This window comes from Capricornis sumatraensis, chromosome 3 (assembly GCF_032405125.1).
Source record: "Capricornis sumatraensis isolate serow.1 chromosome 3, serow.2, whole genome shotgun sequence".
Lineage (NCBI taxonomy): Eukaryota > Metazoa > Chordata > Mammalia > Artiodactyla > Bovidae > Capricornis > Capricornis sumatraensis.
The window spans coordinates 166,638,705-166,744,484 of NC_091071.1; the positions used below are offsets into that span (position 1 = coordinate 166,638,705).

The following is a 105,780-nucleotide window of genomic DNA, read 5'->3' on the forward strand; positions in this document are numbered from 1 at the left end:
CCTCCATTTGGGAGGAAAGGAGACTCAAAAGGGGGAAGGCACTAGTTCTGGGTCTCTAGCTAGTAAGTGGCAGGCTTGGGATTTAGAAGCCAGGCCTCTTCCCAAAGATACTGCTTCTGAACAGACCATGCACCAAGGCAGGGGTATGAGGGTGCGGAGGGAAAGGTTGTTCAAGACTTGATTTCATGGCAGGCAGAGGCAGAGAACCTCACCACCATAACTAGCCAAAGAGGAAAATTCCCAGTTATTGGGGGTGGGCTGAGGGTGGTCAGCATCCACAGACTTAGGCCCTGAAGGGGTAAAGGGAGGGTCTCCATATCCCTGGGTCACTGGAGCCTCCGAGCTCAGCTTCTTTGGCCTCTACCTCTCGCGTCTCTCCTGTGCCAGCAGCACATCCCCTAGCGGAGGCGTCCAGATGGCAGGGAGGGCCAGGGAACAGCTGAAGATGCTGAGTAGGCCTCCGCCGCCCGCCTTCCCATGGCCCCACGGATCATCCGGTGCTGCCGGCCCATCTCATTGGCTCTCTCCTGGTTACTCATCTCTCCTCTTCTCCATCTTTCCAGCCTGTGGTTGCTGTGGAAACACAGAACAGTGACATCACTATAGGGCGAGGGCTGGGGTGATGCTGCTCTTGGCAGGGACTGGTCTCTGCTGCCTGCTAGATGTTAAATCCACATCTGGATTTTCCAAGGGCGACAAAACGAGGGGACAGGAAAAGGGACAGGGCTCACACATTCCCTCCCCTTATCTTGCTTTCCCCCAGTGTAGTGAGCACAAGAGGGCGGGGAGGATGCAGGTAATCAGAGGGATGAGGACAAGGCTGCACATACCTAAAAGGGAAGACAAAAGTAAGCAGACAGGGTGTGGCTTGGGAGTCAATTCCAGTGAGCCAGGTCTGAGCAGGGCAGGTGAAGGTGGGGGTAGAGCTGTGAGAATAACGGGTCTGGGGTTTGTCTAGTTTCTCAAACCACCGTGTTGCTCAGCTTAGACAGGGCTCACGAGAGGACGCAAAAGACTTCTGAAGATCTCTAGAGCTGCCCCCTCCTCACAGCTATAGCAGTTTCTAATCCTGTCTCATAAATAAGAACACTGAGGATCAGAGAAGCAAAGCAATCTGCCTTGTGTGGCCCAATAGGTCAGGAGCAGAGCTGAGAGCAGGTCTCAGGAGTCCAGCACTAATCATGGAGATAACAATAATTATCCTATAATGGTAACAGCAGCAGCACTGAACACTGATTCAGTCCATCCTGCTTAGCATTTAAGAGCCTCCAACACCTCTATGTAGTAAATACTGTCATTTCCCCCATTTTTGAGAGGAAGCTGAGATTCAGTGTGGCTTAAGTGAATTGCCCACATCCACACAGGTAGCACCCACTGGAATCAGAACTGGAACCCAGATCTATCTGCCAGGAGCTGCTCACCCACCCCAGCTCTCCAGCACTGCTTCATAAGGACCATGTAGGGAGAGCGCTCTGGTCCCTAGCTCTCCAGCCACTCTGTGTCTGAGAGAGGAGGCAGCCCTGTGTCTAAAGGTTGTGACCTTGAGTTGGAAACCAGCTCAATCCCCTCCTCCTCCTGCACCTGCTCCGGCAGTGAGGTCACTGGGGCTCTGTGCCCAGCCCTGAGGCCTGTCCCTGCAGCTTTGGCAGAAATAGGCCCGCTCAGTTCTGGCAAGTGGACCTGTCCAACAGAACCAAGAACTTGGGGGAGAAAGGGCTCTTCCTCCCTGGCCTGACTCCCAGAACGTTAGGGGAAGGGAGGCAGATGTTCTCCACTTCCACATAGAGAAGCAGAGGTCCAGGGAGGTGGCCCGCCACACCGTAGGTGTGTGGCAGAGCTGGAGGGATCCCAGGGCTCCTAGGCCCCACCCTGTGGATCTCCACTGGCTCAAGTGCAGTTGGGCACCATTCCCTTCGGTTTTGCGTTTTCCTTCGTAAGTGTGTGTCATGTTCCCAGTTGTCTCTCCTGAGCCTAGCCCAGGGCCTGGCACAAAGTAAGTGCTTTAATAACTGTTAGATTAAAAAAAGGAAGGGTTCCTCTAAACCTCAAGTCTGCTCCTCTGTAAAAGGGATAATAATAACACCTACTTCAGGAACTTGGTTTTAAAAGTTCAATCAGACAATGCACTTAAAGCCCCCAGCATGCAAAAAAACAACACGAGGTGGATCTTATTATTAAAAGTGCTTTGGAAAGTGTAGTGTCCAACAAGGTAGATTAACGACAGTCTCTGAAAGTGCAGGCTGCCTGTGGAAGGCTGCCTGCCGGTGGAAGGCTGCCTGCCGGTGGAAGGTCAGAGAAAGGACGACAGCTGGGGGCCAGCGGCAGTCAGGCAGAACGGAGCTGTCCTTGAGCCTTGAAGAGCCGGCTGAAAGGACGAAATTTCGGAAGGAGAGTGAGGAGGCAACGGCCGACAGGAGCAAAGGCTCGGAGCTGTGCGCAGAGGTCAGAAAAGCCTGGCGCACCGGCAGGGTGGAGGGGGAGCTGGACAGCTGGGCGGAAAGGCGCGCGGTAGACATTCCGCAGGGAGGGGCGAGCACGTGTGGGGCAGACGCGGCGCGACGGACAGGGTCACGCTTTTGCCGGGGGCGAGCAGAGGGCACACGCTGCCCCCGGTGCCTCTCCCCGCCATCGGGCAGAGTGGGGAGCGGTGGGAGAGCACGGGGTCTGGGACCAGCTAGACCAGGCTCGCCATCTGGACTCCCCATTCACCGTCTCCTTATTTCCTGCGAACTTGTCAGCCCCACGCTGAATCTTGGCTCCCCTCACCTGTAAAATGAAGATCGAGATGATGCCTGCGCAGCCGAGAGTCGGCCAGCGCTTTCCCGGCGTGGGCATCATGCCCAAGGGCGAGTTTCCTTTCTCCTCTGGTTTCTCATCTTTGTTCTGACCTCAAGCTCGAAGAGGGACCAGGGGACGGATGTCGGTGGCCTGCGCCCCAGCTCGCGGGCACCGTGACCCCAACTGCTTCCTTCTCAGATTCCAAAGAGCGCCTTGAGGCCAGGGAAGGGAGCAGGGCTTACCAGCCCGGGCAGGGACTCGGAGCCCGGGACCCGCGCTGACGTAGGCAAACTGGGTGCCACCGGCTGCCACTTCACCCCTGGGAGCATTGGGGGATGGGCGACCAGCCCCAGGCGAGAGAGGGCCTGCTTGGGGCTTCCTATTTCGGGCCCGGGGGTGTGGGCCACGCCCCGTCACGTGACACAGGGGCCTTTTAAAGCGGCAGCGCGGGCTGGGAGCTGCTGGTCCCAGAGTCCTTGTACGCGTTCTGTCGTCTCTTTCCCAACCTAGCCCAGCTTCACCATGGTGGACGCCTTCGTGGGTACCTGGAAGTTAGTGGACAGCAAGAATTTCGATGACTACATGAAGTCACTCGGTGAGGACGGCTCGGGATGCTGGGCTTGGGATGGATGCTGTGCTGGGGAGGGGCTGGCCGCGTGCCCGATCGGAGCAGTTCTCTAGCCCTGGCTAGATCCTGTATGCCTGCTGCATCCCTCCTGGTCAAGGATGGGGAGCCAGGAGACGCGGAGAAGGTGGCAGGCTGGGCTAGGGCATGCGAGGCCTGTTGGGAGGGGGCTTTTTTTTTTTTTTTTGCCTCCCCGCGACCCATGTGGGATCTTAGTTCCCCAATCCAGGATGAACGGTTGCCCCGCTGCAGTGGAAGCGCGGAGCCCCAGCCACTGGACCGCCAGGGAATGCTGGGAGGGGGCTTTAACGATCTGAACTTGGTCAGAGAAATTCTCAGGCAAGGAGGCGCCAGGGGGCAGCTGTGTCTGTCGATGTCTGGGGGAGTGGGGGGTCAGGGAGGCACTTTCGAGGAAGTAGGGCTTATGATCTGGAGGTAGGGGTGTGGGTAAAAGAGGAGCACTGATTGAAGGTGAGGAGGGAGGAAAAGAAAAGAAACATGGGCAGTTTAGGAACTGGAAACTGAACCATGAAAGGGAATAGAATGGATGGGAAGTGTCCTAAGGTATAAAGTAGGTAATCCCCAGGAGAAAGATAGAAGGGGGAACAGCTGTGAACAGGCTTTGAGGAGGAGGTAAGATGAGCCTGCAGAGTTAGCAAGAACCTATGTTCCTCTTTGTTGGGTTAGTTAGGGTAAAAAATGGTTGCTAGAGGTTGCCCTTTCTCACCAACCAGCCTAGTGGTAGGGTAGGGCAAGAGGCCCCATCATCAGCTGCAGCCCAAGGATAACTTGCTCATTGGGGAATTATCTGGTTAGGGGGTAAAGCAAAGAGGCCTAAAGCAAAGCCAAGAGATAGTAACAGCAGGGAGGGTCTTTGGCCTAGGAGGGTGTGGTGCCAGGATGGAGAATGAAGATTCAAAGAATCTTGCAGAGAAGGACTCCAGAGATCCCCATGCCTTGCTTCAACAGATGGAGAAGCCAAGATCCAGAAGAGTAGAAACTTGTCAAATCAATTCCACAGCAGAGCTGATGTGAATACCTAGATTTCTAAATCCCAACAACTCAGAGCAGTTCCCACTATAGGCCCTGGGGGTGGGAGTAATAAGAACTGCTTAATTCATCACTGACCTCAGCCCTTCCCCTTCTGTTACGGGCTAGAGGAAGGTCATATCCCTTCTCTGGAATCTCCAACTATGAGATTATCCCAGTTCCCCAAGCTGGGATGGGGAAAACCTACCTCATGGTTGAGGTAGGTTCCATGCCTTCCTCCCAGGGGACAGCTGGATTACAGCAGTTAACCAAGGAGGGAGGGGGTAGGGGCTCAACCCCAGGCACTTCCCACCTGTTCCTGACCCCTGAAATAAGCACAAGTGTTGACTTTTGAGGCCAAAGTGCTCAACTGCCCCTCTATGCTAAGCACTATGCCCAATGACTCCAGGAAGGCAATAATTCTTAGAGAAGTAGGAGGCCCAGGGCAGTTGTTAGGGAAGATAGGATGCCCAGAGCTAGCTCCACACCCTCAATCCCCAGTCTCTCCTAGCAGACATTAGAACTGAAGACCTAGGTCCCTGAAGTGAGTTGCACCATCCTTACTACCCTTGCTCCCTTATTTTGCCCCAACTTGGGTTAGGTCTAAGAATCCACCCAGCCTGTTTGTTGTACAGATGGAAAAAAATGAGAGGCCAAAGGGGAGAAAAGACCCTCCTCAGCTCTTAATAAATAGCTTCAGCTTCATTTCTAAGTGGAATCTGTCTCTTCCCAGGTCTCCTAATTCTGTAACTTGCTCTTAGCTCAGTCCCTCACTGACTCCACAGTGCCTTCCTTCCTCAAACACTCCACACCTCTGGGTAGGTCCTAAGTAAACAGAGCTCCTTGCACAGTGACAAGGTCCTGCTCTGTGCTGGGGAGTGGGATTAGCCTGACTCACTCTGATAACAGGTGCGTGATCAGTTGTGTCTGACTCTGCGGCCCCATGGACTGTAGCCCACCAGACTCCTCTGTCCTTGGGATTTTCCAGGCAAGAATACTGGAGTGGATTGCCCTTTCCTTTTTCACGGGATCTTCCTGACCCGGGGATTGAACCTGCATCTCTTGCATCTTCTTCATTAGTAGGCAAATTGTTTACCATGCGCCACCTGGGAAGCCCCTGATAACTGGGGGCAAGGCCAAATCCTTCAGTGGCCAGGCAGGGTGGGCCAGCAGCAGCACAGCTGCAAAGGGTGCCTGAGCCTCCCTCATGTTAAACGAAAAGTTCTCGGAGGACGAAGAGGCCCAGCCTAATTAGTGTCAGTGTCAGTTAGTGCCGCCAAGTGGCACACTTAGCGGGCTCAGGACCTCGATGAAGTGCATGCTGGGAGACAGGGTGGCCCAAGAGGAACAGTGCAGTTGTGGAGCCTAAATTCAAATTTAGATAAACCACTCATCCTTTCACTTAGGACAAATCACTTCACTCTCAAAGCCTCGTTTGTAAATTGGGGATAATAAAGCCAACTGTTCAGGGCTCTTATAAACATCAAGTAAAACCACCCGTGAAGCCAGGCCTATCAGGGACTTTCCACCCACCACCTCACCAAAGCCTCTGCCCTTGGAGAATAGCTCAGCAGAGGCTGTTGGAAGGGGAAGTTGGAGGCAAAAGGCCAGCTATGAGGGAAACCATGACCTGCAGGGCTCTTTGTTGCACGCTCTCTTGCAGCATTGGGGAAGCCTTGCTGAGGCCGAGGGGAGTCCCCACAGGAGACCTGGACTGGAGGTCTGACTGCCTACCACTTCAGGCCTCGCCTAAAACTGAACAGAGACCAACACTCCCTCTTGCCTACCTCCTAGATTATGGATAAGGTTTTGAAAATGTCTTTATCACTTATGGGGGATGAGCACCAGTGCATCTCAGAGCAAAAACTTTCAGAAGTGCAAAATCCTTGTCCATAGGTTCCAGAAGGCAAAGTCCCCACTTCTTTTCTTTCTCCCTCAGCCTGTGCTCGGAAAGCTGCTCAGGTGGCCTGGACGAGAGCCTTGGGCTCCAGCCTTTTTAGCCGAGCAGTGAAGTGAGCTCTGCAGTCAAACATTCTGGATTTGAATTCCAGATTTGTGACCCTGGGCTTCAGCTCACTCTCAGTTTTTGCATCTGTAGAGATACTAGCATCAATCCTGCAGAGAGACTGGAAGAACTGAAAGACTTACATGTGTAGTTTTTACCACACAGGAGGCACTTAATAGTAGCTTATTCTACCCTCAGCTCTGCCACTAACTTGCTGTGAGGCACGCTTGTCCATTAAGTTTCTCACATCTCATGGAATCCGTAATCTCTTTACTGCACAGAGCTAATGGGAAAAACTGAATTACAAAAAGCCACATAACATCTTTGAAAGTTCTCACCTACCTCTTCTCCGTTCCCCACATTCTGGTCTGAGTTGGTCACTGAGCCCCTTGTACTTCGCCTCTCGCTCCAGCTCATGCTCATACCCTTCCCTCTGCCCTCAGGTGTCGGTTTTGCTACCAGGCAGGTGGCCAATATGACCAAGCCTACCACAATCATTGAAGTGAATGGGGACACAGTCATCATAAAAACACAAAGCACCTTCAAGAACACAGAGATCAGCTTCAAGCTGGGAGTCGAGTTCGATGAGACCACAGCAGATGACAGGAAGGTCAAGGTGAGTTGAGGAAGGGGCCATAGGGGATGGAAGGCCCTGAAGGGGAATAGGGCAGCACCCTATTGTTGCACCTTGAGGGGTGGGCTGTTGTGGGGGATTGAAGCCTGCCTGTGGAGTGCTGGGATGTCCCAAGTGCTAAAAGCATGAGTCCTGTCCTCTTGTTCTCTTCCCTGTCTTCTTGGGAAGCATCTACCTGTTGCCTGTGGGATTGGACTGCACAGAGCCAGGATATTCTGACCTCAGCATCCACACCAGCTCCAGCTGGGTGACCTTGCACATGGCATGCAACTGATCTGGCATTCCTTCCCCTTCCATAGATGGCGGGGAAGTTATGTGGACATGGCTGTGACCTCAAGTACTTTAGGAACAATGCCCAGAAGTCAGGGTCCTCAACTGAACAGGTGATCCTGGCCTCCAGGAGCCAAGGATACAGCTGAGGACAAGAGGTGGAGACCTACTCAGATACTTCTTCAGCCTCCACCTCCCGGGTTTGGTCAGTGACCCTGAGAAACCATTTCTAGTGCTGCCAGCCTACAGGGAAGAAGTTATCTTCTGGATGAAGCATTGTCTTTGGTGTGTTTGTAGTATCTTCTTGCCAAGCCTCCGCCCCTCTCCTTCCAGGGAGGAAGAGGACATCTACGTCCAGTCTCAGGACTTCCTGGCAGCTTGTCTGCAGGTGGCTGTCTTGGCCGCTTGCCTCAGGCCTCCCAGCCCCTGAGCCAGGCATAGGAGAGAGAACAAAGGGGTTTTGCCCTCAACAAGGTGTTCCTCTAGCAGCACCTTTCCACTAGACCCTATCTCTTCCTCACAGCTGCCCCCAAGGACAGGAGAGGGTCTAGTATCCTCCCTGTGGAGGAAACTGGAGCCCAGCCCAGGATCACACAGGAAGCTGGCAGCATAGAGGAGATGGTACCCCAAAATCACAACCCACCTTGGAAAGAAGTGCTTACCCCACCATACACCTTCACCTCCTTGAGCTGGCCTATCTTCTTGAAGGGCAAGAACCCCAATTAAACACAGTAGTAGCTCTCTGGGATGCCTTGGCTAAAAATAACTTGCTCTGAATGGACCAAAAACTAGAGGAATGGGAATGAGGAGGAAGGGGGTGGTAAGAGTGCACCCCTACCACCCCTCTAGCCCCAAACACATACACACAGCCTCTTTAGATCTGCTGGTCCGTCAGGGTCCCCCAGCCTGGCTTAAAGCCCCCAAATTTCTAGAGACCTGGGAAGAGTTGCCAGAGGAGAGCCAGCTGATGTAGGCTGGCAGCACCCAGAAGACGAAGTGGACATTTGACCAGGGCTGTGAAACACCCCAAGGGCACCCAGTCCCAGGACCTGGCAGTTGATGCTCACTTATCAGCTGGAGGGGAGAGGCCACATGATATGGACCAAGGGGCACAGGAATACAGACGGCACAGTCGAATTTTCCAATACCTCGCATCCCCAAGGTTCTTTTAGACACTATGTGTGATCACCACCAGGGAGTCTCAGGGTTATTCCTCCTCACTGGTCTTTCCCAGGGATTAGGCTGGTACCCATTTCCTGTATCTTAGAGGGACTGGGGCTGTGGGCATCACCCAGGATATGGGATAAGTGCCCATCTTGAAGGCTGGTGGCACTTCTCAGAGCCAGGCTGTCTGACTTCACTGTACTGCCTGCTTCTCCCTTCTTGCCCAACAGCTGAAGGCCCCTCTTCCAGCCAAGCAGGAGTGGTGAACTAGACGTCTCATGGGACTAGGTTGGAGGTGGGCTGGCTGAGCTCTGGTTCTCACACCATCAATAGTTTGCATTAGAGGCTAAGTCCTTTGTGGCCCCAGTGACCAGACCTCTTCTTGCCCCTCAATCCTAGCTCAGATCTCAGCTCAGGCCTCTACCCTCTTTCCACAGTCCATCGTGACACTGGATGGTGGCAAACTTGTCCACGTGCAAAAGTGGAATGGACAAGAGACATCACTTGTGCGGGAAATAGTCGACGGGAAACTCATTCTGGTAAGATGGATTAACTTTGAAGCCTTACCCAATTGGTTTCTATTGTCCCTTCAACCAAGCCTATTGTGCAAAGCCAAGGTCATGCCCTGTGACCAACAGAGGGTGGAGGCAGGCCTGGGTGGTATTAGGACTCGTAATACTGTGGCTTTGGGCTTTGTACACGCCTCTGCATAAATCTCAGCTTATATAGGGTGCATGATTTTGGACAAGTCACCTTCTCCAAGTCCAACTGTAAAGTGGGTACTAATAACGACAACCTTGTAGGACTGCTGGGAAGTCTGAAGGAGAGAGTGGTTGCAGAGCACAAAGCCTCGCTGGTGTGGGAGGACTACAGCAGGCACACTCTACAGCCTTCGTTTCATCCTCTGCATGGGCCCACTGCCTTGCCCAGGGAGAGGAAGAAAGCACAGCCAAATGTGATTCCAGCCGTGTAGGAAAGGCTCCCATCTCCTAACCCTTGGGCAGGGACAGGCTGGTGATGGGTTGGGCCCTGACAGCACAGCCCTTTCTACTTCATTCCAGGCTCACTCACCTCCTCTGACTGCCTTCCATGCCTGGCCTATTTCAAGTACCTGACTAAGGCCTGGGTTGAAAGCAACAACCAGGCTGTCAGATGTGTCTGTTTAAGGACCTCACTCAAAGAATGTAGCCTTGACTGAACACCCCCCGGGGTAGAGACAGCAGTCACTTGTGGTCTCTGCCTCCTTATTCTGTAGGGTCTCAGGTTTTCACCTCAGCATCTTCATGCAGACCTTCTTGGGTCAGTGTAACCGGCTCACTGCATTCTTGCACTCCCACAGGGCAGGGGCCCTGCAGTTTATAATGAGGTACCTGGCTCTGGTGGGAATGTGATATACAGGACCAAATACTCGCTGAGCAATCAGGCTATGGTGAAACCATGGGCCTGGCTGTATGATGCCTGGAAGGATGATGGGGGCTTTGGCCTCTGGCCCTGGGTTAGGGAAAGAATGGAGAATTGGTGGCCTAAGATAGTCCTTTCCCAAGAGTCTCTGGGCACTTTCATTCACCTTTACATCTACTATGTGCCAGGTACCTTCTTAGGCACTAAGGATGGAAAGGAATGGTACAAGGGAAAGAGAAACACTCTGGGATCTTGACCAAGTTGCTTCCTCCCTGAAAGCTCATTTTCCCAAATCTCTGCAAGAGGAATTACAATACCTAACTTAAAGACTTGGGTGGATTCCCTGGCAGTCCAGTGCTTAGGACTCAGCACTTTCACTGCCGTGTTCCAGGTTCAATCCCTGGTATTGAACTAAGATCCTGCAAGCCATGTGGCACAGCCAAAAAAAAAAAAAAAAAAAGACTTGGTATATGCATTAGGAAAAAAAAGTCTGTCAAGAACCTGGCACATAGTAGGTAGGCAGTAAATGAAAATTATTATCATGAAGTAGTAGAGGGCTCTCCCCATCAGAATGGAGTGTTCCCAATACCTTCCATGCCCACGCCCTTGCCCTAATCTGACTGTCTTTTTTCCAGACACTCACCCATGGCAGTGCAGTCTGCACTCGTACTTACGAGAAAGAGGCATGACCTGCCCTCTCCTTCCACTGACTGCTCTTCTGCCAGTTGGCTACTCCTGGACTCGGCACCAGATTGCCTCATTTTTCTCCTCTGGCATTTTGTATAAATCTACCTTGACTGGGGAAATTCTCCTGGGGTCAGGTGGCACCAGCCTGGATCCAGTTCCGTTCTCATTGTGTCTGTTTGTTTTTTTAACTGCATCCAAAGGGTGCTCTGAGGTCAATAAAGCAGAGCCAAGGCCACCCAGTTGCCTTTCTGCCTTTGGTGACATGATTCTGGGATTCTCAGTTTCTGTGTGTGTCAGACAGGAGGCTGAAAAGACTGCTACTCAGGAAGCAGCACTGGATGAGAGACTGAAATGGACAGTCTCAGGGACAGTGACACCTGACCACCTTACACGTACAAAAAATAAAACAGCTGCACCTACACCCTGCCTTCACAGTGCCCCCTCCCTAAGTCCAAATGAGCTAGTCCAACCTGGAATAATCACTCAGTGACAGGACTTCTGAACCATCTCCCCTGGCCCATCCTGCACTGAGTGCCAGGGGGTCTGGACAGTTGCTCTTCTCTATGGAATGCTGTGGACTCTCTTCAGAACACAAGATCCAGGCTTGTGCCAGTGGTGGTGGGAGAAAATACCCACTGGCCAAGATGACTGCTGAGCTTCTGCACATGTGCCAGGCCATTACTCATGGTTACAAATTCTTACTGGTTCTCTAGTCAGCCCTAGGGGAGAGGTCATCTGATCATTACAGAAGTGAGGGCTTATAAGTGATCTGCTAAGAAGGCTGTGACCTGCTAGTGCCTCTGGCTCTGTACCTTAGCTGGGCCGCTCTTCAAGGTCTAAAGTGACATATTAAATGTTTTCCTGTCACCTAATGCAGCCTCAGTGACTTTTAAGTCTGTAAGTTTACAGGAAGAGGGATTATACTAATAAGGACTCTCAGTAAGTTTAAAACTAGACACACTTCCATTTAGTACCAGGATTATAAGCAGAAACCTGAAATGGAACCAATTGACTCACACTGTAATAAATACAAAGTAAAGCAATGATTTCGGCTTGAACTGTCTGGTTCAGTGGTCTGATGGAATGTCACAAACAAGCTAAGTCACTGCAAACAATGTTTTTCTGGCTGTGACCACTGGCTGTCACTTCTAACATAGCAGAATCATGTTGGGGGGATGGAAAAAGTGAGCACCACTCCTTACCGTGTTCTCCCTCATACTGCCAGTCTCCCTCTGCCCGTGTGCTGGATGTCACAGAGACCATCCACCAATCAGGCCAGGGGAGGTACGCCAATAGGTAGGGGCCAATCCCTCCGTTCAACTATAGCCAGACTCACCCCCACAGCAGTTCCTGTGGCGCTAGCCTGGACTCCTGTACAGGAATCTGGCTCTGGCAGTGGCAGCTGGAGAGGGTAATACGACCTCCTACTGAATGAAGCTGGGTGAATGAACTGGGTGAGCTGCAGGGGTCACTTGCAAAGGGACCAAGAGTGATAAGGGAACAACTCATTCAGGCAGCTGCTTTTGATACCTAACTCCCAGACTTGCCTGTGGCACAAGGGGATGCCACCTCCCGTGGGAGAGAAGAGGGTGGGAGGCCATATTCTCACTACTGAGTCTTTCTGAGAGCCAAGGCTTCAAAGCACAGGCTCCGGATTCCTTCTCTCAGCCACCCTCTCTACGCTCCGTTCTCACTCCTTGTGCTTCTTCTTGTGCTTCTTCTTCTTTTTCTTCTTCTTTGCTGCCTTGCTGTCCTTTGATGTGTGCCTTGCCCTCTTGCCTGTATCGCTCTCAGAGTCTGAGCTGTCAGAGTCAGATGACTTCCTGTCTCTATGTTTCTTTTTCTTCTTTTCCTGAAAAAAAAAAATTAAGAACTCAACATTATATATGTGTATCTGCTTTAAAAAAACATGGTATGTAATCATTAGGGGATAACAATAAATTAGAAAACATTCATAATAAAATAAACTACATCTTTAAGTACTAACAAGAGAAAGTGCTCAAAACAAATGGAAAAGGATCAAGTCATAATGCAGTATGTACTCTAAGTTCCAAGGTATATAACATATATACATACCATATGTAATATACATTTACACATATAAACTATAATATTTTGCACAGTAAAGTATAATACACATATTTAACATACTTGAATATACTTAAAATCACAGAAAACAGTGAAAAGGACACAAACAGGCAACAAGTGTTAGCTCGGGAATGAACTGAATACAGGGAAGTTGGGGCCCTTCACTGTCCTTTTTCATTTTTTTTAAATAAGCATTTACTACTTTCATTTTTAAAAAGCACAAGATATTAATGCTGAAAGTCAGGTCCTTAGAGATCACCTGGTCTCTCAAGAGACAGTACCGCAAACGTCTGAGAATAAGAGAATAATAGATTGAGGACTCCTGACTCCCAGGCTGGTTTCTATCAGACCCAGCTGCCGGGGGAAATAACAGCCATCAATTAATAAGGCCCTACCTGCTGCCCTTGAATATTTATCATCTCAAACTTTCACAACCAACCTTACAAGAGTAAATTGATATAGAACTTTCTCAACACTCCACCCACCCCACCGTGCTGCCAAATTAACAGCACAAATGCACACAAAGAATGAGACACAGACCCATGGGCTTCGGTAGGGTACTCAGAGCAATTTTTAAGCACTGCATAAACTTTTTCCTTGGATTGCAAATGTTTATGTTGCCTTGGTAAAGTTTCTAAGAGATTATGGGAGGAAAAAAGAGAGTAGACGAGGACAAGGCTGCTGCCCCTCCCATAGGCTTCCAGTCAGCATTCTGAGAGCTGTTAAGTCTGCCTGATAGACCGGGTCTTGGGAGCTGGCTGTGAGAAAACAGTGGACCAAACACGGAACCAGGTGTTACACCCAGACTTGAATTCTGGCTTTAACACTTACACTACTCTCATGTAACCTTGGGCAAGTCATTTTACCTCAGGGTGGCCTAGTCTCCTCAAATGTAAAACAGAGATAAGACCAGCACCTATGTCACACGGCCATGATGAAGATTTAAAGAGACGCATCTGTGGCTGGAAAAGCTGAAAACCACTTGCCCCTGATCACACAGGCAGGGTTGGGATCTGCATATAGATCATTTGACCGGAAATCTCAATTTTTCTCTGTAGCACATGGCCCCTCTTCCTGTACAGTGATGGGAGGCCTCATGGTAAATGGTAGTCAGAACAACAATATTAGAACAAGACGGAATTAGGCTCAGATTTCAACTCTGCCACTTACTATGTGACTTAGAACAGAAGACTTAACTTTTTTGAACTTTTCTTTTCAGTAAACTACAAATAATAAAACCCACTTCAAAAGATGCTATGAGGATTAAACATGGTAAAAACTGTCATTAACTATAGCACCTGATACACAGTATACTCAGTGATAGCCAGAAGTATCATATTGTTAGAGAATTCCCAGGATGTTCTGACAGTCTGGCCAAGTATCTACAGCAGATAAGTCAAAGTTCTGAGAGAAAATTAAACCAAAATTCTTTCTTGGAGTCTCCAGTGGAGCAGAAAGAGGGGAAGCTTGCCAGACCCATGTTACCAAGCTGTAGGAACCATCACTGGGAGAAGCTGAGAGTTGGCAGATCCCTGATTTGGCTTATGGTGTTGCAGTCTCCTGGATGGCAAGATCATGGATGCCAATCACAGGCTACATGGGCTTGGCAGCCTTGTCAGTTTTTGCCCCTCAGATAGGACAGAGTCCTGGAAAAGTAAATAAGCAAGTGCAGAGTCTGGCACCAATTCCCCCAAGCCTGGCCCACCCTGGATAAATAAATGAGAAAGGAGAGTAATAATACTACTTTACAACCAAACAGCACTTTAGTTTATCTAGCTTTCCACATCTCATATCTAGTAATATTAATCTGGTAAGGTCAAAATTCAGGAATTATTGCCGTTTTACAGAGGTGAAAACAACTGAAAGAAGTGAATTGAGCTACACCAAAGACAAGAACAGGGCTTCCTGGTAGCTCAGCTGGTAAAGAATCTGCCTGCAGTGCAGGAGACTCTGGTTCAATTCCTGGGTCAGGAAGATCCCCTAGAGAAGGGATAGGCTACTCACTCCAGTATTCTTGGGCTTCCCTGGTGGCTCAGACAGTAAAGAATCTGCCTGCAATGCTGCAGACCTGGGTTTGATCCCTGGGTTGGAAAGATCCCCTGGAGGAGGGCATTGCAACTCACTCCAGTATTCTTGCCTGGAGAATCCCCACGGAAAGAAGAGTCCAGCAAGCTGCAGTCTATGGGGTGGCAAAGAGTCGGACATGACTGAGCGACTAAGCACAGCACACACAGGAAAGACAAGAACATTAAACTTTCTAATCCAGAGTTTGGCATTATTTGTACTTTGCTCTCTGTCAATGATGAATGCTCAAAAGGAGGAAAGAGAAGAACAAATCACTAGAGAACCCTGGCATAACAGAATGTGGCCTCGAGCTAGAAAGCAAGACTCAGGAAAATGGTCTTCTAGACCTCAGTCTTGACATAGAGGCTCTTTTGCACCCTGAACAAAGAAAATCTAGTCCTCCAGCAGGTTGGCACCATTTTCATTGTGTGTCTATAATCTTGAGCTGGAGAACAAAAATTACTTTGTATGTTGTAGTTCAAGAGGAAAGTTGGGAGTTGGGGTAGAGGCGAAGATGGAAAGTCAAAGGTAAAACTAGCTTCTGGTTCCTCAACTGCATCCAATGAGAAAGAGGAGCATAAGGTAAAGGGTAGTGAACTAGGGGTCTGAGCTCATGGCAGACAGGCCAGAAGGACAGGAGAAAGAACCCACTCCTCAAAACCACTCTCTCGGAAAAGCGCATATCCTGTGCTACAGCAGTTAGTCCATCCACATTCTCTATAGTTCTGAAAGAGGATAGCAGTATACTAGCATGAGATAAAAACAAAAACTGAGAAAGGGGAAATAACAGCAGTTAACACTTACTGAGTACCTAGTTTTCTAGATACTGGGCTGGGCACTTAGCGTACATACCTCATGACCATCACAACAAACCTATTAAGTGGGTATAATCATCTCTATATGTTCAGGAAAGAAAATTATAACTTCAGAAAGGTTTATTGAGATACAGTGCCTTGCCCAAGTGGTAGAACCTGGATTCAACTCAGGCTGGGCCCCAAATCAGATGTTCTCACATGGGCTTCCCAGCTGACTCAGTGGTAAAGAATCTGCCTACCAACGCAGGAGCTGTTGGACATGCGGGTTTGATCCCTGGATCAGGAGGATCCCCTGGAGGAGGAAATGGCAACCCACTCCAGTATTCTTACCTGGAGAATCCCATGGACAGAGGAGCCTAGGATGCTACAGACCAGGGGGTTGCAAAGAGTCAGACACGACTGAGCAAATCAGATGTTCTTTATAGCTCCGTGTATATTAAAGGCGGCACCTCAATTAGCATTTTTTTAACTGAAAGGCACTGATGAGCCAGCAAGCAAGCATACATTCTTTTTTATTCTTTTCTTTTTTTGGTTGCACTGGGTCTTTGTTTCTGCACACAGGCTTTCTTGAGTTGCAATGAACAGGATCTGCTCTTTGTTGCGGTGCGCAGGCTTCTCATTGTGGTGGCTTCTCCTGTTGCCAGGCACAGGCTGTAGGCGCACAGGCTTTAGTAGTTGCAGCACAGAGCCTCACTGGTTGTGGCCTGTGGGCCGCAAGTGTGTGGGCTCCAGCAGTTGCAGCTTGCAGGCTCTAGAGCACAGGCTCGGTAGTTGTGGCACCCTGGCTTAGTTGCCCACAGCATGTGGAAACTTCTCGGACCAGGGATCAAGCCCAGGTCCCCTGCACTGGCAGGCAGATTCCTATCCACTGTGCCACCAGGGAAGTCTTTTTCTATTTGTTCTTAAGAACTACTCTTGAGAAAGCACTGGTTATTTATTCTCTGATTCTTGAGAAATGATTGATTCTCAAGAGAAAATTTGATTCTCAAACTGATTCTCCAGGGTGAATTTCTGTAAAGTAGGATGGAAGGTGAATCCTGCTTAGAATTTGCCTATAAGCCCCACTTTATCAAAGCTTGGAAAGGGTAAGACTGGAAGGAAAAGGTTTATTAATCAACTCACAAATATTTACTGAACTTTACTACCTACAAAGCATTCTAGAAAGCCATAGTTACATGCAATGTTGCTTAGGAGATAAGAAAACACAGATATTTAATATAATTCAGACAAACAGAGTACCTACTAAAGCCTTAGTAGCAGATGCCAAGTAAACACATTTAGTAGTTCAGTAGTAGTGACTGGCACCATTCCTCCAAACCTGAGCTAACCTCGTCAAACAAGGGGAAGAATAACTCCCTATAACCATACAGTACACTCATTCAACAAATATTTGTTGAATACCTTCTATAAGCCAGGAATATCTACTAATTTGTCCCTTGTAATACTTGAATGACGTTAGAAATCAGGGATCAGAAGCCTTCAAGGTACACACTAATCAAGAGAAACACTAATTAAGATACTAGGCAGTCCATGGAAGTGATGTGAGAAAAATACAAGCAACATACCACAGACACATCAGGGAAAGAAATCAATTATATCTGAGGAATTTGGAATGGTCTCATGAAGGATAGGTAATGTGCTGTACTTCTAAAGGATTAACATGGCTTTGGCAGGTGGAGTAGTGGTGGTAATGCTGATGGAAGAAGGGAAGTGAGGGTCTGCCAGACAGAGGGAAGACAGATGAGGTAAATGCTTGAAAGATCCCGTGTGGCTTATTTATCATGTACTGGGTCCCATCACTTCTTTCTTACTCAAAGACATCAGTCCAAGAATTGTCCCTTTTCTGCATCAAATTTTCTTTCTTTAGTGGCTCACTCCCAGCAGTAAACAAATGTGCTCTTATAGTTCCCATTAAAGAAGAAAAACAAAACCCTCCTAAGCAATTTTAACCAGGTTAAAATTGTTAACCTGGTCAACACCACTCTACTGAAACAGGTTTTGTCAAAGTTACCAATGAGCTCCACTCCACACGGCCAAATTCATGGTGAATCCTTAGGCCTCATTTACTTGATCAATCAACTGCATTTGACGCAGTCTATCTTCCATAAAACACACTCCTGACTTAACTTCCACCACATTCTCTCACTCTCCACCAACTTCCCTAGCTGTTCTTTTTCAGGCTCCCTTGCTCCATAACCTCTAAAAATTGAAACACTCTGGGGCTCAAGTTCTCAAACCTGTTTGTTCTCTTCCCTGTATTTACTCTCCAGGCAATCTCATATATGAACTCAAATACCATCTATCTATAGATGGCTCCCAAATTTGTATCTCACCTGAGCCTTTCCTCTGAGCTCCAAAACTACACATCTAACTGCTCTCTCTACACATCCATGTGTGTACCGGATAGGCTTCTATGCCTCACCCCCTCCAAACCTTCTCTCCCGCCCCTCCAGTTTTCTCTCCCATTTTCATTGATGACAACCCAAACTAAACCCAATCGCTCTCCATTCCCAAACTTACTTCTGCATTCCTTCTCTTAGCTCAGTTAACCCAAAACCTGGCTGGCTGCTGCTGCTGCTGCTAAATCACTTCAGTCGTGTCCGACTCTGTGCGACCCTGTAGATGGCAGCCCACCAGGCTCCCCCGTCCCTGGGATTCTCCAGGCAAGAACACTGGAGTGGGTTGCCATTTCCTTCTCCAATGCATGAAAGTGAAAAGTGAAAGTGAAGTCGCTCAGTCGTATCCGACTCTTAGCGACCCCATGGACTGCAGCCCACCAGGCTCCTCCATCCATGGGATTTTCCAGGCAAGAGTACTGGACTGCGGTGCCATTGCCTTCTCCGCAAAACCTTGCAGTCATCTTCAATTGTTCTCTTCCTTATCTCACCTCTGATTACTCAACAAATTCTGTCAGCTCTGCCTTCAAAATATATCCACACTTTAACTCCCTTCTCACCACCTCCACTACTATCATTCTAGTACAAAAAAGTGAAAGCGAAGTCGCTCAGTCGTGTCCGACTCTTTGCGACCCCGTGGACCTATGTAGCCTACCAGGCTTCTCTGTCCATGGGATTCTCTAGGCAAGAATACTGGAGTGGGTTACCATTTCCTTCTCCAGGGGATCTTCCCAACCCAGGGATCGAACCCAGGTCTCCCGCATCAGAGGCGGACGCTTTAACCTCTGAGCCACCAGGGAAGCCCAAGCCTCCATCATCTCACATGTGGATTATTAATACTGTCTATTAACTAGCTTGCTACTTCCACCTTTGCCTTTTGACCATCTGATTTCCATACAGTAGCCAGAATAATTCACTTAAAAGAGAAGTCAGATCATGTCATGCTGCTGCTGCTGCTGCTGCTAAGTCACTTCATTCGTGTCCGACTCTGTGCGACCCTGTAGACGGCAGCCTACCAGGCTCCCCTGTCCCTGGGATTCTCCAGGCAAGAACACTGGAGTGGGTTACCATTTCCTTGTCTAATGCATGAAAATGAAAAGTGAAAGTGAAGTCGCTCAGTCGTGTCCAACTCTTAGCAACCCCATGGACTACAGTGCACCAGGCTCCTTCGTCCATGGGATTTTCCAGGCAAGAGTACTGGAGTAGGGTGCCATTGCCTTCTCCAAGATCATGTCATCCCTCTACTCAAAACCCCTAATGATATCCATCTCATTTTAAGTGAAAGTTGAAGTCCTCATATTCTCATATAAGGCCCTGGTTTCCTCTAACTCATTCACTTCCTATACTGGCCTCCTTGCTGTTCCTTAAAAAGGCCAAGTTCATTCCCAATACCTAGCTATCGTACTTGTTGAAGGGCTCTCTCACCACTTCTCTGAGTAGCTTGCTTTCCCATTTCCTTCAAAGATCAACTCAAATGATGCTTTCTGAGAAAAGCCTGCCCTTACCATCCTGTCTAGAATGGGAAGTCACCTATTCCCTTACTCCATTCTGCTATTCCCTATCTCTCATAACCAAATTAATTTTTATCCATAGCACCTATCGGGCTTCCCTGGTGGCTCAGATAGCAAAGAACCTGTCTGCAGTGCAAGAGACTCGTTTCATCCCTGGGTTGGGAAGATCTCCTGGATAAGGGACTAGCTACCCACTCCAGTATTCTGCCTGGAGAATCCCATGGACAGAGGAGCCTGGTGGGATACAGTCCATGAGGTCGCAAAGGGTCAAACACGACTGAGCAGATTAACACACAACACACAGGACTTATCAGTACTTGAAATGTTGGTATTTACTTACTACGTTCATTGTCTGTAACCCTCAGAAAGAAAGTGCTGTGAATTTTACATGTTTGGTCACTACTGTACCTGCAATGACTAGAACAGAGTTTGGCATATAATAGAAATTCTTTTAATGAATGAGGTTGGAGTAGAGTGCGTGACAGAAGGGACTAGTAAAGAGATGATATTGTGATGTTGGACAAATCATGCAAAGTCTTAAAGGAACTCAGACTTTTCCATAGAAAAAAGAGAATCATAGAAGGCTTTTGAGCAGACTACACTGGATGACCCTCTGTGCTCCAGCAGATTGGGCCCAGGACTGGCAACCTCTCTCGAAGGTAGGCACCAGAAATTCTCTGGATAATAGAACAGAGCCAGCACTGCAGCCAAGGGATGGCTTTCTATTTCTGTTTTCTATATATAGTACAGCAGAGAGTAATTATAGTACCTGAATCAAAAGAAGAAAATTATATTCTGGATCAAATATAGCTAAACTTCACTTATTAGCGGGCAGCCTAACCCCAACACAGATGCTTCCTCATAATAGAGCCTGATTTAGAAAGACCCATGATGGCATATGATAAGTGAAAGAGGCTAGCAAAGCACAGACCACAGGTTCATGGAAAGAGTATCCAGGGCTTCACTATTAAAGCCTCTATACCTATTTTACTAGCCTGTTCATGGCCCATTTCCATTTGCAACACAGAGGTTCCTCTTGTTCTAATTACAGCCAACAAAAACGACTTGCAATTTTCAGACACTGGGATGAAAACTGTCATGTAATGAATAGGTATAGCACTGAATTAAACCAATGCATACTAGAGTTTTGTACAAGGCTTCCCTGGCGGTCCAGTGGTTGAGACTCAGCACTTTCACTACAGAGGGCACAGGTCTGATTCCTGGTTGGTTAACTAAGATCCCACATGGCATGCAGAGTGCCCCAAAAAGGAAAAGGAAAAAAAATTAAGATATTTTATAAATTGTAAATACTAAACAAACATAAGGCATAAAAGATAATGAAGGGATTAACGACAAGGTGAGAAGACAATGGTGCTAGCTGCCTTCTTGGTAGAAACAGTGGCACCAACCAAGGGGGGAGATTTTACCATTTCAATTCCCTTAGAGCACTTTTTAATCAAAGAGGACTCATAACTCAGTTCATATACACAAAGGTACTTTAAAAAGTAGTCAGGTATGATGACTATTACTGCCACTGTTCATCAGACTATTTATCTACTAAGTGAAGAGCAACGGAAGATTGGATAATGGGTTGACCAAGCAGGTCATAAACAGCCTCATACTTAGCAGATCCTTAATAATTATTTTGGAGAACTAAAATACACATCTCAAAGCAGCTTTAGAAACAAAGCAATAACTAATTGTACCAGCTGTATTAAGCAACTGCAAAAAACACCCAAAGACCCACAGCAGTGAGAAAACCACAGAACCATTTTAGGAATCTGACAAACACCATTTAAACTCTAAAAGGTTAAAAGAGAATGAAACATAGAAATAGAATTCAGTTTAAAATCAAGCTCTACTAAAGAAGTAAAATTATCTGTCTATAGATATAATTTTTATGTAGAAAATCTTTAAAGAGTCCACAAAAAAACTATTAGAACTAATCGATGAATTCAGAAAAGTTGCAGGATACAAAATCAACATATAAGAATCAGTTTCATTTCTATACACTAACAACTAGCAATCTGAAAAGGAATTAAGAAAACAATTCCATTTATAATAGCATCAAAAAGAATAAAATACTTAGGAATAAACTTAACCAGGAAGGCAAAAATATTAATAATTCTACACTGAAAACTACAAAGCAATGCAGAAAGAAATCATTCCCTGGCAAATAGAAGGCAAAAAAGTAGCAGTGATAGATTTGATTTTCTTGGGCTCCAAAATCACTATGGACAGTGACTGCAGCCATGAAATTAAAAGACGCTTGCTCCTTGAAAAGAAAGCTATGACAAACTTAGACAGCAGAGATTAAAATGCAGACACATCACTTTGCCAACAAAGGTCTGTAGGTCTGTATAGTCAAAGCTATGGTTTTTCCAGTTGTCATGTATGGATGTGAGAGTTGGACCATAAAGAAGGCTGAGTACTGAAGAATTGATGTTTTCGAACTGTGGTGCTGGAGAAAAAACTCCTGAGAGTCCCTTGGACAGCAATGAGATCAAACCATTCAATTCTAAAGGAAATCAACCCTGAATATTCATTTTAAGGACTGATGCTGAAGCTGAAGCTCCAATACTTTGGCCACCTAATGCAAAGAGCTGACTCACTGGAAAAGATCAGGATGCTGGGGAAGACTGAAGGCAAAAGGAGAAGCGGATGACAGAGGATGAGATGAGAAGGGGACAACAGAGGATGAGATGAGATGGGGATGGCAGAGGATGAGATGACAGATGAGATACAGCATCACCAACTCAATGGACATGAATCTGAGCAAAATCCAAGAGATAATGAAAGACAGGAAAGTCTGGCGTGCTGCAGTCCATGAGGTTGCAAAGAGTTGGACAAGATTTTTAGCCACTGAACAACAACAGTTACAGAAGAGAAGGGAGTAATAAAACAGCCACGGCCTCAGAGCCGTCCACATTCAGAGTTAAAGCAGAGGGCAAAAGAGAGTCAAGCAGTGAGATAAAGAAGGGTTGTTTTTTTTTCTTTTCTTTTCTTTTTTTTCAAAAAAATCAGATGTCCAGACCCAGGCCCTGTGGACTTGGTACTCAAGAGGTAGAAGGGAAACATGTATTTTAAAAATCTCCATGGGCTGGGACTTCCCTGGTGGTAGAGTGGACAAGAGTCTGCATGCCAACCCAGGGGACTCAGTTCGATCCCTGGTCTGGGAAGATTTCACATGCCACAGGCAACTAAGGCCCGTGCGCCACAAATATTGAGCCTGTGCTCTAGCGGCCACGAGCCGCAACTAATGAGCCCCTGTGCCACAACCACTGAGGCCCACACACCTAGAGCCTGTGCTCAGCAACAGAAGCCTGCACACTGCAAACCAAGAGCAGCCCCCACTCACTGCAACTAGAGAAAACCTGCACGCAGCAAGGAAGACCCAGGGAAACCAAAAATTTAAAAAAAAAATTTTTTTTAATCTCCTTGGGCTAGTTCAGTAGTCTGAATATAAGTGAGAGAGGTAAGGAGCAAAAATGCACAGTAGGAGTGGGAGGGGGAGGAAGGAAGAGAATTGAGGTATTATAAGGCACCACAGACAGGACTTGGTGACTGACTACGTACAGGATAGAAAGGAGAAAAAAATTAATTGCACGTTGTTTCTTTCTTGGAGACTAGAAGGTTACTGCTGTCATTAAAACTAGAAATAGAAGCTAGAAGGACAGAAGCAAGGGTTTTGGTGGTTGTGTTTTGGGGCTTGGGGTAGGAATGTGTGTATAGGGAGGAGGGCAAAGAAGAGCTAATGATAGTCGTGACAGGTAACATTAATTAAAAACTTACTTGTCAGTGCTTTATATCTAATTTGAGGAGCTGGGCATCACTCTGCAAGGAGCACAATTATCAAAGATCCACAACAATCCTACTTTGTCAGTTACTGATGTTAGCAAATAGCACAGAAAGGGCTTATACTATGTCTGACTGGCTCCAAGCCAGACTCTGAGGTACCACTGGGATATTACTTAGTGACATCAAAGTTGTCAGGGCAGCTGAAGTCTTAGAAGGGATGTGATCACCCAGGGAAAGAATATACAGATTGATAAATTATCACCCATATATTGGGCTAATTCTTAATAATGGTACAATGGGCCTTTTTCCTTGTCCAAAAAATGAAGAAAATACTTAAATTTTTAAATAATGCTCACTGAGGGTAAGGACCTTATCAGAATTTTTATGTTCCTAGGTTTGCAATGCCTGGAACAAAATGACCACTTAATAAAAGTTTGCTAAAGCTTTAAAACAAAACAAAACCAAAGAAAACTCCAAAACTTAATAACTGGCCACAGCTAAAAAAACACTACACTATATGAGAACAACCATTTCTGACCTAATTATAGCATAGTTTTTTTTCCCCCCATTTCCTCTCTGTGCTGTATGCTACAAATGCACTGGGATTTTTTCTGCACTACAATAATGTCTGTTTTATGAACTGAATAGATGGAAGACACAATGCAGTGAGACAGGCACTCTTATCCCCTGCTGGGTGCAAAATAAGTACTTTTTAGAAAGACAATTTGATAAGATGTATAAAGAGTCTTAAAGCCCTAATTCAGCAATCTTACTTAGGAATTTATATAAAGAAAGGAATAAGACACGTGGCCAAAGACTAGGTTGAAGTATTCAAAAATATCCCACAAAAAACACGATTAAATAAACCATCATTTAGCCATAGGGTAAAGTATCGTATGGTGCTCTTAAATCAAGTTTTTAAGAATACTTCGGGCTTCCCTGGTGGCTCAGACGGTAAAGAATCTGCCTGCAATGCAGGAGACCCAGGTTCGATCCCTGGGTTGGGATGATCCCCTGGAGAAGGGAATGACTACCACTCCAGTATTCCTGCCTGGAGAATCCCATGGACAGAGGAGCCAGGCAGGCTACAGCCCATGGGGTTACAAAAAGTCGGACACAACTGAGCAACTAACACGCACAAGAACACTTTAGGATACTGGAAAATGCTTTTGATAAATATAATTTAAAAAGTAGGATATAAACTATACCTAGCAAGATGATGATTGTGTTTATATGTAAACACATATATATATGTGAAAATCATTTTTGCAAAAAGTATATTTTTATTTTAAAACTCAAAAAAATATGATAAAGCAAGATAGCACTCACCTTCTTTCTTTTTCTAGAAGAATTTCTCGTGGTGTCAGGCTTTTCAAACTCTGCTGACTTTGCCTCTTCTCTCTCCTCTTCCTCCTCAGGTATCAGAGAATACTTGGTTCCACCTGGTTGCATGAAACAATCCTTTGCAAAGTGGCCTGCAGAAAAAAAGTAGAAAAAGTAGGGAGGGAAGAAGCAGTCTCTCCCCTTAGCAGGTGGATCTTCCCCAGAAGCTCCTGGAGGGCTGGCTGGTTCAGGAGGTACTACTAAGTTCATTCACAGCAGCTGTTGCATTCAGAGCAGCTTGACGGCATTGCTCACTCAACCAGAGCTAGACAGGCAGCTGGTCCTAGAGCTGTAGGAAACGTTGGCACTGCTTTGGAAATGGCAAAGAATGTGAGGATATAGGCTTGTGCTGCCCTCATTTGCAACTGGGTTCAGTAATTTTTAAAGGTCTTGTTGTTGTTTAGCTGCTAAGTCGTATCTGATTCTTTTGCAACCATAGCTATGGACTGTAGCCCACCAGGCTCCTCTGTCTGTGGGATTTCCCATACAAGAATACTGGAATGGGTTGCCATTTCCTTCTCCAGGGGATCTTCCCAACCCAGGGATTGAACCCACGTCTTCTGCATTGGTTTTAAAGGTCTATTTGGAACTTATTTCTGACAACGAAAGGCTGCTCCAGAGAGCAGAGTATTTACCAGAGGGAGCCAAGTGGCGGGCACAGAAGCCCTACAGGAAGACAGCTCTTAGGCGGCAGGCAGGAACACCGCACTCAAATTCAAGCTAACACATAGAGAGACAGCAAAGTCCCCTGGGGGCAGCCAACATTCACAGCCCGTCAGGTCCAGCCAGCCCTGAGAGATCATAAAATCCAACAGTGCATTTGCAGAAGATATGAAGGCCCAGAGTAAAGAAGTACCTCAAGGTCACACCGACAGCAGCAGAACTAAAACGTACCCTGGGCCTCACGTCTCCCTGCCCTGTGCTCTTTCTGTTGCACCCAAACCAACCACCTTTGGCCTGCCTGGGCCAAACTCCATCTTTCATTTTTCTTTTCTGCCTCATGTAACACCTGGTGGAAACAAGTTGAAGGTAAGAGAACCTCACTGTCCCTGCACCTACATTACTATTAAGGGGCCCTTTAACAGACGCTACACAGCTGGTTTTCTGTGAGCCTTTTGTAGGCCCTGCCTTTCGGGCACAAACAATTTGATGAGATCATCAAAAAGCTATGTGTAAACTATAATACTTTGCAACTCGGAGTCCAGAAGCTGAATGGTGCCTGGAAGGAGAATACAGCATAGAGTTTTCCAAATATCTGGAACAATCCCACAATATCTGCAAGGAAGTATTCGTTCTCTCAATTTCATTTTTCCCTTCCTCCCTCTACTTAATGATAAATCAGGACTTAAACACCACAACCTCAACCTGGACACAAATCTGCTACCACTCGTAGAAAAGTCAAGACAGCAAGGTAGATGAAAGGCTAGGGAGACCTGGTGACAAATTGAGGTCACTCTGAAAATGAGAAGATGGGAATCCCTCTCATTATAGCTCCAACAAGGGAAGTCAGGCTGAAAGAGCTCTTTAATATTTAAGTAGGACTGGAGGAAACTTGAGGAAACAAAGCTAAAAGGAAGTGACTAGCCTGCATTCTTTACTACGAAAAAAATATTGTATTCAGAACTCAGAAGTTAGAGAGAGAAAGGTAAAATAAGCAAGAAAGGATTGATTTAGATCCTTACGGAATATACTTCCAAGTCACTTTATTTTTGCAACCAAACAATAATGGTCCTTAGAGATGAAATTTAGATTGTTAACAATCCAACACCCTTACTCCACCTGTCATAGTACATGGGGGCCCGGCCCAGGCAGGCCATCACCTGTGGGGGGGGGAGTAGTGGTGGTAGTGTAGCACCCGGCAGGGCCAGCATTCAGAAAAGGAAACAGAAAAAGCAGCAAGTCATGAACTCTGATGTGAGTCTAGCAGGAACAGCAGATAAGCAGGTGAGGCCAATACTGGGCTAAAACCCAGGGTGATCTAAAGGCACACTAGGTGGCCTCCCTCATCCTGTGAAGAGTTCATCCACAAGGAGAATAAAATTGAAAGGGCAGAGGCTTCACCTTACCTTTACAGCCACACTTCTTGCAGGTGGTGTTCAGGACAGCCTCGAGGGTGATCTTCTGCCCAGTGTAATCCTGGAAGGACCGCCTCCGCCTCTCTTCTTGCCTGTAATGAAATGATACTGACTGTTGGCCCTCTTAAGAGATGTGGCCAGAGATACTACTAGTTAATACTCTATGTTGGTTTTTTGTTTGTTTTTGGTGTGTAGAAGGGAGAAAGGAAAAGCACTGGGCCTAAGGAGATAGGTAGTGAAAGCAATGACATGAACCAGACAATTTTTTCATTCAGGACAAGGCTCTGAATTAATTACTATGAATAAGACTAGATTTCATCTCACTGATGAACAGGGGATGAAGATACAATTACTCGCCTTGCTAGGTCCCCTACAACCCATACAAGGTCACTCCTGGTGACCATCCAAGATTTCTTAGAAAATCAAGTCCAAATTTCTTATGTTGGTATTCAAGGCCTCTCATCAGTTCAGTTCAGTCGCTCAGTCGTGTCCGACTCTTTGCGACCCCATGAATTGCAGCACACCAGGCCTTCCTGTCCATCACCAACTCCCGGAGTTCACTCAAACTCACATCCATCGAGTCGGTGATACCATCCAGCCATCTCATCCTCTGTCGTCCCCTTCTCCTCTTGCCCTCAATCCCTCCCAGCATCAGAGTCTTTTCCAATGAGTCAACTCTTCACATCAGGTGGCCAAAGTATTGGAGTTTCAGCTTTAGCATCATTCCTTCCAAAGAACACCCAGGACTGATCTCCTTCAGAATGGACTGGTTGGATCTCCTTGCAGTCCAAGGGACTCTCAAGAGTCTTCTCCAACACCACAGTTCAAAAGCATCAATTCTTTGGCGCTCAGCTTTCTTCACAGTCCAACTCTCATATCCATACATGACCACTGGAAAAACCATAGCCTTGACTAGACGGACCTTTGTTGGCAAAGTAGCCTGTCTCTAATCTACTTTTCTGGCCTCATCTTTATTTGTACAATATGCTCGAGCCAAACCACACTGTTTCACCTTCCCCAGATGGTTCACTGTTTTTGCTTAGGCCCCTCCCTCTTCCTGAAATGCTTTGCTTCCCCTCTTTACTCCCACCTCACCGCCTAACTACACCCAAACATTTCAAGGTTCGGCTCAGTTATTGCTCCTCCTTCTATCAAATTCTCCTCCCTAAGTCCCTCACCCAGAATTAATCTCTTTGTTCATGGTCCCATAACACTTTTAAAAAATCCTAAATATATGACCAAATAATAAAATACACACAGGAAAGTACTCACAAGTATACAGCTTGACTGATTTTTCACAATTTGAAATATCCACATAATCAGTCCTCACAGAAACAAAACATCACCAACACCAATGAAGCCCCTCTAGCCACTGTGCCTCCTCTAAGAACAACCACTATTCTAGTTCCTAACAGAATAGATTAGTTTTACATATTTTTCCAAGTTATATCAAGAGAATCAGAGTATGGACCCTTCTGTATCTGGCTCCTTTCACTGCTTTGTGAGATCCATCTAAGTGTTGTGTGTGGCTGTGGATCATTCTCATTGTTGTGAAGCATTTTTCTGTTGATGAATATTTGAGTAATTTCTACTATGAGGGTGCTTCTGTGAACTTTCTATGAGGGTGCTTTTGGTGAACTTGTATATGTACATGCATTTCTTTGGGGAAATGCCTAATTCCAGGTAGGAGTGTAACTACTGAGTTACAGGGCATCTGTCTCAGTAGACACTGCCATACAGTGTGTTTACCAATTACACTGCTACCAGCAGAGCCGAAGTGCCCCAGCTGTCACAGCTTTTATTACCTTCACTATAATACACAGGACCTACACAGAGTATTCTTAGAAAATGTTTAATTGAAGAGTATCACCCCTGATCACTCTTCCTTTCAGATTCAAACTGCATCCCATATACACTTCAATCCTAGCACATATCACACCACATAGTTGTTATTTCTTTCTAGATCTGGGCCCGTTTAAAAAATATCTTACTTGTCTTTGTTTCCCTGGCACCTCAGCCCAAGGCTTGGCAAGCAACAGCATCAATGGATGCTTGCTTAAATTTCTTTGTTCTTCATCCAAAATATTTTTCTTTACCTGAATGTCTTTACTCTGACTTCACCTAGGCTTTTCCAACTGTTCACTAGCGAGTCTCTCCAGAGTCCAGCAAAAGTAGAGAAATATTTTGCCAAAAGAGCCACAATACCTAGAGCAATGCAGGTTAATCAAAGCAGAAGAAAGCTACTCACTTCACAAATTCTAGTCAAGTTTTATGGGCTATGTGGGCTCAAGACAGGAAACAAAGAGGATCAAGATACTCCATATTCTGTCCCAGTCATTCTTCAAAGTTCAGCGCAAATATCGCATCTTCTATAAAATGCTCCCTGTTACCACAGCCAAGGTTAATACTCACTTTATTTTACTAATTTGTTTATATTTTGCCTCACCCTTTATTCCACAACCAAAAAGCAAACTCATGCAAAAAACCAACTCATGGGAAAAGACTCTGATGCTGGGAAACATGAAAGGCAAAAGAAGAAGGGAGCAGCAGAGGATGAAATGGTTAGATAGCATCACCAACTCAATGGACATGAATTTGAGCAAACTCCGGGAGATAGCGAAGGACAGGGAAGCCTAGAATGCTGTAGTCCATGGGGTCACAAAGAGCTGGACACAACTTAGCAACTGAACAACTTTATCACAACCAGGACTTGAAAAGTAAAGTCTATGTTATATTCTTTTCTATATCTGAGCAGACAGCGCACCATCTAGCATACTGTTATCAAAAAAAAAAAAAAAAAGCAAAGATGTAAAGTTCTATAAATTTATGTCTGTACTGCTGACTATTTACATCTGACTTTATATCTATGGCTGATGAGCACTTCAAATGTGGTTTGCGACTGAGAAATCAGATGGTAAACTTTATTTACTTTCAATTAATTCACATTTAAATCGCCTATGTGATTAGTGGCTTCCCAGTTGGGACAGACCACATAAGCATATGGTTTAAGTTCTAAAGTCTGCTCATATCCCTACCTTGTGCCCTAGAAGAATCTTACTCAAATGATAGAAGGTCAGCTGACTGGTATGGGTCACAGGAGAGGGTCCACTCAAAGAGTGAAGCTTGAGGAACAAACACCAAGGTGAGGAGCGTGAAGAAGTAAATAGGGAGTTACTTACCTAGGGTATAAAGTTTCAATTAAGGAAGATGAGTAAGTTCTAGCCGTCTAATGCATGCACTGTACCTACAGTCAACAATACTGTATTATACACTTAAATATTTGTTAAGAGGGTAGATCTCATGCTAAATGTTCTCACTGCAATAAAATTAAATTTAAGAAAACAAGGCAGACATAACTTGAACAGTCACTCCATTGCTTTCAGATGTCATTTGTAGAGCTCAGTTTCAAGTGGCTATGAGTTGCAGCCTAAGCAAACCCTCATTATAATCAATTCCAATCCTCTGCGGATTCAAACATACCATAAGCCGAATCATACCTCCCACCTAACACTCAATTCAACAAATATGGCACTCACTCCCTTTCTGTCCTTATTGCCATCAAGCTAGTTTAGGCTTCAGTACATTTCATTTAAACAGTAATAATTCATTTAGTGGTCTCCAGCACACATAGTTGGATTAATCTTTCATTTTTAAGTTTAACTAATAAGAAGCAAACCCTAGTACTAGTGATGTGAGTAAGTATACTAAAGTGATAGGACATGGTAGAAAGAGATATATAAATGGATAATTACAGTGTGATCATACATAAACGTTCTTTCGAAAGACTATACTATGCTGGTTAAACCCACTGGAAACTGTATTTAGCCCTTTTCCATTTGCAGATTCACTTATTAGATGACCTTGTTAATATTCAATACATTGGGGCCTGAGGGAATGAAGTATAAGACCACTAGATTTTGATGGAGAATGAAAGGTAGTTGTCAAGCTGTGGGTAGCCGGAGACAACATGAAGATATTGAGCCTAACAGGGTGAAGCCAGAGAATGCGGTACCTGGAGAGAATCATCTACTCAGGAGTCTCTCAAAGGCTTTAAAAACATTCATATTCTTTGAGTGATATGCAAAGCTGCCCACAATCTGACTCCAAACTATCTTTCAAGCCCTACATTCTCATACCTAAGCATACCCTCTTCTTCCCTTAAACAAGACTCTTGAATGTGCCACATGCTTTCCTGCCTCATGCCTTTCCTCAAACTGTTCCTTCTGCCTGGAATACTATTCTCTCCCCCACTGCCTAACGAAATCTTACCTATTCTTCAACACTTAGCTCAACTGTCCCCTCTTCTTTGACCATCAAGGCCTGATATCAACTCTTCCTCTTCAGGCTATTTCCTAGAATCCTTCCTTTAAATCACTCTTTTAATATTTATTACATGTTGCCTTGTATCAAAGTTATTTGCATAATTATTTCATTACACTAGGCAGTAAGGTCCTTAGACAGAAACCTTGGTATTGCCATTGTACTTCAAATAGAATAGGAGCCCAATAAATATTTGTCAAATACTAAGTAAATGGATACACTAACTAAACAACTACTATACATTACATGAGATAAGAAAGATAAGATGTGGCCTCTGCCTCATGGCTTTTATTCTTTCAAAAGAAGGAGTGTGGGGGACTTCCCAGGTAGTCCAGTGGTTAAGATTCCATGCTTTCACAGCAGGAGGCAGAGTTCGATTCCTGGTCAGGGAACTAAGATCCCTGCATGTCATGCAGAATGGCCAAAAAATAAAAAACAAATTAAAAAATAAAAAAAACAAAAGAAAAGGTATGATAATCTCAGATACTAGAGGAACAATGAAGAAATATTTTAAAACAATAACTACAAGTAGTTATTATATGTTAAATTTCTACTGTAGACTAGACAATAAGCTACAAGTGAAAGTCGCTCACTCATATCCAATTCTTTGTGACCCCATGGACTATACAGTCCATGGAATTCTCCAGGCCAGAATACTGGAGTGGGTAGCCTTTCCCTTCCCTTCTAAGCTAACGTTCTTTCTAAACAAGATTTAATTTAAACTATACCATCATTTCTATTACACCAAGATGTAGGTGCCATTCACTTGGCACAGTAAAGATATACCTTCACTGAGGTTCAGAGAGGCTAGGTAATCTCTTCAGGCTCATATACTAGCTTGGGGCAGAACTAGGGCTCTTCCTGATTCAAGTCTAACTCTAAAACCTGTCATCATTCCACTATACCATGCTTCTTTCCTAGATGCAGTCTATAAATAGTTTACAACAAAAGTTACTGTTCAGCCACTTGGTCATTACTAGAAATAGCCCATACATAGAAACATGTACAACATAAAACCAAGGGGTCCTTTCCTTTTTATTTTCTTCCCTTGTTGTAAGAAACAGATGTAGCTCTTTTATCTTGTTTTATATTTTTTGCCCTTATAAGAGTGGCTTTAGGAAATTTCATTGCTTTTTAATGTGTCTGTATAGATGGGATTCTTTGGAGCAGAAGTAATTTATTACAGTGCAATCAGTAAATATCACACTTAAACATTTCTGGGCTCAGAATTATAAAAAATTTCATATGTAAAGTATTTGTCAATAATTAGCCCTACCAAAAACCAAAAAATCAGCCCTACAAACCTGTCAACATTTAGAGACTAAACTACAATAATATGAAAAACTCTGTAATTCACATGCAACACCTAGAAGCATCATGTGGGGAAAACAATATTAGTTTTAACATCAGAAAGACCTGGAATCAACCCACCATAACTTGTTATACAATCACAGGCAATTTATCACCAAGTATCAAGCTAGAAACTAAGAAAATAAAGTAAAATGGAAATAACACCCACTTTGCAGCTTGTTATAAGAATTAGACACATTAATGTGCATGAATCACCTTGCCTAATCCTGACATATAGTATGTATTCAATAAATATTACTTCCCTTCCTTCATATTCAAAATTATTTTTTTCAGAACTATAAACATAAGGGCTTCCAAACACTGCATTGCCAAGACCCCACTCAAACAACACTTTTTTTTTTATTATTTTAAAAAAGTAAATAACATGATGGCCACTAAGAGCACCAAATTAGCATGAAATAAACAATGTGATATTTTATGTAAGAAGCAACAAAATAATGTCATGGTTAACATGAGGATAAACATATGATTTTAGTTGGCTTTCTGAAACACTGAAAACAGTTCATAAACCCCTCAGCCTCCTTCAAGGGATATTAAGGATCTAGGAACCCCTGATTAGAAACCACTTGTGAAGTGAAAGTCGCTCAATCATGTCCACAACTCTTTGCGACCCCATAGGCTATATATATAATCCATGGAATTCTTCAGCCCAGAATACTGGTGTGGGTAGCCTTTCCCTTCTCCAGGGGATCTTCCCAATCCAGGGATCGAACCCAGGTCTCCCGCACTACAGGCAGACTCTATCAGCTGAGCCACAAAAGAAGCCCAAGAATACTGGAGTGGGTAGCCTATCCCTTTTCCAGGGGATCTTCCCGACCCAGGAATTGAACTGGGGTCTCTTGCATTGCAGGCGGACTCTTTACCAACTGAGCTATCAGGGAAGCCCTAGAAATCACTGGCACACCCTAATTTTACCGAGCTTCACAGATACTGTGTTTTCTACAATTTGAAGGCAACCCTGAATTAAACAAGTCTATTGGCATTATTTTTCCAACTGTATTTGCTCACTTTATGTCTTAGTATCAAATGAGGTAATTTGGCAGTATTTCAAACTTTTTCATCATCATTATTATTTCATGTTATAGTGATCTCTGATGCTACTATTATCATCATTTCAGCACTTTTTAGTAATAAAGTATTTTTTAATTAAGGTATATATATTGCTTTTTAGACACTGTGATATTGCACACTTAATAGACTACAGTATACTTTTATATGCACTGGGAAATCAAAAAATTTATGTGACTCAGCCATTTGCTTTATTTGGTGGTCTGGAACTGAAACCACAGGATCTCAGAGCTATGCTTATATTCAAGAAAGATTCTGAGACAGCAAATTCTGTGTATCACCAGACAGCATCCTACACAGAAAATCTTCTATTCACAAATGAAAAGTCAGAAGAGCTAGTGAAAGTAAGGTGCTGTGTTCAGGACACAGCATATCCCAAGATGCAGGAGTCTAAACCCCACTGGAATTGTCCTTCGTACATGGTCTCTGCCTTTTTTCAGTCCCAGAGCTGGGGGAAAGGCAATTAACAAGTACCTCATGATGAATGCTTTATGGCTAACTGGTTAAAGGGCAGAAGCAGAAAAAGAATAAGGGGAAGGAAGCTAAATCATTGACAGAGCACTTCTATGCTAGGAGCTGCATGTTTGCCTTTTCATCTTAGTGTTATCTACAACACTTTCTGGGCTTCCTTGGTGGCTCAGATGGTAAAGAAGTCGCCATCAATGCAGGAGACCTGGGTTCGATCCCTGGGTCAGGAAGATACCCTGGAGAATGGAACGGCTACCCAACCCCAGTATTCTTGCCTGGAAAATCCCATGGACAGAGAAGCCTGGTGGGCTATAGTCCATGGGGTCACAAAGAGTTGGACACAACTGAATAACTAAGCACACACACACACATAACACTTTCTACCTCTAAAAACCAAAGATCACATAATTTATCAATATCACAGTCTACAAACAGTGGAGTTTAGGTGGGCCTGATTCACTATATCATTCTGTGGTTTGAAAAGTTATTTTAACCTTTCCAAACCTTTTACCTACTCAATGATAACGTTGTTGGGATCAAGGTCCTTCCCAGTCCCTTGGTTGACAACCTTCATGGAGAGGGATACTTTTATCCTATCATTTTTCATCTGAAAAATACAAAAGCAAAATTGGCAAAAGCTCAAAGTACATCATTTGGACTGCTGGTCTAAAATTATCTAAGAATTGGAAGTTTTTATCATGTATCAAACACTGAGTTCCTCCTCTAGGAACTCAGGTCCTGTGCTAGGAACATTTTGTGTACTAATAAGCATAACAGGCAAATTCTATGGCAAAGGCATTTCAAGAAATGGTTTTCTTTATCATTCTTGACCCTCCTTAGGGGAAAGACAAAAATGACTGCTCAGAAATCCAGGGCCTGCGGAAGTAACCAGGCAAAAATTAAAGTTTGGTTTTTTTTTTATATAGTTCAGTGTAATAATCGGTTCAGAGATCCATGAGCATAGAATGGATTTAAGAACTTTCCAGTGGACTAGATCTCCTTTTGGACTTTGTGTAAAAGCTTCTTAAACATGAAGTCAACTAACAGTGTCTTTAAATGTGAAGACAGTTGTTAGCCACATTGGTCTTCTTTTGCTTCTGTCAGCACTTGAAGGCCTCTACAATTTGGGGTCTGTATCAGCTACTCTCTTTGCCTGGAATATGCTTTTCTCAACTCTTCACATGACTGGCTCCTTTTCCTTTGGGTCTCAGATCATATACAACCACCATCCCCCCAAAAGTCTGTTTCTGACCGTTTTATCTAAATCAACCTCCACATTGTCTGACTCTACTACAGCACTTACTGTAACCTGTAGTTATTGTTAATTATTTTAGTTTGCTCACTTCTTATTTATCTCCTCTTGTATAGAATGTATATTCTACACAAGTTCCATAACCACTGAAGTCATTTATATCTGATTTACTAACTCAGGCATCCCTCAGACCTAGTATATATTAGGCACTCAAACGCTGTTGAATATCTCTTTCAGGACTGTCTCCTCTGCCATCCTCTGGGGAAGAGCAGGTCTCAGTGTACATGCACATCATGCCGGTGGTCTGCACAGACCCACAGACCCTCAAGTGAGCTGCTGTTAACAGGGTCCTCCTGCATTTTCTCACTTTCCCTCACATAGCATGGTGTCAGGTATGAAAAATAACTGTAAACTCTATGTTCTTTTTCGTTTTGGTCCAAATTGAAGTGTATTTAGAACTTTTCTACTAAAGACAGGCTCATAGATTTAAGTTTTCTTCTCTCTTTTTGGTTCTTTTTTTTTTCCCCTCCACATCCATCATTTGGATGAACTTCAGGGAGGCAAGTCTCATAAACAAGTAATTATTGGACCACACTAATTACAGTTCACACTGTCCTTCTGAGTTTGCATGACAGACAGATAGCCAAAAGGTTTAAATTCAGGTCAGATTACCAGCCACAGTTAACAACATATACACACTCGTGAAGTATCACCATGAAAAGCTTAGAAAGTCCCAGCTTTACTTAGCAGTTTCTAACCAGCTGAAGTTGCACAGAACTTTACCTCTCGGCCAATAAGCTTCACCCACACCTTGTCTCCAACATCTACTATCTCAGAGGGCTTATCCACGCGACAGGATGACATATGGGTTCGATGGACCAGACCTGGGCACAAGAAGAAAAAAGGCACTGGGCATACTCATACTCATACTCTAAATAACACAGTAAAGAGACAATGGGAGTTGGGGATTCACTGAAAAAGTTTTCATTAGTTTAAAACTGCAAATTAAAATAATTTGAGATGACTTTTTATACTTAATCAACTAACAAATATTCTTTAAAATAATGCTTAATTATAGAGTAGAGATGCAGAGATGTGATGCAACAGCTGTACTTTTATAATATTGGTAAAAATGTAAGTTGGTAAAATTCTTTGAAAACAAAAGGCATAAAGATGTTTATACCTTTGATGCAAAAAAAAAAACACCACTGGAATTTTTCCAAAAGAAAAATTCAACAGAGGCAAAAATTTATGGCATACAAAAATACCTGCAGTATTATTACCTACAAAGGTTAAAAATAAAAATTATGACAAAATGTAAATGACCAATACTTGGAAAACAGCTTGATAAATTATGATAAATCTTTCATAAAAGAGTAAGCAGCCATTTAAATTAGTTATAAAAATAATTATGATGTTAAGTGAAAAAAGTAAAAATAAACAAGGTTGCCATTTTTAATATATTAAATTAGCAAAATATTTAGAAGAGAATAATATCCAGTGTTGATATAAATATAGTAAAATAAGAAATACTCCTGAAGCTAACATAAATTTTTAGAAATCACTTAGCAGTGGCTATCAAGAGTGATAAAAATATTTAATAAAATTAACAGACATCCTTTTCCTTGTCTATCCAAGGTCATTTTCTGGGAGAACCACCTTCCTTACATTCTAAAATAATCTGGTCAGTCCTTGTAGTTTGGTTGGAGCTGATCTAACCCCCAGCTGTGGGGATATGACACAGGCACAGGCAATCAAGGTACTTCATTCCCCAGGCCACAGCAACTACTGGTTCAGGGACAGACACAAGATACTAGCTAAATCAGATCTTTCTCCAGACTTTTGTCAGGATTATAAACTACAAGAAGTTACCAATGCCCATCTTTACCACCAGGTGGCAAGAGTCAGCCAGAAGCAAAGAAGAGCCTGCATAAGCAAGAGACAAAGCCCTGAAGGCATAAACTAAGCACTGGATCCAGCCCTGATGGAAGCTAGATTTATGAATATCTTACACTGCCCAGGGAAATTATCCAGAAATTTACAAAATGTTTCTCCTGCATTTCTGTCCCTAGCAACCAAGAGTTCTAAATATTAACTTGACCCATAATCACTTCTGAGACTAAGAAAAAAATCTTATACATAGAAAAATCTATCTGTACCTAGAAAAGTGATTTACATCAAAATATTCAATGTATTTTTAAGACAGAGGAAAAAAATAGAAATAAGCAAATATCCAGCAATAGGGTAATGGCTAAGTCTACAGTACAGCTACTCGACAGCCCATTAAAAACAATGTTCAAAAGATTATGTAAAAATATATCAATAATTAATTCTTTTGCAAATATTTGAGTGCCTACTATGTGCCACGCACTGTAGGAAACAGCATTTCTCATTTAAATAATGAAAATGCTTAAAACAGATTCCAAAAATTAGAAAGGAATAATCCAAAATACTATAGCAATGGTTAGACTAGGGTATAGGATTACAGGTTAATTTTTTTTACTTTCAAATGTTCTAATAATAGAGAACTCTATTCTGAGGGAAATTAATATAATAAACACTTATTCTGAATGAAAATAAACCTGGAATCTAAAGAAAAAATAAGTCAAAGATTTCTGTCCCAAAAACTTGCGCTCCCTGAAGTTTCCTGAGAGAATTACTAACCTTTATTCTCAATCTCTCTCACACACATGCATACACAAGGTTGTCAGCACACGCCTGTAACAAAGTATCTGCCATCTGTGTTTGGAGCTCCTGTGGGAAGCCACTCCTTTCTCTGTTCATGGTTCTTGGGTCTCTCAGACCTACTTCAGCTCATTCTGGAGGCTGACAGTCTATCTTCCAATACTGCCAGAGCCAAAATGCTTTATATATATATATTATATAACCCATGTTTTAAATTTTAGACCATCATATAATCTTTAAATTAGATAAAATTCATGAATCTGGGCTCTTTTCTTCTTCGTGATCAGGTAATGAGCGGAGTAACCTAATTAGAAAACCCAGAGAAAATTCAGATGCCCTAAAGGAAAGGGAAACCTTTCATTTTGACATCTTTGTGGCTGCAACTGTCCTCTAATTCTAAACTTCACTTTTTTTCCTGAACGGCAAATGGCAGTTGTGAAGCAAATTAATGTTGAACCTAATATACTTGAGAGAACATTTTCTCTCCTGAAACAGGTCCATTTATTGGATTACCACAAAGAAAGAATGAGTTAACCATTTGTTCTCCTATGTGATTCCAAAGTAGGATATTTTTTGGCCCAAGCATCTCTTCAATATGGCATTTTGCAGAGCATTAATAATGAAAAATTATAAACAACTTAAAATGATTATGTGATACATGTGAATGATAAACTAACGCCATTTAAATGTTTATAAAAAGTATTTTAAAAGACAAAAAAATGTTTAACATTCGTTAAGTGTAAAAGCTACAAAATGTATACACAGGATATAATCTTAATTTCAGTATTTCATTTCTATGTACATATGTGACTATAAAGAAATACACTGAAATGTTAACAGCACCTATCTCTGTGTGGTAGTAATGATCATTTGCTTTGGTAGGTTCTCTCTTATTATTCCATAAGCATGAATATTTTTAACCATAAAAAATGTTAGCTATAAAACCAAATATATATAAACAAAATCTAAACATGATACGTACACTATGATTGAAATTATGTAAAACTATGTCTCATGGACACAGATGAAAAGGGAACACAAAAATTGTTATACTGGTGTGTAGGATTTTTATAGTTGAAACTTAATGGCTTATCTCCTTCGCTTATTGGGTGAATGAAACAGGAGAAATGGTTGAGCCCATAGTCTTAAATGTAAACGTCAGGTAGGCAGTTGGATATGTAAGTTCATAGATCAGAGGAGGGGTATGAATTGAAAAAACAGTGTAGGAATCTTCAGCGTGCAGATGCTTATATACCAAAATACATTAATTAGACTGTCAATTTAGTGATTGGTTCAGAGATACACACAATTCACCAAGTTATTAACTTACAATAGAAGATATACTTTTCTACACCTGGAAGGTTCCAAGTCCTTATCTGGGAAAACTACTCACTGACCCCAGTATCATATACCTAAAAATCAGATTAATGATTGGAAATTGCCTCAACATGGAATAAGAACAAAAGGGAAACAAATGTTTTGAGAGATGTTTCCTGTCTATGAAGGTTTGATGGACTTCCTCATAAAAGAATCCATCTCTCTCGTTCCTATCATCAGATTCATTTCTTCTTTAATAAGGTAAGATAAACACTGCCAACTTCAGGGTCTCAGGCTTTCTTTTACTATGTTCCAGAGATTGATATCTACTCATATAATCTCTTCCTAGTAGAAAGATACAATCAATTAGATTTCAGTCTACTAAACTGCAATTTCATTCCAGTTCTTTTTCCCTGGAATTAAACTCAGATTACCTTGTTGAAATCTTGAATGTTCCCATCTCTTCAGTCACAGATTTACAGGCAATTACCTGGTATACTTCTATCTGTGGCTAATCCTATCCTCTGTATGAGGGATTCATCATTAGTTTCATTCTCACCCTGAATTCTCGGGAAGTATTTCATTGTTAACCACACACACCACCAATAGTTGGATTAAGTATATATGGCAGAAAACCAAAATAAAACATGAGGCTCCCGCAGTTCGTACTGGATACCTCACTAGATACAGTATATCCACCCATCCATTTAATCCTTCCTTACATCAGCCCTGTGACATAGACTCACATGAGGAAATAGTCTAGAAGTAAATTGTCCAAAGTGACAGAGCTGATAAAGAAATGCAATTCAAATGTCTTCAACATCATATTGTTACTTCTCCATTATTTTCTATATTATCAATCTGTTATCTTTTCAATTAAAAAGAGAAAGACAATCTGCAACAGTCGAAACACATCTAATTCTTTTCTAGCAAAGGCTCTAAAACAGAAATCAACACAAATGCTTTGCTCATTGTGTTACATGGAGGAAGCAGTCTGTATCTGGATCTCTGACATTAAGTCATAAATACCCAAAGGGCATATCAAGTCCATCACCATATTCAATATACCCAATATAATACTTAAACAGAATGTGTCCCAACTGAGTTGTCTGCTGGTAAAAAAAAAAGAAAAATTCTGACAACTTGCAAAGAGCTAGAATCTTAACTGCCATATGAAAAAAACACAGCCTATAACAGTTCCCTTAAAAATATTCCCCCAACTGTTTTATGTTCACCATTAATTTTACAAAGTTCACTGACAATAAAGGAAAAAGGTAAAAACTACAAACCATTAGAGGTCAGTTGCAGTCAAAAAACATCAAAATAAGGTCTCCTTTACCTCTGAGACATATGAATTTCCTCTCTAGACTTTTCAAGTTAATTTACTGAGCTGGTCAAAAAGTTCGTTTGGATTTTGTTACAGAAAAACCCAGAATGAACTTTTTTGGCTAACTGAGTATCTTCAATCAGCGATTCACAATGATAATGTAAGCACATAAACTGAAGTGCTTACACATCCTTTATCCTGTGGTATTAGGGGTTCATTCAGACGTTTACTAAACATCCACTATACTATAAGCAAAAATGGATCTAAGGATGAGCTAAGACATGATCTTGCCAGTCAAGAAACTCTAAAAATAACACACATGGTCCCATTTCACAGATAAGGAAACAAAGGCTCAAGGACAAGCAACCTGCTATAGTCAAGAAGCTAGTAAGTGGTAGAGCTAGGATTAGGATTTATTTTTTCATTTAATAAAATTCGCTGAACATCCATTATATCTCAGGCACTGTAGCAGGCCCTGACTTATCCCAGTAGCCTATTCACAGCTCAGTGGATTAACTGAAACTTCACTCATTTTATTACACTACATTGTAATTTGTTTACACCTCTAGACTGTAAACAATCTGAGAGCAGCAGGGACTATGTTTTCTTATCTCTGTTCCCACGTAACACAGTGACCAAAACACAGAACTCAGTAATCATTTGTTAAACCTGAATTCACTGCTAAAAATATTTGTACTTCTACCACAAGCAAGGCACTTTAAAAGTGCAACAATGAATACTCTCTACTCTCAAAATTTTGTAGTTCAATGCTGGTGGGAAGAGGATAGTAGAGAAAGAAAGAACTTCATAAACATATAGGGCTGCATTGTCCACTACAATAGTCACTAGCTACAGATGTTTAAAGTTTGAATTTAATCAAAACAAACAAAATTTAAAAGTCAGTAGGCTACCGTATTAAACAACAGATGTGGTATAATATAAAAATGTATTTGGTCTTTGTCCCTGCTCCCTACACAGAACTCTTAAAACTCTTGGAATTTCCCTAGAGATAGTGGTGTCTTTGTAATTCATAAGTCTCTTTTGATCATACTAGAGCTTATGCTAAACAGTCCCCACTTTGTTGTGGGGACCCTTGATAATTCCTGGACGGAGCTGTTACCAGAAAGACCAAGTGATGGAAGTGATGAACTTTCAGCTCCACTGACCTCCAGGAAAGAGGGAGACGGGCTAGAGACTGAGCTCAATAAAAACCCTTAAACAATGACAGCCAGAGAGTTTACAGGTTGTTGAACACATCAACCTGTTGGAGGGCGGTATGCCAGAGGACATGGAAGCTCTGTGTACTCCCCACTCTGTATCTTGCCCTAAGCATCTCTTCCATTTGGCTGTTCCTGCTTGCATCCTTTATAATAAACTGGCAAACAAAAGGAAAGTGTTTTCCTGAGATCTGTGAGCCATTTTAGCAAATTATCAAACTCATAGAGGGGAGGTCGAGAGAACTCCTGATTCATAGCAAAGTATTGACTGGAGACATGTTTAATGTTTTTTGTTACCCAAACACTATTGACCAGAAACATTTAATTCTCCAACCAGTTGGTGCCTGGAGAACTGGCTGGTGTTAGACAACATATCAGATAAAGAACATTTCCATCATTGTGGAAAGTTCTATCAGACAATACTATAAGAGGGGAAAGAAAATTTAGTTTAGATCTGAATACTAGGAACCAGTCTTTAACTCAGTAGTGATTTAAAAATTCTGAAAACAGAAAATCTGAGAAAAATAACTCAAATTAGAGTCTACCTTCCTGACATGTTAAAATCTAGAGAGCATTTATTTCATAACTCAGTCCTCTCAGGACTGTACTTAATAATCTTCTTCCATTTAAGGGCAGAGAAGCTAAAGTATACTGTGGAAAAGTCAACTGCTCAAGTTACCCAATAAACCTACAGATGTGCCCAGGATTAGAACTCATGGAGTTTCTATCTAATGATTTGGCTCTCTGACCTCTCCCTTCAAGCTTATCTCAGCACAGTTGTTAGACTGACAGATTCACTTGTAAACTGGCAGTCACTATCAGAGGCATCATCTGACAGGGTATGGATATAAGTGAGTTGAAGACTAACTGTTAGCTGGAAGGTGGCAGGCTTTTAATCCTCACACATAAATGCTCAAGTAAGGATGGAACTTTCAGGTACTGGTGTCTATGGCAAGTACACTGACAAGAAAATCTGTCTTCAGGTCTAAAAAGGTGCATACCATACAGGGATGAGGATGAGTTTCATGTCATTAAATCTCAGCCAACATGAAAGGAGAGATTTTATTACAGATTGCCAACTGTTAGCTTGGAAACTATTAGTAAGCTATTTCTAATTAGCTAAGATGCAATTTGCAGCAGAGTAGTCTCCAAAGCTAAAGGTAAGGTCAGCTTTTGTAAAACAAAAAAAATTTTTTTTAATTACAAATAGCAAAAGTTCCTTTAAAAAAATAATTTTATAGTATAGTTGACTTACAAAGTTGTGTTTAATTTCTGCTGTACACAAACTGTGAAAGCTCCCTTTCCATCTCTCCTTGATCAAACCAAGCTCCCCACAGGTGACCACGGCTAATTTGTTGACTATTCTTTCAAACTTTCTTCTAAATATACACAATGACATTTAAAATACATAAGTATATGTTGCTGTTGTGAAGTCACCAAGTTGTGTCTGACTCTTTTGTGATCCCATGGACCTTAGCCCACCAGGCTCCTCTGGCCATGGGATTTCCCAGGCGAGAATACTGGAGTGGGTTGACATTTCCTCCTCCAGGGCATCTTCCTGACCCAGGGATGGAACAAGGCACTTGCATTAGCAGGTGGATTCTTTACCACTGAGTTACCTCAGAAGCCATAGGCATATGTGAACATGCCTTAAAAGGGGGAGAGGGAGATAAGCAGCCTGGAGTGATTGATAATAGGTAACTGTCACATAAGCATGCTCATGCGCAGTCCTGTCCAACTCTTTGCGAGCCCATGAACTGCAGTCCACCAGGCTCCTCTGTCCATGAGATTTCCCAGGCAAGACTACTGGAGCGGGCTGACGTTTTCTCCTCCAGGGGATCTTCCCAACTCAGGGATTGAACCTGGGTCTCCTGCATTGCAGGCAGATTCTTTACCACTGTACCACCTGGAAAGCCCGATAATAGCTACAGAGTTTCTTTTGTATGACAAAACTGGTATCAAACTAGGTAGTGGTGATGGTTACAAAATTCTGTGACTATACTCAAAACTACTGAACTATGCACTCGGAATGAAATGTAGATCTGTGAATTATATCTTAATAAAGCTGTTAAAAATGTTATATAAATGGAACCATAATATAGATTAGTTTTTTTCACTCAGTATAATTCTCTGGAAATGAATCTAGATCATTGCGTATTTTGATACTTCATTCTCATTCCTTTGTACTGCAGAGCAGTATTCCATTGAATGGATATATTACAGTTATATTTTTAATCACTATTGAGAATGAGCATCTTGTAAGATATTTATTGTTCAACTGCTGTTTTTTCTCCTGTGAATTATCCTTCCATATCCTTGGCCCCATTCCTACTTTCCTCTTTCCTATTAGTCCTGTGTCATATGGACTGCAAATTCTTTTTTCTCATTTAACTTTGCTTATGATGATGTTTACAATTATGTTTTTTATTTTTATATAGTCAAATATACTTCTATATTGACTTTTATGTAGTCAAATACTCTTCTATATTTTCTCCTAATAATATATTTATGTATATCTTTTAGATTAAGATCTTTAACACATCTGCATCAGGAGGCCTGGGTTCTAGTCTTGACCATGCTATACTAGCTCAAACATTCTGAGCAGGTCACCAGTCTATGGAATCTACTTAACACAATTATTTAGAGAAACAAATAAGACTATAGATACAAAAGGGATTCTCTAAAAATGTTCAATAGATACCTATCAATTATGCAGAAAATTTAAAGCATTTTATGTATATAAATTTGTACTGGTTACAATACTATTTCCTTTCCCTATGCAACATGCTAGAAAACTTACAATGTTAGTCTCAGAGAATAAGAAGCTTGCTCTCCCCCAAATCCTAAGTCCAAAGAGGTCAAGTGACTCAACCAGGATCACAGGAGAAATTTAGGGAAGAGTTACTTCTAGAAGTGAACACAAATGGTTGTGCCCCCTGCCCTCCCCAGAAGTCAGAAAAACACCATTCTTCAGAGTTAAGGCTTCCTAAAAATGAACTTTAATCAATTGTCTGTATTTGTATCTTTACACTAGAAACAAAAACAAACTACTATCTGAAAAAAGTAGAGCTTATAATTAGAGGTGAAAGTAGACAGAGCCAAATGAAGAGTGCTGAATTTCGAGTTACTGGTTCCCACCTTGCTTCCGACAGCCTGGGATTTTGATAAAGGCTCCATAGTCTGTGACCATAGCAACCTATAAAAACAAAAAAAAAAGAATCTTTGTCACACAAATGAGCTCTCTCCTGTAGAATTTAACCTCATCTCTTTGAATTTCCACTTGGTACTGACTGCCTGAAATTGATATTCTGCCAAATATTCTTTCTGTTCTTTTAGAGATTTAAACTGACAGGTATGTGTGATTCTAATAAAAACACTGGTGAGACTGGAGTTATGTCAGATGGTATAATGGTACTTGTGGTTCAGTCACTAAGTCATGTCCAACTCTTTGTGAGGCTTCTCTGTCCTTCACTATCTCCCTGAGTTTGCTCAAATTCATGTCCACTGAGTTTCTGATACCATCCAACCATCCCATCCTCTATCATCCCCTTTTCCTCCTGCCCTCAATCTTCCCCAGCATCAGGGTCTTTTCCACTGAGTCAGTTCACTGCATCAGTATTGAAGCTTCAGCTTCAACATCAGTTCTTCCAGTGAAGGTTCATGGTTGATTTCCTTTAGGATTGGCTGGTTTGATCTCCTTGCTCTCCAAGGGACTCTCAGGAGTCTTCTCCAACACTACAATTTGAAAGCATCAATTCTTTGGCACTAAGCCTTCTTTATGGTCCAAGTCTCACATCCATATAAAGTTATAGTTTATATTCTCTGGAATGGAGGTCCCCAGTCCAAATAGAGAAGTTTAATACTTTGGGATGGATCGTGTGAGGCATCTCTTTTTCCTAAACTTTGAACCAGTAAGACCATACAGCTTGCTCTATTTCACTCCAAACCGGAGTCTTGGGTTTTATCAAGACAATTTAAAAAAAAGTCATTACACAGACAACATCGGACAGAACTTGAAAAGATATAATCAGAGAAAGAGTTGTCTTTTGCAGAGTTGACCTACAATGGGGAAGTAAGAGGCTTGATGTTAGTCACTCAGTTATGATCCACTCTTTGCGACTCCATGGTCTATAGCTCACCAAAAGTGATGCTTTCAAACTGTGGTGCTGGAGAAGACTCTTGAGAGTCCCTTGGACAGCAGGGAGATCAATCTAGTCAATCCTCAAGGAAATCAACCCTGATTATTCACTGGAAGGACTGATGCTGAAGCTGAACAGCCAACTCATTAGAAAAGACCCTGATGCTAGGAAATACTGAGGGCAAGAGGAGAAGGGGGCGACAGAGGATGAGATGGTTGGATGGCATCACTGACCCAATGGACATGAGTTTGAGCAAACTCAGGGAGATAGTGAAGGACAGGGAAGTCTGGTGCATGGTGCAGTTCATGGGGTAGCAAAGAGTCAGACACAACTTAGCGATTGAATAACAACAACAAAAGGGGCTTGATGGATCTATGTAATATGCAGGCCATAGGTAACAGAAACATAAGGCCCAAAAGCCTTGTCAAATAAATCATCATCTCAGACTCCACCTCTACTGCTTTCCTCCCCTCTATCCTCTAACCCCTGCTTCCAATTGTGGATTGGGATTAAAGTTGCCAGTATATACTGTATTTATCACTAAATTCATTATTATTTATAAAATATTCAATACAATGTTACACACATAAACTTTGTTCTTTCCAGTGACTTTAAACTTAGTTGTTTCTTCTTGGGCAATCACTGTTTACACTTAAACACAACTAAAAGAAGGGGAAGGAAGAAGGGAAAGGGGAAGATAATTTTTGCTGCACCTCTATTCACTAACATATACTAAATACTCACTACATGCAAAACACTCTTCAAAGTGCTTTACATAATCCTCATGACACCATATAATGTTGGACTATTATTACTTTCATTTGATGGATGACAAAACTGATGCATGGAGAGACCAAGTGTTCAAATATACAATGTTCAAAGCTAATAAGTAGCAGAGCTGTAATCTGAATCCAGGGAGTTCTTAATGACACTACAGCTGCTCATGGGTTCCCTTTAACTATAAAACTGTTAACAGCCAAAAGCAATGTGACATTTGTTATCTTATCTGCTCCTGGCAATAATCTTAGGAGTATATACAGTGGGCCCTCATGTTCCAGATGAGGCAAAATAGTTTAGATATAGGAAGAACCCAGGCTTTGAAATGAAAGATGTAGCTTCTAATCCCAGCTCTGCCACTTTTTACCTGTGGAATCTTGAACATAACTTGCTTTCCCATTTGTACTCACCTTGCTGCTGCAAATAACAAATCAGGTACTAGTACCCGGCATCCAAAGTACATTCAATAAATTGTAGCTTTCTATTAAAGTCCAAAACACTGAAGCACAAAAATGTGAGCGACTACTGGCACCGCCAAACAATTAACTTAGATACAGTAGGCACAAAACCTAGATCCTTTGGCTCATAATCCAGTGCCTCACAGTTCACCAAATATTATCACTATTCACTTCAATGTTAGGATAGAAATAGATAAAAACTTCCACTTTCCTCATTCTTAAATGGGCACTTAAACTAACTCTCCAAGATATAGCATTAAGAATGGGTTAAGAACCAACATTTCTAAACTCCTATTTTAAAATGACGAATACACTATGTCGAGGTAGAGACCAGGTATTCCCAAAGAAACACGACAATAAGGCAGATACTGTACTTTAAATCAAGGCAAGGTGGACTGTAGAGATTAGCTGATCCAATCCTGTCATTTTTCAAATGAAGAAAGTGAAAACCAGAGACATGAAGTACTTATCCAAGTTCACAAAGCAAGTTGTTCTCTGTAAAAAAGGCTGCATGGATAAAGAAGATAAAACTTAATATTTTTAGCTACAATAAAAGAAAATCCCTTCTTGTTTCTGGAACAACTAAAAGCACTCTGGCTTTTGCTCCAGGGTTCTAGATAGAGGGCTGAAATGCTTGATATTGTGTAACATCTTTTTTAAGAGCATAATTATCTAAACAACTTAAAAGCAGCATCTGGAAACTGAAGCCTAAATCACCTTACTGCTGTAAAAACATTATCACCTTTCAGTACTGAAACTTCACTGTCACATTATGATCTTTTGTGGAATATCATAACAGATCTTAATATGGCCTATCCCCAAAGAGAAGGTTAATGTGCTCCAGAATGGATGCGCTCTACTGTTTAGTTAGGAAAACACATTCCTGCCCATTTCTAACACCAGGTGTTTCCATCACTGTGTCTCTTAGGGTGCAGTCAGACTTGAAATTAACAGAATGGCACCTGCCTTAGATGATTACACAGTCTGCCTGGTGTCCCAAGAACAATTAATCAAACAGCTCAGGGGAGAAAATTCAGTAATTATCTCAACTGAACTCAGGGCTTAGGTAAAATGAATTTACCATCTTCAGATTAGACGTTGCATCAGCCTTAGAAGTAGTTATCCCCATAATGTAAATGAGGAATCTGAGGCTCAGAGACATGTTATCTGTCTAAAGTCACAAAGTTAGAAAGTATCAGGACCAGGTATGGAAGTTTTCTGACTTCTAGTCCAGTGTTATTTTCAATTTACCAACACCAATCTCGCTTCAGCATTTCTTTGGCTATGGCTGGGCTAAGCCAAATTCCAAATCTCTTTGCTATGTTTATACCCCCTACCGTGCTTAATGGACTCTGGCACCAAGATGCCTCTCAGAGGACGAGAGAAGGATAAATATTAGCTGCCCAGCAATCTTGTCACTGGGCCCCTCAACTATGCTGAGCCCGCTAAGAGGACTGCTAGAATATGCAGCACACCACCAGTTTCTTCTAAGGGAACCGATCCTAAAACGCTTAGATTCAAATTTGACTCAAACATTTATTCACCAAGCACTTGCATGCAAGATACAACATCAGGCACCATGAAATAAAAACAACATAAAAAAAAGAGATGCTCAGTCTATTTTTAAAAAATTTTGAATTAGTTACCAAGACACATGAGATAAACAGCCTCTGCTCTCCAGTAACACACCTTCTTGTGGAGAAGACAGACATACACACAAGAAACCATAGTACAAGACAGACTATAAATGTCATGATAGAGGTACCAACAAATGATGGCAGGACAACTAAGTTTACCGTCCACCTTCCTCCTATACTACCCAGTTCAGTCAAGAGTTCTCTTATGGATCTTTTGGTTCCACCACACATTTATGAACAACTGAACGACCCCAGCTGCAGACTTGAAGAATTTGATTTAGAACTTGCCATTTATTAACCATCAGGGCAATTATTTAACTTCTAAGAAGTTTCATTATCCATAAAATGGGATTAACAATTTCTTCCAAGAAAGTCAATGACACATAATGTGTGCAAGTGCTGACATACATTGGGCTTACAAAATTTTTTTGAATTTTGATGTAAATACTTCTTTATAAATATTAGGCACTCAACTAATGGATGAATATTCTGAAGTTTCTTCTTTTTAATTTATCATGAAATTGCTCCTTCTCTTATTCCAGTCACTTCTAGGCATTTTTCAAAATGTGTTCCTAAAATACTAGAACTATAGTTCTAGTATTACAACTATAAAGTTCTTTCTGAACACTACTCTAGCCCATCCATCCTTGACCAATAAAATATAAAACCTACACTAATTCAAGCCTCGTCTCATATAAAAAGATAAAGGTTAGGAGCCACTTTACTAGAAATCTGAGTCAGTTTGTGGAAAGAGCTCTTCTTTCTTTTGTACAATACCTGACAAGTGAGGTTTTCATGTTCAGAAAAATCAGTTTTATCTCCTGAGCTACAATTTCTTCTTTTTGAGCTCTAGTATCTCACTGACCTCTGGGGATACCATAGGCCCTAAAGAAAGAGGACAGAGGTTCTGAAGAGCAGTTGCTTGCTATTTATCAGAATGTTATCATCCTTTCTACCCTGACTTATACATTAAAAGCTGGAATCCACTTAACAGAAGTCTAGAACCACATTTATCTACAATCAACCAATAGTCACAAAGTCTGTCTTCAAAGGCCTCACATTATTAGGTGGTAAAACTTTTGTCAACTGTCATAAAGAAAGTATGAATGCCATAAGAATGACATGGTTAAAACAGGTACCTCTAAGACACTGAAAACAATCTCGTTTGCTTTAAAAAAAGGGAGCTAACATTAATGAATTGCTGTATCTCAGGCATTGTGTTTTCACAGATGATAGTTTATTTAACCATCATTACAATCCTATGAAAGTTGTTTTTCTCTCCATCTAACAAATGAGAAAACTGAGGCTCAAAGAAATGAAGTGAAAACCTCAAAGATTACATAGTAAGTAAAAGAGCTAGGACTGGAATCCGGTTTTGTATGGTTCCAAAGCCTCTGCTCTCTAAACAAACACAATGCCTTCTCCCTCAAAGGTTGATCATTCATTCAGTCATCAAGGTGTACTGAGCACCTACCATCTTCTACTCATTTACCTGAGACTACACAAGAGTGAACAAAACAAGCAGGGCCCTGACTTCATGGAGTTTAGCATCCTCTAAGGAATGTGAAGTCAAGTGGGCCTTAGAAAGCATCTCTACAAACAAAGCTAGTGGAGGTGATGGAATTCCAGTTGAGCTATTTCAAATCCTGAAAGATGATGCTGTGAAAGTGCTGCACTCAATATGCCAGCAAATTTGGAAAACTCAGCAGTGGCCACAGAACTGGAAAAGGTCAGCTTTCATTCCAATCCCAAAGAAAGGCAATGTCAAAGAATGCTCAAACTACTGCACAATTGCACTCATCTCACACGCTAGTAAAGTAATGCTCAAAATTCTCCAAGCCAGGCTTCAGCAATACGTGAACCGTGAACTTCCAGATGTTCAAGCTGGTTTTAGAAAAGGCAGAGCAACCAGAGATCAAATTGCCAACATCCCCTGGATCATGGAAAAAGCAAGAGAGTTCCAGAAAAACATCTATTTCTGCTTTATTGATGATGCCAAAGCCTTTGACTGTGTGGATCACAATAAACTGTGGAAAATTCTGAAAGAGATGGGCATACCAGACCACCTGACCTGCCTCTTGATAAACCTCTGTGCAGGTCAGGAAGCAACAGTTAGAACTGGACATGGAACAACAGACTGGTTCCAAATAGGAAAAGGAGTACATTAAGTCTGCATATTGTCACCCTGCTTATTTAACTTACATGCAGAGTACATCATGAGAAACGCTGGGCTGGAAGAAGCACAAGCTGGAACCAAGATTGCCGGGAGAATTATCAATAACCTCAGATATGCAGATGACACCACCCTTATGGGCGAAGGTGAAGAGGAACTAAAAAGCCTCTTGATGAAAGTGAAAGAGGAGAGTGAAAAAGTTGGCTTAAAGCTCAACATTCAGAAAACTAAGATCATGGCATCCGGTCCCATCACTTCATGGGAAATAGATGGGGAAACAGTGGAAACAGTGGCTGACTTTATTTTTCTGGGCTCCAAAATCACTGCAGATGGTGACTACAGTCATGAAATTAAAAGATGCTTACTCCTTGGAGGGAAAGTTATGACCAACCTATACAGCATATTAAAAAGCAGAGACATTACTTTGCCAACAAAGGTCCATCTAGTCAAGGCTATGGTTTTTCCAGTGGTCATGTATGGATGTGAGAGTTGGATGTGAAGAAAGCTGAGCACCGAAGAATTGATGCTTTTGAACTGTGGTGTTGGAGAAGACTCTTGAGAGTCCCTTGAACTGCAAGGAGATCCAACCAGTCCATCCTAAAGGAGATCAGTCCTGGGTGTTCATTGGAAGGACTAATGCTAAAGCTGAAACTCCAGTACTTTGGCCACCTCATGCCAAGAGTTGACTCATTGGAAAAGACTGATGCTGGGAGGGATTGGGGGCAGGAAGAGAAGGGGACGAGGATGAGATGGCTGGATGGCATCACCGACTCGATGGACATGAGTCTGAACAGACTCTGGGAGTTGTGATGGACAGGGAGGCCTGGCGTGCTGCAATTCATGGGGTCGCAAAGAGTCGGACATAACTGAGTAACTGAACTGAACTGAAGGAAGACAGACTTTATACAAGTACAAAATAAATATAAGGTGAGCCATTTATTTATGGTGGGAAAAAGATCTCTGAAGAGATGACATTTGGGCTGAGACCTAAAAAATGAGGAGTTGGTGAGAACGCGGGATGGTTAGAGACAACTGCATGTACAAAAGTCCTGAGAAGGAAGCAGGCTTAAGAATATTTGAAGCTATAAGGAGACCAGAGTGACTAGACAAAGAGTTGTTGTTGTTTTAGTCACTAATTCATGTCTTGACTCTTTTGCAACCCATGGACTGTAGCCAGCCAGGCTCCTCTGTCCATGGGATTTCCCAGGCAAGAATACTGGAGTGGGTTGCCATTTCCTTCTCCCAGGAATCTTCCCTACCCAGGGATTGAATCCAAGTTTCAAATCCCATGGACAGAGGAGCCTAAGGGACTGCAGTCCATGGGGTCGCAAAAGAGTTGGATACAACTTAGTGATTAAACAAGACAATGAATAGAGTAGAACAAAACAACACCGCCAGAGTAAGAAGAAGCCAAGTCACCTAAGGGTCATAAAAACAAATTTGGAAATATTCAACTGTAATGAGAAACCGAGAAGAGCTTCAAGAAAGCAGCTTGGTCCAATCTGTTTTTATTTTTTAGAACACTAAAAGCCATTCACTTTTATTAATAACCATGTACTGATTTCACACATAGTTGAAATAAAAGCTTTTACAATCACAGTATGATCCATGATTAAATACACATCAAAAGTACAGAGAAAGATATTCATTTTTTTGATATAATGATGTGAGATTTGTGACTTTTACGGGTTACCAAACAAAACCTAGGAAGCACTTAGCAAGCATGATATACACTAATTCCATGCCTTTTCCAGGAAGGGTTTCTAATACGTTTCTAGGTTGCTGCTAAGTCACTTCAGTCGTGTCCGACTCTGTGCGACTCCATAGACGGCAGCCCACCAGGCTCCCCCGTCCCTGGGATTCTCCAGGCAAGAACACTAGAGTGGGTTGCCATTTCCTTCTCCCCAATCTGTTTTTAAAATGACATTCTGGGCAATTTCCTGGTGGTCCAGTGGTTAGGACTCTAGGCTTTCACTCCCAAGGGCTCAGGTTCAATCCCTTGTCGGGGAATTATGATCCTGTAAGCTGTGCATTGTCGCCAAATAAATAAATAAAACGTTATTCTGGTTACAGTGTGGAAAAACAGATTGGAAGGGAACTACAAAAGAAGTAGAGAACCCAGGAAGGGCTAGGAAGAGATGGAAAAGTTAAACTAATGGGGTGCCATAAGGTGTCCGTATGGATAGCAGAGACATATTTGGGAGGTAGAAAGATAGGACTTGCTACTAGACTGGAGAGAGAGGGAAAAAAAGATCAAATCAAGTGAAGAAATCAAGGATGATGCCTGGATTTCTAGCATGGGTACCTGAATGAATAATAGGTGCTTTTGCTGAGATGGTAAAAATGAAAGAACAGATTTCTTGAGAAAATTAAAAATTCAGTTTAAAACATAAATTAGAGGGAGTTGCCCAGTAGTCTAGTGGTTAGCATTCCAGGCTTTCACTGCAGTGGCCCAGGGTCAATCCCTAGTCGAGGAACCGAGATTCCACAAGCCATGAAGCATGACCAAGTGAGTGAGGTTGCTCAGTCGTGTCCGACTCTTTGCGACCCCATGGACTGTAACCTACCAGGCTCCTCTGTCCATGGGATTTTCCAGGCAATAGTACTGGAGTGGATTGCCATTTCCTTCTCCAGGGGATCTTCCCGACCCAGGGATCGAACCCGGGTCTCCTGCATTGTAGATAGACGCTTTACCGTCTGAGCCACCAGGGAAGTCCAAAGGAAAAAAAAAATTCCCTTAAATCAGAGATGCTATGAGTTATCCAAATGAAGATGTGTCAAGTCCATAGTTAGAAGCCTGGAACTTAGAGGAGGTGCATGTGGGAGTGAGATGTTCTACTAGAACTTCCCATTTAAACTGTAACATTCAAGGCATCCTCAAGCAGTCAGGAGCTCCAAACCCCGAAGCTTTACACCCTTAATTTATGCTTAATGTAAATGGTAGGTTTTCAAAGACAAAAGAATATACCTCTCCTTGGAAAATAGTGTAAAGAGCAGGCAAGTTCTCCATGGTCTCGGGTCTTCCTGAATTCATCCTTAATGCTCTATGGTTCTTCCATTTCTCTTCTGCTAAAGCTAATTGAAGTGTTCTGTCACAAAAAAATAAAACAACCAACAATTAGAGACATATCCGTATAAACAAAAAAGTATTGCTGATTTACACGTTGTCCCTACAGAATAATATCATTAGAGTTAACACCATGTACTTTTATTCAAACCTTTTTTGTCCACTGTAATTATGGGGAGTTTTGGAAACCTTGATCTTACTCCTTTTCAATTTGATACTTACCCAAGGCCATTAGCCTATTGTTTTTTGTTTTTTAATTGTTATTACTGCTACTCTTTTGCCAAGTGAAGGCTTTGGGTGGGGGAGGGAAGCAATGAATGGACCTGTAAAAAAAAAAAGGAACAATAATAGTAATAAAAGCTAATGTTTATCAAGCACTTACTATGTTCAGGCTCTGTGCTAAGTACTGAACATCCAATATCTCATTTAATCCTCAAAATTTTCAAGATGTAGGTTCAATTAATTATCATATACATGAATGAGATAACCAAGGCTTCCAGAGGACAACTTGATAGGTCTATGTCAAAAAGCCAGAAAATGGTGGAGTTAAATCCTGGCTGACATCACAGTCCATGCTTTTAACAATGATGCTGTGCTGTGCTCAGTCGTTCAGTTGTGTCCGACTCTTTGTGACCTCATGGACTGTAGCCCACCAGGCTCCTTGCCCATGGAATTTTCCAGGCAAGAATACTGGAGCAGGTTGCCATTTCCTACTCCAAGGGATCTTCTCCACCCAGGGATCAAACCTGTGTCTCTTGCGTTGACAGGTAGATTCCTTACCACGGTACCACCTGGGGAGCCCTTTTAAAAATGATACTAGGCTTGCCTGGAAAATCCCATGGACGGAGGAGCCTGGTAGGCTGCAATCCATGGGGTCGCTAAAAGTCAGGCACAACTGAGCGACTTCACTTTCACTTTTCATGCATTGGAGAAGGAAATGGCTACCCACTCCAGTATTTTTGGCCTGGAGAATCCCAGGGATGGGGAGCCTGATGGGCTGCCGTCTATGGGGTCGTACAGAGTTGGACACGACTGAAGCAACTTAGCAGCAGCAGCAGCAGGCATTGAAATGACTTCTAAAAGAGAGTATAGCTTACTTTTTTCCCCTAATGAAATTAAAAACATTTCAAAAGTTCATATAATATATTAATAATGAAAAGAAAATCACCTTTAATTCAGTCTGATTTATATCCTTTCAGACTGTTTATATGTACAAGTGGGTTCTTTAATGGAATCATGAAACCATTAACTAATCTTAGTTAATAGCCATTTTCTTCTATATTTTAATAATTCATACATAAATACACACATCTTCTTTTAATACCTATACAATAAGCCCATTGCTGGATACACTGAACTTATTTAACTATTTATGAATCATGTTAAAATGCAGATTGCAATTCAGTAGGTCTAGGGTGGTGCCCAAGAAAGGGCATTTCTAACGAGCTCCCAGGTGATACTGATGCTGCCAGAGTATCAAGTCTGAGAACTCTGAAGTTGGAAGAGACCTTAGAGGTACACTTGCTCAGCTTTCTGGTTTTAAACAGACAGAAAACCAGCAACCTAGTGGCTCTTAACCATGGCTCTTTACTCTGCAAGATAAATCACTGCTGTGCTGTGTGCCGTGCCAAGCTGCTTCAGTGGTAAGTCGGACTCTCTGAGACTCCATGGACTATAGCACACCAGGCTCCTCTGTCCATGGGATTCTCCAGGCAAGAATACTAGAATGGACTGCCATGTCCTCCTCCTGCGGATATTCCCAACCCAGGGATCGAACGTGCGTCTCTTATGTCTCCTGCATTGGGAAGGAGGTTCTTCACCACTCGCACCATCTAAGACGCTCACAATGCAGTATTTATCAGTGTTTTTTAAAAAAAAAAGTGATTAGGTTCAAAGTATTAAGAAAACAAAGAGGCCACAAAGAGTTGGACACGACTGAGTAATTTCACTCACTTACTTATTAAGAAAACAGAAGAGAGCCTGGGGGCAATAAGGACATTTGAAAGTTTAAAAGGTGACAAGTGAGTAGAACTTTAAGAATAAATGGAAGTCCTCTAGCAGAGAATACTGCTGGTTGGCCTCATAAGCGTGTCTGACTCTTTATGACTCCTTACACATTAAGATTGCTGAGAGAAATATCAGTAACCTCAGATATGCAGATGACACCACCCTTATGGCAGAAAGCAAAGAAGAACTAAAGAGCCTCTTGATGAAAGTGAAAGAGGAGAGTGAAAGAGTTGACTTAAAGCTCAACATTCAGAAAACTAAGATCATGGCATCCGGTCCCATCACTTCATGGCCAATAGATGGGTAAACAGTGGAAGGCTGACTTTATTTTTATGGGCTCCAAAATCACTACAGATGGTATCTGCAGTCATGAAATTAAAAGACGCTTACTCCTTGGAAGGAAAGTTGTGATCAACCTAGACAGCATATTAAAAACAGAGATATTACTTTGTCAACAAAGGTCCATCTAGTCAAGGCTATGGTTTTTCCAGTGGTCATGTATGGATGTGAGAGTTGGACTGTGAAGAAAGCTGAGCACCGAAGAATTGATGCTTCTGAACTATGGTGTTGGAGAAGACACTTGAGAGTCCCTTGGACTGCAAGGAGATCCAACCAGTCCATCCTAAAGGAGATCAGTCCTGGGTGTTCTTTGGAAGGACTAATGCTAAAGCTGAAACTCCAGTACTTTGGCCACCTCATGCCAAGAGTTGACTCACTGGAAAAGACTGATGCTGGGAGGGATTGGGGGCAGGAAGAGAAGGGGACGACAGAGGATGAGATGGCTGGATGGCATCACCGACTCAATGGACATGAGTCTGAATAGACTCCAGGAGTTGTGATGGACAGGGAGACCTGGCGTCCTGTGATTCATGGGGTCGCAAAGAGTTGGACACGGCTGAGGGACTGAACTGATACATTAAGACATGAAACTCTATTTTCCTTGAGTTTTCATAGGCAAATACTTTGTCTTCTTCTGAACCCTGAGCACACCCCTATACTTTCAGATGATTACTTCAGGTCCTACTTTTGGAAACTCTTCCTGATTTACAATGACCATCCATTAATTAAATGGTCTCACTTAAAAATGAAAGAAAATTCTGTCAGCCTTCCAAATCCTAGTTCTAAAACATTCCAACACCCAGGAACATGCCTGTCCTTGAATTCCATAAGACAACTCATATCTTTATCACAAATTTGCCCTTTTTTGTTTAGGTCAGCCAGAGGTGAGTTTTATCACTGATTTGTCAGTTCCTGAGAAATGGCTGATAAACAGCTTAAATTTAAGCAACACAACCTGATTGGATCCTGCCTCTTCCAATTTCCAAGCTATGCAGTCTCATCTCTAGTCCTTCCCTTCCCTCAGCCCAGTTTCCTCACCTCATATCCTAAAACAAAAGTTATTAACCTGAGGCCAATGACTCTATCAAGACACCTCAATTATCCCTTCAACTCTTGGGGCAGTACTGAGGTACAGACTCCATACAGGCATCAGCAGCTAGGACATCTAAATTAAATTCAAATAACCTACTCTGTCAACTGTTCTTCTCTAAACAGAAGTCACAGAAGAGCTACACAATCTTAAGTTATTTTTTACAGATTTTTGCTGTGATAAGAGTATGAACAGCTAAGTTTAAAGCTCTCCTATTTGCTCCTTTTTTAGAACAGTAGCTTAAGAAACCCTATGAAATTCTTTAAGCAGGAAGCTGGGATGTATTTTTGAGAGAAATCTTATTATGCAACAGTAACAGGCTTACAATTTCAGGACTGTAAAGGGTTGCCATTTTTTTAATGGCATTTAGATTTTTTTCAAATTATATTCTGCAGAAACCTAGGGTTTTATAATGGTTATTCAAAAGGAATCCAAATTGGAAAAGAAGTAGACCTGTCACTGTTTGCAGATGACATGATACTATACATAGAAAATCCTGAAAACGCCACCGAAAAACTGCTAGAGCTCATCAATGAATCTGGTAAAGTTGAAGGATACAAAACTAATATAAATACAAAGTAATATACAGAAATCTGTTATATGTCTATACACTAACAATGAACTATCAGAAAGAGAAATTAAGGAAACAATTCCCTGTATAATCGCATCAAAAATAATAAAATACCTAGGGAAAAATCTACCTAAGCGGGCATGGTAGTTATCGAGAAGCTTCTCAATAACTCAAGTTCATTTTTAAAAAGTCTGTTCTGAGATACCTAGGGGCCTCAAAAAAGTAAGGCCTACACCAACCAACCAAAAGAGAGTCTCCATACTAAAGATGAGGGAGCACAAGCAAAAAAAATCAGAGTTAGGAGAGGTCCCACCCCAGCAGTTGGGAAGCAAGGAGCCTCGCCCCAGTAATCAAGTAGATGTTGATCATCTTTTTTAAAAAAACAAAAAATGTTTTATTTAATTTATGATTGGGCCGTTCCTGCTGGGCCCGGGCTTTCTTCAGCTGTGGCACAGGCTTCTCGCTGTGGTGGCTTTTCTGTTGTGGAACACCAGCTCGAGGGTGCTAGGCTTAGCTGCCCCACAGCATTTGAGAATTAAGTTCCCAGACCAGGGATAGAACCCATGTCCCCTGCATCAACAGGCAAATTCTTAATCAGTGGACCACCAGGGAAGTCCTAGACACTCGATTATTGCTGATTCCTATTGCCCTCCCAGTTTTGGGATGTGTTATGGGGATGGGGAGCGGTTTATAGGATGGGGCCTACTTTTAACAGTATATTCTGCTTTGATCTGGTTTACCTATCAAGCTTTTATGTAACATTTCATTTGGGAAAAAAACAGTTCTGTTGCTTTTAAAAAGTTTATAAAACATTGAGATAGATATAGTCTAGTTCAATAAGACCAAATCTGTGAACTTAAAAGAGCTAGTAAATTGACAAGGATTGAGGTACACCATTTGGAGTTGCCTTGCAATAGTTCTAAAGACAGAAAATCTCCCTTAATTGTTTCATTGACTGCTTTAAACAATTATAATAAATAGGGAAGCAATAGGGACCCAGTTATTAGCTACCACCTTCCCAAAACAAAGGGCAGCAAGAAAAATATAGTGCAAGAATGGAAATGGGAATGGCAGGTGTAGCAGGGGAATGGTAGCCCAGAATGAAGTTAGAGCCTATGCTGGGTGAAGAGGAAATTTGCAAAGAAGAGCAACTCAGTGCAGGGAGAAGCAGGATGGTGAGGATGTCTGCACACTGGGATAATCCAATGGGGAGTCAGTGCCCAAGGATGGAAGAGCAAGGCACAAGGGTTAGAGGTAGTTATGTAAGGCTAATTGTCTGATTTTAGAAGTTATATTATAGTTATACAAAAGAATGTCCTTGTCTGTAGGAAAACTAATTCATGGGTGATGGGACAACAGTCAGCAACTTAACTTGCAAGTGATTCATTAAAAAGAGTTTTTTGTACTGTACCTCCATAATTTTCTAACTTTTCAGGCTTTTTTTCCATGTGCCTGCAATTGGGGGAAAAAATAACCACATCCTCTTCTCCTATCTCTCAAGCAATAAGAAGTTCATAGAATATTAAATTGGAAAGATACTACATAGCCACTTTGGAACTTCATTTCATGTGTCGCCTTACTAATCTGGCTCAAGATTACAAAACCATGAATGATGGAGATGGGATTCAAATCCTATTTACTAATTTTTTTTTCTTTTTTTTCCTAGATTGTGAACTTCTTCTAAGCATGCCCTTGTCTTACACATCATAGCCTTCAAATAGTCAGCGCTTACCACAGTATGGAGCACACAGAAATGCATAACTGTCAACTGAATTACTAAAGTACTTAATTTTACTTGATTTTAAATTGTTAGTTAATTTATCAATTCAGCACCTTCATTGATGTTTATATGTCAGGCTCTGTGTTAGGCACTCCATAAACCTCCTTTCAATCCTTATAACAATTCTACAAAGTAGGTATCTCTGTTTTAAAGGAATGAAGTAACTTGTCCAAAATTCATAGCTAGCGTTAGTCACTCAGTTGTATCTGACTCTTTGTGACTCCAAAGACTGTAGCCTGCCAGGGTTCTCTGTCCATGGGATTCTCCATGCAAGAATACTGGAAAGGGTTGCCATTTCCTTCTTTAGGGAATCTTCCCGACCCAGGGATCTAACCTAGGTCTCCTGCATTGCAGGTGGATTCTTTACCACCTGAACCACCAGGGAAGCCCCCAAATTCAGAGCCTGAAAGACACAAACCTTAGGCCGTGCCAAGAGACACACATACTTGCTACTAAACCATCCTTTTCATCACCATCTCTGTCCTCAGAAACTTCCTAGTCATGTAAGGATAATGGTGACCAATTACAATGCAGTATGATCAGTGCTTCAAAAAAGTGATTAGGTTCAAATTACTAAGAAAATAAGAAAGAGAAGAAGGGCCTGGGGGAAACAAGGAAGTTTAAAAGTTGAAAAGGTGACAACTGAGTTGACCTTTAGTGATAAATGGAAGTCCTCTAGCAGAGAATACTGTTTGTTGACCTCATAAGCGTGCATGCCTGCATGCTCAGTTGTGTTCAACTCTCTGCAACCCCAAGGACTACAGCCCACCAGGTTTCTCTTTCCATGGGATTATCCCGGTAAGAATACTGAAAGTGAAAGTCACTCAGTTGTGTCTGACTCTTTTCAACTCCATGACTATACAGTCCAAAGTGGGTTGCCATTTCCTCCTTCAAGGGGATCTTCCCAATCCAGGGATGGACACCTGCATCTCCCACACTGGCAGGCAAAATCTTTATCGCTAAGCCACTTAGGAAGCCAACCTCCTAAACTGACCTCTATTTTCTTCCAATCTATCAGCCTTCTCCTTTTTCTTCAGTTTCCTCCTTATCCAGCTTAGATTCTACAGTCCAACATTCAAACAACAGCCTGCTGCTGCTGCTGCTGCTAAGTCACATCAGTCGTGTCCGACTCTGTGCGATCCCATAGATGGAAGCCCACCAGGCTCCTCTGTCCCTGGGATTCTCCAGGCAAGAACACTGGAGTGGGTTGCCGTTTCCTTTTCCAATGCGTGAAAGTGAAGTCACTCAGTCGTGTCCAACTCTTAGCAACTCCATGGACTGTAGCCTACGAGGCTCCTCCGTCCATGCGATTTCCCAGGCAAGAGTACTGGAGTGGGCTGCCATTGCCTTCTCCGCAAAAAACAGCCTAACTTCCCTTTAACTCTGTCTTTATAACTCACCTAACCAGCAGCACCTCTACTCTGATGGAGTGCAGCAGATATCAGAACCCATTCTAACTAGGTTAAGCAGAAAGGGATTTACTGCCAGATATTATGTGACCTACAAAATTACTGGAAGGGCTATAAGAAGTATTGGTAGAACTTCCCAGGAACAACTCCTAACCCACAAAACAACAGTTTTCACGATGATAAGAAAGTTATGGCTCTCACTACAGAAACTCACAAAACCAAAAAGCCTCTGCTTTATTTACAAGCAAAATGGGATACCTTTCACCCTCCTCCTCTCACTTCTAAATTCAATTCTCATCTTAGGTGCAAAGGAGTCCAGGAAATCTCTGGCTCTCAGTTCCACCAATATCCCAGTCTTCACTGCCAGCAACTCTCAACAAAGTGCTCTATCTGCATCTACTTCCCCTCCAGTATATTCACACTACTAAACCTAAGGCATCAAGCTGCCTTCCCCACGACACCACTCCCTACACCCAGCAAAACACACACACAGACACACACACACACACAGACACACACACACACACACACACACACACACACACACAACCCTGTGATTGCCCATTAATCTTAAAGTAAAAGCTACAAAGTCTGGCCTCTACCCGCCTCCAGCTTCATCTTGTGTCACACTCCCCTTCATTCTCTGTCCTGGCCACAGTGGCCTCTTTGTGCCTTTTACTCATTTTCCTCGCATTTGCCACAGGACTTCTGCACATGCTGTTCTAGATGGAACATTCTGCCTTCCTTGCTTCACCCAACTAATTATAATTCTTCCCTGAGGCTATCAGTTCAGGCATATTTTCCTTACAGAAGCCGTCCTGTTTATTCAGGCACTCATTAACACCAGGTACCTCTCCTAGGTAGCACACACTTCCATACTTCCCATTTCCTAGTGAGATCACTGGTGAGCATCTATTTCCCCCCAACCCCAGACTTAAAGCTCTGAAGTCAGGGACCATGTTTGGTTCACAATGTCTGCCCCGTGCTCTGTATTATAAATATTAGTTGGACGACTGAGAAGAAGGCCTAGTTCACAGGTCTGAGTCCGAATTTCTCAACAAAACTGTACTCCGGAGGCCAAGAGTCGGACATTTCCTTCATCTCTATCTTTCTGAGGGGCACTGAGGAGGCGCTAGTAAAGGCTGCGGAATCATGGCAGTGACAAGTCCGCCTCTTCAGTCAGAGAGGACCCTGGTGGAGGCTAGGAGATGGGCTTTTTCTCCCTGGGATCGCCTGGGCCAGGGCTCTGCACGGAAAGCACTGTTGAAGAAGTCAGCCATCGAGGGCCCCAGGCTGAGCAGAGGCTCCCAAAACTCTGCTCCAGGCTAGAAAGGGAATCCAGGCTATGTGCTAAGTCGCTTCAGTCGTGTCTGACTCTGCGACGCCGTGGACTGTAGCCCGCCAGACTCCTCTGTCCGTGGTATTCTCCAGGCAAAAACACTGGAGTGGGTTGCCATGCATGTCCCCAGAGGATCTTCCCCACCCAGGGATCGAACCCGCGTCTCTTAAGCTTGGAACCCAGGCTACTACACACCAGAGCTAGGAACTCGGGGCCCCCTTTGCCCCTTGCAAGCAAACCTGCATCTGAGAAGAGCCAGCCTCAGACCACTCCAGATCCCACAGCCACCCGCCCCCCCGACCTTCCTTACACTTACTCGTTGTCTGCTTCTGGTCTTTCCCTCGCAGCATTGCGCGAAACACCAAAACCCAGCCAGTGAGCTTCCACCCACAAGGCACAGCGCCCCTAGGCGGGACTCCAGCTCTATCCACCAATCCTGAATTCGTACTCTAGTGATGTCAGAAAGAACTGGCCAATAACAGGAAAGTTCTCAGGGGGCGGTGCTGAGAGGTATATTGGAAGTCGATTGGGTTCTATCGGCCGGAAGTTCTACGGGAAAGACTAAGTCCGAGCCAATCGTGAGGTACCTGAGGGGGTCGGCGCGGTCAGTGGCGGCCTGAGGAGAGCGGCTGCCGCCATGATAGAACAGCAGAAGCGTAAGGGCCCAGAGTTGCCACTGGTTCCAGTCAAGCGGCAGCGACATGAATTACTGTTGGGAGCGACAGGGTCGGGCCCTGGAGCCGGGCAGCAGCAGGCGGCGCCGGGAGCTTTGCTGCAAGCTGTGAGTATAAGGAGCAGGCGGCCTTCGGCCCTCAGCTCATCTTCCTCTCTCCTCAGCACCTGGTGATCCTGCGCGGCCCTTAACCCGCACTCCCGGGCGGAGCGGGACTCTCTCTCCTTGGAGTTAAAGCAGAAAAACACAGCAAAAGCGGCGTACACCCGGCGATTCTCCCTGCGTTTCTCCATTTGACGCGCGTTTTCAGCGTCTTGACCACCCTGTGAGGAGGTGTTAGAATTAAGAATTAAGGATCTTGAGCTAAAAACCGGGACCAGGGTTTTGACTTCTTAAATGTTCCAGGGATCCAGTGTAGAATAAACGATAAATTTCAGAAAACTTGGAAGATTGGATGGATGAGTGAATGAATGAATGAATGAGGGAAGGGGGGAAATGAATGCTGCTGGCTCGTTTTGGGGACTTGGGAAACTTGCTTTTCCCTGTGTTTGTCTGCACTGGTATTAGTAATAATCAAAGAATAGTTACCATCCGTTGAGCCCTTGTGCTGTGTAAATGAAAACTCCATTAATCTCGGTAACTTCCCAAGAGTTAGGAAATATTATTATCCTAATTTGTAGACGGGGAAACAAAGTTATATAGTAAGTGATAGGACTTCCCTCATAGCTCAGTTGGTAAAGAGTCTCCCTGCAATGCAGGAGACCTGGGTTTGATTCCTGGGTCAGAAGATCCGTGGAGAAGGAAATGGCAACCCACTCCAGTATTCTTGCCTGGAGAATCCCATGGACAGAGGAGGCTGGTAGGCTATAGTCAGTGAGGTCGCAAGAGTCAGACATGACTTAGTGACTAAGCCGCCAGGAACAGCTTTTAAACTCAGAATCCATGCTCTCAACTACATTTCCTGTAAAATTGAAGTAGTGATCACACCTCTGCTTCTATCCTGTTAGGCTCAGCTGACAAAATATATGTCTTCCCGCCCCCCACAACTCCTCAACCAGCTGGTCAGCAAATGTTGACACCACCCTCAAACTATATCCAGACTCACTACCGCTTCTTCCACCTTCTAGCTTCTTTGGTGTCTCAGACAGTAAAGAGTCTGTCTGCAATGGGGGAGACCCAGGTTCAGTCCTTGGGTTGGGAAGATACCCTGGAGAAGGAAATGGCAACCCACTCCTTTTTTCTTGCCTGGGAAATCTCATGGACAGTGGAGCCTGGCGGGCTACAGTTGATGGGGTCACAAAGAGTTGGACATGACTGAGTGAGTGACTAACACTTTCTACCACTTCCATCACTAGCTCCTGGTTTAAGCCATTAGGCCTTCCCTGTTGGCTCAGAGGTTAAAGGATCTGCCTGCCATGTGGGAGACTTGGGTTCAATCCCTGGGTCGGGAAGATCCCCTAGAGAAGGAAATGGTAACCCACTCCAGTATTCTTGCCTGGAGAATCCCATGGACAGAGAAGCCTGGTAGGCTACAGTCCAAGGGGTCGCAGAGTCGGACACAACTGAGCGACTTCACTTTCACTTCACTTGTCTCATCTGGCACTATTGCTGTAGGATCCTAATGGAATTCCTGTTGTTTATGGATGCTCAGTCTATTCCCAAACCAGTAGCCAGAGGAATCCTTGTAAACATAAGATCATATTACCCCCTGCTGAAAACTTTCCATGGTTTTTTACGTCAGTCAGAGTAAAACTGAAATCTTGGCAATCTTTTGCCCTTTTTCACTTGATCTCTCTGATCTACCAGTTTTCCATTGCTCACCTTTCTCCAGTCACAGTGGCTTCCACGCTCCTGCTACAAAGTCTTTGCATTTGCTGTGCTCTCTACTGAAATACTCTTCTTCCAAGTGTCCACATGGTTTACACACTCAGCTCTTCCCAATCTCTGCTCAGATAACACTTTTCCACTTTCCTGACCAGCCCATTTTAAATTACCATACCCTGTGCTCACCTACATTGCTGCTCTGTTTTTATCCATAACACATGTCACCATCTATATGTTTTACTTGTTTCTGCTCACCCTCCCTCTTTTCTGTCCTTCCCACTAGAACACAAGCTTCATCTTTTATTTTGTTCAATACTGTTTCCTAAGTGCCTGGGACAGTACCTGACACAGTATTTCTTGAGTAAATGAGTAAGCTGGAAACTAAGGAGATTTGCAGATTGTTAATAGTGTGCTTCTGTCTGGAAAGAATATCAGCCTGGGTTTCTTTGAATTGCCCACGACTGCAACTGGTCTTAACGTCCAAGACCATAATCAAAACTACTTTCTTCAATTACCTGTACCCTGCAGGGTTGTTGGAAACGTTAGTTCAATCATTCATTCATTAAATGAACTAGAGACTGGGAAAACAGTGTCATGTTACACCGGTAAGGTTCCTGCACTACAGAGCCTTTCTCATGGCAGAGCAGGGGAGACAAACTAAACAAATACATAAGAAACGTAATTTCAGATAGTGATAAGTTCTTTGAGGGAAAAAAGTAGTGTTGATCAAATGCAAAAGAGAGGTAGGGTGCTGCTTGGGCTTGAGTGTTCCAGGAACAACTTTCTGGAGAGAAAGCACTGGAAAGGAACCACACACAGAAAGATCTCGGAGAAGAGGCCTCCTGTCGGGGGCAACCAAAGATCCTGAGGCAGAAGTAAGTTTAACATGTTTGAGCAATTAAAATTTGGCTATGGGAGAGCAAGTGAAGAAAGAGAGTTAGTGTAACAGACACTGGAAACTTCAGCAACAGAGTATCAAATTGGAGGCATAAGTTATATGAGAAGAGTTGCTGTTCTCTAAATCAGGAGAAATACACTCCATCATTGTTTCCATTGTCTTTGCCCTGTACTCCCGGTTCCCCAACTTTTCGGTCTCCTTTGTATGTAATGACTACACTATACTTCTCTTATTTGTTCAGGGTCCTCCAAGATGTTCCTCCCTTCAAGCCCCAATCATGCTTCTCTCAGGACATGAAGGGGAAGTTTATTGCTGCAAGTTTCACCCCAATGGATCCACCTTAGCATCTGCAGGATTTGACCGATTGATATGTAAGGCATAATTTTTGAATCTGGAGTAATTGCTGTCTGCCAAATACTGATTATTTTTTAAAACTTTCAGTGCTATAAAAGGTATCAGTCTAAATTGGTCACATAACAAACTGTGTGGCTAATATGCTAAAATAGAGTCATGAAAATACTGAATGATTTTGGATGTAGAACTTAGGGTCCATGTGGTAAATACAGTAGGAGTTATATCACCTGCTAGAAAATGAGTTGCTGTAGTTTGGGAATTTCCTCTTCATGGAGGCAAATCTTGAGCCGATTTAGCAAGCCTAAACTTTAAGATCTACACTTTAAGGCTAATGAGAGTAAGGAGGAGAGAGAGAACTTTTTCCCCAAAGATATGAGGCTCTCTTGATCCATGCTAGGCCTGGTGGCTCAGACAGTAAAGCATCTGCTTACAGTGCAGGAGACCCGGGTTCAATCCCTGGGTCAGGAAGATCTCCTGGAGAAGGAAATGGCAACCCACTCCAGTATTCTTGCCTGGAAAATCCCATGGACGGAGAAGCCTGGTAGGCTACAGGCCATGGGGTCACAAAGAGTCAGACACAACTGAGCGACTTCACTTCACTTCACTTCACTTGATCCATAGCCTCAGAATCTTAGCATTCAGGAAGGAAGGAGGAAATCCTAACATGGCAACTCACTTGGATAATGTACTTGTCTCTTATTTGGATCTGCTACCAGATTCTCAGCTTCTAGTCAGGAACACCCATTTGGGGAAAATAAGTAGAAATCATATTGAAGAAGTCATGAGAAAAAGCAAAAGAGAAGGTAACAGAAGCATCTGACACTTCTTCCTCTGGCATCATTTGCCACATTGTGAAATGAAATGGGTCCTTTGACTCCATTCTTTTAACTGTGCCTCAGGGTGAATGATGTCTGTTTTGATTTCAGTTTCTAGTTCTGTGTTGCTCAAACTTACTGGTGGCCAAGTCTCTGGAAGGCTTAGGGATCTTGGCTGAACATACTTTAACTACTGATATGTTTAATTTCATCAAACAAACTAGAAGCAGGTTTATCAGCAGGAAAATAACTCTTAAGTAACTTATTATGTATATAGTGTTCCTTAATAATACTTATCAAACTTAACTCTGTGTTGGACCAAGCCCCCTAAAAATTGGAGCTGTCTCTATTCATTTACCTTATTTTACCCCAGCACTTGGAATAGGTATTTAGTACACGTACACTAAGTAAATGTAGTATGAAGTCATTGCCATGTAACCTTCAAGTCAGTTGCAACTTCCAAAGTTTCCCATAAGTACCATCATTTTGCAGTCTGCTTCTACTCATAGGAGACAACTAGCTGTGAGTGCCAACTTTTTAAAAGTATGGAAGAAAAATTAGGATTTAAAAAATTATATCCATTATCTAAAATGTTTTTATCTTATGAAATGTGAAAATGCTGCATTAATTTTGTTCTAATGTAAAGAAGATCGATACTGCTGATAGAATTAATGGTGTTTCAAAGGAGTGTAATTTCAGAACTGTTGTTCTGGTGAATTCTTAAGTACCCTTTCCATGGCCAGTAATAGTTTTATTTTGCCTAGCAATGTTCACAGAACCCCTGTCTCCCTAACAGTGCTGTGGAATGTCTATGGTGACTGTGATAACTATGCTACATTGAAGGGACACAGTGGAGCAGTGATGGAACTTCATTATAACACAGACGGCAGGTGAGTATTTTGCATCGTGGATGACAGCTGCTTCTTATATTAATTCTTCTTGGCATCCTTTCATATTGCATCCCTGAGTTTTCTCTTAGGAGATTGTGGTATCAAAAATTACTGCATTTTGAACAACCACTTTATTATCCTGTCACTGTCACCCCAAGTAAGGTGTTTATTGTTCCATATGAAAGTCGTTCAGTCACATCTGATTCTCTGCGACCACGTGGTCTGTACAGTTCATGGAATTCTCCAAGCCAGAATACTGGAATGGGTAGCTGTTCCCTTCTCTAGGGGATCTTCCCAACCCAGGGATCGAACCCAGGTCTCCTGCATTGTAGATGGATTCTTTACTGTCTGAGCCACCAGGGAAGCCCATTGTTCCATGTATGTATTTATAATATCTATCTAACATTTCAACAGCCAGCAAATGTTTTCTTTTTTAAGACATAAAATGTAATTTCCTTCTGTAGAAATTAATTACTTTTTATTATCAAAGTAATGAAACAATCTGTTTCAAGAAAACTAAAAAAAAAAAAAAAAGGGGCAGGAAAATGACAAAATACACCACATTTTTACCATTCCAAAGATAATCACTGCTAATATTCTGGTATATTTTTCTCAAGATTTTTTCCTAATCAAAACAGTTTGATTTTTATGTATGTGTTAGAACTACTTGTGTAAGTTCCCTGGCAGTCCAGTGTTTAGGGCTCAGCACTTTCGCTGCCATGGCCCAGGTTCAGTCCTGGTTGGGGAACTAAGGTCCTGTAAGCCACACAGTCAAAAAAAAAAAAGAGCTCTTATACAACACAATCTTGTCTGTTGTTTTTACCCTTAACATTATTCAACTGTCATTATCTGTTTATTATGACATTTATTATAAATATTTTAACAATTGAATAACTTTATAATAACCATGGGTTATATGAAAATGTAATTCTACAAAGTTAATTAATCCCATTCAGTATTTCAGTAACATTTATTGTCTTACAGCTCTTACCTCTAAAAATTTTAGGGTTCCTTGAATAACTAGGTACATAGCCTTGTGTGTAGTTTTCTTGTTTGAGTGAAGAAATCATTATAAAATCAATCATAACTTAGAAGTCATTCTCAGAGGCAGAATAAAAGCTTTGATTTTTAGAGAAAGAGTTAGATTTACTGAGCCAGGAATTGCTACTATCTGTCTTACTTCTGCAACAGGGAGTGATTATACATTTTCAAGGAAGGATGTGTGAAGTGTAGTATATCAAAAAGGAGGGAAAGATTGAGAACACTGCCGTATTAGGTGTACAGTATGTCATGGGGACTGACAAAGGGAAAATGTTTTTTACATTTATTAGAGTAGACCTTATAACTGGGTCTAGACTACTATTAGGATTTTGGTACATTGGGTGAGACATTTCCAAAGCAGGTGCCAAACTGTCAGAATACAGCATGTTAGTGATCTTGAAGACTTGGGTGCATTTTGACAAGTAAGGAAGATAGATTGCTATTCCTTGTCTTCACTTTTTTTTTTCTTCCTCTTGCTTTCTAGTATGCTCTTCTCAGCATCCACAGATAAAACTGTGGCGGTGTGGGATAGTGAAACAGGCGAGAGGGTTAAAAGACTGAAGGGGCATACTTCCTTTGTGAATTCCTGTTACCCAGCCAGGAGGGGCCCCCAGCTTGTTTGCACTGGCAGTGATGACGGTACAGTTAAGGTGGGTGTTGTCTGTCTCTGTTGAGAGTTTCTGAGGTGACAAAATGTTACACTTACCTTGTCTTCCCACCTATGCTATACCCTTCTCTCCACAACTTTGTTTCATCAAACATTTCCCAAAACAGACACTCTTTAAAATACACTTCCGATAATAAGCAGTTGAGGTTTTTTTCTTTTTTTATGAATCTACAGACTGTTACAACCATGTAGAACAGTTGTCACTTGGAATAAAGTAGACCACCATCCAAGAATAATTAGATTCTTTACTTAGTGTTTACTGAATTATGTGACTTTAGGTTCACTTTTCTCATCTTCAGTTTCTCAGTCTTTAGTGACAGTAATATACATGTCTTACAAGGATGTTTTGAAATTTCAGTCAGTGTACACGAAGGTCAGTACATGTTGTTTTCAAAGCTGTTGCTGAGTGAGGATGGAGCCAGGGTAAGTTAAAGCATTAGAAAGCCCTCTTGCTAGGACCCAGCTGGTTTTTATCCTCAGTATTTACCTAGTTGCTGTAAACTTTAGTTTCTAGAGTTCTGGTACAATTGATTCTGACAGAGTTTTGCCAGTCTTCTGCTTTTCTAGAGGGACAGTCTTTGGGCACTCAGTACTCTGCCATTTTCATTGATGTAACCTCCTCTCCATATGTGTGTGTATATATATTTTTAAATGTAAGTTGTAGCTGAATAATGAATTAAGATCTATAGTTTGAAAACACTGGTCTAATATCCTTTGTGCAGAACAAATGAACTAGTAAACATGGTGAAGATGTCCACTCTAAGGGCATTTAATTAACCACATGTATTCAGACTTTTAACAAAGAAGTCTGAAAATACAACCAAAGTGATTTATTCTACCAGCATTCAGATACGTTGGCAAAATTATAGTCAGTTCTCACCATGTTGATGGGATAATCAGACAAATTTCTGAACAGGGTCCCTTTACAGATGTTTTCACTTCCGCAGTCCTTAGATTTATGGGTGTGCTGTGCAGTTGTTTCTTAGAGTGTTGTTATTATAGACTTTCTTGTCCTCTTTTTCAGCTTTGGGATATCCGCAAGAAAGCGGCCATCCAGACATTTCAGAACACCTACCAAGTTTTAGCTGTGACTTTCAATGATACAAGTGATCAGATTATTTCTGGTGGAATAGACAATGATATCAAGGTATTTTAGATGTTTATGTTCTATTTACTTTTCACCTGTCTCCATTTACAGAAGTAAGTCTTTCCAACTTCTTAACTTTGCACTTTATACCACCTAAGTGAAAGATAAATTAGAACGTGTTTTCTTTCTGTCTTGTCTTTATTGACTTCTGTGTCAGGGTTGCATTACAACTTATATGGTCCCTGTTCATCAGGGACCAGGCAGTTTATATGAAGTGAGAAGTCCCTGTGTGGGAACTCTGAAAAGAGTGTATTCCCTGAGTAACAGCATTCGAAACTTTTATTAACCTCCATTGCCTTCACTGAGATAGCAGTAAATCAGTCTGTGATTCTGTACCCTAATCTCTCAGTGTGTCTTTGTTTTTTAAACTATACAAAAGAAGTTTTGGGGGATCCATTGCTAAGAATGTGAGAAGGTAGTGATGTTGATGAAAAGAAGCAATAGACTCCTTAATAGTATAATACAGCTCAAGCTTTCAAGTAATTGCCTTGGAGTCTAATCTCAGTTCTGCTGTTCTCTAATTTTTTGTGGCTTCACACTAGTTCTTTAACTTCTTTCGCCTTCTGTTTTATGTGTGTAGTAGGGGTTAACAATATCTATCGCGTAGAGTTGTCTTGGGCATTAATGAGCCGAATGCAGTAGAGCACCTAGCAGAGTTTCTGGACATGGCAGGTGCCAGTAAGTATGAAATGTGTCAGGGGACGGGGAGGCGACTCAGTTTGTCTCTGCTTTTACTTTTTGGCTTGCTTAGGTATTTCAAAGACTTTGACTTACCTTATGCTTTATCATGAGAGTAGTAATTATTGGGTAAATACTCAACTTCTTATGTTGTTTCTACCTAGAAATTGTACTGTAGTCCCATCTCTCCTTGCCTCCTTTGCTGTTACTATGAATGGAATGTCCTTTTATCTACAGGGAGTCCCTTACATGGAAAGATTTCAACCTTTCTTTCCTGTCTCTGGGACCTCATGCTATCAGTTTTCCCAAATCCTATCCTTTTAACCAACAGTATTGCTTCTTATTAGCATTTCACCGCGCTCAGGTCTTCTCTTGGTAGGGGAAAGAGTCTGCCTTCAGTTCCACATTGTCTTGTTATTGCCCTGTCAGTCTTCCCCTTTACAGCCAAGCCTCTTTAAAGATGGTGATAGTGGTTATGATCATAACACTGTCATCATCATCCTCTAACACTTAAGTGCGTCAGGCATTGTTCTCAATAGATGCTGTGCGTGTCTGTCTGTAAGTCGTGTCCAACTCTTTTTTGAACCCTGCCAGGCTCCTCGTCCTTGGAATTTTCCAGGCAAGAATGCTGGAGCGGGTTGCCATTTCCTACTTCAGGGGATCTTCCTGATGTAGAGATCAAACACGCATCTCTTGCATCTCCTACATCAGCAGTTGAATTGCTTACCACTGTGCCACCTGTTGTTCTTAGAGCTTTACATTATAATTCTTTTAAGCCTCACAATGGACCTGTGAAATAAGTGCTGTTAATGGGCTTCCCAGGGTCGCAAGTAGTCGGATAGGACTGAGCAACTGAGCACACACACAATGCCATTTTACCAATGATTCAAAACCCAGAGTTTGGGCCCAGAGTCTTGCTCTTATTCAGTTCAGTTCAATTTAGTCGCTCAGTCGTGTCCAATTCTTTGCGACCCCATGAATCGCAGCACACCAGGCCTCCCTGTTCATCACCATCTCCCGGAGTTCACTCAGACTCATGTCCATCGAGTCCGTGATGCCATCCAGCGATCTCATCCTCGGTAGTCCCCTTCTCTTTCTGCCCCCAATCCCTCCCAGCATCAGAGTTTTTTCCAGTGAGTCAACTCTTCTCATGAGGTGGCCAAAGTACTAGAGTTTCAGCTTTAGCATCATTCCTTCCAAAGAAATCCCAGGGTTGATCTCCTTCAGAATGGACTGGTTGGATCTCCTTGCAGTCCAAGGGACTCTCAAGAGTCTTCTTCAACACCACAGTTCAAAAGCATCAATTCTTCGGTGCTCAGCCTTCTTCACAGTCCAACTCTCACATCCATACATGACCACAGGAAAAACCATAGCCTTGACTAGACGGACCTTAGTCGGCAAAGTAATGTCTCTGCTTTTGAATATGCTATCTAGGTTGGTCATAACTTTTCTTCCAAGGAGTAAGCATGTGAGAAATCCCCTGAATATTTTCTACACTCACTGTCTTAATGCCTTATCTCCCTTTCATTTATCGATTCCATGTCTCCTGACCACTGCTCATCAGTCTGGCTCTGCCTCCATTGTTTTATTGATGCTGTTCTCTTCAAGGTCACCAATGACCTCCCTGTTACTAAATCTAGTAGATCCTTTTAGTCTTTGTTTTTTTTAAACTTGCTCTGACAATATACTTTCCTACCCTTTTCGTCAGGCATAGCCATCAGATACCTCTGCAAGCTATTGTGTCTATGCATTTTTTAAATGTCGTTATTTCCCAAGGTTCTTTCCTCAGTGTTCTTATTATATACCTTTCCCTGGGCAATTCCCATCTAATTCTGTGATTGTAATTGTCATTTCTATGCAGATAACTTGATGTTCTCAACCCAGATCTTCAGATCCAGACCCATATATACAGCCAGCTACTCAGCATCCCCATTTGGAGTACCTGAAAATTCACCATTTCCAAAATTCAACTTCTCATCCCTTTTCCACCCTATAACTCTTTGGAGTCAGAACGTGGGTGCTTAAGTAGATCACCTTAATAGCAAATGCATTATTTCTTTGAGTGAAATTTGGGAACCCACTATTATTAGAATCATTACAGCTTCTAATACACATGGAGGTGGACTAGTGTTATGTAGCCATGGTAATTTTCATACTTTCAAGTTATTATAAAAATGTACATACTGTGAAATTAGATGCTCCCCAGTAGTCTAGTGGTTAGGATTTGATGCACTCCCTGTTGTAGCCGGGGTTCAGTTCCCAGTCAGGGCAGCCTTTCCCCTGGGCTTCCCAGGTGGCATAGTGGGAAAGAATCCTCCTGCCAGTGCAGCAGACTCAAGAGACACAGATTCAATCCCTGGGTCGGGAAGATCTCCTCGAGTAGGAAATGATAACCTGCTCCAGTATTCTTGCCTGGGAAATTCCATGGACAGAGGAGCCTGGTGGGCTATAGTCCATGGAGTTGTAAAGAGTTGGACACAGCTGAGCGACTGGGGACACATATGAAATTAACCTCTTTTTAGTATACAGTTGTATGGATTTTAATGCTTATGTAGATTCATGTAACTACCACAGACAGGACAGAACAATTTCCATCACCCCAAAAAACGTTATAGTACTCTCCTGCATCAAACCCTGTACTCGTTCCTAATCCCTACAAACCGTTGATCTCTTCCTTGTCCTATAGTTTCTATTCCAGAATATCATATGAATAGAATCATACAACGTGTGACTGTCTGAGACTGACTTTTTAAACTATGAGAATTTGATCTTTTCATAACTGTGGGGATAGACAAGCCTAAGAATAATAATCTTGTGCTAGTAAGTCCTTCTTAAACAGTGTGGCTCATTCTGGGCTCTTTGTCTAAACTGTTTTGGGACCTTCTATAAACAAGTATGCTTCCATGACTCAAACAGTAAAGAATCTGCCTGCAATGCAGGAGATCTGGTTTCAGTCCGTGGGTCAAGAAGGTCCCCTGGAGAAGGGAATGGCTACCCACTCCAATATTCTTGGCTGGACAAGAATTCCATGGACAGAGGAGCCTGGCAGGCTACAGTCCATTGGGTCACAAAGAGTCGAACACAACTGAGTGACTAGCACTTTTAACTTTCATAAATAAATATATTCAGTTGTACTTTAGTTCTGAAGGGACTGAGTTTCTTTTTAGGTTTTGAAGGTTTTCCATGTCTTCTCAGATACATATATGTACCTTCTCTTGGATCAGTTTTTTCCTCACATAGCTAATCTCAGTCTTTGTTGATATATACCAGTTTTGTTGTGAAGTCCAAATTTATCTCAAATATGAGAAATATATAAATAGAGTCCTATGAGTACAGCACTTAATGACTCCTCATCATAGCCTTGTAGGCTTTTTTTTTTTTTTTTAGCTGAAGTATAGTTGATTTACAATGTTGTGGTAGTTTCTGATATAAAATAGAGTGTTCAGTTATACATATATATTCTTTCTCATATTCTTTCCCATTATGTTATATTACAAGATACTGAATATAGTTCTCTGTGCTATACAGTAAGACCTCATTGTTTATCTGTTTTCTATATAATGTGTTTGTTAGTCACTCTGTCATGTCCAACTTACTGCAACCCCATCGAATGTAGCCCAACAGGCTCCTCTGTCCATGGAGTTCTGTAGGCAGGAATATTGAAGTGGGTTTCTATTTCCTCTCCAGGGGATCTTTCCGACCCAGAATTGAACCCGAGTCTCCCACATTGCAGATTCTTTACATCTGAACCACTAGGGAAGCCTGTGGGTTGCCATGCCCTCCTCCAGGGGATCTTCCCAACTCAGGGTTCAAACCCCGGTTTTGCACATTGCAGGTGAATTCTTTACCAACTGAGCCACCAGGAAAGCCCAAGAGTACTGGAGTGGATAGCCTAGTGGGTTGCCATGCCCTTCTTCCAGGAATCTTCCCGACCCAGGAATCAAATCAGGGTCTCCTGGATTAAAGGTGGAGTCTTTACCAGCTGAACTACCAAGGAAGCATATAGTAGTTTATATCTGCTAATCCCAAACCCCTAATTTATACCTCCCCCATTCCCTCTCTTCTTTGGTAACTATGAGTTTGTTTTCTATGTCTGTGAGTCTGAATTGTAAATAAGGTTATTTGTGGCATAGTTTAGATTCCACACATACGGGATATATACACACACACACATAGATATGGCTAGTCCTTTGCCTAGAATCCCCAACATTGGATATTGCCTTGACTGGCTTAGTGTTGTCTTTAAGTATCAGCTCAGACATACCTTTTATTTTTTTCCAGCTGCCCTGGGTCTTCATTGCTGTGCTCGGGTTTTCTCTAATTGTGGCGAACAGGGCTACTCTTTGTGGTGGTGCCCAGGTTTCTCACTGCGGTGGCTTCTCTGGCTGTGGAGCACAGGCTCTAAAGCGCATGGGCTTCAGGTGTTGTGGCCCAAAGGCAGAATTTCTCTATGGTGTATGAAATCTTCCTGGACCAGGGATCCATCCTGTGTCCCCGGCATGGGCAGGCGATTTATTTAGTATTTTTGGCTGTCCTGGATCTTCGTTGCTGCCCAGGCTTTTCATATGTATCACTATCACAAATTATGCTGCTGTATGCAGTATATCCAATATATCTACGTGTGAAGCTTTCCATATTTAATTAATTGCTTAGAATAGATTTCTAGATGAAAATCAGTGTGTTAGCAAATATAAGGATAGTTCATGTTTTGGATTCAGTTGCCAGATTATTTTTTATAATAGCAGTTAATAAAGATGCTATTTGAAATTAGGTTGCTTTAGTTATTTTACTTTGCTCCTGTATAACGAAGGGGTATGCTAGAGAAATGCGAAACCATCCATAGAATTTCAGTCTTCTCCCTATTTAACATCATCCTGTTCTGACATGCTTAGGGATGAGTAACTGTTCTTGGACCCAGAAAGACTCTTAATAGTACTCAGGCCCTCATAAGTTTCTTTTAAAAATCCAAAAGGGAGGGTCCTTTTCCATCAGAAATAGACTCAGAAAATATCAAACCTGAAAGGGACTTTAGACATCTCATTATCTCTCTTATTGTACAGGTGACTAAAGCAAAGCCCTAAAAAGTTAAGTGATTTGGCCAAGATCAAATAGTCTGTGGTAGAGCCAGGACTCTCCAGAGGGCCAGTAGTCTTACAACTCATATTGCTTCTGCTCAATTAACAAGTATCCTTTAAGCAGACAGGGGCTTACCAGTCTTGGGCTTGCTTGACAAATCCTGCACTGCCTTACTACGTTAGGAAGCACTCCTGAAGAGCCTGGTTTTTGTTTGCTTCTCAGTCTCAGAGAACACTGCCTGTTCTGGGACAGGAGGAACAAATAGAGAATGGAAGCCCCTCATAAAATCTGGAGTGAGCAAATTCTGATTATATTTGTAAACAAACACACAGTTCCTGTTGGGCTCTTGAGATTTCTTCCTAGGTATAGGATTGTGGAGTCAGAGGGAAAGGAATAAAAGAAGAAAATGTGCTTCTACTTGGTGGCTTGAAGATCTGGTTGGCATTTCTTGTAATCTTGAGCTCTAGTCAGAATGGGAGGTCAGTTGGTGATTTATTTTTTTTTAATGTAGTCCCATCTGTGTTCTCATCCTTTCCAATTATTTGGGCCAGAAGGCTCTTTGTAGAATCTGATCAACTCATTCTACTACTCTACCCTTCTGTGGCTCCCCAGTGAGGGAAGTAAAATCCAAGCCAGTCATTCAAAACCTTTCGTGAGCTGCCCTTTGCCTGCCCATCACTCAGGCATTGTCTGCTTCCTCTGTGCCCATTTCCCTATAACCCAGCAATTTTTTCATGTCCCTCTGCTTTCATGCATCATCTTTGCCTGGAAATAACCTTCTACTTAGTCTAAATAAAGAAGTACTTCTTGGGAATTCCCTGGCAGTCCACTGGTTAGGATTCCGTGCTCTCACTGCCAAGGACCTGGGCTCAGTCCTTGATCGGGGAACTAAGATTCCACAAACTGCGTGGCATGGCAATAAATCAGTAAATTCTTTTTCCATGCCCTGCTCAAGTGCTTTATTCTTTGTGAAACCTTCCCTTTCTCACTTCCATCCATGTACCATGGCAACATTAATCCTTCTGCCCTCTTGGCTATTGCCCCTTGTGCAGGCCTCTTATCACTTGTTTAGCTCCTTGAGAACAGAACATTTCTTTTATCTCCAACAGTGCCTGCCACAATCACTGAACAGCTGATTAGGACATCTGCAAAATATTTTGCTTAAATTACTGCCCTACTCACTCTTCCTCTGGCAAATCCCAGATACATTTTGGGTATACAAAACAATGTGTGCAGGCCCCAAAGTGGAAAGTCTGGAAATAGCTCCCAAGTGCTGCGAAGGATGATGAATTTATTCTCCTAAAGAGCTAAAGGTTTCAACAATGCCTTCTCTGAAGAGAAGGAACAGTGGCTTGAACAAAAAATGTCAGCCACTTCAAGCTTTCTTGATTATTGAGGCAGCAAACATCCTGACACAAAAATGATTGTGTATGAAGTGTGTTGGATTCCACACATGAATGAGTTATCGATGGGGAAAGTGGAGTTGTCTGCCGTATGTATTGCTTTGACAAACTCATTTCTAGATGAGGAAGGTGCCTTGCTTAAAGGGACAGCGGAAAATTTGTTTAAGTTAGAAAAACTGTGGCCATATTAAATCAAATTTGGATGAAATTTTGTATAACAACAGTGACCTTAACAGAACTGCTGTTCTTTTTCCATATGACATTCCAGACCATTTCTATTGCCTTTAATGTATTTCTTTTATGTAATTATAAATAACTTTTATATTTTTCTTATTTGCTTAATAATAGTTTATTTATAAACATTTTTGCATTCAATCTTCAGAGTGTTTTTAGGATTTGCTTAATAATAGCAACCAATTAGAGGGCCTGATGTATACCAGTATTCTATCTGTAATCCTCACAGAAGCCCTAAGAAGTAAATGTTATCCCCATCTTACAGACCAGAAACAGGCTCAGAAGGGTTAGTGGCCCAATAATATAATACATAACTCTTTAAGTTGCAGTGACTGATTCAGTCTGGCCCTAAATCCTCACTCATTCCACTCTGGTCTTCAAACGCTAACATAAGCGCTCGTTGTGTTACAGTGTGTGTATGAAACCATTTATTTTTTTCTGTTTGACATTAGGTTATTTTCAGCTGAACTGTTTCCCTTACCTTTCCTAACCAGAAAACCATGAACTTACAATTTATTTTTCTTTTAATAAATATGCTTTTCCATCAGATGTATGTGTGTGTGTATGTATTATGACATTAAATGAACATTTTTAAACCTCTGTTTTTGCTAATATGCAAATATGTGTTTTGTACATTTTACATGCAATCAAAATGCCGTTTTCAAATGAAGTCATTTGACTGTTTTTATATAGTTGTTTGTAATAGTTTGTTTCTAGTTGCAAAGAATCATAGATTGTGTTTTAAAAGCTTTGTTTTTTTAATTCCTAATACATTTTGTTATGAATTAAAAATAGCCTCTTTAAATCCTCTTATTTTTTGTTCAACTTAATATTTGGCAGTCATTAGTTTATATTTTTCTAGCCAAACTTAGTAACTTTAACTCTGTTTTTAGAAAGACAGGAGTTTTTCCTTCTTTGATTTTGTGGTAAAGGAGTGCTTGGCCCAGAGGCAGATTAAGAAGGGATACCAATTTTCCCAGGCAGTTGACTCTTTAATAACTGTTTCTTTGCTGTTCACAATTTGATTTCTGGGAGTGTCACCTTGTTTTGTTTTGTAGGTCTGGGACCTGCGCCAAAATAAGCTGACTTACACGATGAGAGGTCATGCAGATTCAGTGACTGGCCTGAGTTTAAGTTCTGAAGGCTCTTACCTCTTGTCCAATGCAATGGACAATACAGGTAACTTTGGAAAGGAAAGCTGTCCATGTCAGTCGCTGTAGAACCTAAATAAAATGGGCATTAGGTGCTGGAAATATGTGCTGGGGTAAAAGAGAGTCCAAGGAAAGAGCCCAGGATGGCTTGCAGGTATCCACCAAGGCAATTAGGAAAACAGATTGTAATAGAAAAAGCTTTAGAAGAGATGGTCAAGAAGCCAGGATGATAGTCCCAAATCTTCCATCTAATCCCTGAACATCTTTACACATAGCATTTGTTCTTTCTGGGCATCAGTTTCTATACTGATAATGTAGACAGTACCAAGCTCAGATGATCAACAGACCTATTGATATCTCAGTTGTATTCTTTCTGCCAGTCTATTTTCCCTCCCTACTCTAAAACCATTGATGTAACAAGAGGTCCTCATTAAAACACCTCAATATTCTGGATTTACACTAAGACATTTGTTCTTTTTTCACTTGTTTTTGAGTTGTTGGGTGGGAAGATATGTTTTCCATAGCAGAAAACGAGGATGACATCTTGGATTAAATGCTTAATATTGGAAGAGTTTGGAAATGCCCCTCTGGTATACTAAAATGTTTTCACTAACATTTTGTAATGAAAACTGTGCCTAACCCTCAAAGTGAAGTGAAAGTCGCTCAGTCGTGTCCAGCTCTGCAACCCCATGGACTGTACAGGCCATGGTCCATGGAATTCTCTAGGCCAGAATGCTTGAGTGGGTAGCCTTTCCCTTCTCCAAGGAATCTTCCCAACCCTGGGATTCAACCCAGGTCTCCCACACTGCAGGCAAATTCTTTACCAGCTGAGCCACAAGGGAAGCCCAAGAATACTGGAGTGGGTAGCCTATCCCTTCTGCAGGGGATCTTCCCAACCCAGGAATCAAACCAGGATCTCCTGCTTTGCAGGCAGATTCTTTTCCAACTGAGCTGTCAGGGAAGCCTAGCACTCAAGGAGTACTCAATAAGTACTTGCTGAATGAATGAACATCCTTGCCTTCTGGCTGTATTCTCAGCTGAATAGCAAACTTTCATGTGTAGTTTCACTTTTTTATGCCTGTTTGACTTCAAGGATTGTTGGCTTTTTCCCCATACTCAAGTAAAATGATATCACTCAAATTTCACTGTACAGTTAGCTTTAGTTAACAATGGCTGTGGCCACTGCTTACTGTGGGTATTTATATCCTATTTCAGTAGATTTTTGTTTGTCTAATTCTAGCATTGTTTGTTAAAAGGAAAGATTAAAAAAAAGAAAAAAAGTGAAGCCACTCAGTCCTGTCTGCTCTTTGTGACCCCATGGACTGTAGCCTACCAAGCTCCTCCGTCCATGGGATTTTCCAGGCAAGAATACTGGAGTGGGTATACCATTTCCTTCTCCGGGGGATCTTCCCAACTCAAGGATTGAACCTGGGTCTCCCTCATTGTAGGCAGACGCTTTACCGTCTGAGCCACCAAGGAAGTCACTAAAAGGAGGGTGAGATTCCCTAAATGGTTTTTAAAGTAAAAATAAGAATTTCTTATAGGTATATAATAAAAATTACAAATTCTTTTTATTATTTATCACTGCCAATCTTAAAGCCCTTTCATGTATCATCTTATTTGACCTTTAAAATATTTTTTTTAAAAAGAGCAAGTGGCATTCTCATTTTACAAAGACACCCAAAGCACAGAGAATCTCACTGTTTTCCTGATATTTTCCCTGTATATAAATAGCAGAGCTAGAACTGGATTCAAAGTTCACTTTTTCTATATTGGCCTTGTTTACAGTTAAACTGTCAGATTTTCCTGTGAGCATAATTGGAAAAGCTTAGTCCCAAGTTTGATTTTTATAGACTGATTGTCACAGTAGTCAGTGGTATTTAGATTGTCATGTTGATACTTTGCTAGATGTGACTCAGGATTGGCAGGGGAATCATTTGCAAAATGTTTTGTTGAAATCAGTATCACACTCAACTACTTTCTGTTGCAAATACCCAGCAGTGTGTTTGACATTTTCCCTTCTTACCTTCTCAGTTTTCCTCTGTGTCTTTAGTCCCTATGAATGAAACTTGGATGCATTTCATTCCCATTAGTAAAAGAAAAAAGGCTTATCAAGTAGCATTGTACCACGTTGGTCTTTCTCCACCCAGGAAATAGCATCTGTCATTGACATGATACTGATTTCAGCTGGGTTCTCAGGAGGCCACTGTCTGATCACTGTTTTGTTTTGTTTGTTTGAATTTGCAGTGCGGGTCTGGGATGTCCGGCCATTTGCTCCCAAAGAGCGGTGTGTGAAGATATTTCAAGGAAATGTGCACAACTTTGAAAAGGTGAGTTCTGCATGGCAGAGGAATTTTACTGTCCGTTTGATTCAAAGAAACATGATGATGCTAAGGATATAGAGATTAATAGCTCTACTTAGAAGGAGCAGCATTCTGGTAACACTTTTGTCCATCAAAACTGCTCTTGCCAGAAATAAACTGACAGCAGCATAGACAAGGAGGCAATCACATAGGCAGATAGTGATGGAGTCCTCAAATTTAGGATTTCCCACTTCAACAAGATGCTTCTGTCTTCTTATTCTTTGGGAACTTTGACTCTCACAGGTCAGTGTTCCATATGGGACTTGGACTCCCATGGCTGCTACCCAGATGACCTCCCTCACCCTCCCAGTGACCAGCTATTAGAGTCCTCAGATACATCCCTTCCCTCAGTAAGAACCGCAGGCCAAGCTCTGAGAGACAAATTTTTCCTAAACTCTCAGATGAGCTCTTCAAAGCAGCTTTTCCTCCAGACATTTTGTTAATATAGACTAATGTTTTCCTTTTGAGAACCCATTAAGTTTCAGTTTCACTGAATCTTTTATTTGATTTCAAAATCAAAGAATTTTATTTAAAGATAAATCAAATTTTATCTTTTGTTAGAATTGATTTTATTTTCCTTCAAGATAAACAAAAAATTTAATTAGCATCCAGATAAATGAGCAAAAGAAGCCCCCATTAGTAAGCAGAACAAAATTTTACAGCCAGGTCCACTGTTAATTTACTGTAAATTAAGCAGTTTGGGTTTGAAATATATCAAAATAGGCTGTCTTGGGCCACAGAAAATAAGACAATTGTTGATTATATGTTGCAGAGAATACTTAAAACTCTGCTCAAAGGAGGATTTCTCTAGCAGTCGAGTGGTTAAGACTCCACACTTCCACTGAGGGGAGCACAGGTCCATTCCCTGGTCAAGGAACTAAGATCCTGCAGGCCATGCAGCACAGCCCAAAAAAACCAGAACACAAAAAACTGTACTTAAGAATTTAAAATCTCTTAGTGATGCTATAGTCTAATAGAGAGGGGTACATACATTTGGTACATTATTGTATTCATTGGATTCCTACCTGTTCATCATTATAGAATCTTCTGAGATGTTCTTGGTCACCTGATGGAAGCAAGATAGCAGCTGGCTCAGCTGACAGGTAAGGATTACTGGACATGAGGTAAAGAATGATGTAGCTATGCAGGTATCTTCTCATGTTTAATACATTAAGTGCCAGTACCGAGCCAGAGCAAACATTGAGTTATAGCTGTACTCAGAGATGAAGCTGTACGTAGTGCAGTCTGAAGGGTTTAAAGATCACGTGGACAAATACATCGTTTCTACCCTCTTTGGATACATTTTAAACCTGGAAGGTATACAGTTTTTTTTTGTTTGTTAGATTGCCTTTGCCAGTGAAGTAAAATTCAGACTCCTAATCTGGCTCCAGTTCTCTGCATGAGATTCTTCTGCCATGCTTTAGTTCATTCACAGACATGTTGTGTTACTACATACTCCTCCCCCACCATCAGTCACCACAGTGCTTCACTCACATGGAACTTCTCCTGTTCTTACATCCCTTCTGCCTCCTCCGTTATCCAAACTCCTATATTTCCCTAGTAATCTACCTATATTGTATCTATGAACTTACCTGGCCCTCTCTCTCTCCCTTACCTGTTGGGCATTACTAATTGCTCTTTGTCTGGGTTGTAACCACATTATATACACCTAACCTTTATTAGCAGTCATTGCATCTTACAGTAAGACAAATATGGTGGGGCAACCCCTACTAAATTATTTGCTCCTAGAGATCAGGGAATGAATCTTACTCATCTCTGAATCCAGGGAAGTGCTTGACCTATTCTAAGCAATATTGCATGAATGAATTCCTAGCTCAAAGATGGTCAGATTTGGTCCTGCATATCAGCTCAGCTATTAGTAATACCCGACTGTGTTGGGGATGATTCAGAGTTGGATCTGAGTTCAGTGAGAAAAGTGTCAAGATTGCTTAGTGAGGGTGTGGCAGAATGCAGGCTAGATATTTTCTAACCCTGAGCTGAATCAGTTTAAACTGCCTGAGGAATTAAATGATGAATGAGAAACAGAGAAGGTAGAGAATTCTTCAGTGAGATGCTGTTTTATTTGGTATGCCTACGGTGACCTTATTTGGGAGGGAATCATGTTGAATAGGGATATTCAAGTGCCCCAGGCTTTTGGGCCACAGTGTGGGATGGTAAATAATGACGAGGCCCTGGGGACTTACCTGGAGGCCCAGTGACTAAGACTCTGCTCCCAATGCAGGAGGCCGGGGATCGATCCCTGGTTGGGGAACTGGACCCCACATGCCACAACTAAAGATCCCTCATGTCACAACTGAGACCTGGCGCAGCCAGATAAATAACTATTTTACTTAAAAAAAAAGAATGATGAGGCACTCGGATGGCAGACTCTGGTGGGAAACGTTGTTAGCCCTCTTCTGCTTAACCCCAACTTAGAGATTTTCCTGCTACTCAATGAAAACAGGCATCATCTTATAAGCAGTAAGCCTTTCCCAGGATAGCTTGGGCTTTCAGCATATTCTGGAGTTTTCTCCTACTTGGGGCTCTAGCACAACCATAAAGAAGCCTCACTTTGATTTGTCCCACACCCTTCTGACCTGTGAACATTTCTGAATAGAAGATTCCAGAATCCATTTTTTCCCCTTGGCATGTTTAACTCCAGGGGAAAATGGGTGAATATTTGAGTATTTTATGGCAGGGGAAAGGACCCAGGTAAAACTGTGCCACATTGCTGGTTTGAGTCCTGGTGGTTTAGCAGGTTACCTTGAAGAGGGGATCTAAAGGATTTTCAGTTGCCAGGTTTCTAAAGAAGACCTTGAAAAACAGGTCTATGGCTCAGATGTCTTACATTCTGACAGAGTAAGAACCATTCTGTGTATTTGTACATGATTTTCAGCAGAGATGTATCTTTCCTGTGTGATTAAGCTTTTAAATGATATCTACCTAGCTATCCTGAGCAGTTTGTTTCTGACACTGGCTCTTTCTAGCTTTTGGTGTCCTCTCTTCCCTCTTTCCCTCCCCACCGTTCCTTTAAACCTTGCATGTGGAAGCATGGCTCTGGTCTAGGGAAAAGCCTGTCTGTCTACCTGCTGAGGGTTGGCCACATTTCACAGGCCACCTCACCAATTAGCCTCAGGTCAACAAGCGCTCTGTTACATAAGAAGCCTGATTCCTGCCGAATGTTGCCATCCCAGAATAAGGAGAGGATAAGGCCCCTCTAAATTTAGCATCTAATTGGCAGCCATGGAAAGTGAGGCCTTAAAGTAAACCCTTGGAGATCTGGGCTTCTGCTGGCTTTTATATGCCTGGATAATATATCCTTCTCAGAAAACTGCTTTTCAGCTTGGCCTGAATTTGGCAAATTTCTCCTCGCTACTTGCAATTCACCTAGCTCCTCCTGTTCAGATGTTAAACCTTTCAAGAGTTCCTATCAAGGACCATGAGATCACTGGTCAGTCTCTGCTGTGAGTGGTTTATTCAGCATATTAATTTCATGTGATTGTGTTTTGATAACAATTTATTCATCATAACAATAGCTATCATTAATTCTGTGTACTGGGCACTTTGCATACATTATTTCATTATTTCTCTCAACCAAGCTGTGAGATCAGTATTGTCTCCATCATTACGCCATCATATGTCTAAGAAAAGAGGCCCTCAGAGAAGTTAGATAAATGTCTAAAGGCTACTTAGCTATTAAATAGTTGAATTGAGACTTGAACCCAGAACTTAACATATTTTTTCACTATGCCACCTAGCCTTAGCTGGATTAATGAGGACAGTTACTGTGTGTGACAAGACACTAGGAAAAACCTGAGCATTAGAGCCAAGGAGTCTGTAGACAGACGGGGTTCCCTCTCTTCCCACTTTGCATGGAGTTTTTATTTAGTTCCTATGGAGCCTAAACCTTGTGAGCTACACTGTAATTAAGAAGTTTTTTTTTTTTTTCCCTTCATTTTAAACTAAAAATGTAATGTTCAGAACTAGGCATTTTATAATCATGTACTGATGAGTATACCCTTTTAGGTGTTAATTGAACAAAACAAATATGTGAATAATTGGTATAACCTGTTTGAAAATCATCAGCCTTTTAAATGTACCAGCATATTTTCTTTGCATGGTCATGTGAAGATAACATCTGTTTATTTTACTTTCAGCTTAAAATGACCCAAATAAGGCTGAAGGTCAAAGAAACTTATTTTGGCAGGGGTAGAGGGAGTGAGAAGTGGCAAGGGATGCAAGGCATTTGAAGGTAGTAAGAGAAAGGAGAATACTGGAATATATATTAATAATTTTAATTTTAATTCTTCCACTGAGCCACTGGTGAACTGTGTAACCTTGGAGAAGTCACTGTACCTTAGTTTTCTTTTCTGTAGAATAAGTTTAGACTAGTTAATATCTGTTGGCCCCTTCCCATGCTAGAATTCAGTATTTTTCTGCCCATGAATTCAGTGCAAGATCTGGATCGAGTGTATATTTGGGTTTAAGACATTCCTGGGTACATATGAAGTTAACTACACCCTAATTATATTGGGTGCTCTTTTTTATTAAAAATATTTACTTATTTATGGCCGCATCAGGTCTTAGTTGTGGCCCTCCGGATCTTTCACTGTCGCATGTGGGCTTCTTTCTAGTGGTGGCACGCAGGCTCAGTAGCAGCAGCATATGGGATCTTAGTTGCCTGACCAGGAATTGAGCCCATGGTCCCGGCATTGGACAGTGGATTCTTAACCACTACACCACCAGGGAAGTCCCTGGGTGCTCTTCAAAGATTTCTGTGTGGGAGCTGTAGGAAGAACCATTTGTCTGTCTTCTCTGTGATCTTTCCTACTTCAGAAGCTTGTATTGGAAAATACCAATAATTTAACTATTCCTGTTTCTCCACTCAGTTATTCATGGGCAGGATCCATGCCTTATTTGTAATCTATATTCCTAGTTTCTAAACATCAGAGCACGGTTCAATAAGTGTGGAGTGACTAAATAAAAGGTTGCTTCCACTTCCCTTAAAAAGCCATACTTCTTCCTTAGCTTCAGTTCCAGGATGCCTTAGCCTTACTCTTCATGATATTTGCAGGTTTGTCTACGTCTGGGATACCACAAGCAGGAGAATTTTGTATAAGCTACCGGGCCACGCTGGCTCCATCAATGAAGTGGCTTTCCATCCCGATGAACCCATCAGTAAGTCTGTCCTGACTGGAGTTTACTTGCTTCAGGTCTATGATCCAATGATATAATTGGATAAAAGAATGATGTTTCTTAATGTTCAGATACAAACCGGAACTTAACTTACCTTTATTGGCTAGCTAAGCTAAATAATGGGACTTGAATTTCTGAGAAAATATAACTTTTTCCAGGGCTATGAATAACAAGCAGAAGCACATTTACAAAATGACTAGCATAGACATTGATTCTTCTCTTCTAGAGTGACTGAGATCTTTTTCTTAAGGCTTGACTGACAAGGAAAATCAAGATTTAGACCCTGATAATATATTTCCCATAGCACGGTCCACCCTCATGGTTTTGAAAGAATTCAGATTGAAAAGCCAAGCTATAGTTCCCTGTGAATGGTGATTAGGGGGAAGGGAGTGTAAGCTAAATCCAGTTGCTCTTTTATACCAAAATTGCCTCTTGACATAAGAGTCCTTAAACACCAAGTCTCCTTGAGCCTTCATTACTTCCAGTTATCTTCTCTGTTCTCTTCACCTCAGTTCTCTCAGCGTCCAGTGACAAGAGACTGTATATGGGGGAGATTCAGTGAAGATATGGAATGGAAGACTCCAGAAGACTGCTTGACCCTGAGACCTCAAACAGCATAAGTGGCACCAAATGATGTCCAAGCCAGCATCCTCCCTTCAGATGAAGATTGTTAGTAGCAAGAAATGAGGAGGAGGTAGCCATGTTCCAAACCACCAGTGTCCCAGTTCACCAGGATGACTAAGGCAAGCTTCCAGTGGCCTCTTAAAACCACCTGCCCGATTTTAGGGATTGTTCTATTTTTTTCCTCTTTTTTTTTTTTTTTTTAAAATAAGGTTTCTTCAAAAGGACAGACATTGGTTGGTTCATCGTTTCCTGTTTCCTAATCTAGGCTAAAGACAGGGAATGTGACTGAAATGTATTTGTCGGGGGTTTTTGTTTGTTTTTTTAGTTCAATAACTTGTATATTTTCTTTCTTTGTTTCTCTGACTCATTTTGTATTAAAAGCCAACTAGATGCCTTTTTACAGGAGCCATGTGGATTGAATTTATTGCTGTCTTTTCTCTGAAGCTTGATCACTGTAAATCTGAGAGCATGGTGTGACCAGGGGATACATACAATCCACTTAAACTTCCGAGAAGCTGAACATGGTCTGTGTCTACACTGCCAGAAGCACTTTTCTGAGCAGCAGTCCCTACCCTCAGGTTTCCTGAAGTGGGCAGATTTGCAGCATGCTCAGCCAGTAGCGATAGCGTTGGCTGGAACGGCTCAATTCAAAAGGAATGTGAGAGGACCTCCCTGGTGATCCAGTGGTTAAGAATTTGTCTTGCAATGCAGGGGATACTGATTCCATCCCTGGTCTGGGAGGATCCCACTTGCCACGGAGCAGCTAAGCCCGTGCACCACAACTGCTGAAACCCACACGCTTAGAGGCCGTTCTCCACAACAAGAGAAGCCACCACAGTGAGAAGCCAGTGCACCACAGCTGGAGAGTAGCCCCCACTCTCTGCAACTAGAGAAGGCCTGCATGTAGCAACCAAGACCCAGTGCAGCCAAAAATAAATGAATCTTTTCTAAAAATTGGTGCTACTGAGCCATGACATTGTCTAAGACTTAGTTACTTTCTGCCTCCACGGCAGATTACTGCTGTCTCTGGATTGCGGGGTGACTATGCCCAGCATACAAAAACCAGCACTAATGAAGCCCATCTGGCACTGGGGGCTAGAGTCTTCTTTTCTGAATCTCCTGTCTCAATATAGAGGTCTTCACACCTCCAGCCTGTTCTGAACATGTTTGGTTTTATACTTTTAGCTCACAAACTGAATCATCTATTTATCTTAAGTTAGAAAGAGGATGGGAGTTTTTTGGGATCTTAGTTCCCCAACCAGGGGTTGAACTCATGCCCCCCTGCAGTGGAAGCACAGTGTCTTAACCACTGAACCACCAGGCAAGTCCAAGAAAGAGGATAGTTTTAAGTGAGCATATGTTCAAGATTTAACTCGTTAATGAAGCAACCAGCAGGATGATAAACCTGTCAAACCAATTACTTCTAATACAGAGAATAAAGTACACTGAAAACAGAAACCACTTTCCCAGGTATGTTAGAAACATTGGGGCATAAAGATGCCATGCTCAAATGACTTCAGGAACACTTGGTTAAATAAACTGAAACAGGTTTCTTTACTTCAGGAATGCTTAGAACGTTTATTAAGTATAGAGGGATTGTCAAAAGGAACGGTGACTCAGATTTCAGATATAAGCAATAATCATATGTATGGTTCTGCCTTTTGCCAGAAGAGACTTGGCCAAAGATGGTTTGCAGGCTACTTCTCACACCTCTTATCACAATCACAGGTTACTCCCTAATCCCTTATAGATACCTAGTCTACATACCTCAGAATTAGTTCCCTCAACCCACCTTCATCTTTCTTGGCTTGGGATAAAACTTGAACCTTGATAGAGCTCTTTTAAAAGACTACCGATCCCTTGAGAAGTTGGCAGTGATTGGGAAGAACCAAGGCCCTGGAGACTTCAAGGGCTTTCCTCTAACCTTAGCCTCTTCACTCCTCCCAAGAGCCTTGTTCAGAGGCTGGATAGAAGCCATTAGCCAGAAACAGCAGCACCAGTTACAATTTGTGGGGAATAGCCCCTAGCCTGGGGAATAAAGTTTTGAGTGTAAAACATCCCTAGAGGGTGCAAATTGTATTCTCACTTTGGGAGAGATAGATTGCTCCCAAATGAGTAATGGCATCTCTGGTTTTCAGTTAATTTCCCTTTATGACTTCCACAGCCTCTGGCACTTAATACTATTGGCACTTAAGGAGCCAAATCTTTTTTTCACTGGCTGGTTAAATTTTGTGAGCTGAATTGTCAGGGAGGTGGATTTAGACAGGTTAGGGCTCTTAACAGAGTTACTTCTACACAACAAAACTAGAGAGTTATTTGTTTCTCCTGATAGACCTAAAATCTGCTTGTTAATGTCTCAAGGTGTGTGGATAGGAAAGAGAAATAAGAGAAAGCCCTGAGCACTTTGGGGCTGCAGGCAGTTGAATCTTAGGGACAGGCCATTTGAATTAGGACAGTATTTCGCCTTAGAAGAGATTTTAGCTGCATTCCATGACAGAAGACGCCAGACTTAAAAGACAGCCTCTATTCCTGTGGGACCAGATGAGCCTACCCTCTGCCCTCCGGTCAGTTGTCTCTAAATTGCAGACCCATAATGATCCTTCTTCAAAAAAAATAGCCCTGGATGGGCATCCAGCCTCTCCACACCAGCCCTGAGCTGTCTCAAACTCCTCCTTTCTTCTAGGCTTCAACTTCTTTTCTTCACTTGCCTCCGTAACTCACTACACTCTTAGATTCTTCTCTAATTTATATCCTCTAGAGTAGTTCTCAACTCTGCACAATTTTGCTGCCCAAGGGACATTTCAGTGTCTTGGGACATCTTCAACCATCGCAGCTGGAGGGACACTATGCACATCTAGTGAGTAGAGGCCAGAGATGCTCAAAGTAGGTGCTTGAAACTTCCCTGGTGGCCCACTGGTCAAGAGCCCTCCTGCCAAAGCAGGGAACGTGGGTTTGATACCAGGTCAGGGAAGAGTCTACAGGCCGCAGGGTAACAAACCTGTGCACCACAGCTACTGAGCCCTTGCGTCTGGAGCCCAAGTTCCACAAGAAGAGAAGCCTGGGCAGAGAAGAGTAGCCCTGACTTGCCAAAACTAGAGAAAGCCCAAGGAAGACCAGCATAGCCACAAATAAATACGTAAGTATATAAATAAGTAAATGTGTTTTATTTTTTTTAAAAAGAAGTAGGTGCTCCAAAATGTCATTAGTGACAGAGCAGGGTGTAACAACCCTGCTCTAGAGCCGTGATTCTCAAACTATGGTCTCAAACATTAACATCAGCATCTCCTGAGAATGTACTAGAAATGCAAACTCAAGAGCTCTGCCTCAGACCTACAGAATCAGAAACTTTAGGGTAAGGTGTTCAGCAATCTGATTTAACAAGTCCTCCAGGTGACTTCCCTGGTGGCTCAGATGGTAAAGCGTCTGCCTACAATGCGGGAGACCCAGGTTCAGTCCCTGGGTTGGGAAGATCCTCTGGAGAAGGAAATGGCAACCCATACCAGCACTCTTGCCTAGAAAATCCCATGGACAGAGGAGCCTGATAGGCTACAGTCCATGGGGTCACAAAGAATCGGACACGACTGACTTCACTTTCACTTTCCAGGTAATCTCTAGTGGTAAAGAACCCTCCTGCCAATGTAGAAGACAAAAAAGAGTTCTGTCCCTGGGTCGGGAAGATCCCCTGAAGGAGGGCATAGGCCTGAGGAATCCCCATGGACAAAGGAGCTTGGCGGGCTACACTGCATTAGATCGCAAAGAGTAGGACACGACTGAAGCGACTTAGCATGCACACACCAGTTGATTCTGATGCAAGCTTGAGAAACTTTCTCAGAAAGTTTTCATCTTTCCTGGGAGAGCCATCGAGACTTCTATTTACTTAGTGACAGTTGTCTTTGACTATGTAACTGTTCTTTTTGGCTTATGTGGTTTATCTCACTTGTTACATCTGGGACAAAACTTTGAAAGGGGATGAGTAACAACTAAGACCAACCAGCTGATAAGTGGCAAAGCCAAGACACAAATCCAACTGGAAATCTTACCTTATCACCACAGTGTAGGGCTTGGTGACTTTTAACCTTGAATGCACATTAGAAGCAACTGTTGTTCAGTTGCTCAGTCATGTCTGACTCTTTGCAACCCCATGGACTGCAGCACACTAGGCTTCCCAGTCCTTCACCATCTCCTGGAGTTTGCTCAAACCCATATCCATTGAGTCGATGATGCCATCCAGCCATCTCACCTTCTGTCATCCCCTTCTCTTCCTGCCTTCAATTTTTCCCAGCAGCAGGGTCTTTTCCAATGAGTCAGCTCTTTACATCAGGTACCCAAAGTAGTGGAGAGTCAGCTTCAGCATCAGTCTTTCCAATGAATATTCAGGGTTGATTTCCTTTAGGGTTGACTGGTTTGATCTCCTTGCTGTCCAAGGGACTCTCAAGAGTCTTCTCTAGCACCACAGTTCAAAGGCATCAATTCTTCAATGCTCAGCCTTTTTTATTGTCCAGCTCTCACATCTATACCCGACTACTGGAAAAAGCATAGCTTTGATTGTACAGACCTTGGTAGGCAAAGTAATGTCTCTGCTTTTTAATACACTGTCTAGGTTTGTCATTGCTTTTCTTCCAAGGAGCAAGCATCTTTTAGTTTCATGGCTGCAGTCATCATCTGCAGTGATTTTGGAGCCCAGAAAAAGTAAATGTCACTGTTTCCATTGTTTCCCCATCTGTTTGCCATGAAGTGATGGAACCGGATGCCATGATCCTAGTTTTTTGATTGTTGAATTTTAAGCCAGCTTGTTCACTCTCCACCTTCATCAAGAGGCTCTTTAATTCCTCCTTGCTTTCTGTCATAAGGGGTGGGGAATGAGTGAATTTAGTTCAGATGACCATTATATCTAACTGGACAAGAATCCCTTAGAAGAAAATGAATAGCCCTCATAGTCAACAAAAGAGTCCGAAATGTAGTACTTGGGTGCAATCTCAAAAACAACAGAATGATCTTCATTCGTTTCCAAGGCAAACCATTCGATACCACAGTAATCCAAATCTATGCCCCAAGCACTAATGCCAGAGAAGCTGAGGCTGAACTGTTCTATGAGGACCTAAAAGACCTTCTAGAGCTAACACCAAAAAGAGATGTCCCTTTCATCAGAGGGGACTGGAATGTAAAAGTAAGAACTCAAGAGATACCTGGAGTAACAGGCAAATTTGGCCTTGGAGTACAGAATGAAGCAGTGGTGGTGGTGGTTTAGTCACTAAGTCGTCTAACTCTTGCGACCCCATGGACTGCAGCCTGCCAGGCTCCTCTGTCCATGGGATTCTCCAGGCAAGAATACTGGAGTGGGTTGCCATCTCCTTCTCCAGGGATCTTCCTGACCCAGGAATCAAACCCAGGTCCTCTGCATTGCAGGCAGACTATCAACTGAGCTATGAGGTAAGCCAAAAATGAAGCAGGGCGAAGGCTAACAGAGTTTTGCCAAGATAATGCGCTGGTCATAGCCAACAACCTCTTCCAACAGTACAAGAGACAACTCTACACATGGACATCACCAAATGGTCAATACCGAAATCAGATTGATTATATTCTTTGTAGCCCGAAGATGGAGAAGCTGTCTACAGTCAGCAAAAACAAGACTGGGATAATGAACTCAGTATTGCAAAATTCAGACTTAAATTGTAAGACAGTAGGGAAAACCACTAGGCCATTCAGGTATGACCTAAATCACATCCCTTATAATTATACAATGGAAATAACAGATTAAAGGAATTAGATCAGATAGAGTGCCTGAAGAACTATGGACGGAGGCAATTTGTATGGCAATGATCAGTGATCAAATTGTAACACTGTATGGGTTGTGGTGACCAAAATCATCCACAAAAAAGAAATGCAAAAAGGCAAAAATGGTTGTCTGAGGAGGCCTTACAAGTAGCTGAGAAAAGAAGAGAAGCTAAAGGCAAAGGACAAAAGGAAATATATACCCATCTGAATGCAGAGTTCCAAAGAATAGTAAGAGAGATAAGAAAGTATTCCTCAGTGATCAATGCAAAGAAATAGAGGAAAACAATAGAATGGGAGACTAGAGATCTCTTCAAGGAAATTAGAGATACCAAGGGAACATTTCATGCAAAGATGGGCTCGATAAAGGACAGGAACAGTACGGACCTAACAGAAGCAGATGATATTAAGAAGAGGTGGCAAAAATACACAGAAGAACTCTACAAAAAAGGTCTTAATGTCCCAGATAATCCCAGTGTGATCACTCACCTAGGGCCAGACATCCTGGAGTGTGAATTCAAGTGGGCCTTAGGAAACATCACTAGGATAAAACCTAGTGGAGATGATGGAATTTCAATACTGAGCTTTTTCAAATCCTAAAAGTTGATGCTGTGAAAGTGTTGCACTCAATATGCCAGCAAATTTGGAAAACTCAGCAGTGGCCACAGGACTGGAAAAGGTCAGTTTTCATTCCAGTCCCAAAGAAGGGCAGTGCCAAAGATGTTCAAACTACTGCACAATTGCACTAATTTCATGTGCTAGCAAAGTAGTGCACAAAATCTTCAAGCTAGACTTCAGTAGTATATGAACCTAGAACTTCCAGATATTCAAGCTGGATTTAGAAAATGCAGAGGAACCAGAGACCAAGTAAGCTGAAACTTACAAGTTTGGCCAGGAAGCAGAAGTTAATCCACTGTGGTCATCTCTCTCTAATTGACTATTGGGCAGAAACAGTCCATTAGAAATTGACTTTATACAGAAAAATGACCTATGACCTTCCTTCAAAGTATAGCATCCAAAAGTATTGGAGCCAGGAAGGACCTTACAGATACTTAGGTCATCTAATCCAACCTCATTTGCAGGAGAAACTGAAAATATATCCTTTACACAAGGTCACATGCGAATTAAGTTAGAGGTTTTGCTCATTCAGGAAACATTAATTCAACAGGCCTCTGTGGTGGGCCCTGTGCTGTGCCCGGAGAATACAGAAGTGACTGAGTCATAGCCTCATCTCTGAAGACTCACAGGGCAGAACAGTGGGGAGAGGAAAAAAAATCACGCTTCTCAAACTTATCCACATAAATGCCTTCATGGCAGAGGAAAATGAACTGGAGCAGGAATGAAGAACTCCTAAAATTAATAACTGAAATTTCACCTTGAATCTACAAAAATGTATGATTTCCCCCTCAACTTTTAAAAATGTTCCAAACATAAAAATTGAAATATTAACATAGTATATATATATGTTCCACCTAGATTCAGTAATCTCTTCTGGTAGCTTTGAAATATATATACTGCCATGTGTAAAATAGATGGCTAGTGGGAAGTTGCTGAATAACACAGGGAGCTCAGCCTGGTGTTTGTGACAATCTAAAGAGGTAGAATAGAGAGAGGGTGGCTCAAGAGGGGATTATATGTATACTTATGACTGCTTCATGCTGTTGTACCACAGAAACCAAAACACTGTAAAGCAATTATCCTCCAATTAAACAAATTTTTAAAAAAAACTTTGAATAACTATTGAAAATAAGATGCAGTCATCATAATTCTTTACTCCCAAATATCCTTAAATACTCTACTAGGTATCTCCTGAAAACATTCTCTTTCATAGCCACAATACAATTAGCACATCTAAGAAAATTAACAGCAATTCCATATCATCTAATGATCATATTAAAATTTCCCCATTAAAGTATCTTTTATAGCTAATTTTTCAATCTAGAATCAATCAAGTTTTATGCTTTGGGGTATTCTATCTCTCCAGTGTCTCTTAATCTATAACAGTCCCCCATATTTTTCCCCCAGTGAAACTGACTACTTAAATATATATGATTTTGTATGCTGCTTCATAATATAGCTGTGCTAGTCTTACAATAAAGAATGTTTTAAATGAGGAAGCAAGTAAAACTGGCACCCCAGGAAGATGTACCACATTTACGTGTGCTTTGTGTCTTCTCATGTTCTTGTTTTAGAAACAAATATAAATAAGTAATTCAAATTCAGTCTAATACATACTGTCAGAGGTATGCCTGCAAACTAGGAGGCAGTGGCTATGGAGAATTTAGACAAGGTTTTACTGAGGAAATGATGCTTTAAGTGAATCTTAAAGGAAGATGGGAAATTGAGTGGGAGAGATCTGAGAGGGGGATTAAGTACTGTCTGGGCAGCAGACAACAAACTGGTGTGGTCAAAAATGACACACAGCACCTGGTGGTGGTAACAACTTATTTGGAGAGTGACAGATGAGTAGAAACCTTGGAAAGTGTTGGAGTCAGATTGCCAAGAGTCTAACAACCAGCTGGGCAGGTTTGGGCTTCATGTTATGGGAAGGAAACCAGCAAAGTTCTCTTGGTACTCTGCATAGGTCAGCCGCTCCTGAGGTTGCTTTTGATTATGGTATCGCCTCAAAATGCAGAGCCAAGACAAGTGGATTATAAGAATGCAGATTTACACTCAACAAAGAAAGCAGCTGATTAGACCTGTCCACACACACAGAATGGTGGAAGGGTCCTCCACTCTGGAGAGCACAAGTAGAAGCTGGGTGACCATTTGACAGGAATGTCTGTGTTGTATTGATTTAGATAGTTAGAGCTGCTCATCAGAATCCCTGGGGGATATATTCTTAAAATACCTGTAACCAGGTCCCACCTGCAGAGATTTTGTTGGAGTTGAGCTGGTGTGGGGCCCTAATCTAGGTGCAGGTGGTCTGCACACTAATATTTGGGAGCCACTCAGAGGACCACTGTGGTCGTCCCAACTCCATTGTTCTATGATTTTACATGCTGTTTACCTAAGATGGTAATTTTAGAATTCAGTGAATTGTTTGCTGTGAAAGGTTGTCTAGTTGAAGGCTTATGGAAAATGATAAGGAACTGAGAATCCCATCAGAGCATTTGGGGCCTGCAGGAGGGGCCAGGCCCAAGCTGACCCCGTCTGTTTTCCTGTCCCCAGTTGGCCCTTGGGCAAACCCAGCGCAGCGTAATAAAGGCCCAGGGAATTATGGAGCCGACTGGAGAGAGCCTCCTGCCATCTCTCAATGTCCCCAGCTCAGCTGGCCTGAGGGCAGATTTTAACTGAAAGCCCATGTGGCCTCTAAGGGCTAGTGAAAAGGAAGATTAGTCTTGGCTGTTGGCAGATTCTGTGCTAGGCATTCTGGGCCCAGACAGTGAAAGTCAACTTTCTATAAGCTTTATTGCCATCAGAGCTGTTTAGGGTTTCCTGACCTAGACCCTGCCTGTTCATATACACCCTGTTCTTCCTCTTCCTTTTTTCTCAACCATTCTTTCTTATCAGAGATTTTTCTTTTTTCCTCCAACCAATTTCCTGAAAGGAATGGTGACGGGAAGAAGGCAACAGGCAGTAAAAGTATGTATAGAAATCAAACAGAAGAGATCCTATCTCCTAAACACAACTTGCTGTTAAACACTTCTGTGCTGGGACTTCTTTTTTGTCTAGCAGCCCACATTTCAGGCATCAGCTTTTCTCGAAGGTTTCCATCACTGCCTGTACCCAAGCAGAGTTCATCATTTTTTCCACTATTAATTTTCTGTACTTCATTGGCACTTTGCTATTCTGTGTATCGCTCATAACAATCTGTTTATTTGTCCGCCTCACTCACAGGCCCAAGAGTCACAAACTCAGATGCCATCAGGGCCCAGAGAGGAAAGGCAAGTGGGTAGAAGCTACTGGGTTTAGGGAAATAAGTATTGTACGATGTCATGCTATAGGCCAGTGTGCTAACCCTCCAGCCTTTAGCCCAAGGATTATCAGGGGCAGCTACCCGATTCATCTTTGATTCCACAGTTCCCAGCTCAGTGCCTGACACTGTAATGGAAATGACCTGGAGTTCTTAAGATCCAACTCTGCCCTAATGTGCTGTGTGGAGTAACAGAACTCACTCAACCTCTCTGCCCTTCTGTCTTTCACGTTCTCCATTTCTTTTTTTTTTTTTTTTTTTGCCAGCCATATGGCTATGTAAGATCTTAGTTTCCTGACCAGAGCTTAAACCTGGGCCTAGGCAGTGAAAGCGCAGAGTCCTAACCTCTGGACTGTGAGGGAATTCCAGGGATCTCTGTTTCTTTATGTCTTACCTCTTCAAAAAAGGCATTTGCAGATCATCTCAGCCAGTGAATTTTTCACTTGGTTCCTGACAGACTTTGGCTCGAGGTGCTGATCTGGGACCTTCGCAAGATGAGAGAGCAAACTGAGACAGCAAGCTGCCAGTCCTCTTTCTCCACACAACCAGAGGGCTCCCACATTTTTTTTTTTTTTTAGTTTTAGAAATGTATGATTTCTTTCGAAGAGAAGAGTCTGCTGCTAAGAAGTTTGAAAACCATAAGGAATGCAGTAGGTTCTGCCTGGATTCAAATCCTGATTTTCCCACTTTCTTGTTATATCATGCAAGTGATCTAACCTCTCTGAGCCTCAGTTCCCTCTCGTAGAAACTGCAGGTGGTGATAATAGTGCCCATTTCAAAGGGCTCCTGTGAGGTTTAATGAGTTAATTCATGGAAGTGGCTCTGAACAGTGCCTGCGCAGAATGCTTAAGAGGTGTTAGTTACTGTGTCATATTAAGGTCTTCATCCCTAGTCCTGGCACAAAACTTCTAAAACTCATGCAGTGCCCTCAGTGATAGGGAGTGTCTCTTCTTATTCACAAGTCCCTTTTGATCACACCTGAGTTTATTCTAATGAGGTGACTTAGGATGAGACCCATAGACAGACCAGAAAGACCAAGTGACCAAGACGGAAATTTTAGCCCCTCCTACTGAGCTCCAGGGCTTCCCTGGTGGCTCAGATGGTAAAGCATCTGCCTTCAATGCGGGAGACCTGGGTTCAATCCCTAGGTCGGGAAGATCCCCTGGAGCAGAAAATGGCAATCCACTCCAGTACTCTTGCCTGGAAAATTCCATGGACGGAGGAGCCTGGTAGTGCTACAGTCCATGGGATCGCAAAGAGTGGGAGACAACTGAGCAACTTCATTTTCTTTTCTCACTGAGCTCCAGGAAAGGGGCAGCATTTAGTGACCAAGCTCGATAACAACTCTTGAACACTGAGATCCTGAGAAGTTTCCAAGTTGGTGAATCATCTGAGAAGGTTGTGCACTCCAGCTCCACAAAGACAGAAGTGCCCAAGACCCTTGCAGACTTCACACTAGACACCTTTTCATCTGGCTGTTCATTTAGTATCCTTTATAATAAACCAGTAAAAGTAAGCAAAGTGCCTTTCTGAGCTCTGTGCACTGTTCACAGACAAATTATCCAACCCGAGAAGGAAGTCCTGGGGGGACCACCCTATAGCTGGTTGGTCAAAAGTAAGTGTGGCTAGAGGTTTGCAACTAGCATCTGAAGGAGAGGCAGTCTTGTGGGACTGAACCTTGATGCTGTGGATCTGTGCCAATCTGGGTAGTTAGTGTCAGAATTAAATTGTTGGACCATCAGCTGGTGTTGGAGAATTGTTTGGTGTCAGAAAACTCTCCAGAAACTGTAACTGGTGAGCATGTTCAGTCCTCTAACTTGGAGGGAAAAATTAATAGCATTTCCTCTATCATGTGAGTGAACTTTCTCAAAAACCTTCAGTGTTTCAACCCACAGAGGGACTAATGGTGGAAGATTCAGACACAGCATCTAGGCTTGTTTTAGGTCAAGGGAAGAATGTAACACCTCAGAAATTTCCTCACTTTAGCTGCTCCTGATGCATCTCTCTCAGAGGCTGACCATGATCCTGCCTTCTCACTCCGGAAGCGTGGGTATATTCTGAATCATCTCTGTCCTTTATTTCTAAATCCTGCTTCATTTCCTCCACATTCCTTCCCTAGTCCAAGGGTTAGTCATCTTTTGTGTCAACTACTCCAAGCCCCTCCTGACATCATCCTCAGCTCCTAACACCCACAACTTCTTGCCAAAGATGTTTCTGTCTCTACATTTAGATTGCCTTCCCCCTTAACATCCTGGACTTCCTGGTGGTAAAGAGCATGGATATGCTATGGCCCAAGGCAGAAATATTCTTTCACCACGTATTTGCTGACTCCTGACATGATCCAAGCTCTGTGGGATATAGAGATAATTTATGACATAGTAGTCATGGTTCCAAATAATAGCAAGGAGAGATAAGAAAGCCTTCCTCAGTGATCAGTGCAAAGAAATAGAGGAAAATAATAGAATGGGAAAGACCAGAGATCTCTCTCTAATTTCTAATAAGGAAATTAGAGATACCAAGGGAACATTTCATGCAAAGATGGGCTCAAGAAAGGACAGAAATGGTATGGACCTAACAGAAGCAGTAGATATTAAGAAGAGGTGGCAAGAATACACAGAAGAACTGTACAAAAAAGATCATCATGACCCAAATAATCATGATTGTGTGATCACTCACCTAGAGCCAGACATCCTGGAATGTGAAGTCAAGTCGGCCTTAGGAAGCATCACTACGAACAAAGCTAGTGGAGGTGATGGAATTCCAGTTGAGCTATTTCAAATCCTGAAAGATGATGCTGTGAAAGTGCTGCACTCAATATGCCAGCAAATTTGGAAAACTCAGCAGTGGCCACAGGACAGGAAAAGGTCAGTTTTCATTCCAATCCCAAAGAAAGGCAATGCCAAAGAATGCTCAAACTACCGCACAATTGCACTCATCTCACATGCTAGTAAAGTAATGCTCAAAATTCTCCAAGTCAGGCCTCAACAATACATGAACTGTGAACTTCCAGATGTTCAAGCTGGTTTTAGAAAAGGCAGAGGAACCAGAGATCAAATTGCCAACATCTACTGAATCATCAAAACAGCAAGAGAATTCCTGAAAAACATCTATTTCTGCTTTATTGACTATGCCAAAGCCTTTGACTGTGTGGATCACAATAAACTGTGGAAAATTCTTAAAGAGATGGGCATACCAGACCACCTGACCTGCCTCCTGAGAAACCTATATGCAGGTCAGGAAGCAACAGTTAGAAGTGGACATGGAACAACTGACTGGTTCCAAATAGGAAAACGAGTACGTCAAGGCTGTATATTGTCAACCTGCTTATTTAACTTCTATGCAGAGTACATCAGGAGAAACGCTGGACTGGAAGAAGCACAAGCTGGAATCAAGATTGCCAGAAGAAACATCAATAACCTCAGATAAGCAGATGACACCACCCTTATGGCAGAAAATGAAGAAGAACTAAAGAGCCTCTTGATGAAAGTGAAAGAGGACAGTGAAAAAGTTGGCTTAAAGCTCAACATTCAGAAAACTAAGATCATGGCATCTGGCCCATCACTTCATGGCAAATAGATGGGGAAACTCACAAACTTTATTTTTGGAGGGGACTCCAAAATCACTGCAGATGGTGATTGCAGTCATGAAATTAAAAGACACTTACTCCTTGGAAGGAAAGTTATGACCAAGCTAGACAGCATATTAAAAAGCAGAAACATTACTTTGTCAACAAAGGTCTGTCTGTCTAATCAAGGTTATGGTTTTTCTGGTAGTCATGTATGGATGTGAGAATTGGACTATAAAGAAAGCTGAGTGCCAAAGAATTGATGCTTTTGAACTGTGGTGTTGGAGAAGACTCTTGAGAGTCCCTTGGACTGCAAGGAGATCCAACCAGTCCATCCTAAAGGAGATCAGTCCTGGGTGTTCATTGGAAGGACTGATATTGAAGCTGAAACTCCACCTGATGTGAAGAACTGACTCATTTGAAAAGACCCTGATGCTGGGAAAGATTAAAGGCAGGAGGAGAAGGGGATGACAGAGGATGAGATTGTTGGATGACATCACCGACTCAATGGACATGTGTTTGGGTAAACTCCTGGAGTTGATGATGGACAGCGAGGCCTGGGGTGCTGCGGTACCGGGTTCGCAAAGAGCTGGACATGACTGAGTGACTGAACTGAACATGGTCCTCATAGAGCTCACAGTCTATGGGGGGAAACAAAATCAAACAAGGACAGTAAATCCCAGTAAAAACTCTCATGGAGATAACACTGGTCATCCCAAAGGAGGGTGCCTCCTTGAGGCTGTAGTGTCAAGGAAGGTCTGGGTTGGGTGGGGGGAGTAACAAGTGAGCTGAAATTTGAATAGGACGCTTCCAGCCTGAGCATTCAGATGGGAGATGCATTCTAGACAGAACAACACATGCAAAATATGGAAGTAAGTGATGGTGTGGTGTGTGTGTGGTGTGGGCAAGACTTTGTCTAAATGGAATGACCCAGGGGCAGAGGCTAGTTCTGCTGATGTCAGGCCATCAGTTCTGGTCCCATAGGACAGATTTAAGAGTAAGTCAGCCTATCCTTGAGCAGGGTGTCACAGGCATGATGTGATACAGCCAAGAGCCTGGCAAGCACAGGTCACAGCCCCAGTGGAATCTGCTGTTATTAGGAGTAAATGAGATAGTGTATGTCAAGTACCTGGCTCAAAGCAAGCACTCAATAAATGGAAGCTATTATTGTTATTATTATTGAATAGCATTGTGAGTGTCACGAGGGAACTGGCAGATGCTGTATGTGGAAGGGGCTCCAGAGAGGATCTGCTAGAGAACCGTTACATTTGGGCTAAGACTTTGCCAGGCTGGTTCTTTTTTTTTGTAGGAAATGGGCTCTGGAGAATCTAATGAAACCTGTGGACCTTCTCCCAAGAAAAAGACACACATCTGTTCAGATGATGATTTGTATGTTATTTCACGGACTTCCCAGACTCCTGGAGGCCTGTATAGTCATGGAAACTGGTTGGACACAGCTGTTATTTGCCAAGCATGGCTGAGAAAAGAACCCACTCTTATCTCAGCTTATTATTCTAAGTGAAAACCTCACCTCGCATAATTTCTTTTTTTTTAATTTTTTTAAAATTAATTTTTTAATTAATTAAACAAAAATTTAATTAGTTAACAAAAATTTAATTTTTGTTGGAGTATAGTTACTTTACTAGAGAAGGGAATGGCAACCCACTCCAGTATTCTTGCCTGGAGCTCCCCAGAGACAGGGGAGTCTGGAGTCCATCGGGTTGCAAAGAGTCAGGCACGACTGCCATGACTGAACACACACATAGTTGCTTTACAGTGTTGTTTTAATTTCTACCGTGCAGCAAAGTGAATGAATTATATGTATACATTTATTCCTCCTTCCCTGGTGGCTCAGATGGTAAAGAAACTGCCTGCAATGCAGGAGACCCCGGTTTGATTCTTGGGTCAGGAAGATTCCTGGACAAGGAAATGGCTACCCACTCCAGTATTCTTGTCTGGAGAATACTGTGGACAGAGGAACCTGGCAAGCCATAATCCATGGGGTCGAAAAGAGTCGGACATGACGGAGCAACTCACATTTTAACTTTATACATATATTCACTCTTTTTAAGATTTCCTTCCCATTTAGGTCACCACAGAGCATTGAGTAAGTTCCCTGTGCTATACAGCAGGTTCTTATTAGTTATTTTATACATGAAGTGAAACTGAAGTCGTTCAGTCACGTCCAACTCTGCGACCCTATGGACTGTAGCCTTCTAGGCTCCTTCACCCATGGGTTTTCCAGGCAAGAATACTGGAGTGGATTGCCATTTCCTTCTCCAGGGTATCTTCCCAACCCAGGGATTGAATCCGGATCTCCCACATTGCGGGCAGACTCTTTACCGTCTGAGCCGCCAGCGATGTATATATGTCAATCTAAATCTCCCAATTCATTCACCCCTCTACATAATTTCAAGTCTATGAATAATCTGTGTGGTTTTTTAAAAAATAATTAAATTTATTTATTTTTAAAATAAGGATAATTTCTTTACAGTATTGTGTTGGTTTCTGCCAAACATCAACATGACTCAGCCGTAAGATGCATACCTACGTCCCCTCCCGCTTAAATCTGTGTGCTTGGGATTTCCCAAGTGGGGCTTCCCTGGTGACTCAGAAGTTAAAGCGTCTGCCTGCAATGCAATGCGGGAGACCAGGGTTCGATCCCTGGGTCGGGAAGATCCCCTGGAGAAGGAAATTGCAATCCACTCCAGTATTCCTGCCTGGAGAATCCCATGGATGGAGGAGACTTGTATTGTACAGTCCACGGGGTCGCAAAGAGTCAGACACGACTGAGCGACCTCACACTCTAACTTTGGGACTTCTCTGGTGATCCAGTGGTGAAGACTCTGCCTTCAAATGCAAGGAGTACATATTCGATCCCTGGTTGGGTAACTAGGGTCCGACATGCTGTATAGTGCAGTTAAAAAAAAACACAACTATTTGGCAAAAAAATAAAATACTTAGTGGCATGCTGACAAGTGGATAGAGGAGGGAGACCAGTGAGGGGACCATTCTGATAATCCAGGAAGAAGACAGGGCTGGTTTCGGGGGAATGCATCCTCTGCATCACATGGGACACACCCTGTGCTTGTTTTTATGCTCTGCTGTGTTTTCATTCCTAATGGGCCATAAGGAGCCTTGCATTTTCATTTTGCACTGGACTCCACAGGTTATCTCGCCAGTCATAGGAGACCTTATGCATTTGAATGCTCACTCTGTGTTGTTCAGTCGCTCAGTCGTGTCCAACTCTTTGCAACCCTGTGGACTGCAGCATGCCAGGCTTCCCTGTCCTTCACTCTGTAAGCTGCGCAAAAGTGGCAGAGCTGCAACTGGAACCCAGGCTGCTTGGGTCCAGAAGCATGGGTCTTATAAGGTCTATGTCACTGTGCCTTCTGTGTCCAGAGTGCTAGTGAGACTGGAGAAAAGGTGAAAGAATAAGAAACATTAATTCTTGGGGACTTTCCTGGTGGTTTCATAGTTAAGAATCTGCCTTGCAAGGAAGGAGATTGATCCCACATGCCACTCAGGCAACTAAGCCTGCAATGCCCCAACTAATACCTGATGCAGCCAAAAATAGATAAATTAAAAAAAAAAAAATTGTTTCTTTTCCCAGAACACTGTTCTCCACCTTGGCTTTTCCTTCTAAATCTGGGTATCAATGCTATGTCCTAAAGGAGGCTTTCCTGGTCTCCAAACGTGAATTACAGCCCCCTTATTCTTTTACTCTTCCTTATCTTTTAAGGCACTTATCAGAATTTGTCATTATGTATTTATATGTTTTCTGGTTTTGATGACAATCTGTCTCTAGACTATCGTCAGTGAATGCAAAGGTCGGTTCATCCCCTTATCCCCTAGTGGAGACCCTGGTACCTAGTAGGTATTCCATAGATATCAGCTGGAAGGTAAGTTCATAGAATATAATGACAGGTCAGATGGGATAGAGAAGCCCCCGAGGATGATGCAGAGATTCCCACTTGAGTGATGCTAGTCCTCAAGACGACTGTAAGAAGTTAGGAGTGGTGCTGGAATGAGTAAATGGATTGGGGATGTGTTTGAGAGTTTGAGTGCTTTTCAAGGCGTGTCTTGGAGAAGGCAGTCTTCCACTGACAAGTCCTTCACTCCCTCCCCACTGCTGCCTGGGATATGGGGACTACAGCCCCCTGGGCAGACCTCTACCGTCAGGCAACTCTGTGCTCATGCCCCGGGGAGCCTGCCTGTTCCCTAGCCTGGGAAGCTCAGTGGGTCCTGGAACAGCGCTGCAGGGCTCATTTCTGTATCATAGGGGCCCCAGGGGTGTTGTATGCAGTCAGGTCGGGCTCAGTAAATACCAGTAGAGGAAAAGAGGGAAGAACTCTGGAGGGAGGCTGGGATGGGTAGCAGATACGGGAACTGGAGTGGAAGGAAATAGAGGCCAAGGTTGGAGCCGCCAGGCCCTGGAAACAAGGTGGACAGAGGCATGCTCCACACTCTCGGAAGACCAGGCACAGAACTAAGCGCTTGATTCACATAACTGCATTTCATCTTTGTGGCAACACGAGAGCAATCATAATTGCTCCTATTTTGTTAAGAAAACGGAGGCCCAGAGAGGTGACGTGATTTGCCCAAGGTCACACAGCGAGCGAGCTGCGAAGTCTGGGTTTGACCCAAGCCTGCCCTCTGCTCACTTCATTCCCTGCCTCTTCGGCGCTGCCCTCGGTTTCCGTACCCCTTCTCCCCACCCCTCCACTTCCTTGGCCGCCCCGCCCCCCCTCCCCTCCCCTCCGCTCCCCTCTCCTCCTCTCCTGCCCTCCCTCTCGGCAGCCGCGGCGGCCGAGCCACGTGGTGGGGCCGGGAAACCGCGGCCGCCGAGCGCCCGGGCGGCTGCCCCAGCTGGGCAGTGCTGCTCTGCGCTGCGCCGCGCTCGGTGCCTGCGCTCCCCTCTCCGCGCTCCCCGCCAACCGCCCCGGGGCGGGAGGCGCG

General features: G+C 42.6%; 3 protein-coding genes and 1 non-coding gene across 6 annotated transcripts; 2 read left to right on the forward strand and 2 right to left on the reverse strand.

Annotated features, from left to right (window-relative positions):
• The first annotated feature begins 2,318 nt into the window (after nucleotides 1-2,318).
• On the forward strand, nucleotides 2,319-10,811 carry FABP3 (fatty acid binding protein 3). Of its 2 annotated transcripts, none has more exons than XM_068969314.1 (5): nucleotides 2,319-2,442; nucleotides 3,289-3,373; nucleotides 6,881-7,053; nucleotides 8,943-9,044; nucleotides 10,542-10,811. In XM_068969314.1, the coding sequence occupies exons 2-5, from the start codon at nucleotides 3,301-3,303 to the stop codon at nucleotides 10,593-10,595; spliced, it is 402 nt and encodes a 133-aa protein (XP_068825415.1). In that variant the 5' UTR covers nucleotides 2,319-2,442; nucleotides 3,289-3,300; the 3' UTR covers nucleotides 10,596-10,811. The 2 variants fall into 2 exon arrangements, with proteins under 2 accessions (XP_068825415.1, XP_068825414.1); XM_068969313.1 differs by lacking the exon at nucleotides 2,319-2,442 and adding an exon at nucleotides 2,634-3,060.
• An 844-nt stretch (nucleotides 10,812-11,655) lies between these two features.
• Nucleotides 11,656-62,887, reverse strand: ZCCHC17 (zinc finger CCHC-type containing 17). 2 transcript variants are annotated; one of them, XM_068969311.1, is made up of 8 exons: nucleotides 62,851-62,887; nucleotides 53,901-54,021; nucleotides 44,887-44,944; nucleotides 35,986-36,086; nucleotides 34,466-34,557; nucleotides 26,715-26,815; nucleotides 24,595-24,740; nucleotides 11,656-12,445 (listed from the first exon to the last, which is right to left on the reverse strand). In XM_068969311.1, the coding sequence occupies exons 2-8, from the start codon at nucleotides 53,964-53,966 to the stop codon at nucleotides 12,284-12,286; spliced, it is 726 nt and encodes a 241-aa protein (XP_068825412.1). In that variant the 5' UTR covers nucleotides 53,967-54,021; nucleotides 62,851-62,887; the 3' UTR covers nucleotides 11,656-12,283. The 2 variants fall into 2 exon arrangements, with proteins under 2 accessions (XP_068825412.1, XP_068825413.1); XM_068969312.1 differs by lacking the exons at nucleotides 53,901-54,021; nucleotides 62,851-62,887 and adding an exon at nucleotides 46,474-46,482.
• On the reverse strand, nucleotides 18,685-18,756 carry TRNAQ-CUG (transfer RNA glutamine (anticodon CUG)). The gene has a single exon. It is a non-coding gene; the product is annotated as a tRNA-Gln (tRNA).
• A 284-nt stretch (nucleotides 62,888-63,171) lies between the features above and the next one.
• SNRNP40 (small nuclear ribonucleoprotein U5 subunit 40) lies at nucleotides 63,172-87,959 on the forward strand. The gene is made up of 10 exons (XM_068968338.1): nucleotides 63,172-63,315; nucleotides 66,171-66,300; nucleotides 67,895-67,988; nucleotides 69,514-69,679; nucleotides 70,721-70,843; nucleotides 79,293-79,413; nucleotides 81,633-81,715; nucleotides 82,790-82,851; nucleotides 86,823-86,926; nucleotides 87,457-87,959. The coding sequence occupies exons 1-10, from the start codon at nucleotides 63,172-63,174 to the stop codon at nucleotides 87,504-87,506; spliced, it is 1,077 nt and encodes a 358-aa protein (XP_068824439.1). The 3' UTR covers nucleotides 87,507-87,959.
• Nucleotides 87,960-105,780: the final 17,821 nt, after the last annotated feature.

Coding starts and splice junctions, on each gene's coding strand:
- FABP3 (XM_068969314.1), top strand. CDS start 3,301: ATGGTGGACGCCTTCGTGGGTACCTGGAAGTTAGTGGACAGCAAGAAT. Junction 7,054..8,942: donor CAGATGACAGGAAGGTCAAG/GTGAGTTGAGGA, acceptor CTCTTTCCACAG/TCCATCGTGACACTGGATGG. Junction 9,045..10,541: donor TCGACGGGAAACTCATTCTG/GTAAGATGGATT, acceptor TCTTTTTTCCAG/ACACTCACCCATGGCAGTGC.
- SNRNP40 (XM_068968338.1), top strand. CDS start 63,172: ATGATAGAACAGCAGAAGCGTAAGGGCCCAGAGTTGCCACTGGTTCCA. Junction 63,316..66,170: donor CGGGAGCTTTGCTGCAAGCT/GTGAGTATAAGG, acceptor TTATTTGTTCAG/GGTCCTCCAAGATGTTCCTC. Junction 69,680..70,720: donor GTGATGACGGTACAGTTAAG/GTGGGTGTTGTC, acceptor CCTCTTTTTCAG/CTTTGGGATATCCGCAAGAA.
- ZCCHC17 (XM_068969311.1), bottom strand. CDS start 53,966: ATGAATTCAGGAAGACCCGAGACCATGGAGAACTTGCCTGCTCTTTAC. Junction 36,087..44,886: donor CCCAGGCTGTCGGAAGCAAG/GTGGGAACCAGT, acceptor TCTTGTGCCCAG/GTCTGGTCCATCGAACCCAT. Junction 26,816..34,465: donor CCCAACAACGTTATCATTGA/GTAGGTAAAAGG, acceptor ATTTCATTACAG/GCAAGAAGAGAGGCGGAGGC.